The following is a 144179-nucleotide window of genomic DNA, read 5'->3' on the forward strand; positions in this document are numbered from 1 at the left end:
GTCTGCGATACCAACTTCAGGAAACCTGCCAGTCACCTACCGCTCCGGCAGACACTCTAGCCAAATCGACTACATCCTCGCCAGAAATAGGGAAAGAGGGCGGCTTATAAATGCCAAAACCTACCCTGGCGAAGAATGTACCCCACAACATAGATTAGTAGTTAGCGACTTTGGGATCAAGGCAAAATGGGTGCCCAGAATTAGACAGGCTTGGAGGAGAAGGGTGTGGAAGCTTAAAGACCCTGCAAACGGACAGAGACTTAGAGACAAGTTACTTGAAGCATTTAACGAAATAGAAGGGGATATAGCATCATACAACGTGGAAGACAATTGGAGATTTCTGCGGGACAACCTGTTGAAAGCCACCGACCAGATTTGTGGGTGGTGTAAGGTCCCCTCCCGACCCAGAGTAATGTGGTGGTGGAACAAGGAGGTAGACAGGGCTATTAGACAAAAGAAACAGGCTTGGAAGGACTGGAAGAACGGTGGTAGCAGGGAATTGTACCAATGTGCCAGAAGGGAGGCTAGGCGACAGGTTTATTTAGCCAGAGGGGAAGCAGATAAGGAAAGATTTGCCAATGTTCTGCGCCGTGAGGACCAAAGACTCGAGGTATTTCGTGTTGCAAGACAGTGTAGGAGAGAGAATAGTGATGTTGTAGGAGAGAAATGTGTTCGCATGGATGATGGTACGCTTGCATTAAATGAGGATGCAAAGAAAGAGGTCTGGAGATGCCACTACGATAGATTGCTTAATAAAGAGAATGAATGGGAGAAAGAGAGCCTGCCGTATGTCGACCCAATAGAGGGACCAGCTATCCGAGTTGATAGTACCAGGGTAGATAAAGCAATTAAGAGTATGAAGACCGGGAAAGCCCCCGGCCCATCAGGAATCACTGCAGAGATGCTCAAAATATCTGGCAGTGTTGGCTATAGCCTAGTCACCCGTATTACAAACCAGGTGATACACGAAGGAGTCATACCCAATGACTGGTGTAGCAGCATCATAGTCAACTGCTGCAAAGGTAAAGGTGACGCTTTAGATACAAATAATTACAGAGGCATCAAGCTGTTAGATCAGGTTATGAAAGTTACAGAGAGGGTCATAGCCCAACTAATTAGGGAGCGAATCAATTTAGATGAGATGCAGTTTGGGTTCATGCCAGGTAAAAGCACTACTGATGCCTTATTTCTAGTGAGACAGTTGCAGGAGAAATACCTAGCTAAGGATAAACCTCTGTACCTGGCTTTCGTTGACATGGAGAAAGCCTTTGACAGGGTCCCCCGATCCCTTATCTGGTGGTCAATGAGGAAACTTGGGATAGAAGAATGGTTAGTGAGAGCTGTGCGAGCCATGTACAGAGATGCTGCCAGTAAGGTGAGGGTTGGAAATGAGTACAGCAATGAATTCCAGGTAGAGGTAGGGGTCCACCAAGGTTCCGTCCTCAGCCCCCTCTTATTTACCATAGTCCTCCAGGCAATCACAGAGGAGTTCAAGACAGGTTGCCCCTGGGAGCTCCTCTATGCTGATGACCTTGCCCTAATTGCGGAGTCACTATCAGAACTAGAGGAGAAGTTTCAGGTGTGGAAGCAAGGTCTAGAATTGAAGGGCCTTAGAGTCAACCTAGCTAAAACCAAAATCCTAATAAGTAGGAAGGTAGATAAAACACAAACCCCTTCAGGTAGATGGCCCTGCTCAGTATGTAGAAAAGGAGTAGGTAGTAACTCTATAAGATGTACCCGGTGCAAGCTATGGACACATAAGAGGTGCAGCAACATCAAAGGCAGGTTAACTAGCAAGTTAGTTTTTGTTTGTGGCAGATGTTCAGGTGCAATAAAGACTGTAAACAAACAGGAAACAACTTCTATCTCATTCCAGGGTGAAAAACTAGAGGTAGTCGATAGCTTCCGCTATCTGGGCGACCAAGTTAGTAGTGGGGGTGGGTGCGCTGAAAGTGTAGCTGCTAGAATAAGAATAACCTGGGCAAAGTTTAGAGAGCTCTTACCCCTGCTGGCGACAAAGGGACTCTCACTCAGAGTAAAAGGCAGACTGTATGACGCATGCGTACGAACAACCATGCTACATGGCAGTGAAACATGGGCTGTAACTGCTGAGGACATACGTAAGCTCGCAAGGAATGAAGCCAGTATGCTCCGTTGGATGTGTAATGTCAATGTGAATACCCGTCAGAGTGTAAGTATCTTGAGAGAAAAGCTGAACATTAGAAGCATCAGTTGTGGCGTGCAAGAGAGACGATTGCGCTGGTATGGACATGTGGTGAGAATGGATGAGGATAGCTGCGTGAAAAAGTGCCACACCCTAACAGTTGAGGGAACCCGTGGAAGAGGTAGGCCCAGGAAGACCTGGGCTGAGGTGGTGAGGCAAGACCTTCGAACATTGGGCCTCACCGAGGCGATGACTACTGATGACCGAGACCTTTGGAAATGTGCTGTGCGTGAGAAGACCCGGCAAGCCAAGTAAGATCGTTGCCAGTGCCCCTGGACTGGTTCTTGTGCGGGTGGCACATGAGATGCACCATTTTGAGCGTGGCCGTTGCCAGTACCGCCTGACTGGCTCCCGTAGGATTTTCGAGCGAGATCGTTGCCAGTGCCCCTGGACTGGCTTGTGCGGGTGGCACATAAAAGACACCATTTCGAGCGTGGCCGTTTTCGTGCGGGTGACACGTAAAAGCACCCACTACACTCTCTGAGTGGTTGGCGTTAGGAAGGGCATCCAGCTGTAGAAACTCTGCCAAATCAGACTGGAGCCTGGTGTTGCCATCCGGTTTCACCAGTCCTCAGTCAAATCGTCCAACCCATGCTAGCATGGAAAGCGGACGTTAAACGACGATGATGATGATGATGTAGTTTAGATAAAACCTTGTAACATGCATTAAAGAGATTGTATGCCATTATTCAGGTGTCACATGTTATTCTACTGGGGTCTGCTATTAAAGCCCAATATTTCTTCATCCTCATGTTATATTATTCTTATATGTGCACATATAAGAATACTATTGGAACTTACTCACAAGATACAGGAATCTTATATGTATACCATTCTGCCTAAATAATGGAACTGCAGATACAATATCCCTGCATATCTCACGTCTATTTTCATTCCTCCACTTCACTCTCTATTTCATATCTAGAATAACTATTACTTAACTATTTTCTCACACCGTCTTCAATGAAGAGATATAAAAAATATCCTGGAAACAGCTGTAAGACCTTCTCTTTATAAATATTCTGAAATCTTTCACAGCCTTGGGTTTTGTTTTTTTTATCTCATTCTGTTAATTTTTTTATATATATGAGCACATATGTATATAAAGGCATGTGACTTAGTGGTTAGGGCATTCAGTTGGCAACCATATGGTCATGTGTTCAATTGCTGGTGGCTCAGTGTATCCTTGAGCAAGACACTTCATTTCACATTGCTCCAGTCCACTAAGCTGGTAAAAATGAGTTGTACCTGTAATTCAAAAGGGGCCAGCCTTGTCACATTGTATCACACTGAAATCTATGTTAAGGACATGCATGTCTGGAGTGCTTAGCCATTTGCCTGCTAATTTCATGAGCAGACTGTTCGGTTGATTGGATCAATCATTGAGCCAGACCATATATATGTGTGTGTGTGTGTGTGTGTTGCCATGGTCGATGCCAGTGCCACCTGACTGGCCCCAGTGCCGGTGGCATGTAAAAAGCGCTCACTACACTTTCAGAGTGGTTGGCGTTAGGAAGGGCATCCAGCTGTAGAAACCTTGCCAGATCAGATTGGAACCTGGTGAGGCCTCCAATGCATGCCAGCATGGAAAGTAGATGTTAAACGATGACGATGATGTATGTAATGATGTTGTCACGCAACTATTCTAAATTCCAACCCAAATCAAAATAAGACTGTTTGATATTCAAAGACTCTTTCATCCCACCTCACTCACATATGCTGCTATCACTCGTTTATAGAAGAACTGTTTCTTCTTCCATCAACCTCTCCAACAGTCACCATACCCACATCCACCCAGCTTAACTGACCAAGTACACGCACACACATCTTTCACCCAGGTACCACCAGACACCTCCTCCCACCTCTATCTCCTCTTCACACTTGTGTCTCAAAAAGCTCATGCACCAAACACGGTTTTCCTACCCAATCCTTCTTCCCCACTAGCTGGAATTTCCTCCCAATCCATATTTGTTTATTTCCTGCAATTATTGATCCATAGAACTTCAATCTCAATGTTGACTGCATTGATGATACCTGTAAAGGTCACAGACGTTGCGCAAACATAAAATGGATGGAACCAAATGACGAGGAGTAGCAAGAATAACTCCATGATACTCTAAGGATTGAAGCAGGAGTGGGAAGGATTACTTCTTGATCCTCTCAGGATTAACTCTTTAGCTTTTGGATTAATCTGGCAAATGTAATATACATTAGTTTATTCAATTGTTTGGAATGGTTATAGGAAATTACACCATAAACATTTTTGCCATAGGAAAATTGACTGTAAAAAAAATTGCAAAAACAAAGCAAATTAGCAGTTTTCTGAAAATAGCAAATTCATCAGCTAATAACGACTAATTAGAGATAATGTCTTTAAAATGAGTTATCTCGTTTACGGTCTGCTTGTATGCTTCCATTATGGTGAAATTTCCTACAATAAAAATGTTTCCAGAGATAGTTTGGAATTAATCATGCTTTATTATGTAGCTTCGAACTTCCACTGATGCGATTGCTTATTTTTGAGATGACATTGTAGGGTAGGTGTGAGAGGCAGGATCTGGGTGGTTTGAACATAAAACAGAATATTTAGGCCAAATAAGGTCAGTTTAAATGCTTAAGAATTACTCTGCCCTAGAAAGTAATACAAAGTAATGTAAAGAACTCAAAGCCGACTGCCAAGCTGTGGTACGAGGTCAAGCACAAAGCCATCACATTTACCGTCTGATTTTCCATGCTGGTATGGGTTGGACAGTTTGACAGGAGCTGATAAGAGAGAAGACTGCACCAAGCTCTGCTGTCTGCCTTGGCTTGACTTGGTTTCTATGGCAGGGTGCCCTTCCAAGTGCCAACCGCTTTACAGAGTGGGCTGGGTGTGTTTTTTAAGTGGTGCCAGCAGCAGTGAGGAAAAGAATCAATAACAACATTGCCTGTAGCAAGCAACTTTTGTAAACTGAAAATGTAAACACACACACACACACATTTCCGGTTCTCCACATGAAAAAATATGTCCGGGTTGTTTGTTGTTCAAATAGATAGACTGTTATTTGACACGAATAGAGAAAATTGAATATTTGAGGGCTTGGCTGATAAGGTAAATGTGAACTGTAGGCACAGGCATGGCTGTGTGGTAAGAAGCCTGCTTCCCAACCACATGGTTCCAGGTTCAGTCCCAATGCATGGCACCTTGGGCAAGTGTCTTCTACTATAGCCTCGGGCTGACCAAAGCCTTGTGAGACTGAAAGAAGCCCGTCGTATACATATGTATATATGAGTGTGTGTTTGTCCCCGTCAACATTGCTTGACAACTGATGCTGGTGTGTTTACGCCCCTATAAATTAGCTATTTGGCGAAAGACACCAATAGAATAAGTACTAGGCTTACAAAGAATAAGTCCAGGGGTCAATTTCTGCAACTAAAATGTGGTGCTCCAGTATGGACGCAGTCACATGACTGAAACAAGTAAAAGAATACAGGTCATCATCAACTTACGACTGCAACTGGTTCCGACTGACTGGCCGTAAGTCAATTTGGTCGTAAGTCGGCCTATAGGCCTACATAGCTTTGTTTTATATTTTCCCATTCTTAAGGTACATTCTCGGGTAAAAGTCACACACAGCATTCTGTATTGATACTACAACAGTGTTATTTGTTTGGAGTCTCAAGCAGTCATCTAATAAACAAATACAAGGTTGCCTCGATGTCTCTGCAACAGGATATTCATCCAACACTTGGGATAGCCATAGTGGCGACCTGATACCCAAACCTAGCTTAAGCGTTTGTTAGCTGGCGTCATCTGTAGACGGGTTAATTTCTAAGAAATTAAACCCATTACATTTCAACTGGACTATTTATTATTGCTGCCGGGAGCCAATCACATCGTAGCACTCTGTTGGTTATGACGACGAGGGTTCCTGTTGATCCAATCAATGGAACAGCTTGCACATGAAATTAGCATGCAAATGGCTGAGCACTCCACAGACATGTGTACCCTTAACGTAGTTCTCAGTGAGATTCAGCATGACACAGAGTGCCAATTGTCGGCCAATCATCGTTGTGTCCATCGGTCATAAATCGGAGAGGTCGTAAGTCTACAACGACCTGTGTATGTATATATATATATATGTGTGTGTGTGTGTGTGTGTATGCACATATAGTGGAGGCGCAATGCCCCAATGGTTAGGTCAGCAGACTTGTGGTCATAGGACCGCGGTTTCAATTCTCAGACCAGGTGTTGTGAGCATTTATTGAGCGAAAATACCTAAAGGGCCACAAGACTCCGGCAGGGGATAGTGGCGAACCCTGCTGTACTCTTTCACCACAACTTTCTCTCACTCTTACTTCCTGTTTCTGCTGTACCTGTTTTTCAAAAGGTCCAGCCTTGTCACACTCTGTGTCACGGTGAATATCCCCGAGAACTACGTTAAGGGTACACGTGTCTGTGGAGTGCTCAGCCACTTGCACGTTAATTTCACAAGCAGGCTGTTCCCTTGATTGGATCAACTGGAACCCTCGCCGTCGTAACCAACAGAGTGCCATGATGAGATATATGTGTATGTTGCCTCCATTGAAATTATTAAGTGGTATGTGTGTGTGTGTGTGTGTGTGTGTGTGTGTGTGTGTGTGTGTGTGTGTGTATATATATATAGAGACACAGTTAACTCAATAACATCAACCAGCCAGCCACACCTCTCAGTGTGACAATCTGAAGAAATCTACATGAATAAGTAATGGCATTTCTAGAAACAGTGATTGATTTAGTAGTAGTAGTAGTAGTAGTAGTAGTAGTAGTAGTAGTAGTAGTTGTTGAGCTACAAATCAATTTTAATAGAGCAGACCTATCATACAAACATACTCGCCTTGATTTGGCTGCTATTTCTACCAGTAAGTGACCACTTAGAGGCTCCCTTGGTGGTGGTGGTGGTGGTGATGGTGGTAGTAGTAGTAATAGCAGCAGCAGCTGTCGTCGCTGTTTAACCCCAGGCTGGAAAGATCTATAATACAAACATGCCAGCCATGACTTGGCTGCTATTTCCAGTCTGGTAAATGATTACTTAGAGGCTCCCTTGTTGGGTGCTGGTGGTAGTGGTGGTAGTAGTAGTAGTAGTAGTAGTAGTAGTAGTAGTAGTAGTAGTATAGCCCCAGGTCAGCCTTAACTGAGCACACCAAAGATGCAAACATACCAGCTTTACCTGGCTGGTCCTTTTGTTTCCTTTGAGGCACAATTTGAAGGAATACTGGCTGCTATTTCTAACATGACAAATGACCACTTAGAGTCTTCCTTCATGGGTAGTAGCAGTAGTAATAGCAGTAGTAGCAGCAGCAGCAACTGTGGTCATTGTTGTTTAGCCCCAGGCCAACCTTGGCTGAGCAGGCCAGCTTTAACTCAGCTGCTATTTTCAGCTTGGTAAATAACCACTTAGAGGCTCCCTTCTTGGGTGGTGATGGTGGTAGTAGTAGTAGTAGTAGTAGCAGCATCAGCAGCAGTAGTAGTAGAAGCTACTGTCGTTATTTAGCCTCAGGTCAGCCTTAACTGAGCACACCAAAGATGCAAACATACCAGCTTTACCGAGCTGGTCCTTTTGTTTCCTTTGAGGCACAATTTGAAGGAATATTGGCTGCTATTTCTAACATTACAAATAACCACTCAGAGCCTTCCTTGTTGGGTAGTAGTAGTAGCGAATGAAATTGGTATATATATATATATTTTTTCACTGTTTTGGCACTAACACTAGTTGTGATATTGTTGCTTAACCCTGGCTGAGTATACCTACGAGCAATGGTGTACAAGCCACAACCATCACATTTTGGGTTTTTTTATTCTTTCATATTATATTTGATACTGTATCATGGCTCTTTTTTTTTTCTTTTTCTAAAACATTAAGGTGTGACTCGAGAGCGATTTGGCTACCATTTCTAGCGAATCGAACAACCATGTAGAGGCTCTCTCTCTCTCTCACTGATTTGTGAAGAAAAGGAGGAGAAAGCTGACAATGGTGATAGCTACGATACTTTCGTTAACGACGCGGGTGGGGGTGGATGTTGATGTTTAATGGAAGTAGTAGTAGTAGTGGTGGTGGTGGTGGTGGTGGTGGTGGTGCTAATTGTGAAGAGAAGAGAGTTGTAAAATAAAAAGAAAAGAGAAGAGAAGAGAAGCTCTGAAAAGCCATGTGTACCGTTGTGAACAGACAGAATTGTCTAAGCAAGCTTCTTCCCCCAGTTGCTTCTTCCATGCTTCTAAGTTGTTCCCATCTTCACCTGGCTTCCCTCTCACACACTCCGTGTGTGTGTGTGTGTGTGTGTGTGTGTGTCTGTCTGTGTGTGTGTGTGCATACTTGTCCACCTACCCATGCTCTAAAGCCTATCGCTTGTTATATTTGTTAATCAAATTTGTGCATACCTATCTGTCTATTTACTTCTATATATATGATTGACCGTTGACTGAACACTATTCAATTTTTTTTCTCCGTGTTTTTCTCCTTGTCTCCGTATTCTTTCTGTTGAAGAGCGTAGCTCGAAACGTCAAAGACTTTCCGTATTCCCGAGCGTCAAACTAATACATCCTTTTGTTGTTTACACCACCTGTCCTCGTCTGTTGTTTTTTCGTACATTTTCCCATATATATATATATATATATATATATATATATATATATATACACACACACACACAAACCTTTGGATATATATATTTATCTAATATACATACATTAAAAGAAATATATGTATATTTACATATATATATATATATATATATACACACAAACGCATACATCTATATCTTCATATCGAAATATAAATACCCACACAAAAACACATACACCTTTATATCAACACGTGTGTGTGTGTGTGTGTGTGTGTGTGTGTGTGTGTGTGTGTGTGTGTGTGTGTGTGTGTACAGTCGTGTATATTTATGTTTGTGTGTGTCTTTGTAAATCCACAAGCATTCCTTTCAGTTTCTCCTACTGTCTCATGGCAGAATTAGTGGTTGTTCAACATATTTATGCATTTATGTGTGTGTATGTATATACTTATATTTATATATTTGATCCTTTATATTGAACACTCAATATTTCATCTACATTCAATACTTTCTTTCATGGTGCCATCCATTTTTATTTTATTTTATTTTATATTATATATTGTATATTATATTATATATTGTATATTCCATATTCTATACCCCACATTGGTTCTGCAGGAATATAAATAAACATAAAAAACAGACAGTGTTGGAACTCTTTTAAACAAAATTATATATATATATACACATACATACATACACCAGTTCTTAATTCACCTAGCTATACACACCCACACACATAAATATATACATACATACATACATACATACATAGACATGCATACGTAAGTACTTCAAAGACTAAACTAGAAATATTATGAACACCTACAAGTCATTCAGTCACATAAAACAAAGCAAGAGAATGTCTAGCGACATAGCAGTAACAGCCTCGAACAAGGGCAACACGACATAGCCACTTAATCTACTAGAAACAGCAGTCAAATCTCACTCAGATAACACCTTACATTTTAAAAAACAAAAACAAGGAGTCATATGATGGTGGCTTTAAATATCTGTAAAGATATGGGGTGGCCATAGTTGGAATGCATTTGATTATAGGTTTGTTCCATCAGCATGCCAAAGCCAATCCTATGTGATGGTTGTTACATTGGCTAGAAACAGCAGCTAATTTTTTATTAAATCATACCTAATGTCTTAAATGAGGAAGGACATTAGATAATGTGGTCTTAGATAGATTAACCCTCCCCCTCCCACCAAAAAAGGACTGGTTGGTCAGAGCCTTGATTAGAAGGGGTCTGTTCTATAAGGGGTTGACCCGAATCTAAGTAATGACCACCACCACTATATGGCATTGTGTGAAAATAGTTTAGTTGTAAAAATAGGTAACTTGGAGAGGAACAGTTGGAAAATCTCCTTGTATAATTGGAGGGGAGGGGAAGAATAAAATGGCTGCGTGATAAGAAGTTTGCTTCCCAACCACATGGTTCCGGGTTCAGTCCCACTGCGTGACACCTTGGGCAAGTGTCTTCTACTAGTCTCGGGCTAACTAAAGCCTTGTGAGTGGATTTGGTAGATGGAAACTGAAAGAAGCCCATCGTATATATGTGTACATATGTATAAATGTGTATTTGCGTGCATTTGTCTGTTTGACCCAACCTCCACCACCGCTTTGACAACCGGTGCCGGTGTGTTTACGTCCCCGTAACTTAGCGGTTCGACAAAACAGACCCGATAAAAATAAGTACCAGACTTAAAAAATAAAAATTATAAAAAGCAAGTACTGGAGTCGGTTCGTTCGACCAAAATTCTTCAAGGCCCCAGCATGGCCGTAGTCTAACGTCTGATACAAGTAAGAAAGAAAAAGGTAGGGGATGGCTATCGATAAATTTATTTAACTTTGAATTATTATGGGAAGATGGAAAACTGCATTGACGCACTTAACGACAATCAACAGGTGTCATAGAAATTATGACGGTGTCCACGAATGATGCAGCTGGTCGTGTCAACAGCGCTTGACTAAAAGGTCAACAATTTCTGCCGCATCATCTCTAGTGAAACTGCTCTTTCAATAATCCATCTACTCGTTAGTAGTGTTGAAGTATAGCTAACCGCTTTGTAGGAGCACTGGTCGAGTCAAGTGTCTTGTTAGCTTGTAATGCAACGTTCGTGTCTTCTTGAGGCGGCTTTGAACAGACTTAGAAGTCACACCTAGTCTGTGCTTCCTCGTTTCTTTCAATACATAATATGAAAACCCTTAGATGATGTTGCAGATGTATGTATGTATAATATATATATATATCGTTGTATTACAGCAGAGTCAGTCAGTGAGTCAGAGAAATAGACTTAACAACAAGCAGAGGAAGAAGGAAAGATAGTATAGAGAAAGAAAGAAAAAGAGAAGCAGACATGGATGGACAGATAAGCAGAGATATAAACGGGGAGAGAAAGACGAGCAGAAAGTCACAGACGGAGAGACCGTGTGTACCATTATGCAAATGAGATTGTACCGAGGCATATAAATGTTTACACTTTGAATAAGAAGCTCTATAATTGCCGGTAGTTTTGGGGAGGGAGATGTGAGGAGTGAACTGTTAAAGAATAATAAAATGTGTCCGGTTCGTTCTTCCTCCGAAATAGAAGAAAAGCCCTCCACGGTCCCAATTTCACTGCAAAAATTACATGTGGTTACAAGATTGTATATCTTATTTATCAAATATAGACAAACACAGGGGTTTGTCGATATAACGGGTGAACAGACAAACACGTCTCCATCGTCGTTATCGATTTCATTAAATATTATCAATTGATTTGAACAAGACGGATGGAGGCAGTTTTAACATAAATATACCTATTTATTTTCAAATAAAGCAAGGTAACGAAAGTGGGCTAGTGTGTTTTGATACGATCTAAACTTCGCAATTAGTTATCAAATTGTTGTAATCAATGGATTCGGACCTTTTTTTTATTATTATTATTTTATCGAGCAGGGCAAACATTTCGTCGGTGGCGTGGATCGATGTCCCCTGTCCAGTACAAATGTTGGCAATTAATTCTAAGTGGGGATGGATTACGAACAAAGTAGGTGCTGTTATTTTGTGCCCCGTCGTTGAAGATGGTCTGTGATGGATTATTTGAGATTAAATAGATTTCACTGCTGCTTAAACGCCGACAGGTTTCCGAGACATTCGGAGATTAACAGGATAATGAAATGGGCCATTTGTCGCAATCAATAAATATGCTATCTGTTCTAGTAGCAGTTGGTTTATCTCGGACTGATGGCATAAAAACAAAATTTAGATAATAAGATGGCATGATATCATGTCCTTATAAGAGCAGAGGACATTGTCGTCCTGGGATGCAACTGCGGTGGATTTTTTTCACCACTGGTCATGTCCTTAACAGCACAGTTCTTGCGGGTTCTGCTACATTATCGGCAAAACAAAAATGTTTAATCTATCTTTCAATTAATTGCATTTGAAGTAACTAATGTCGGAAAGAGGACCTTAAAAAAAATCAGTTGTCCTGATTTTAATTAGAAACTTATTAAGGCAACAAGGAAACGACGGGAAGGCACCAAACTTTGTGAAAGAACCTCATTAACCATTTATTACAACGGAACAATGATACCGAGGTCCTTCTCTCTGCTCTTAGCTATTTTTTTTCTTTCTATTTTTCTTTCGTATAAATATTTCAGAGACATTTTATGCTGAATAAAATTCAAGACAGCGTAATTTAATTGGCCATAATTAAGTCGATAAAGTACATTTAGTTAATTACTTCTCATTCACTAAACACACACACACACACACACACACACACACACACACACACACACACACAGCAAAATGTAAACGAAATAAATTTGATCATCACATGTAATTATCAAGATAAACAGAAGGGAAAGAGGGCGAGGAAAGAGTTTTGGTGAATAATATTTACAACAAACGAAGAGGAAGTGGAAGCCTCTAGACGGTCGTCACAATGGCTAGAAATAACAGTCGAATTATACCCTACTGTTTTTAAAAGGGAACACACAGAAGAATGTGAGGCATTATATACATTTACCTAACAAAATAATAATTAATTATTATTATTATTGGTTTGCTTGTCAAACTGGAGGTTAAACAGCAACAAATGATGGCAAAAATAACAACACGGTAATTAAAACAATGCAATACTAATTACAACAACTACTTCTAAACAAAAATTACAACTCCTTGACAGATTTGTGTCGATTACATCTAATGATAAAGCCTCTACGTGATCGTTCAGTCTGCTAGAAATAACAACCAAATCATACCCTAACCCTTTTGAAAAAGCAATTCCACATCGGGCGGGGTTTTCGAAAAGCTAGCCCTACCTCATCGGGAGAAAGAAAAGGGTGCAGAAATAAAAGAAGACGACAAAAATATTTTTTAAATGGACACATTTGGGGTTCAAAAATATTCTTTCGGAATCATAATTTTCCTTGTATAAAAGACAGGAATATTTTTAAATGAAGTGGTGATTTGGGGGGGGGGGGGCAAAACCCTTCAATTTCTCTATGGGTTAGTGACGACTGTTCCAAAATTCTTCCCCACACTAGTTTTCTATATATATAGAGAGAGAGAGAGAGACAAAAAAAGATGGGATAGTCATGGATAGAGCGCTCTCAATGAGACGGAATTTGGATTAAACAACAAACGATGATGTCGAGTCCGGAGTCAATGAGGTTGCTAGACTTGCTGGAAATAGCAGCCAAATCTATCTCAAAATCACGCCCTACCGTTTGATAAAAGCAATAAAAAGGGATACATTGGATAATATGGACCCCAAAAAAATGAGATAGAGACCGGATGGTCATGATCAGAAGAGGAGCCCTTTCATCATAAGTCAACCTATTCAGAGCTAACCTGGGGCTAAAAAAACAACCGCTAGCAATTTGTCTGCTCGAGTCAATGAGGTTGCTAGATATAGCAGCCAAATATCCATGGAATCACACTCTACTTATATTTTAAAATGAAAAACGTTGAATAATGTGCACCAAGGTATATTATACAGAGAGAGAGAGAAAGAGAGGCGAGATGGTAAAGGCTGGAATGGAATCCCTTTCATCATAAAAGGGATACTCAATCTGGGCCGACTTCGGGGCTAAACAAAACGAAATTGACAACGAAGATAATTGTTACAAAAGCACGGAACAAGGACGATAGCCAGTGGGTTATGACGGTGATAATTACTGGTATCACAACACCGATGAAGTTGAACTGCTTGGTGTAAACACCTCAAACAAACCTTTCTATACTCGTCGACTATTAAAAAAACTGTTTCCTTTTTCTTCAAACCTTCTCCCAATATTATAAGAGACCCCTAACGTCTGTTTATATTCTTAATAAGAATGTCACACAAAATAAGCCAAAGGACAAAGTAGTACTCGGCATCGAAACAGAGCTAACATACACACTAACCCCGCGCACCGGAGAATAAATAATACAAAACCAGCCGTGGGGAAATGTGCGGCCCGCGGGACTTACTGAATGATACACCGAAGGGAAATTTTATTTTCATTTTTATATCCATTTTGGGGGTTAGGAGTGTGGTGCGCCCGATATGAAGCCCCATGTCTTCTTAATGTGGCCCGTTTCACAAAAAAGGTGGCCCACACACAAACATACAAAAAGGCGATGCTCCAGCGCGGCCTACGCCTAAAACGGACACAGATACGTTAACAACAATGACGAAAGATAATAACAATAATAATAATGGTGGTGGTGGTGGTGGTGGTGGAGACCAGTACTTGCCTTCATATTGACGTTATACCCAGCGCAGCAGAAAAACTTCGATCTCCCATCATGGTACATGTGGAGATTAATGACAGAGAAGGTGATGAGGATGGAGGTGGGAGGGGGTTCATGACAGTAACAGTGGTGATGGCGATGGTGGGGAGGAAGTGTGATAGATAAGGAGAGAGAGAGTGAAAGGTAAAGATGGAGATGGAGAACGAGAGTGTATGTTGTGCGGAAGAGGGAGAGGAGGAGGAGAGGGAGAGGAGGAGGAGAGGAATAAAAACATAGAGAGGGAGAATGGGTTGCAGTAGAATCAAGCAGGTGGGGATGGGGAGAGTGAGAGAGTGTGCGTGAGTGAGAAAGGGAGAGAGATTGCATGCGTGCGCGCGTGGTAGAAGAGAGAGAGAGAGAAAGAGAGAGTGTGTGTATGCGTAGTGGGAAAAAGATAGACAGTGTGAGAGGGAGAGAGAGACAGAGGGAGAATGGTTTGCAATGGAATCACGGTGGTCGGCGGTGGGGTAGGAGTGGAGGAGTGAAGTGCAAGTGTAACAAAGAAGGTGAAAAGGGAGAAAGGAAAGAGAGGGAAAGGCATGGCTCGTGGCAGCATGGCGGGGGTGGAAGTAGGAGTGGGTCCACTGCGAGAGTGCCGGTGAGAGGAGTGAAAGTGTCTGTGCACGTATATGTAGAGTGTGTGTGTGTGTGTAGTGTTAGCAGTTAGATGGAGGAGGAGGAGAAGCGAGAGTGCCTGACAGCAGCCGACATATCACTGGACTACAGAGATGGCGGTGATGGTAATAAATGGTTGGGATGTGTATATATGGCCGTATGAAAGGATTAAGGACAGACAGGGAGACGGTAATACGGTGCAGGTAAGGGTGACGGGTTAATACGCGTGTCTGGGAGTATAAGCAAAAAGAGTGCGAGTCAGTCAGTTTCCTGTAAGCAACAAGTTATTAGGGCTAGAAATGTTGTAAGGGCAGCAGCCATGGGCAACTTGCGGCCCGCGAGACTTTCTGAATAAAAAAAATTACATTCATTTTTTTTTTTTTTTTCACAAGTGCGACTCGTCTCGTGATGAACCATGTTTCATGTGGCCCACTTCTTGAAAAAAGGTTACCCATTGTCTTGTTCAGGGTCTCATATATGTATTGGAAAAAAAAATTTCAGTTCACTAACATTATCTATGCAACAGATAGACAAAAACTCCCTTTGGAGGAGCCAGGAGCAAATTCTAAAAAAAAAATTTTAAAAAAACAGAACAAGCAAGGGAGACAACTTCAATAATAGCAATTGAAATTTTCAGAAAATATAGAAAATGCAGTAATGGAACAGTATTAGTTATGGTGTTTTAAAGTCAATAAACGGACACATTTCAGTCTTATGAGACCTTTTCAGCGAAAACATTTAAAATCAGTTGTCAAGAATAAGAAACCAAAAATATATGAATAAGAATAAAGGAAATGAGCAACACCAGTTATGAAAGAAAGAATCGCAAAACGGATTCTTCAAGCCAAAGTCAACCAGCAGGAGACCTAGTGAATAAACCAAGAATTAGATGGTCAGATAATATCCATTGTCTCAGTTGATTGCATCTGGGAATTTGGGAGTCCAGCCGGAAAATGTAATGATGGTTGTTTCTGGTAGAACCTTATGGAGAAGATGCCAGAGGGACACGAACCCTGTGACCCAGGAAGAACCAATGAAGATGTTTGGGTGGATAGCTGAGGAGAATAAGCTATCCTGAGGAATGGGGGGGGGGGGTCTAATAAAACCAAAAAGATGTTTAGTGCTTTTACCAATCAGCTTTTAAAGACCTGACACCCCTTCACACATAGCATTTTCTATATTTACCATTTCAATCACGAATTATCTCCTTTGTTCGTTTTGAGCTTTTTGAAGGCCAAAAAACAATGATGCCTAAACCCTTTACCATTTAAACCAGCTATACCTGGCTCAAAAATCCACCCTGTTTTATGTCCAAACTGATCGGATCAGGCCTCTCGCACTAACCCGATAATGTCATTCTAATAATAAACAATCACATCATTGAAATAACAAAGCTACAAGATAATTCAAAACAATGTAAGCATTACCTTTGATAGGCAAGCATGGCTTGTGCAACATGGACTTAGAAGGAGTGGGTCCGCTGTGAGAGTGGCGGTGAAAGGAGTGAAAGTGTCTGCGTGCGTGTATGCAGATAGTGCGTGTGTGTACATGTTTGCATTAGTGTGTATGTATGTATGTAGTGTTAGCATTGAGAAGGAGAAGAAGAGGAAGTGTCTAAGAGCAGCCAAAACGTCACTGGACTCCACAGATGCTGGTGATGATTAATTTGCATGCTAGGGGTTAAGGGATCAGCGGAGGTAAAAAAATACATACACCACCCATTTTTGGCATAACAAAAATCCTAACCCCTAACCCTAAACCCTAAACACCAGGTGTACGTATTCTTTACTTTTGCTAAGGGATCGACATATGTAGGGTGAGGAAAGGGTTGTCCAAGGGCCGCCATGTGTCTAAGGAGCTAATGCTAACCTATGTATACTGTGGTTTACGATCAATAACTAAATATTACAGACCCCCAGGGCATTACATTGCCTAGGAGCCTGTAAATAGGGTTCAAATTTTAGCACAAGGCCAGCAATTTCGGGGATGGGGCTGAGTTGATTAAATCCACTTCAGTCCTCCACTGGGACTTATTTTATCGACCCCAAAAGACAAAGCCTGTAATAGTATTAACTCGGTTAAGATGTCAAGCTGGCAGAAACCTTAGCAGCAATTCATCTGTCTTTAGGGTCTGAGTTCACATTCCACTAAGGTCGACTTTGCCTTTCATCCTTTCGGGGTCCATAAAATGAAGTACCAGTGAAACACTGGGGTCGATGTAATCGACTAGTCCCCTCCCACAAAATTTCAGGCCCTGTGAAAAAATTAAAGAAGAGGACTCATGCCCAGTTGATCAGGCACCCATGGCTTTTGTGGGGTTTTCCACAAGGACCTTAAAGCACCTGCCCTATTGGGAGTTTTATCTATTATTTATATTGTTTACATGCAGAAAACCCATTGTAGCATCCCGTTTTTGTCTTTTATGTTGTTGCATGTCCTTTAATGTTACTGTATGTGAGCCCTTGTGGCTAATAAAAGAATGAATTATTATTATTATTATTATTATTATTATTATTATTATTTTATGTTTGACTTTTGCTTTGCATTTGTACAAGTTGGATTCAAGTCTCACCCAGAGACCTCAAGAGACAACAAGTTAGAAGTTCATGTAGGTGTTATGCCTAGGGTACCATATATTTCGAGTGTTGTTCTAGAGAATGTTTAAGAAACCATAAGAAAATTATGTGTTTGTTTTAAAATTTGAGATTACATAGACAGTGTTTTACGTAGGATATGGGCAGTTTCCATGAGCACTATCTTTTGAACTTCAGCCATTTTGGGGTTTCCTGGTTTCTGAGCTATATTATTATTATCATTTTTATTAAGGTGGTAAACTGGCAGAATTATTAGCATACCGGACAAAATGCTTAGCAGTATTTTGTCTGTCTTTACGTTCTGAGTTCAAATCCCACTGAGGTCAACTTTACTTTTCATCCTTTCGGGGGGGTCGATAAAATAAGTTCCAGTTGAGCACTGGAGGTCAATGCAATAGACTTATGCCCCTCCCCTCAAATTGCTGACCTTATGCTAAAATTTGAAACCAATATTAACACAGTTCGTTCCATAGAGGGAGTTTTTGCCTAATGGTTGTTTGGATAATCTCATATAATCCAAGATTTTTAATCCACTGTATTACATGTGGGAGATTTAGCTATGTTATCTAACATGGAGAACTCTTCACTGGATCATTATCCTTTAGATGTATTGGTTGGTTTTGGGGTGACGAGTATGTGTTGGTAATAGAGCAGGGGTGGGGGGAAGAGTGTGTGCGTGTGTGTGTGCACGTTTATGCATACGGGTGTTGGAAATATAAGTGTATGTGTGTGTGCATGTGTATCTGTATGTGTGTGTGCATGTGTATCTGTGTGTGTGTGTGTGTATGCATCGTGTCTGTTATGTGTATAATTATGTGTACAAGTGTGGGGATAAAAGTGTGTGTGTGTGTCTGTCTGTCTACGTTTCTGTATCTGTCTGTCTGTCTATGTTTGTGTGTGTCAGTCTGTCTGTGTGTTGTGTATAATTATGTGTACGAGTGTGGGGAGATATAAGTGTGTGTGTGTGTGTTATGCATATAATTAAGTGTATGAGTGTGGGGAATATAAGTGTGTGTGCATATTTATGTGTATGTGTGCATCTGGCTGCGAATGTGTGTGTGTGTGTGTGTGTGTGTGTGTGTGTGTGTGTGTATGCGTGTGAGGACTAATTGTGATAGTGAAAGCATGGGATGGGTAGTGACAGGGAAACAGTGATGGTGGGGAAAAGAAGTAGAGAGAGAGAGGGGGGGGAGAGAGAGGGAGAGAGAGGGAGAGGGAGAGGGAGAGAGAGAGGGAGAGGGAGAGAGAGAGGGAGAGAGAGGGAGAGAGAGAGGGAGAGAGAGAGAGGGAGAGAGAGAGGGAGAGAGAGAGGGAGGGAGACTGTGGTAGTGGCAAGAGGAGGGGCTGAATAGAGTGGTGGTATGTGGGGGAGAGAGAAAAAGGTGGTGGTGGTGGTGGTGAGACATGAAGTGTGTGAATGGGTGCACAAAGTTAAGAGTGTGGCAGTGGGGAAGGAGAAAGGGAGAGAGAGAGAGAGAGAGAGAGAGAGAGAGAGAGATGATGTAGGAGAAAGACAGAGTGATAATGATAGACAGAGTAGTAGTAGTAGTGGTGGTGGTGGTGGTGTGAAAGAGAGACAGAGTGAGATGGGGGGGGCGATGTAGGATAAACAAGAGGGGGAAACAAAAATAGAAGGTTGAAAATAAACTGGGGACAAGTTTCTCCAATTTAGTTTAGATCAGGGTTCCCAAACTTTTTAGACCCTCATGGAATCCTTGACCCCACCCCGCCCCGACTCCCCAGGCATGTACAAGAAAATAAAATAAATAATAATAATTAAGTAGATGTGCATTATTGACCCCTTGAATAGTTCCACGGACCCCCTGCAGTTCATATCGACCACTTTGGAAACCCCTGGTTTAGATGAATGGTATCTAACCAGGGTTCATATGGCCCTTAGGGGTCCATATAAGATTTTGTTGTTAAAAATTATGAGCAACAAATTTGTTATTCTTCTGCAATACTCTTTACTCTTTTTTACTTGTTTCAGTCATTTGACTGTGGCCATGCTGGAGCACCGCCTTGAGTCGAGCAAATCAACCCCAGGACTTATTCTTTGGAAGCCTAGTACTTATTCTATCGGTCTCTTTTGCCGAACCGCTAAGTTATGGGGACGTAAACACACCACCATCGGTTGTCAAGCGATGTTGGGGGGACAAACACAGACACGCAAACATATACACACACATACATATATATACATATATACGATGGGCTTCTTTCAGTTTCCGTCTACCAAATCGATTCACAAGGCTTTGGTCGGCCCGAGGCTAAAGTAGAAGACACTTGCCCAAGGTGCCACGCAGTGGGACTGAACCCAGAACCATGTGGTTGGTAAGCAAGCTACTTACCACACAGCCACTCCTACGCCTATGTACAAAATATGAAAATTTTTTTATACACTTCCAAATAATATTTATCTACAAAAATATTACAGGAGTTTTTAAATATTGAATAGCTTTGAGCAGTACCAGATTTACTATTGTACTTGAGTGTGCTTAAATACAGGGCCCCATTAACCAGGGGAGGGACCCATCTTCCTGCCCCCAAAATTTTTATGATGAATCTCCTGAGCACGTATGCCTGACTGTTCAATTAAAGGACCTGGTAACTTAACTAACACAGGGTCTCATTTGTCCTAAATCCAGGACTGGCTATGAGGATCCACCAGAATAGAATAGGAATCAAAGGGGTCCATATGTAAAAAAAAAAATTGGTCAAGAAACACTGGTCTGGACAGCCAGTTGGCAGAAATAAATACTGAGGTTAATCTCCTCATTTAAACAAGTGGCTTTCAACCATTTCTCACCTATGGATGCTTTAATTCCTATTCTACTTTCATGGATCTTCATAGCTATTCAATGTATATAAAAAAAGATCCCGTTATATTTTTATAGGTGCAGGAATGGCTGTGCGGTAAGTAGCTTGCTTACCAACCACATGGTTCCGGGTTCAGTCCCACTGCATGGCACCTTGGGCAAGTGTCTTCTACTATAGCCTCAGGCTGAGCAAAGCATTGTGAGTGGATTTGGTAGGCAGAAACAATGACGTTGATGACGACAACGATGATAATGATGATGATGATAATGATGACGGCGATGATGATGATAACGATGACAACAATGATGACGACGATGATGATGATGATGATGATAATGATGATGATGATGATGATGATGATGATGATGACGAAGTTCGATAATGATGACGAAGTTCGATAATGATGACGAAGTTCGATAATGATGACAATGACGACTATTACAAACTGTATTAAAAGAAAATCTTTTAATTTCCTGTATTCCAAAAGTGTAAGTAATTTATTGCTTTCTTTTCCTTGCTTCAGTCATTTGACTGCGGCCATGCTGGAGCACGGCCTTGAAGGGTTTCTAATCGAACAAATCAACCCCAGGACTTGTTTTTTTTGTAAGCCTAGTACTTATTCTATTGGTCTCTTTTGCCGAACCGCTAAGTTACGGGGACATAAACATGCCAACATCAATTGTCAAGTGTTGGGGGTGTGGGAACAAACACAGGAACAAAGTTACACACACAAAGATATACATATATATATGTATATATATATATATATATATATATATATATATATATATGCATACACAATGGGCTTCTTTCAGTTTCCAACAACCAAATCCACTCAGAAGGCTATGGTTGGCCCGAGACTATCATAGAAGACACTTGCCCAAGGTGCCACACAGTGGGACTGAACCTAGAACCATGTCGTTGAGAAGCAAGCTAACAAACTCTTATACAAACCCCTAAGGGTCGTATGGGCCCCCAGGATGAGAACCCTTCAAAGCAGTGCTCCAGCATGGCAGTAACCCAATAACAAAGAAGAACAGCATTTTTTTTTAAAATAAAACAAATAAAAGTCACTACCATCTTGCAGCTTTCAGAGAACCTAGCGCTACCATTTCTCTAGAATGTGGCTACGGCTATATTCATCATTAACCTAGATAGATCTGTACAGAGGGTGGGGGGAAGTGGTGAGGGGAGAAAGCTGTTGCACCAATTGCAGAAGGAATGGTGACATTTTTTTTCTTTATTTTTAGTTTTTAATCTGCCATAATGACTTTAATTCAACATTCAAGTTTATGTAATTTCTCAAATTTCTCAGCATAATTCTGCAAATATTTTTTTGCTTTTTTTTTAATGAATAAATTAAGCAAAGAAAGACGAGGCAGCAACCATGGATGACCTTTGCAGATGTTAACAAACTGCTAAAATTGATGCGATTTGTTGTTCAACTTTTTGAAGTTTTTGCAGCATTGAGGAATAAGAGGAAAAGGCTGTGTGGTTAACAAGCTTGTTTTGCAACCATGAGGTTTCAGGTTCAATCCCACTGCACAGCACCTTGGGTGAGTGTCTTCTACTATAGCACCCAGCTGATAAATGCTTTGTGAGTCAGTGAATTTGTAGGTGGAAACTATGAGGAAGCCTGTTATGTGCATATACATTCTTTTCTTTTTTCTTTTTTTTTCAGTCAATAGATATGCTGGGGCAATGCCTTGAAGAATTATTTGCCAAATGAATCAACCCCAGTATATTTTTCTAAGCCTGGTACTTATTCTATGGGCCTTTATTGCTGAACCACTAAGTTACGGGCATGTAAACACACCAACACGGGTTGGCAAGTGGTAGTGGAAGGTAAACACAGACACAAAGACACACAGACACACATCACAAACTGTTTTCAGTTTCCATCCACCAAATCCACTCACAAGGCTTTGGTTACCCCAAGACCATAGTAAAAGACACTTGCCCAAGGTGCCATGCAGTGGGACTGAACCTGGAACCGTGTGGTTGGGAAGCAAAATTCTTACCATACAACCATGCTTGCTGTGTTCCCTTTTGTAATTAATCATTTAGATTCTTCGTTTGAAGAGGGAGCTGGTTTCTAACAAAAATACAAAACTTCATCTTTGGAATGTAGATAACAAAAGCATTATCACATTTTAAACTTGAGAAACGTCTTGCGTATCTTTACTGTTCCGCTTACTGATTGTATTTGCAATGTACAAATCAGTTGGTTTATTTCATTTTCTGAAAATCCAAGCTTATCTAGATTGTCACTTAGGCATTTAATCACAAAACCCAGTGCTCCATTTATTATTGGCATAAATGTAAATTTGTGATCATCATCATCATCATCGTTTAACGTCCGCTTTCCATGCTAGCATGGGTTGGACGATTTGACTGAGGACTGGTGAAAACATGGCTACACCAGGCTCCAATCTGATTTGGCAGAGTTTCTACAGCTGGATGCCCTTCCTAACGCCAACCACTCCGAGAGTGTAGTGGGTGCTTTTACGTGCCACCGGCACGAAAGCCAGTCAGACGGTACTGGCAACAGCCACGCTCAAGATGGTGTATTTTACGTGCCACCTGCACAGTAATCTGGATATGAAAACTAAAGGTCTCGAAGCAGTTGTTTGTTTGTTTATTTGTTTGTATGTGTGTATATATGTATGTATATGGATGTATATGTGTGTTTGTATATATGTATGTATTAAATGGTACAAGTATGTAAACTTCCATTCAGGATTGTAAATTTCTGCAATCCAATGACAGCTGCACATCATCAGCTTATGCAATGCACATCCGTGTCTTTGTGTCTGTGTTTACCACCATCACCACAGGTCAACAACCAGTGGTGGTTTGTTTATGTCCCCATGACTTAGCAGTCGGGCCATTGAAGCAAATAGAATAAATACCAAACTTTGAAAACAAAAACAAAAAAAGACATGAATACTGGTGTTGACATGTTTGACTAAAAACCCTTTAAAGCAATGCCCCAGCATGGCCGCAGTCCAATGACTGAAACAAGTAACAAGTAAAGATTAAAGAACAAATAAAAGACACTACATAATCTCGTGTGTGTGTGTGTCATAATTAATCCAAGCTAATACAAAGGAAGTATTATCAGAACGAAAGTGAAAGTAGAAATGTTTGCCTCTTCCCTCCACCACTGTCCTTCTCATTTATACAATCTTTATGTAGTCATCACTTGACAGCCTCCTACTTCAATACTGTCCCATTAATGACACAGCAAATGAACAAACACAGACTCTAATTATTCAATCTTACATGCAAATTACTGTCAGCTTAAATTTCTTTTTTTAATTTTTTTTATTATCTTCTGTTTTTTTACTTGATACAGTCATTGGGCTGCGGCCATGCTGGGACACCACCTTGAAGAGATCAGTCGAACAAAGTGATCCCCACCCCTGGAATTATTTTTATTTATAAAGTTCAGTAATTACTCTATTGGGCCCTATGTTGAACTGCTAAGTTGTCAATTGATGCAGACAGACAGACACAAACACATACACACACACATATCTTTTATTTGTTTCTCTCATTAGACTGCAGCCATGCTGGGGCACAACCTTGAAGAATTTTTAGTCAAATGAACATTCACATAGATATTATTATTATTATTATTATTATTATCAGCAGTAAATATATAAATAATTTATAATAACAATAATATCAGCAATAATGTCGTTAAATGGCTAAACAATTAAAATTTTATAATTAATTTATAATTATAACAAAGGGTACACGATGTACCAGCTTGCTAGAAATAAGAGTTAAAATCCTCAAACAAGCCACTATCTCATTGCAAAACACATCAGAAATCAGGCAAACGAGCAAAGGAATTTAATATACCAACTCAGCTGAAAGCTGTAGATTGAGGTAATAGATATTCTTTATTCTTTTACTTGTTTCAGTCATTTGACTGCGGCCATGCTGGAGCACCGCCTTTAGTCGAACAATTCGACCCCAAGACTTATTCTTTGTTATCCTATGAACCGCTAAGTTACGGGGACGTAAACACACCAGCATCAGTTGTCAAGAGATGTTGGGAGACACACACACACACACACACACACACATATACATACATATATCCGATAGGTTTCTTTCAGTTTCCGTCTACCAAATCCACTCACAAGGCTTTGGTCGGCCCGAGGCTATAGTAGAAGACATTTGCCCAAGGTGCCACGCAGTGGGACTGAACCCTGGACCATGTGGTTAGTGTACCTGTATAATGATTTCAAATTTTGGGTTATTCTTAATTCTCCTCAGCAGGTCTCTCTAAATACCTAGTGTTAAAAATCCTAGTCACCTCATTGTGTCTGTTAAGCATTGAACAGGCTTGCACCAAATTCCAAACAATTTCAGTACATGATATACATACAGTAATACCTCACCATATCACGGTTCACCAATCACACACTCAGTACATAACAGATTTTTCTGGCTAATATATGTTGATTTATATCAAGGACTCCTCAGTATATCGTGGGTTTCAGCAACCAATAGGTATTTCTATTATTTAAGATTCTAACTATTTCTGTGGGAGGTTTTGGAACATAGCACCCACGATAGCCAAGGGATTACTGTAAATGAGTAAATATTCGAATGAGTATTCATATAGATATTATTATTATTATTATTATTATTATTATTATTAAGGCGGAGTGCTAGCAGAAACGTTAGCATGTTGGGCGAAATGCGTAGCAGTATTTCATCTGTCTTTACATTCTGAGTTCAAATTCTGCCGAGGTCAACTTTGCCTTTCATCTTTTCGGGGTCGATAAATTAAGTACCAGTTGCATATTGGGGTCAATCTAATCGACTGGCCCCCTCCCTAAAAACTTCGGGCCCTGTGCCTAGAGTAGAAAAGATCATCATCATTATTATTATTATTATTATTATTATCAGCAGTAATTATATAAAAAATTAATAACAACAGTTATATATATACATCATCATCATCATCATCGTTTAATGTCCGCTTTCCATGCTGGCATGGGTTGGACGATTTGACTGAGGACTGGTGAAACCGGATGGCAACACCAGGCTCCAATCTAATTTGGCAGATACATATATATATCTATAAATATATGTTGGGCTTCTTTCAGTTTCCATCAACCAAATCCACTCACTAGTCATCAGTTGGCTCAGTGCTACAGTATAAGAAACTTGTTGAAGGTACCACACGGTGGGACTGAACCCAGATCCATGTGGTTGAGTATTTTGTTTGGTAGTTTTTGTGAACCTCTTTCCATACCAGAATGTGTTAAGAAAAAAATATAATATTGCCATACATCTGAATGCCCTTCCTGTTGCTAACCCCTGCCTGTTTTCCACACAAAGGATCTCTTGCTCCACACATCTTGGACTATGCAAAGACAGCATACAGTGCCTTGACAGAGCAAATGACAACATCACCACCATTTGTGGCTAATGGTATTCAGAGAAGTGCAAACAGAAGCTTCAGAACCACAAGGCTATGAAGCAAACTCCTTCACCAAACAGTTATTCCTTCGCTTTAATCAACAGATGCAACATTCATCTCACAAAACTGACCACACTTCATTGTTCTTACCATTATTATGTTGTGCCAATCAGGTCTGCTTTCACTGGGCTTCTGTCATGATGCCAACAGACAGAGGAATCATCATCCAATTGGTCTCCATGGTGATGTCATCCTGCCTTTGTTACACGATGACATAACCTGTTTGTCCTTCCCCGTCTGTCCTTTCCCGTCAATCCTTTCCATCTTCTGTCTCTCCTTTCCATCTGCAAGTTTTATGTCAGAGTAGCTGTCTCCTAAAAGAGCTGCCTTCCCCTACAGTCCATGTCAAAAATAACAGGAGCCTCCTTTATCATAGATGGGACCCTAATAGGTACTACCATTCCCGGTCAGGTCAAACCTGGGACTAATGATAATTAAGGAGTCACTCCATGCTCTCCACAACTCCAGGACTGGAGCCTCACCACCAGATGCAGCATACTGAGGACATGTGTGTGTGTGTGTGTGTGTGTGTGTGTGTGTGTGTGTGTGTGTGTGTGTGTGTGTGTGTGTGTGTGTGTGTGTGTGTGTGTGTCATCATCATCATCTAACATCTGTTGTGCGTGGGTTGGATGGTTTGACCAGAGCTGGCAAGCTAGAGAGCTGCACCAGACTCCACTCTGATTTGGCATGGTTTCTACTACTGGATGCCCTTCCTAACGCCAACCACTCCGAGAATGTAATGGATACTTTCATGTGCCACCAGCATAGGTGCCATTTGCGTGACACCAGTATCTGCCACAACTACAATTTCACTTCTCTTGGTGGGTTTTCTCCACAAATATGGCATATTGCTGAAGGTCTCAGTCATTTGTCATTGCCTCAGTTAGGCCCAGCACTGAATACTATGTATGAAGTAACCTAAATGGTATTGTTGAATAAAAAAATAAATTGTAATATTTATTGCCACATCAATATGGCTGTTCAAAGTTACTGTTTTAGCCCTGAGCAGATCCTCCGCCAGCTAGTTTCCAGTACAACTTGCACCCTGTAGATATTTATTTCTTTATTGCCCACAGGGACTAAACATAGAGGGGACAAATAAGGACAGAGTAAGGAATTAAGTCGATTATACAGACCCCAGTGTGTAACTGTACTTATTTAATTGACCCCGAAAAGATGAAAGGCAAAGTCAACCTCAGCGGAATTTGAACTCAGAACATAATGGCAGACGAAATACCGCTAGGCATTTCGCCTGGTGTGCTAATGACTCTGCCAGCTCGCCGCCCTGTATACATTGCAAGCAGGAGAGAACCCTTACCATCCTCTAGCAGACGACAGGATCATGAGACTGAATGGTTTCGGGTTACTTCTTCAGTCGGGTACACCCGACTGAAAATAGCAGAGATTTGCATCAGCGCACAATATATAGAAAAATAAGCGACCATCAGTAACAGATTGTGCAACAAGTAAAGTAACTAGTTAGAAAATAATGTGTTCTTCAATGGCTAAAATGCCTTTGTTCACTCACATCTGATGTTAACCCTTTCGATACCAACCCACCTGAAACCGCCTCTGGCTCTGTAGTACAAATGTCTTGTTTTCAAAAGTTCTGAATTAAAATCTTCCACCAAACCTTAGTCACAATTTATGTTCCTAACACAAGGTTAATGATAACTAAGTTATTTTACTAAATTCTTTGTTAGATTTAAAGTAATTGAAAGAAACACAGAGCATCTCAACAGAAATAGGGTAACAAAAGGGTTAAAATATATAATACAGAAACAATTCTTAACCCTTTTGATACCAACCTGGCTGAAACTACCTCTGGCTCTGTAGTACGAATGTCTTGTTTTCAAAAGTTTTGAATTAAAATCTTCCACCAAACCTTAGTCACAATTTATGTTCCTAACACTAGCTTAATGATAATGAAGTTATTTTACTAAATTCTTTGTTATATTTAAAGTAATTGAAAGAAACACAGAGCATCTCAACAGAAATATGGTAAGAAAAGGGTTAAGCACTGTTCTTGAACAAAGCAACAAAACTATAAACATTTCATAGGAATTATTAGGTCCCCTATTAAGCAATACAATAATCATATTCTTTAACACGGCGCTTCTTAAACTTTTTTCATTCATGACCCCATTTTTCATCATGAGATTTTTCACGACCCCGGGTATTAAACATGAAATAAAACATACAAATAAATACATAAATCATTTATTTTTTTTGCTGAACAACATACAAATAAAAAAAGAGTAGTTGGATTATTTGCCAAAATAAAAGTAGTTCTACAATTGGTGCATTTGTGAAAGAACATATAAACCGAAATTCAAGTCTTTGAATTTAATTTTCGCAACCCCAGCATTTCGTCTTGCGACCCATTGCTTAAAAAGCGCTGCTTTAACGAATGTTCTGAAGTACTCATATGCTGGAACTTTTTGCAATTTAATATTTTGGAAATCATTCTTCCACTTAATGGAAGATTTATATATTCACCATGTGATATCCCAATCCAATGTTAAACATGCAACTTTACAGAAGAAAATCAATATCTTCAATATTGACTTTCCCTGAAAAATTGTATGTTTATTCGCAAACAGATCCCTGCACTGTAGAGGATAATAATCTCGGATGAGAGATTTGAACTCTCATTGTCATGGTTGCAGCCTTTGGTTTATATTCTTTTCTTCTTTTACTTGTTTCAGTCATTTGACTGCAGCCATGCTGGAGCACCGCCTTTAGTCGAACAAATCGACCCCGGGACTTATTCTTTGTAAGCCTAGTACTTATTCTATCGGTCTCTTTTGCCAAACTGCTAAGTTACGGGGACATAAACACACCAACAACAGTTGTCAAGCGATGTTGGGGGGGGGGGGACAAACACAGACATCTAAACACACATACATACACATATATACACATACATGTATACACACACACACATATATACACACACATGTATGGAAAAGTGCCACACCCTAACAGTTGAGGGAACCCGTGGAAGAGGTAGGCCCAGGAAGACCTGGGCTGAGGTGGTGAGGCAAGACCTTCGTACATTGGGCCTCACCGAGGCGATGACTACTGATGACCGAGACCTTTGGAAATGTGCTGTGCGTGAGAAGACCCGGCAAGCCAAGTAAGATCGTTGCCAGTGCCCCTGGACTGGCTCTTGTGCGGGTGGCACATGAGATGCACCATTTTGAGTGTGGCCGTTGCCAGTACCGCCTGACTGGCTCCCGTAGGATTTTCAAGTGAGATCGTTGCCAGTGCCCCTGGACTGGCTTGTGTGGGTGGCACATAAAAGACACCATTTCGAGCGTGGCCGTTTTCGTGCGGGTGACACGTAAAAGTACCCACTACACTCTCTGAGTGGTTGGCGTTAGGAAGGGCATCCAGCTGTAGAAACTCTGCCAAATTAGATTGGAGCCTGGTGTTGCCATCCGGTTTCACCAGTCCTCAGTCAAATCGTCCAACCCATGCTAGCATGGAAAGCGGACGTTAAACGATGATGATAATGATAGATATATATATATATATATATATATATATATATATATATATATATATATATACGTACACACACCTATATAATATACATATATAATGTGTGTGTGTAGATAGAGAGATAGACCCAACTACTTTTACCTTGTTTCAAATGTTTCAGTCATTGGACTGTGGCCATGCTGGGGCACCACATTGAATTATTAGTTGAATGAATCGGTCCCAATATTCACATTTCTTTTAAAACCTGGTACGTATTCTATTGGTCTCTTTTGCCGAACCACTAAGTCACAGTGATGCAACAAACACACCAACACCAGTTGTCAAGCGGTGATAGGGGTAGGGAGACAAACACAGACGCACACACATCGATATATATATCATCATCATCATTTAACGTCCGCTTTCCATGCTAGCATGGGTTGGACGAACCAGATGGCTGCACCAGGCTCCAATCTGATCTGGCAGAGTTTCTACAGCTGGATGCCCTTCCTAATGCCAATCACTCCGAGAGTGTAGTGGGTGCTTTTTATATGCCACCGGCACGAGGGCCAGTCCGAAGCAACAGGATATTAAGTAATGATGCAGTACAACCGTTTCAAGTGGCTCCATCTAATTGAACAATGCAATCATTACATCAGTTTAAATGCAGTGCAATCTTCAGCTGCACAAATAAATAAATGGAGATGTAGCATTAATATAATCTATTAATATAATTTAGAATTAATATAATATTAACTAAGAGAATATATTGAATTTTTGCAATTAATAAATTATATTAATGCTATATTAATGCCACATCACCATTTTCTGGATTTTAATTTGAATGTTTATAAACCAAGATTTATACTTAAAACTATTGTTTTAGGAATATTACTATTCACCACAAAATAACAAGCAATGAACCAGTAATTAATTGGATATTTTCTAGCCCTTTACTCTTTTACTCTTTTATTTGTTTCAGTCATTTGACTGTGGCCATGCTGGAGCACCGCCCTTTAGTCGAGCAAATCGACCCCAGGACTTATTTTTTGGAAGCCTAGTACTTATTCTATCGGTTGTCAAGCGATGTTGGGGGGACAAACACAGACACACAAAAACAGACACACAAACACATACATATATATACATATACACGACGGGCTTCTTTCAGTTTCCGTCTACCAAATCCACTCACAAGGCTTTGGTCGGCCCGAGGCTATAGTAGAAGACACTTGCCCAAGGTGCCACGCAGTAGGACTGAACCCAGAACCATGTGGCTGGTTAGCAAGCTACTTACCACACAGCCACTCCTGTGCCCTTAATGAGGATATTTTAACCTTTATTCAAATATATATATATATATATATATATATACACACACACACAATATCAAACACACATACACAAGTTTGTAGGTAGGCTGTGCTTAGAGGCGTAAGGAATATATTCTCATCAATGCATCTGGTGTTAAAACACCTGGAAGACATAGACAAATGGGATAGCTCACACTAGGTCCCATTCAGGAGTGGTGAACATCAATGTTTCATCATTACTGTGACTTGTCAATACCACACATCCAAACAAGGCTTGATGCAAGCTAAATCACTGACTATATATGGAAGGTGGACGTTAAACGATGATGATCATTATCACATATATATATATATATATATATATATATATTAGTTTATGTATATATTAATATTATCTCAGTTATTAAAACCTTTGATAATGTAAATGTTAATAGTTACCAGAGGTAACAAAATTACACTAAAAAACAAGATATCACAGCCGTTTTACAGGTAGAGATACCAAGTTAAAGTGATACATTTTGAGAAGATATGGATAATAATAATAAATGGAGCAAAACGCATATAAATAAAAGTTCCTTTAATTCCTACACATGTTTCAAAATAAATGAGAGCTCTTTATATGTGTGATATATATATTTTTTCATATATATATATGTGTGTGTGTGTGTGTGTGTGTGTGTGTGTGTGTGTGATATATATATTTTTTCATATATATATATATATATATGAAAATGAAAAAATGTATGGTACATAAACAGAAGACATAACGTATACTGGATGTAAAAATGAATGAGAGACAAACAGAAGGTTCGTAGTTCTTCATCAGTTATCCACCAATTGGTAGTATTCAGTTTGTTTTGTTTTGTTTGTTCTTGTCCCTAATTTTCCGCAAGGAAAGTTTTTTTTTGAGGGGGGGGGGCACCGCCAATTGGGAAGCACTCAGTCTTATCATTAAAGGTGCAAAACTGAATATTAACAATCAGTCAATAACAGATGAAGAATTATGAACCTTCAGTATACATTATGTGTTCTGTTTATTTACCATACATTTTTTCATTTATTAAGTAATGGAATGTAACACATCGAATTTGGAGTAAAGATTGTTTGCCAACATAGCGTGGAAGTCCTGGTTTAGGACAAATGTTGCTGTAATTTAGCCCCAGGAGACATCGTCTCCAGCTGGCTATACGACATGATCTGTGTCCTTATATTTTTGAACAAGGGAATCTAGCACCCCCACTCAGCTCAAAACAATATCTGTGTATCATGATTTCTGAGTTTTGTTGTGAGATTTATAAACAGTAATTTTCTAACACCGAATTTGTATTGACAAGTAAGTTTTCTATATCAATCTATATATATATGTATGTATACAGGCCCACCTGACTGGTTCCTGTGCAGGTGGCACATAAAAAGCACCCACTACACTCTCAGAGTGGTTGGCGTTAGGAAGGGCATCCGACTGTAGAAACCTTGCCAGATCAGATTGTAGCCTGGTGCAGCCGCTCGCTCTCCAGACCTCAATCAAATGGTCCAACCCATGCCAGCATGGAAAATGGACGTTAAACAATGATAATGATGATGATGATATATATATATATATATATATCATCATCATCATCATCATCATCATCGTTTAACGTCCGCTTTCCATGCTAGCATGGGTTGGACGATTTGACTGAGGACTGGTGAAACCGGATGGCAACACCAGGCTCCAGTCTGATTTGGCAGAGTTTCTACAGCTGGATGCCCTTCCTAACGCCAACCACTCAGAGAGTGTAGTGGGTGCTTTTACGTGTCACCCGCACGAAAACGGCCACGCTCGAAATGGTGTCTTTTATGTGCCACCCGCACAAGCCAGTCCAGGGGCACTGGCAACGATCTCGCTCGAAAATCCTACAGGAGCCAGTCAGGCGGTACTGGCAACGGCCACGCTCAAAATGGTGCATCTCATGTGCCACCCGCACAAGAACCAGTCCAGGGGCACTGGCAACGATCTTACTTGGCTTGCCGGGTCTTCTCACGCACAGCCCATTTCCAAAGGTCTCGGTCCGTAGTCATCGCCTCGGTGAGGCCCAATGTACGAAGGTCTTGCCTCACCACCTCAGCCCAGGTCTTCCTGGGCCTACCTCTTCCACGGGTTCCCTCAACTGTTAGGGTGTGGCACTTTTTCACGCAGCTATCCTCCTCCATTCTCACCACATGTCCATACCAGCGCAATCGTCTCTCTTGCACGCCACAACTGATGCTTATATATATATATATATATATATATAGCTATATCTACAACGATTCCCTACATCTGACAATATGGACGTGTTTTGCACCCATTAGACTTTCAATCATGTGGAGATGAGTCAGCCTATTTTTAAATATATCATACTCCAACAAAGCAAGTGCTATTTTCTATGGTTTCTTCACCCATTTGTGAAGTGTGCCTTTATATGTGTGTGTGTGTGTGTGTGTGTGTGTGTGTGCGTGCGTGCGTGTTTACGCTTCCTCATTTCCAGCCGTCACATGATAGCTATAAACAAGTATCACCCCAGTTTCCAGTGTCCCATGGAATTTTTGTCCAGTGATGTAGAAACATATAACCTTGCTTGGAGACAAGTGGGGCTTGGTGACAGGAAGAGCACCCAGCCGTAAAAACATCTGCCTCAATGAATACCATAAGACCCAAGCAAGCATGGAAAAGTGGATGATGATGATGATGTATTGTATGATTAATAAGAGAAGGTAAGTTTCTTTCTGTTTTGTTTTGTTTTGTTGTTTTTTTTTGTTAAATTTTTAAAATTAGGTTTTAATTTTCCATGCAAAGTACATTTAACTTATGGGCGTTTGTTGGGGTCTAATGTCACTCAAATGCTCCGATACCCGCCAGAATGCAAGAGGACTAAAAGTTCAACTAATGACTGTTCTGATGATGTAAAACTTGCCACCATTAAATACTAAGAAGATGTTTTAACTATTTTTTGTTTTTTTATGTGTGCATGGTAGACTCATTTTCATAAAATGTGATCAGCAGTTCATGCTATGTAAGTGCAAATCCCAGTGCTTTAGGGGTTAACTCAACTTCTAATGCATCGTCAGAAATCAGAAAAAAAATAAATCAAATTAACTAAGAATCACTGATTGGGAATTTTTTGTCTTTTACTAGTTTCAGTTCATTTGACTGTGGCCATGCTGGGGCACTGGTTTGAAAGGATTTAGTTGAACAAATCAACCCCAGTATCTGTTTAACTTTTTTTTTTAAAGTTGGGTACTTATTTTATTGGTCTCTTTCACCGAACCACTACGTTAGAGGGACCTGAACACACTGACACTATTTGTGAAATGGAGGTTGAGGACAAACTGGCACTCTGTCGGTTACGAGAACGAGGGTTCCAGTTGATCCAATCAACAGAGCAGCCTGCTTAGGATATTAACACTCAAGTGGTTGAGCACTCCACAGACACACATGCCCTTAATGTTGTTCTCGTGACACACTGAATGTAATAAAGCAGGCCCCTTTGAATTACAGGTACAACTCATTTTTGCCAGTAGAATGGACTGGAGCAACATGAAATGGAGTATCTTGTTGAAGGACACAATATGCAGCCAAGTATCAAACTCAGGACCAACCATACGACTGGGAGCCAACAGAGACAAACAGAAATAAACACACACATACACATTGTCCATAAATTAATTTCTGTGGCGCTTCTGTTTCAGCCATCTGAAAACAGGCAGTTCCTTGCTTCCTAAACATGGATAAGTTCTGTGCTTGAATAAGAAGAAGCTGCATTGCTTAAGCGGTCAATTCCAAAGCCAAAAACAACCAAGAAAACTGACAAAGACATTTTTATGGGTCAAGGAATACTAAACAGTCACGCTCTAATGAACATGGAATTTTAACATTAACATCAGCAGGAAGTAGACATTTTCAAGCTCTCTTAAGAAGCATGTCCATGCCAAATGTCAGAAAATACAACCCTGTTGAAGTGCATGTTACCAGTAGAGTTTCTACACAAAGTTTAGTTGTTACAAATGGATATCTATTATCCAAAGATGTCAGCAATATAATGTAAAAGGCCATATTTTCCCTGGCAGCATATGAAAGGAACTTCAACATGGCTTTATAGGACACCAGCACTTAGTTCTTTGTTTGAGCCCATGTAAAATACACACACACACACAATCATCATCGTTTAACGTCCGCTTTCCATGCTAGCATGGGTTGGACGATTTGACTGAGGACTGGTGAAACCGGATGGCAACACCAGGCTCCAGTCTGATTGGGCAGAGTTTCTACAGCTGGATGCCCTTCCTAACACCAACCACTCAGAGAGTGTAGTGGGTGCTTTTACGTGTCACCCGCACGAAAACGGCCACGCTCGAAATGGTGTCTTTTATGTGCCACCCCCACAAGCCAGTCCAGGGGCACTGGCAACGATCTCGCTCGAAAATCCTACAGGAGCCAGTCAGGCGGTACTGGCAACGGCCACGCTCAAAATGGTGCATCTCATGTGCCACCCGCACAAGAACCAGTCCAGGGGCACTGGCAACGATCTTACTTGGCTTGCCGGGTCTTCTCACGCACAGCACATTTCCAAAGGTCTCGGTCCGTAGTCATCGCCTCGGTGAGGCCCAATGTACGAAGGTCTTGCCTCACCACCTCAGCCCAGGTCTTCCTGGGCCTACCTCTTCCACGGGTTCCCTCAACTGTTAGGGTGTGGCACTTTTTCACGCAGCTATCCTCCTCCATTCTCACCACATGTCCATACCAGCGCAATCGTCTCTCTTGCACGCCACAACTGATGCTTCTAATGTTCAGCTTTTCTCTCAAGATACTTACACTCTGACGGGTATTCACATTGACATTACACATCCAACGGAGCATATATATATATATATATATATATATATATATATATCAAAGTGACACTGAGGTAAAATATACAAAGCCCAGTATACCCGTCTGATTAGAGTACACCAGGCACATGCATCACAACCATATGTGTGCGATATGGTGATTTCGTATCAAGATAAACAGCGCATGACCTCGCAGGTGGGGCCCAGTTAGAATTTTTTTTCAGGTTAAGTAGCCCATCTCACTCAAAAGGTCTCTGAATAAGGTTTGTTTAAGGATGTTGGACAAAACACCCATGTTTCCAGAGGTGAATTATTCAAACCCCAAAGAATTTCTCTCAACACATGGCTATGATGCTCCCCCACTACTTCTGCTCATGATCAGAGATGCACATATCGTCAGCCACCAAGGGACATGCTCAACTGGTTAAGGTCAAACAACTGACCAGCAAATCTGTGGTATTGAGCAGAATGTTTGCTGTAGCCCATCTTTTATACCAAAACAAAACAATCTACATGATAACATTTCCAATATTTGTTATAGCTCCATCTTTTACACCAAGACAGAACAATGTACATGATAACACTTCCAATCAATTAAGATCAAAAGCCATGAGAGCCATTGCCTGGCACTGCATCAGGGGATTTATTATTATTATTATTATTATTATTATTATTAAGGTGGCGAGCTGGCAGAATCGTTAGCACGCCGGGTAAAATGCTTCTTGGTATTTTGTCTGTTTTTACGTTCTGAGTTCAAAATCCACCAAGGTTGACTTTGCCTTTCATAATTTTGGGGTCGATAAATTAAGTACCAGTTACACACTGGGGTAGATGTAATCAACTTAATTACTTCCTCCAAATTTGAGGCCTTGTGCTTCCAGTAGAAAAGATTATTATTATTATTATTGTTATTGTTGTTGTTGTTATTATTATTTATTATTATTATTAAGGCAGTGTGCTGACAGAACCATTCACACATCGGAGAAAAGGCTTTTTGACAGCTCTTTACATTCTGAGTTGAAATTCTGCCCAGGTGAACTTTGCCTTTCATCCTTTTGGGGGGGGGGGTCAATAAAATAAGTACCAGTTGCATACTGGGGTCAATGTAATCGACTAACACCTCCATTTAAATTGCTGACCTCATTGCCAAAGTTTGAAACAACTATTCCCATCATAGTTCTAATTAAGAGAGCAAACAAGCAGAATCATTAAGATATCAGATGAAATGCTAAACGACATTCCTTCCAGCTCTGTTACATTGAGTTGAAATACCACCGAGGTCAACTCTGCTTTTCATCACTTCAGGGTTCGTGAAATAAGAACCAGTTAAATACTGAGGTCAATGCAGTTGACTTGCCCCTCCCCTCAAAACTGCTAACCTCCTGCCGAAATTGGAAACAATTATTATTATTATTATTATTATTATTAATTAGAAGAAGTTACAAAGTAACTCAAAGACAGATTTTTCATGCATAGTACAGGTGCAAGTGTGGTTGTGTGTTATGAAGCTTGCTTCCCAACCACATGGTCCTGGGTTCAGTTCCACTGCGTGGCACCTTGGGCACGTGTCTTCTTTTTTCACCTCCGACTGACCAATGCCTTGTCAGTGGATTTGGTAGACGGAAACTGAAAGAAGCCCATCATATACACATATATATGCACGCGATTGTATGTGTGTGTGTGTGTGTCATTGTGTTTTCGTTTATCCACCACCATCGCTTGACAACCGGTGTTGGTGAGTTTATTTACCCGTAACTTAGCAGTTCGGCAAAAGAGACCGACAAAATAAGTACCGGGCTTAAAAGAAGACAACAAAATGTCCTGGGGTCGATTCAGTCGACTAAAAATTCTTCAAGGCGGTGCCCCAGCATGGCCGCAGTCTAATGACCGAAACAAGTAAAATGATGAAAAAATAGATAGTACGGAGTAATTCTTGTTTATCCAGTCTGTTCTACTATACATATATATATATATATATATATATATATATATAGACGTATACACATATGGTATGTTAAAAATAATCTCGGTTATTTTTGTCTTCCACGATATTAAAGCAGGCTAGAGAGAGACAGAGAGAGACAGAGAGAGAGCTGACAGGTGAAATAGTATGAAGACCTAAGAAAAGATTTTCTCACATCACTGCTCGTTGAAATACATGGACAACAGTGCTGTTTTGAAACTTGTTTTGTATAATTAAAAGAAAAATACATAAGAATAGTAACGTCGTATGAGAATAAAAAAAAAAAGAAAATAATAAACTGTGAACCGTCGACGGTGTAGAAGTCAAGGCGTGTATCAGAGTACGAAATTATGTGAACTGTAAATCTGTGCAGATCAAAGAGACACGGTATTTTGTTGAAAACCCCATGTTAACTGTGAGCGAGTGAAATATCTTACGACGAAAGGCATTCAGCAAGTCTATTTCTGTCATGGTATTTCTAGAACTACATTATTTCGTGTGCCTTTCCCACCACCACTACACACACATACTATTTTTTTTAAAGGTTAACCCTTCGGTATTAGTACACATCATTCACCTACACAAGCTTCCGATACAGATCAAGGGGCTAAGCTGGAAAAAAACGGTAAATGAAGACCAATATCGGATCGCTCTTATTAGCAGAATCAAATAGCCACGCAGTCCGGTAGTTGACTGGTCAAAGCCTAAAATGTCTCGGGTGCACACATGCACATTATATATATATAATTGGATTAAGTTTTGGGGTTTTGGTGACAAATAAACTAGGTTTAAGGTTACATTTTTTTCTTTTAACAGATAAAAGGAATGTAAAAGATAGAGTAAATGGAGGCCCCTTTTATCTTTATTTCGCGTTCGACGCACCTGGCCAACATTCAGTTTAAGAAAGTGTTTTCGTCAACAACTTTGACGATGGCCATACAACTTAGACACAACACTGTAACCATTCTAGGGTGAGATATGATCGCCACAATTTCACAAGAGATCCACGCCCCTTCAAGAAAAATCTGAGCCGACGCGCCCAGGTGAGAAGTCATTTGTAGCCGTGCGGGTGTGTGTGTGTGCGTGTCTCTGTATATGTGTATGTGTGTGTACACTTTGATCTTAGCCAAAAGACAAGGTGCGCGTATTAATTCAAATGCATTTATATTTTCATAAAACATTATTTTAAATTTATTGGTGCATCAAAGTTCGTTTATAATCACATTATCACATTCAAGGTATTGTCACATCTTATAAACCATAATGCGTGTGTGCGCGTACGCACATTATATATATATATATATATATATATATATATATATATATACACATACACACACGTGCGTGTGTTTGTCTGTACATGCCCATGTATGTTTAGTAGTCATCCTCGTACATATACACACACGCATACACAAGATTATACATATATATATATATATATATATATATATATATATATATATATATATATATATATATATATTATATATATAATATAAACGAAGAGAGAGAGAAATCATAGCAGACTATATAAACAGATATATATATATATATATATATATATACTCACACACAGGGACGCATAGAGAAAAAGAGTCGTAAAATAATTACTCACCTGTAATTTAGCCCAAGAAGCCAATTAAAAGGTAAATGATAGCCGTAGTAACAATGTTTGGTAATATAGTAATATGAATCCGTTCGATTTCGCCAGGTAAAAGATATTTCCTCCTAACGTAATTGTTTGACGTCGGAGGGCAATAACTATATTAGCCGTTATATGCGTTTAAGTAACTTCTTGGCTACTAAATATTACTAAATTACCGACATAAAGAAGACAGCTTTGTATTCTCACACTAGACCGGCCGCCATGTTTGTTGACGGAAACCGCTGAGAGCTACGGAGGCCTTTAAGGGTAGTAATGTGAAACTGACTAATACGGCTGGTTTCTTATTCTCGTATATATGCGGATGTGTGTGTGTATATGTGTGTGCGCGCGGGCGCGTACATATGCAGATGTATATATGTGTGTGTGTGTATGCATGTATTCGAAGATAGATTTATGTTTATAAAAAAAAAACAAATATATAATAACAGACAATAATTTTATTTTTCAAAAGATGCTATGAGGATGAAAATAAACCTTCTTTTCTATAATGTTATTCAATAAAGCCACCTTCAGCTTCAACAACTGCTTCTATATGAGGTCTAAACCATCTACATACTTGAATCAAGTGGTCCTAGTTCATTTTGGATATTACTCTGACTATGGCAGCTTTCAAAGATTCTTTGGCGCTATGGACATGTGCATTGACCTCTCTCTAAATAACGCTCCACATGTATTAATCCAATGGAAAGAGATCTGGGGAATTAGGAGGCCAAATGTTAGGGGTTATGTGATCATGGGAATTTTCAGCCATCCATTCCTGTGTTACTAGAACCATGTGTAATAGTGCAGAGTCTTACCGAAACACATATGGCTTTCCATTGCATACACAGTCTATTCAGGGCTTAACAAATGTTTCCAGGACCTCATTGTAGGCGGCGAGTTAACTCTAAGGCCTTGCGGAAAGAAGTGAGGAGGCATTACATGTCCTTCATTGCTGGCAACCCCTAAAACCATGACAGTTGCAGGAAATTTTGCATGCATAACACTTGGAGCTTCAGGAGGATCTGCACATAACCATCTGTCATTTCTTCTGTTAACTTTTTGATTTTGGTCAAAGTTTTTCTCGTTTGAGAAAAACCAAATTAAATCTTCTGCTGGATTTTCAGTTTGTTTAAGAGCCTTTTAGATCTGATGTAGTGATTTTCTTTTGCTTTTTCTGACAAATTGACCTTTCCTCATCATACAAGGCTTATATCTGATGTCTTCGTGGACAACATTTCTGACTGTGCCTTCTGACACATAGAGATCTTTTGCAATTGACCTCATGGACTTTCTGGGATTGTAATCAATGGTCTGTTGAACTGGATAAATTCAGGTGTTCTGATGATTTCAGAGCATTTACAATGCTTTTTATGCTTTGATACTGGTGATACGTTTCCATCTTCAGTCTCTAGCTCCTTAGAAACCTTGTAGACGAAAAATCTGGCAACTTTTAAAAATCGAGATATTTCTAAATCGCTATCCTCAGCCTTTATAACCAAAATAACAGCATGTCTCTTCATTTCTTGATTAAGCTGAGGGTCTGCCATTATTATTTTCTGAAACAAAGATTGTACAGAGTTAGCAAAAAATGCAGCAATGACCGAAAAAGGTATGTCCTCAATTGTTTTACGCACCCTGTATATATATGTATATGTGTGTATATATAGATGTGTATATATAAATACACATATGTGCATACATAAGTGCATGTATAAACATATATATATATATATATACAGTTGAAAAAGTATGGAGAAGGGGTGGGGAGGGGGAGGGGGAAGATAATGCGGGAGTGCTATGATAGTCGTAGGATGTTAAATGGTCAAGTGCCCTGAAAGTGACTTGTTGTGGATGGTAGTAGGGATTGAATTCTTGAAACATCTCTTTTGAATGTATTGTTTATAATATTTGCGGAAGTGTTATTCTAAACAACAATAGTAGTAAAGTAAGGAAGGAGATGGCGGAGAGGAAGAAGATGAAGAAGGAGAAAGAGAAGAGAGAATAATAAGGGAATGTGGGTGGTATGATAGTAGTAGGATGTTAAATGGTCAAGTGACCTAAAAGTGGCTCGTTGTGGATCATAGCAGTGATTGGGACTGTTTTTTAACGAATTCTTGGGTATTTCTTGAATGTATTATTTTTAATATTTGCTTGTGGGTTTGTGTTATTCTAAGGCCATGGTGGATATGTCATGCGTTCAAATGGCTACAGGTTGTATCATCCCTGAATTGGTAGAGGGGGAAAATTCTGAAGCTTGGATTTTTATTATTGGCGCAAATGTTGATGTGTTGGCTGAATGCTATTTTTCAATTTTGGGGAATTTTGACCTGGGATCTGTGCAGAGCCATCCTTTGACGTAGACTTTTTTGTTTGGCCTATGTATTGCTCTTGACACCCAGAGCAGGTTAATGCATATATCAGGTTCTCCGAAGCACATGTGAAGCTGCTTTCCACTGTGAAACGTTGTCCCTGTTTGAAGGAGAATTCTGATCCCTCAATTAAATTGACGCATATCCCACAGTTGCATTTTCCGCATTTTTTTACTGGCAGCTTCAGTGTTGTTGTTGAGCGTATTCAGGCTTGCATTAGGAGACTTTTCATAGATTTGGGCTGTCTCTTGCTTTTTATGATGGTGTGTGTTTGGAGGATTAAGTTCATTCTGTGGTCCTTTTTTAGCAGGGGAATGTTTTGAAGGATGGTGTTGAAGGCTTCATTGTTAAGAGGGTTGTGTGTGGAGATGTATGGTAGGGCTTTTGGTTGTAAATCCTTTTATTTGAGTTCGTGGATGTTGAATTGTTGGGCACGTCGAAAGCATATGTCAATTAGTGAAGGGGGGTAGTTCCTGGTGATGATTGTATCCTTTAGTTCATGTAGTCATGTGTCTGGTCTTTGCATTAGAAACTATAGTACATATCCTTTTTGCTAGGTTGAAGGAGATATTCATTCTGGTGTATCTGGGGTGGCATGAGTTGAACGGTAGATATTGCTTGGAGTTCGTGGGCTTATAGTATATATCTGTTTCTATTACGTTGTTAGATTTCTTAATGAGAATGTTGAGGAAGGGAAGTTGTTGATGGCTATATTCCATCTTGAATTGAATGTTTACGTCAAGTCCATTTATAAGTGTTTGGAATTCTTTAACTCTCTCTATACTTTCATGCCAAAGAATGAAACAGTCATCCAGGTATCTCTCCCAGTTATTTTCTATGTAGAGGGAGAACGGACTGCTGTACTTTTCTAGAACCTTACAATGAAGATTAATTTTTAGATATCTCATGACTAAGGTTAGCAATGGAGGGGGCCATTCTCGTACACATTGCAGTCCCCAATTTTTGTCAATAGAAGTTGTCTTTGAAGATGAAGTAGTTATTCTCCAGGATGAATTTTAGCCTTTCTATCCCGAATTCTTTTTTGATGTGATGTGGGAGTTTGTTGGCATAATTCTCTAGCCAGAATTGAATGCCTCTATTCCAAGGTTGTGAGGGATATTGGAACAGAGGTTGACTACAGAGAAGGATACTAGTAGGGTGTTTTTGTTTATTGTTTTAGGGAGGTGATTGAGCATATCCAGGTTGTCCCTTATGTAGCTTTTGACATGCATGAGGAATGGTTTTAAGAGGGTGTCTAAAAAGTTACTGAGGCCGTGGGTTTCGCATGCGGGACCTGCTATTATGGGTCTCAATTTGAGGTCATTAGGAGTGGGGACTTTGATTATTATGTCTGTGGCTATCCTGCATGCGTTACTTATTTTCTCACTTTTGTGTATCTTAGGAATACCATAGAACTGACAGTTGTTACTTTTGAAATTGGTCACATAGCCATATTCTTTGTCAGTGAGCCCTTCTCTGTACAGGTCTAACATGGATTTTAGGCCTCGCATTATTTTCTGCTGACTGTAGTGTTGGGCCTTTTCATAATATGTTGTGTCTTCCAATATGGATAGTACTAGAGTTATATAGTATACCGTGTCCTTTAAGACAACTGCACTCCCTTTATCAGCCTCTTTGATCGTTATTGTTTCATCATCTTTTAATTTATTCAGCTCAGCCCATTCTCTTTCGCTGAAGTTTGGTTTGTGTTTTTATTTGCGCATATGTTGATATGGGTAATTCAAGATGTGTTCACAGAAATGATCAAGAGTTCTGTTCTTACCTTTTGAGGGGGTGTAGTTACTTTTATTTCGGACTAACGATTTCTCTTCGTTGTATTTGTTGTATAGCTCCTCATTAAGTCATAATTTTCTATAGAATTCCGCAATGTCTTCTTTCATTTCATTGGAGTTGTGGGGTGTGTGTAAACTTGAGCTCTTTGGAGAGTATGTTGATTTGGTTTGCTGTTAGTTCTTTGTGAGTTATATATATATATATATATATATATATATATAAATATATGTGTGTGTGTGTGTGTGTATATATATATATATATATATATATATATATATACATACATGCATACACATATATATATATATACATACAAACATAAATACATATATAAATATATATATATATATATATATATATATATATATACCAGAGTAAGCACATGAAATGTGCAACAAGGTGGAAAAAAGAGTACTCAAATACCAGAGGTAGAGTAATATGCTTTATTTAAAAGCAGCAGAAATATAACAAAAAAACCGTTACTCTGAGTTTCACGTTCCCTGTCCGATGAACGGGAACGTGAAACTCAGATTAACGGTTTTTTTGTTATATTTCTGCTGCTTTTAAATAAAGTATATATATATATATATATACACACATACATTCATACCTATATATATATATTCTTTTATTTCTTTCACTCATTTGATTGCAGCCATGCTGGAGCACCGCCTTTAGTGGAACAAATTGACCCCAGAACTTATTCTTTGTAAGCCTAGTACTTATTCTATCGGTCTCTTTTGCCAAACTGCTAAGTTACGGGGGATGTAAACACACCAGCATCAGTTGTCAAGTGACGGTGGGGACAAACACAGACACACAAACATATACATATATATATAGCCTGAACAGGATAAGCTACCCCTATTTTGCAGAAAAAAGTGTTGGCCGCCAACACTTTTTTCTGCAAAATAGGGGTAGTTTATCCTGTTCAGGCTATATTATTAGCATTATCCTGCGTTTGAGAATTTAAAAATCACTTCTTTAACTTTCTAAGACATCTCAACAGTTCTAAAAGCAAACTTTGTTTGTTTGTTTAGGTTTATCGTAATTTGAATTTAACATATATATATATGTATGTATGACAAGCTTCTTTCAGTTTCCGTCTACCAAATCCACTCATAAGGCTTTGGTTGGCCCTGAGGCTATAGTAGAAGACAATTGCTCAAGGTGCCATGCAGTGGGACTGAATCGAGAACCATGTGGTTGGGAAGCAAGCTTCTTACCACACAGCCATGCCTGCGCCTATATATATATGTACATGCCTATATACACATATAAATGATGATGACCCATACAAAAATATAACCGTTTATCTTTTGTATCAGTCATTGCACTGTGGCCATGCTGGAGCACCACCCTGAAGAATTCTTAGTCAAACGAATCCACCTCATTACTCATTTTCCTAAGTTTAGTACTTTTTCTATTGATCGTTATATGCCGAACTACTAAGTTACAAGGACGCAAACAAACCAACACTGGCTGTCAGGCAGTGGTGGACAAACACACACACATACTTAGGAAGAGATATAGTTAATTAACCCTTTAGATGATGATAAATGCTGTGTATTTCAACAGAACACAGAAATATGGGAGCTAAACGGGTTAAGGGGATTTAGATCAAGACCTTCCTTCCAAATTTCAAGTAAATTTATGTTCTAAACATCATCATCACCGTCATCATTTAATGTCTGCTTTCCATGCTGGCATGGGTTGGATGGTTTGACTGAGGACTGGCAAGCCAGGTGGTCGCACCAGGCTCCAATCTGATCTGGCAAGGTTTCTACAGCTGGATGCCCTTCCTAACGCCAACCACTCTGAAAGTGTAGTGGGTGCTTTTTATGAGCCACTGACACAAGAGCCAGTCAGGTGGCACTGGCATCAGCCACAACTACAATTTCCATTTGATTGTGATTTGATTCTTGATTTTGACAATCCTTTCTGCTACAGGCACAAGGCCTGCAATTTCAGGGGAGAGTGTTAGTCAATTACGTTGACCCCAATATTCAACTGGTACCTATTTTATTGACCCCTGGAAGGATGACAGGCAAAGTTGATCTCGGCAGCATTTGAACTCAGAACATAAAAATGGATGAAATTCTGGTCAGCGTTTTGTCCAGCAAGCAAACAGTTCCATTAGCTTGTCACCTTTAACACCAGCTTAATAATGTCAAAGTTATTTTACTAAATTCGTTATTTTCCGAATTAATTAAAACAAAAGCAGTGTATTTCAACAGAAATATGGTAACACAAGGGTTAAAGTGATCTAAATTAAAACCTGCCAGCAAAATTTCATCTTAAATTCTCTTCATAATACTCTTTACTCTTTACTCTTTTACTTGTTTCAGTCATTTTACTGCGGCCATGCTGGAGCACTGCCTAAGCGATGGTGGGGGGACAAACACAGACACACAAACACACACGCACACACACACACACATATATATATGACGGGCTTCTTTCAGTTTCTGTCTACCAAATCCACTCACAAGGCTTTGGTCAGCCTGAGGCTATAGTAGAAGACACTTGCCCAAGATGCCACGCAGTGGGACTGAACCCGGAACCATGTGGTTGGTAAGCAAGCTACTTACCACACAACCACTCCTGCGCCTATGGCAAAGTTATTTTACTAAATTCATTATTTTTAGAATTTACCCCTTAACATATCTCGTATATTTCTATTCAGAGATGTCTAGTAAATAATATATTTGAACGAATCTGAGATATCTGTCCCTTATTTCTCACCCGAAATGTTTCGTTCATGATGTTATTCCCGTTTTCTCTCATTAACAATCATTTCTATCAGTAACTTCAAAAAATTCATAATTGATCCAAAATAATTTGTGTACTTATTCTTCCTTTCTCTTTTACCTCTTTTACTTGTTTCAGTCATTTGACTGCGGCCATGCTGGAGCAACGCCTTTTAGGCGAGCAAATCGACCCCAGGACTTATTCTATCGGTCTCTTTTGCCGAACTGGTAAGTTACTGGGATGTAAACACACCAGCATCAGTTGTCAAGCGATGTTGGGGGGACAAACACAGACACACAAATATATACATATACATATATACGACGAGCTTCTTTCAGTTTCCTTTTACCAAATCCACTCACAAGGCTTTGGTTGGCCTGAGGCTAGAGTAGAAGACACTTGCCCAAGGTGCCACACAGTGGGACTGAACCCGGAACCATGTGGTTGGTAAGCAAATAATTAAAAAAATATATTCTTTGTATGGAAATTGAAAAAAAATGTTTATGTTAAGAGGTTATGTTAAAAGCAGCGCATTTTAACAGAAATATGGGAACAAAAGGATTAAAATGATCTAAATTAAAATTTGCCATCAAAATTTCATCTTAATTTTTCTTCAAAATACCAACTTAATAACAACAAAGGTATTTTAACTATATTCATTTTTTCCAAATTAATTAAAACAAAGTCATGTACTTCAACAGAAATATCAAAATGACAGGGCAGAAATTAAAACACTTCAGAAATCTGTTGAAAGAAGTAATTCTACAAATCTCAAAAATTTCAACACCACCAGGAATATCAATAAAATGACTGACATAATAATTCTTCAAGATTTTACTCCAATTCTACTTTCTTCAGAATTGGCACATCAAATCAATTTTAGTTTGATATTTATCCAACTTATTGATCTGCTTTGAGCTCATTCCAATCTCTTTATAATTTTAATCAATTTACTGATAATTCCAACCTATTAATTCTCCGCTTCCTCTGTTTCATTACAATTTATTAGCTTTTTGTTTTCCTTTCTTTCCGTTCTTCTTTTCTCTTTCTTTATTTTCTTCATTCTTTCCTTTCTTCTTTTTGCTTTCCTTATATTTGTGTTTGATAGAGTGATTGATTACTTATTGATCTATCAGATTAACTGACTAATAACTTTATTATTGCAATACTGTTTCTTACCTTCTTTTTCTTTCTCCACATCTACCTGCCTCTCTTTCTTTCTCACTTCATTCTTTCTTTCTTTTGTATATTTGATTATTCACTTGTTCACTATTTACCTATCACCATCATCATCAATTTCATCATCACCATTATCAATGCCACTTTTCCCTGCTTCCATGCGAGAAAGTGTTAGATGGAATATGTTGAGACAGATTTTCTGTGGCTGGATGCCTTTCCTGTCACCAACCCTCATCTGTTTGCATCTAAGGTAAAATTTACCCAAGACCAGACCTGCTTTTCATGGAAGATTGCAAAAGACACTGCTTCTGACAAGCATTTACAACATTCGCATGTCAAGATGACACAACCACAAACACATGCATGCGCGTGCACACACATACACAACCACAGACACATGCAAGCACATACATGCACACACACATACACACATGCGCACACACACACACACATGGTCACGCACACACACGGTCTTCTTTTAGTTTCTGTCTTCCAAATTTACTCACAAGGGTTTTCTAATCAACCTGGGACCCCTGTCCAGAGTGCCATGCTGTGTTGATTGACCCCAAAACCACAGTGAGGTCACTGAATATTCTCAAGATAAGACCCCTGCCCTCAACTGAGTGGGGTATAGTAAAGAAGGAGGTGAAAATATGACAGAGGGACAGGAACAGAGATCTTGCTAAAGAAGACAATACTATCATCATCATCATCATCATGATAAAGGGATTCCAGGATAAAGGAAGACCCATCCTTAGGTGTAGGGATAAGTTGAAGCAGTCCCTAAAGTCTCTAGTCATTGCCTAGATCGATCTGCAAAGTGTCAGATGTGTTATGGTGCATCCAAACAGTTTTATTTGAAGAAACAGACCAATAAAAGAATTATGTCCTTGCAAATCAACAGACACATTTCTCAGATTCCAGGCAAAATCAAAAGCACCGTTGTCCCCTTTGTGACTTCTTAGCAAAATCCATTCCTGGATTCAAATTATATTCATGGACCCATCACAAATAGATGCAGCTTCTTTTATTTTTAATCCTCTTTTTTATTAAACACTTTCCTTCAAACACTTATATATCACAGCTGATGAGAGTGACCATCACAACTACTACTACTACTACTGCTGCTGCTACTACCACTATTACTACTTAGTCTAACAACTTGGTAAAGTTAGTGCCTAGATCGATCTGAGTGGTATAATGATGCATCAAAACAATCTGAGTTGAAGAATCAGACCAATGAAAGAATTATGTCCTTGCAATCAACAGACACATTTCTCAAATTCCAGGCAAAACCAAAAGCACCGTTGTCCCCTTTGTGACTTCTTAGCAAAATCCATTCCTGGATTCAAATTACATTCGTGGACCCATCACAAATAGATACAACTCCTTTTTTTTACTTCTTTTTTTATTTATCCTTTTCTTCAAACACTCATACATTGAAATTACTGGACATGACCATCCAGGCTGGCAGAATCTTTAGCACGCTGGACAACATGCTTAGCGATAGCTCGTCCGTAGTTATGTTCTGTGTTCAAATTCCACTGAGGTCAACTTTGCCTAAATTAAGTACCAGATGTGTACTGGGTCGGTCTTATCAACCAAATTTCAGGTCTATACTAGAAAGGATTATTATCATTATTATTATTCAAATTATGATAAACGTAAACAAACAAACGAAGTTTGCTTTAGAAGCGTTGAGATGTCTTAGAAAGTTAAAGAAGTGATTTTTAAATTCTCAATCGCAGGATAATGCTAATAATATAGCCTGAACAGGATAAACTACCCCTATTTTGCAGAAAAAAGTGTAGGTGGTTAGCTGTGGACTCAAACTCACATCTCCGTGATTACGCGTCACGATGCTCTGACCGATTGAGCTAAACTCCCCCACTACAGTTTCCTCTGCAAATTTAAGATGTATAGAAATCTCGCTTTATGAGACGCTATCATATGTTAAATTCAAATTACGACAAACGTAAACAAACAAATGAAGTTTGCTTTTAGAACCGTTGAGATGTCTTAGAAAGTTAAAGAAGTGATTTTTAAATTCTCAATCGCAAGATAATGCTAATAATATAGCCTGAACAGGATAAACTACCCCTTATTATTATTATTAAAGACACCGTATCGTATACAATATCATGAGGTTGTTGATTGAAGATATGGTGTCTACCAGGGGGTCAGTACTGTTTGTCAAGTCACAAGGACCTCAGACTGACAGTACTTTACGGAATATGCGTGCAATTCCAAGTAATGCTGACATTTGCAACACACCTAGATTGTAGGGTTTTTCTAAGGTTTTCAGATTGGGTGGTATTGAACCCAATGCTCTGATGACAATAGGGATAACCTTTATGTTTGACTCTCATAGCTGCCACATCTTAGCAATCTCAATTCTCAGGTCTCCATATTTATCAACCTTTTCTCTTTCATTATTATTATTATTATTATTGTGGAAAGTGGCGAGTTGGCAGAATCGTTAGCATGCTGGGCAAAATGCTTAGCATCATTTCGTCCATCCTTATGTTTTGAGTTCAATTCTGCTGAGGTCAACTTTGCCTTTCATCCTTTTGGGGTCAATAGATTAAGTACCAGTGAAACACTGGGGTCAATGTAATCAACTAGTACCTGCCCCCACTACAAATTTCAGGCCTTGTACTAGTAAAACACTGAGGTTGATGTAATCGACTTATCTCCTCCCACTAACTTGCTGGCCTTGTGCTAAAATTTGGAACCATCATTATTATTATTATTATTATTATTATCATCATCTTATAATAATTTTGCTTGTCACTGCATTACTTAGCCTATCAGTAACTTTCACAACGATTAGAGAAAAAGAAAGAAGAAAGGGAGAGAGAAAAAGACAAAAAGAGTGGGAGAGAGACGCGTCCATGACATAAGGCAGAGGGAATGTAATTGAAATGCTTTCAAGTGATTAGTTGAAGGGAAAGAGAGGAGAAAGAAAGAGGAAAGGAGAAAAGAGGATAAGGTACCTTATCCTCTCTCTCTTTCTTTTTATGTCTCCCCCTTTTCTTCTCTAATCCCATGAAAGCGTTACTGATGGGCTGAGTAATGCAGCGACAACCAGAATTATATTAAGATTATTATGGTGGGGAGCTAGCAGAATCGTGAGCACCCTGGGTGAAATGCTTGGTGGTATTTCATCCATCTTCACATTCTGAGATCAAATTCCATCAAGGTTGACTTTACCTTTCATCTTTTGTGGGGTCAATAAAACAGGTAGCAGCTGAGTACAGGGGGTCAATGCAATCGACTATCCCCTGTTCCCCCCACAAGCTTCAGGACTTGTGCCTATAGTAGAAAGGATTATTATTATTATTATTAGTAGTAGTAGTATAGGCACAGGAGTGGCTGAGTGGTAAGTAGCTTGCTTACCAACCACATGGTTCCGGGTTCATTCCCACTGAGCGGCACTTTGGGCAAGTGTCTTATACTATAGCCTCGGGCCGACCAAAGCCTTACGAATGGATTTGGTAGACGGAAAGTGAAAGAAGCCCGTCATATATGTATATGTTTGTATGTCTGTGTTTGTCCCCCCAACATCGTTTGACAACTGATGGTGTGTTTACGTCTCCTTAACTTAGCGGTTCGGCAAAAGACACCGATAGAACAAGTACTAGGCTTCCAAAGAATAAGTCCTGGGGTCGATTTGCTCGACTAAAGGCGGTGCTCCAGCATGGCCGCAGTCAAATGACTGAAACAAGTAAAAGAGTTAAAAGAGTAGTAGTAGTAGTAATAGTAGTAGCAGTGCCATTCTGTGAGTAAACATCTTCAAAGAAGTTCCATCAAAGAATACCTTTGAATCGTCAGGTGACGCGCCGTGCTTGAGGAGACCTATTGAGTCAAGTAAAAGTAAAATCAAAATTCAAAAATCAAATACTTGACTGGCTTTCTGTGCCGGTGGCACGTAAAAAGTACCATCCGAATGTGGTCAATGCCAGTGCATCGACCACATTTTTTGGTTTCATTATGCTTTGGAACATTTTAGTGTCCACATCTAATTTACTGCCCTGTACTAATTTCTCCTCATCATCACCGTTTAATGTATGTTCTCTCTGCTGGCATGGGTCGGGTGGTTTGAGAGGATCTGCACCAAATGCTGCAGTCTGTTTTGGCATGGTCTCTATGGCTGGATGCCAACCACTTTACAGAGTGTATTGAGGGTATTTTATGTAGCACCAACATTAGTAAGGTCCCAAGCACTCACAAGATAAGGCCTGGAAGCTGAGATGGGGTGCGGTAGTATGTATTGCTTAATCTCTTGCTTGTTTCAGTCACAGGAATTTTCAAAGAAGTTTCTAGAAAACTAGTTTTTAAACATTGAATGGCTATGGGGGTCTACCAGAATAAAGTCGTAATCAAAGGGGTCCATAGATAAAAAAAATGGCTGAGAATACATCTTACATAGTTCAGCCCACACAAATTAATGTGAGAAACAAAACAGGAATTTTCAAAGAAGTTTCTAGAAAACTAGTTTTTAAACATCGAATGGTTTTGTGGGGGTCAACCAGAACAAAATAATAATCAAAGAAGTCCATAGATAATAAATGGTTGAGAAACCCCGATCTAGGCAATAAACGTTTCATACTCTTGTGTAAGCCTTTTGCTAACTGGAGGTAATTCTGGACAACTGGTATGCTGATGATAGCAATTGAGGCAAAAACAGTTGTCCATAACTGTCCTCTTGTCCTCAGACAATAATCCTATCCTTTTCCTCAAATGACAACTTTTGAAGAATTCTTGAACCTTGTAATTATCTCCCCTTCTCAAGTGGAACTGGTCTTAATTGCCATTTAGTGATTACGATATACCCTCTAGAGCAGCGGTTCTCAAACTGTGGCTCCCAGGGCTGCATGTGTCCCTCGACAATCTTCTGTCTATAAAAATAATGGATTTTTCTTTGATTTGGGTTTTCCTTTTTTTGCTGCTCCTCCCCCTAAAAACTCCAGGTTTTGGGATCTGGTCTGGATATTAAAAAGGTTAGGAACCACTGCTCCACAGATGGAGATAATTTTAATAAATCAACAATTTATGTTGTACGGCATTTGCTATACCTGTGTGTGTAAGAAGCTTGCTTTCCAACCACATGGTTCCAGGTTCAGCCCCATTGTGTGGCACCTTGGACAAGTGTCTTCTACTATAGCCTCGAGCTAACCAAAGCCTTGTGAGTGGATTTGGTAAATGGAAACAAAGAAGCCCGTCATGTATGTATGTATATATATGTGTGTGTGTGTGTGTGTGTGTGTGTGTGTGTGTGTGTGTGTGTGTAGATATGTATGAATTTATTTCCGTCTGTGTTTGTCTCCCCACCATTGCTTGACAACTACCGTCGGTGTGTTTTTATCCCCGTAACTTAGTGGTTCAGCAAAAGAGGCCGATAGGATAAGTACTAGGCTTACAAAGAATAAGTCCTGGGTCGATTCATTCGACCAAAGGCAGTACTCCAGCATGGCCACAGTCAAATGGCTGAAACAAGAATAAAATAATATGTATATATATATATACACACACACACATCATTTAAACAAAAGTGAGGTAAGGGACATAACTCAGAACAGGTAGTAGTGTCAATTTGAACATCAGTAAAGGATAAGAATATACTAAATACCATACAACATAAATTCTTGAATTATCAAAATTGTCTTTGCTTCCAGTAAGGGTAAAAATAATGCCTGGGCAGCAAATAGAACCAACTCCAATTGAAAAGGGGAGATAATCTGAAGAGCCAAGAACTCTTTGAAATTGACATACCACATAGCATAAAGGAAAAGATAGGGGGAGAGGTATTTCTGCCTCAATAGACATCATCAGCAAAGCAGTTGTTGTTCCTTGGATTCAGCAGAAAGTGGGACACAGACATTTATGAAAATGGGTTGAACATGTTTATGGCTTAGATGGCTTTTACTTGTTTCGGTCATTAGACTGTGGCCATGCTGGGGCACTGCCTTGAAGAATTTTGAGTTGAATGAATAGAACCTTATACTTATTGTATCGATATCTTTTGCTGAATTGCTTAGTTACAAAGACATAAACAGAGACACTAAATGCCAAGCAGTGGCAAGGGACATAACATAGACATGACATATACACAAACATCATGTTGAACCGTTAATCCCTACATTCATTTTTTATTCTCTCTCCATTCTTTTATCTCTGAACTCTTTCTGTTGAAGAACATAGGCTCGAAATGTCAAAGACTTTTCCATTCTTCCAGAGCATCAAACTAACACACCTGCTTCTTGTTCCCTCATCTGTGTTTGTGTTTTGTTTTCTGTAAATTTGAACAATATATATATAAAATTTAGATTCAAGGTGAAAACGGTACTTAAGTTTAGGCACCAGAATCAAGTATGGTATTATCCAAACAACTCCAAAGTAAGGTGATTAAAACCAAAATAAGCAACAAGGAAATCCAAAGTTAATGCAGTACGATCGTTTCATGCGACTCCATTTAATTAAGCAATGTGAACATTACATCAAATGTAAAATGCAGAGCAATCCTCAGCTGCACAAAGATATAGAAATTTAATGTAATTACATTTCAACAGAAGGACATATTTTTATATTTTATAACTACATTTAAACTCTCCAAGTAGAAAAGAAGAATACAAAAAACCATTTGGACTTAGCCAGACGATACAGGCTAGTATGGTCTGGCTAAGTCAAAATGGCTTTTTGTATTCTTCCTTTCTACTTGGAGAGTTTAAATGTAGTTATAAAAATATGTCCTGTTGAAATGTAATTTCAATAAATCTCTATATCTTTGTGCAGCTGAGGATTGCTCTGCATTTTACATTTGATGTAATGTTCACATTGCTTAATTAAATGGAGTTGCATAGCCAGTATGCTCCGTTGGATGTGTAATGTCAATGTGAATACCCGTCAGAGTGTAAGTATCTTGAGAGAAAAGCTGAACATTAGAAGCATCAGTTGTGGCGTGCAAGAGAGACGATTGCGCTGGTATGGACATGTGGTGAGAATGGAGGAGGATAGCTGCGTGAAAAAGTGCCACACCCTAACAGTTGAGGGAACCCGTGGAAGAGGTAGGCCCAGGAAGACCTGGGCTGAGGTGGTGAGGCAAGACCTTCGTACATTGGGCCTCACCGAGGCGATGACTACTGACCGAGACCTTTGGAAATGTGCTGTGCGTGAGAAGACCCGGCAAGCCAAGTAAGATCGTTGCCAGTGCCCCTGGACTGGTTCTTGTGCGGGTGGCACATGAGATGCACCATTTTGAGCGTAGCCGTTGCCAGTACCGCCTGACTGGCTCCCGTAGGATTTTCGAGCGAGATCGTTGCCAGCGCCCCTGGACTGGCTTGTGCGGGTGGCACATAAAAGACACCATTTCGAGCGTGGCCGTTTTCGTGCGGGTGACACGTAAAAGCACCCACTACACTCTCTGAGTGGTTGGCGTTAGGAAGGGCATCCAGCTGTAGAAACTCTGCCAAATCAGACTGGAGCCTGGTGTTGCCATCCGGTTTCACCAGTCCTCAGTCAAATCGTCCAACCCATGCTAGCATGGAAAGCGGACGTTAAACGATGATGATGATGATGCCAGTGCCAACTGACTAGCCCCCCCCCCCGTGCCAGTGGCATGTAAAAAAGGCACCCACTACACTCTCAATGTGGTTAGCATTAGGGAAGGCATCCAGCTATAAAAAAAAACCATGCCAGCACAGAAAGCAGACGTATGAGGATGATGATGATGATATTATAAATATATATATATATGTACATACTCCACTTGGGTGAGTAACCATTACACACAACCATTGAAGTTTAAACATGGAAAAGCAATACCTTAGCATATCTCTAAAGCACACACAGAGACACATGTGTGTGTGTGTGTGTGTGTGTGTGTGTGTGCCTCTTTAAACTGATACCACATGATAGTTGTAAGCAGGTGTCACCATCATACAAGCAATGTCATTCATTTCCAGTCTGCATTGAAAACATGTCTGGTCAATGAGAAACATTACCTTATTTGGAAACTGGTGAGGGTTGATGAAAAGAAGGGCACCAGGCTGCCAAAAATTTCTCTCAATGAATTCCATCTGACTCATACAAGTATAGAAAATCGGATATTTAAAATGATGATGATGATGATGATGACTCATGAATTTGTTGGGCTGGAGTTATTTTTTTTACACATTTCTGTGAAGACAATCATTCATTTTGTTTAATCATTAAATGCAAACGAACACATGCATTCTTTCTGACAAAAAAATACAACTCACACAAATACTACCTGACAGGTTCCTCTGTTGCGCACACGTGCATGTGTGTGCGCAAACACACGGGCTCTTGACTCCAGATGGAGTGATGAGGGCGCCATAAATTTAGCAGAACTCATCCCTCTCCAAGTTTAAATGTAGCCAATTTCTTTCAGAGAGAGAGACAGACAGACAGACAGAGAAGAGAAAAGAAAGGAAAAGAATCTGCTCCAGTCCAGGGGTGGTACTTTATTTATCAAACCCCAAATGGATGAAAGGAGGATTTGAACTCAGAATGCAGACAGAACCAATCTTGCAAGACATTTTATCCAGTGTTTTAACAACTCTGCCATTGCACCATTCTTTTTTTTTTTTGTTGGCACTCCGTCGCTTACGACGTCGAGGGTTCCAGTTGATCCAATCAACGGAACAGCCTGCTCGTGAAATTAACGTGCAAGTGGCTGAGCACTCCACAGACACGTGTACCCTTAACGTAGTTCTCGGGGATATTCAGCGTGACAAGACTGGCCCTTTTGAATTATAGGCACAACAGAAACAGGAAGTAAGAGTGAGAGAAAGTTGTGGTGAAAGAGTACAGCAGGGTTCACCACCCAACCCCTGCCGGAGCCTCGTGGAGCTTTTAGGTGCTTTCGCTCAATAAACACTCACAGCGTCCGGTCTGGGAATCGAAACCGCGATCCTATGACCGCGAGTCCGCTACCCTAACCACTGGGCCATTGCGCCTCCACCGCACCATTCTTACACACAAGCTAACAGTCTCTTGCAGTTCCTCTCTCACTCTCTACTTCAGTAAAGACATCCCTCCCTCTCTCTCTAGTAAATCACATCTGTCATCTCTCTCTCTCTCTCTCTCTCTCTCTCTTTACCAAACCCTCACTGAGCTCTTTCTTTGGTTCCCTCTCTCTAACACACACACACACACACACACACACACACGCTATTGAAGCGTCTCTCCATCAAGGATTTGAACTCTGAAAACAAAGGAACATGATTAGATACTGCAAGGCACACTGGTTGTTGCTCTACTGATTTTACCAACAAAATACATAATTAAAAAAAAAAAATCAAAAAAAAAAGAGAGAGAGAGAGAAAAAAACACAAAAAAATACGAAAACTATCAGAATCAAAATAGAATTTTATGGAAAGAGTAGAGTTAAATGACTTGTTCAAGTATGCATTACTGAGTTGCATTGAGATACCTGTAATTAGCGTGGGGCAAATAATCTAACAATTCTTTTCTTTTTTTCTTTTTTAGCCAACTGTTGTCACCCCACTTGTGGAAACGGTAACTCAAAGACAATCATTGTTACAGGCCTGTGTTGTTGTTGTTGTTGCTGTTACTTCATTCTTATTTCTGAAGCAATCTCTCAGCCTCTTCGTGAGTGAGATGACAAGTGTCCATGTAGATCTTGGTTATCATTTCGGCCAGCAGCACTTTCGACACGTAATCAGCATACTTCATGTGTCGTTTACAGAACATTTTGAACAAACCTTCCATGATACTGTCCAACTGGCTGCTTGACAGACAGCCCCAAAAACATAAATAATTTAGTTGTAGACGGTCAGTTCCACCGTTTTTGTACATTTTATGTCGCCAACTTATTCCTTTCCCTTGGAAGATATTACGTAAATACTGTTTACTGTCTTTTACTAACAATAGAATCTGGTTTGGAGTTAAGTTCAACACATTGATATTTACCGAATCTGTGTCAGAATTTTCTTCAGAACATAAAACAGATTTCAAAGAATATGAGTCTTTAAGTCCTTGAAGTTTCATTTTCTCACAATTTTCTTTAGTCTTCGTTTCGTTCTTATTCATGTCCGATTGGTTCAGAGTGGTATCAGTAGAGGCACTGATATTACCAATGCTGCTTAATTTCGAAGGACTCTTCACTGGCGAACCACCGTATGAGGATTCGAAATCCAAGTCTTGCTCAAAGGAACTGGAGATATAAAGGTCTTCGGAATTACTGGATTTTGAGAAACCATAATACGGTAAGTTCTCACACGACGACGTGCTACCATCACTGTCTAATTCTTTGATGCAGTTACGTTTATTTATAATTTTTTTGTTGACCAAATCATCATTCGAGCTCTTTTCACTTACCAATTTGGCATTTTTACAGGATTTGGGGCTTCTCCATGACTTTGAATTTTCATCTGTATTCGAAACTTTGTTCTTATTTTCACCCGATTTTTTGGGCGATTTTAAAGAATCTTGGTCTTCAGGAACTTCGGGCACTTTACTTTTAGCAACTAAATCTTGAGTGTTTCTCTTCCGACTACGCAACCGTTTCTCTCGACTCACTATATTCTTCAGTTTTTCTCTTTTGGTTACCTTATCATCACCCGACTGAGTAGAAACGGACCCCGATTGTTCCTCACTATTGTCACAGCTGCTGAAATAGTCACTAATTGTTAACGTTTGGGAAGTTTCTGAAGTCTTATTGGCAGAGTTGGACACAGCTGTCAGCAAAGGTGAAAAACCTTTTTCTTTACGACAGACAAAGACAACAATTTTTTCACTTTTTAAACAAAGATTTTGGAAACGGTTATTAATGTGGCTTTTAGCACCAGAGTCTAAGTTCATTATTAGAAAATACTGTCTTGTAGGGTTTTTCTTAAACGTATAAACCAGTCTTATTGTATTACCAGTTAAGATTTTGGGTTCATGGTTTTTCTTCTGTTTTTCATCTTCCCTGCTTCCTTGCATCCAGTCAAAGAGAGGCTTTTTAATTAATTGTAGAACTTCCTGAAGATGGCGATCAGAGAACCAATACTCTGGTAGACCAGGCTCTTTCGATGCAGGGGCAGTGATAGGATGGACCTGAAGCTGGACAGCTAAGTTGTCCCCAACTTGCAGGTATTCTGTGATGCATTGTGGTCTTAAGTTACTCAGATTCATGGCTCCAAAGAATTCCTGGAAGTAAAATGGGAAAAAGAGAAAAAAGAAACAAAAGAGAAGTTATCAGTATGCAGACAATGCAGGAAGTACACACACACACACACATATATATATATATACACACACACATATATACATGCATACACATATGTATAAATATATATATACACACACATACACATATATATATACATGCATAGACATGTATAAATATACATGCACACATATGTATAAATATATATACACACACACACATGTATAAATACACACACACACACATACAAACATACACATATATATATATACACACACACATATATACATGCATACACATATGTATAGATATATATATACACACACATACACATATATATATACATGCATAGACATGTATAAATATACATGCACACATATGTATAAATATATATACACACACACATACACACATATGTATAAATACACACACACACATACAAACATACACATATATATATATACACACACACATATATATATATATATTAGTGAATAGGATGAATGTCAAATATTGTAAGAATCCTTCAAAAGGTGATACAAATACGCAGTCTAGCAGACCTATAGTTTAAAACATGTTCTTGAAGATAGACATGATTGCCAATGTGAAAATCGAAAATGGTAGCCAAAGTCCAAGATGGCGTCCACATTAAGAACTAATAATTATGATGAACAGCAAATAAGTTTTATTATAATAAATGCTATTTATTATATGAAAGGCGGCGAGCTAGCAGAAACGTTAGTGAACCGGGCGAAATGCTTAGCGATATTTTGTCTGCTGTTACGTTCTGAGTTCAAATTCCACCGAGGTCGACTTTGCCTTTCATCCTTTCGGGGTCGATAAATAAAGTACCAGTTACACACTGGGGTTGATGTAATCGACTTAATCCCTTTCTTTGTCTGTCCTTGTTTGGCCCCTCTATGTTTAGCCCCTTGTGGGCAATAAAGAAATATATGATAAATGCTATTTATTATGCAATCTTTTATGCAAATACCCTTATATTTACCTTTTGAAGGATTTTTCAATTATCTTCTTTACTTAGTCCTTGTAACTTAGCAGTTCGGCAAAAGAGACTGGCAGAATAAGTACTAGGCTTACAAAGAATAAACTGTCGGGTTCATTTGTTTGACTAAAGGCGGTGCTCCAGCATGGCCGTAATCTTATGACTAACAAATAAAAGAATATACAAAGTGAGTTTTCCTGCGGCAAAAACGTTTGTGGCAAATGTCGCTAGAACCCGCAAGAGTTTTGTGTGTTGGCACTTTGCATGGAACTCTCAGACCTTGAGTCACTTTGGTGCTTCCACTAAATATTAATAAACACCATCATCATTTAACAGTCACAGAAGTTTGGTGCCGGCTTGTGCCTGACCAGCTCTTGTGGTACCATCCCACCCATGCCAGCATGGAACATGGACATTAAATGATGATGATGATGATATATACATATTCTTTAATTTTTTACTTGTTTCAGCTGACTGTGGCCATGCTGGAGCACCATCTTTAGTCAAACATATCAGCCCAGGACTTATTCTTTGTAAGCCTAGTACTTATTCTATTGGTCTCTTTTGCTGAACTGCTAAGTTACAGGGACGTAAACACACCAACATCGGTTGCCAAGCGATGGTAGGGGAGAAACACACACACACATATATATATATATATATATATATATATATATATATACGACGGGCTTCTTTCAGTTTCTGTCAACCAAATCCACTCACAAGTCTTTGGTTAGTTCGAGGCTATAGTAGAAGACACTCGCCTAAGGTTCCATGCAGTGGGACTGAACCCAGAACCACGCAGTTGGGAAGCTTGGTCCAGTCATAAGACCAAAAATTTTGAAGGAAGTGGATTAGTGAATACAATTGACCCCTGGTACTTTATTTTATCAAACCCATGAATGCATGAACGGCAAAGTTAACCTCAGCAGGGTTTGAACTCAGAATGTAAAGAGCTGGAACAAATGTCACGAGAGACATTTTTCTCTGATGCTCTCACAATCCTGTCTTACACCTTGTTATTAAAATAAATATTTGCAGACATACATCAAACATGAACCAAGTTGTTTGACACCTGAGCCAATATATTTTATACCTGTGCTGTATTTAGTATTGGATTAATTTAGTTTATGGCTGAGGTCACCTGAACTTAGATTTCTTTTTTTGTAGTAAAAGATGTTCGTATCTTTGAACTTCTAACTGGTTTCAGTCATTGGACTGTGGCCATACTGGGGCATCACCCTGAAAGGTTTTAGTTGAACAGGTCAATCCCAGGAAATTCTTAAAATCTGGCACCTATTCTATAGGTTTCCTGACCCAACGTGCTAAGTTACAGGATGTAAACAAACCAACGTTGGCTGTCGATACATACATGTATTATTTAAATTCTCTGTCTGAAGAATAACTAATAGGAGATATTTTACTACATGTATTCCTTTGTAACTCCAGTTAGGTAATGAAACATCTGTAATGGGGATTAGAAATAATAGCAAATTTTTCCAGTCTTCTGCTTTGATATACGCACATAGGCTTCCACACAGTTTCCGTTTACCAAATTCACTCACACAGCATTGGCTGTAGAAGATGCTTGCCCAAGGTGCTATGCACAAACTCTGCATCTTCATTTAAGTACTCTTTGACAAAAGAATCATCCTTGTCATTCACAAGAACATGGCCAACCAGCAAAATCATAGGACTTCTTTAACCAAGTAAGAGGATGTTACATTAGGTGATGACTAAATACACACTTAGCTGTCCACTACTATTACTACTACTACTGCTACTGGTCCAACAGTGGTGGTCTGGAATCTTTTATAATCTGCATTAATTTACAAGCAGGAACTTCAAATTCCTGTGGCCACCAAATTAGTCTACTGATAAATTGCACAGTCCAGTATTAATATACTGGTATCATCATCATTACTTAATGCCTATTTTCCATGCTGGTATGGGTTGGACAGTGTAACAAGAGCTGGCAAGGCTGGGAGCTGCACCAGGTTCCAGTGTCTACTTGGTATGGTTTTTACAGCTGGATGCCCTTCCTAACACCAACCACTTTACAGCATGTACTCAGTGCTTTTTACAGGATGCCAGCACCAGTGGGTTTTACGTGGCACCAACACCACTGCTTTTTAGATGGCACCAGCGTCAGTGTTTTTTTACGTGGCACCATAAGCTGTGTTTTTTTATGTGGCACCAGCACATTTTATGTGGCCGCAGTACTTCTTACGTGGCACCAGCACTTTTTTACATGGTCCCAGCACCTTTTATGCGACACCAGCACTTTTTACATGGCACCAGCACTTTTTACGTGGCAGCAGCAATTTCTACGCAGCACCAGCACATTTTATGTGGCAGCAGCATCAGTGCTCTTTACAAGGCACCAGCATCTGTGCTCTTTACGTGGCACCAGCAGGTATTCCTATTTCATTTAGTTATTGCAGGAACATTTAATTAAATTTGATTAATTTAAAATGCAAGTAATCTGGAAAGGGTTGGAATCAAATATTCTAGAAAATCATTGTTGTAACCTGATTCATTGGTAGTTAATTCCAACAGAGCAGATCTATAATTAAAGGTGCTCTCACCATTTTTTCAGAAAGGGTATCTTAAACCAGTTTAATCCATTGTCTTCGTCTTTTTTTTTTTTTTAATCCAGGAAGATTTTGGCTGCTTTTTCTTACAGGTTGATAAACAAAGTGTTGTCTTATTGTCGGTTACTAATGATTAAAGGAGGTGGTGGTGATGGAGATATTTTGTAATTGCCTTAAGAAGTTGTTAGATCCTAATTATTATGCACCCTTTTAAAGCCTAGCCAGTGTCATGGGTCCAGTTTCTCGGTTTCTATGGCGTAGGTATTCCTACCAGCTGGACGGGATGCCAGTCCATCGCAGCGTTACTCAAGAAACAGGAAGAAAGAGTGAGAGAAAGTTAGGGTGAAAGAATACAACAGGGGTCACCATCACCCCCTGCCGGAGCCTCGTGAAGTTTTTAGGTGTTTTCACTCAATCAACACACACAACGCCCGGTCTGGGAATCAAAACCGCGATCTTCCGACCACGAGTCCGCTGCCCTAACCACTGGACCATTGCACTTCCACGTTAGATCCTAATGGATAAACAAATAAACTTTGCTTGTGAAGACCTGTTGAGGCAAGTGAAATCAAAATCACTGACATGGCTGATGACAGTACCGCCTGACTGGCACTTGTGCCAGTGGAACGTTAAAATCACCATCCGAGTGTCATTGTTGCCAGGGCTGCTGATTGGCTTCTGTGCCGGTGGCATGTAAAAAGCACCATTCAAGCGTGATCGTTGCCAGCGTCACCTTACTGGCACATGTGCCAGTGGCATGAGAAAAACAACATTCAAACATGGTCATTGCCAGTGCCGCTGGACTGGCTCCCAAATAGGTGGCACATAAAAAACACCTTTTGAGTGTGGTCGTTGCTGGAACCACCTGACTGGCCCTCGTGCCGGTGGCACGTAAAAGCACCTACTACACTCTCCGAGTGGTTGGCGCTAGGAAGGGCATCCAGCTGTAGAAACTCTGTCAGGTCAGATTGGAGCCTGATGCAGCCTTCTGGCTCGCCACTCCTCAGTCAAACAGTCCAACCCATGCCAGCATGGAAAGCAGACGTTAAATGACGACGACGATGATGATGGCTACAACAATGTAATCGAAACAAATGGCAGTAACCACATGCAATGTAACAACAATCTTAAGAACCAACAATCCAACACGCTAACTGAAACTCTGAACTTTGAACTATCAATACACGAACTGTGGAGCTAGCACGAACTACTTGCTTACACTGCTATTGTTTACTTGTAGTGGTCTAGACTATTCTCACCAGGGGGCGTTGTACCCTCAAACAACAAAAGTGCAAAAGAAAAAGAAACTAGTTTAGAAAACATGAACAGATTATTGGGAAACACATGAATAAATTAATACATTAATGTATGAATAAATTAATAAATTAATACATCAATGTATGAATAAATGAATAAATAATTAACAAGAGAGAAGACAGGGTAGGGGGGAAACATCTTATAATACAACAGAGTGGATCTTTTCTTTTGGTTCTTTTTTAGATATTTTCACAAGGAATGTGATGTAGAGCAAAAGTCAACTAGATTCTTTCATTCTTTTATTCCTTTACTTGTTTCGGCAATTTGACTGCAGCCATGCTGGAGCACCACCTTTAGTTGAACAAGTCGGCCCCAGGACTTATTCTTTGTAAGTCTAGTACTTATTCTATTGGTCTCTTTTGCTAAACCGTTAAGTTACAGGGATGTAAACACACAAACATCGGTTGTCATCAATGGTGGTGGGGACAAACACAGACACACAAATACATACATACATACACACACATATATATATATATATATATCAAAAGGATGTGTTATGATACTATTCCATAGCCATACCAACAATCCAACATAATTCCATCATCAGCTGCCCCACAGATATCATTATGGTTTCGACACATGTATTTATGTATACGTGTATATATATATATATATATATATATATATATATATATATATATTGAAGCCAGTATGCTCCGTTGGATGTGTAATGTCAATGTGAATACCCGTCAGAGTGTAAGTATCTTGAGAGAAAAGCTGAACATTAGAAGCATCAGTTGTGGCGTGCAAGAGAGACGATTGCGCTGGTATGGACATGTGGTGAGAATGGAGGAGGATAGCTGCGTGAAAAAGTGCCACACCCTAACAGTTGAGGGAACCCGTGGAAGAGGTAGGCCCAGGAAGACCTGGGCTGAGGTGGTGAGGCAAGACCTTCGTACATTGGGCCTCACCGAGGCGATGACTACTGACCGAGACCTTTGGAAATGTGCTGTGCGTGAGAAGACCCGGCAAGCCAAGTAAGATCGTTGCCAGTGCCCCTGGAATGGTTCTTGTGCAGGTGGCACATGAGATGCACCATTTTGAGCGTGGCCGTTGCCAGTACCGCCTGACTGGCTCCTGTAGGATTTTCGAGCGAGATCGTTGCCAGCGCCCCTGGACTGGCTTGTGCGGGTGGCACATAAAAGACACCATTTCGAGCGTGGCCGTTTTCGTGCGGGTGACACGTAAAAGCACCCACTACACTCTCTGAGTGGTTGGCGTTAGGAAGGGCATCCAGCTGTAGAAACTCTGCCAAATCAGACTGGAGCCTGGTGTTGCCATCCGGTTTCACCAGTCCTCAGTCAAATCGTCCAACCCATGCTAGCATGGAAAGCGGACGTTAAACGATGATGATGATGATGATATATATCATGATCATCATCATTTAACGTCCGCTTTCCATGCTAGCATGGGTTGAACGATTTGACTGGGGACTAGCAAACCAGATGGTTACACCAGACTCCAATCTGATCTGGATGCCCTTCCTTACGCCAACCACTCCGAGAGTGTAGTGGGTGCTTTTTACGTGCCACTGGCATGAGGGCCAGTCCACCGATACTGGCAACAGCCACGCTCAATAGGGTTATTTGTTTTTTATGTGCCACCTGCACACGATTCTGTCCAATGTTTTGTTCACATGCCACCGGTACAAGTGCCAGTATGGCGAAGCTGGAAACTATTGCGCTCAAATGGTGCTTTTTAGGTGCCACCAGCACAGAAACGAGATTGCTGCTCTGGCAGTGATCCCGCTCGGATGGTGCTGTTAGCGCTCCGCTGGCACGGGTGCCAGCCATCGAATTTGGTTCAGTTTCGATCTCTCTTGCCCCAACAGGTCTTTGCAAGCTGAGTTTAGTGTCCAATTAAGGAAGGTTGGCATGGGTGCCAGTCAACGAATTTGTTTCAATTTTCGATTTCGATTTCACTCGCCTCAACAGGTCTTCGCAAGCAAGGTTTTGTGTCCAAAGGAAGGGTACACATAAGTGGGCTGACCACACCCCTGGTAAAGGCCATGGATTATGGTCTCACTTGGCTTGCCGGGTTTTCTCATGCACAGCATATTTCCAAAGGTCTCAGTCACAAGTCATTGCCGCGGTGAGGCCTTGCTTCACCACCTCATCCCATGTCTTTCTGAGCCTACCTCTTCCACAGGTATCCTCAACCGCAAGGCTGTGGCACTTTTTCACACAGCTATACTCATGCATTCTTGCCAAATGACCATACCAGCGCAATCGTCTCTCTTGCACACCACAACTGATGCTTCTTAGGTCCAACTTTTCTCTCAAGGTACTTACACTCTGTCGAGTATGCACAGACATTACACACACACATATATATATATTTGTGCATATATATGTGTATGTGTATTGTATATATATATATATCATCGTTTAACGTCCGCTTTCCATGCTAGCATGGGTTGGACGATTTGACTGAGGACTGGTGAAACCGGATGGCAACACCAGGCTCCAGTCTGATTTGGCAGAGTTTCTACAGCTGGATGCCCTTCCTAACGCCAACCACTCAGAGAGTGTAGTGGGTGCTTTTACGTGTCACCCGCACGAAAACGGCCACGCTCGAAATGGTGTCTTTTATGTGCCACCCGCACAAGCCAGTCCAGGGGCACTGGCAACGATCTCGCTCGAAAATCCTACAGGAGCCAGTCAGGCGGTACTGGCAACGGCCACGCTCAAAATGGTGCATCTCATGTGCCACCCGCACAAGAACCAGTCCAGGGGCACTGGCAACGATCTTACTTGGCTTGCCGGGTCTTCTCACGCACAGCCCATTTCCAAAGGTCTCGGTCCGTCCAATAAAGGTGAGAATGTGTGTCTGTGAGTCTGTGAATCCCTAAAACTTCAGAACTACACAACCAATTTCATTCAAATTTTACACATGCTTTACTTACGGTCCAGGTAGTGTTTTAGCCCAGTGCAATATCACATCTCTTCCACTATTGCAGTATTACAGTTGTCGTTCCTCCCACCATAGCTTGACAACCAATGGTGTGTTTATGTCCCTGTAACTTAGCAGTTTGGCAAAAGAGACCAATAGAATAAGTGCTAGGCTTACAAAGAATAAGTCCTGGGGTCGATTTGTTCGACTAAAGGCGGTGCTCCTGCATGGCCACAGTCATATAATGGAAACCAATAAAAGAGTAAAACATTAAGCAAGCTTTTTCAAGTCTCCTATCTCAATCAGAACAATTAGGATTGATAAAAAAAACAAAACAAAACAACTTTTAATAAAGGAAAACAACTACATTACAGAGATTGCGAAAAATAAGTGTTTACAGGGAGTGGGGGATATCATGTGAATACATTTTCTTTGGTGACATTTCAGGGAGAAATCTCACCCCAATAAAAATAGTCAAGCCAACACAGTAAGGTCTTGCTAATGAAATTTTCTGCAAATACGTTTCAGATGGTGAAGATTCTCCAATTATATAAGAAATTGTGTTCAACAAGGTTGGGGTGAGGAGTTTCAGAAAATTCACGAGTCAGCTTTGTTTTCTCATAACTTTTGGGAAAACGTGTATTTTTAAATGAAACTTGCTACAAATACTTTTCAGAGTATTTAAATTACGATTATAGCGGAATTTAATATGAAAACGACAAATGGTGAACAAACGAAATTTCGAATTTCATTTTGTAAATATGTGTGCGTGTGTACCAATTTTGTTTTCCATATTAAATTCCAATATAATTGTAATCTACACACTCTGAAAGGTATTTGTAGAAAGTGTCATTTAAAAAAATACCTATTTTTCTGAGGTTATGAGGAAACAAAGCCGACACAGCGAATTTTTCAAAATTCCCCCCCCCCCAAAAAATTTCATTTCAAATTTCGATATAATCCGAATCTAAACCATCTGAAATGTATTTGTAAAGAACATCATTTGAAAATATCGATTTCTGGATGGGGGGGCTTATGCGGAAACAAAGCCATCAGGGCACACTTGTATACCTTGTATGCCACTAACGATAGGGGGCACTATACAGTGATCCCAATGCATCTACGTAGCAATGTAGGGGGTTAGGTTTGGGATTAGTTTTAGGGTTAGTGGTTAGGGTTACGTAGATGCGTCGGGACCTCTGTATTTAAGAAGTTCCCGGAAGGGACCACAAAGAAATAACCAGGGCCGGGGCGTCATGTGCTAGGGGGTGCCTAAGACACGGAAATTTCCACAACCGTCAGCTTGTACATGCAGTAGTTCAGCTTACCCAGGTCGCCAGCAACCCTGGGGCCGGCCCTGGAAATTACAACTGGAATCCCGGAATCTTTTTTTTTATTAAATCTAAAGTATGCTATTTTATTGTTTATAAACTGTCGTATAAAATGGTAATTAAGTCATTTTAATTAGTCATCGAAATTATACGCTCCCTTGTTTGCTAATAAAGTATCATTTGCTCTACATATGTATGATATTCAAATGTCTACAAAAAAATTCTACGGTGTGTTACTTTCATGTTTATAAAATATCTAAGAAAACGATAATTAACTTGGTTTAATTAATATTAGTAAATCAGTCACATAAAATGGGTATTTATTTGTAAAATGTATGAAATGTAGTATGTTGTTTCTTAAGTGGTCCTTTCCGTTCTGTAATCGAGAGGATATTGTTTATATAGACATTTTAATAACCCTGCCTTTCTATCAAAATCAGATTTTCGGAAATGTTAAATTAAATGAATCAATAGGATATTAACCCTTCAAGGTTTCGTTACAAAATTTAAAGCCGGTCAAATCGCGATTAATATACAAGTTCTTAAATAGGAAATTCCAATGTCTGTCTATATATATATTTATTTATAGACTGGTCTACATAAGTATGTCCCTGCGAATTTGCTTCCTCATAACGTTCAGAAAAACGGTAACTTTTACTGAATTTGTCAACAAATATCTTTCGGACTGTGTAAATTACGATTATTTTAGAATTTAATAACAAAAGAAAGTAAAAATCCACGCATGCATATTGGCACACATCGCAATTTTCACTGAATAAAATATGTCAGTGTAGGTATGTGCGAACCCGCCAATTATTTTCCCACATAAAATTCCAATATAATCAGAATATATACCAATGTCGAATATATTTGTAATATTTCATTGAAAACTTATCCATTTTTCTGAAAGTTATGAGGAAACAAAGTCGTGAGCACATTTGTAGGTACGCGCATATATATATATATATATATATATATATATATATATATATACACACACACACACACATACGTGCATGCATACATATGTATATGTGTGTGTATGCACATACATACATATGTGTGTGTGTATGCACAAACATACATACATATATATATGTGCATGCACATACATACATTTTTATGTATGTTTTGCAAACATTACAAATTTAGTTTCGGGAACAATCGAGTCCTTTTATCTTGCTCAATATTACATAAAACTTGCTATGTACAACGAAATAAGTTCAAGTAAACAGATTAAAATATTAAATAGCAGACAATTTTCATACGTGGTTATGGTATACGCGTACGATTTCATTGTACCTTAAGGAAGTTTTTCTTTCCCCCAACGTCTGGTTAAGGCGCAAGACGAATCTAATCCAAGAAATGTTATCTGACACAAAGAAACGTGTCATTAGACAGAATGGAGAGAAGAGAGAGAGAGAAGGCGTAGGTCTTGTAATGTAGAAGAATATAATTGATTTCTTTGCACAGGAAATTATGAATTTATATGAAGAGAGAATGAGCAATGGGAAATTCATACTTCTGTAGTTTTGTAGGCGTGAACCGAAATAATCACAAAGCTAAGTATATTACATAGACATACAGGTGGAATTCTGGTTCAAGCATCCCATAGAATTCCTTCATAACATTCTTCTTGGAAAAATTCTCAGAAAATTTTTGCGAGTTTCATACAATCATGCAAAACATATACACACACAAATTTTGGAACCCTCCAAATTAAAGGATCAAATATAATTCAGCCTTTTCACATTATATATATATATATATATATATATATATATATATATATCCTCGAGCAGTATATTCTTGGTTAAGTCATATACCGGGTTAGAATGTTACCGATAGTTCCGCGCCAACTATTGCACTTGGCAACAGCGACGATTCCTCGGAAGCTCTTTTTTTTTTCTGACTCATGGACAACTAATCCATTCACAACACACACGCACAATTATAGCGTGGAAGACACAGATTTGATATTTAAAAACCACACTCCAAGACTGTTAACTTCACTTAATAATAAACGTTTAAATGAAGTTCCTTTTTAGCACGATGCTTTTTAAATATCTTACGTGTCTTCCGCGCTGTAATTGCTTGACTTTCAACACAGTCTCATATCAAATCAATATATATATATATATATATATATATATATATACACACATATGTGCGCGATGTCTACACGATACAGTAAATATTTGGAAAAGAAAAACAATAACAAATTCATTTGTATTTTATAAACATCTTCGAAAACAAACCTTATTCCGCTGTGTGGGAAAATAAGAAACATCACAAATAATTCCTAAAGTTTCTATCTCTTCCTTCGTTGCTGGTCATCTCTCTTCCTCTCTCCCTTCTCTGCCCCTCTGGCCAGAGTTAAGGGACTGACGGTGGAGGCCAGAGACAATCGATGGTGGTGGCGGGGGTCAGTTTTGTGAAAGAGGGTTCTTTTGTTTTTTTCTTTGGCTCAGTTCATGTGTTTAGCCTGGCTTTGTTAAAACTATCTTACAAGCATATATAATAATTAAAAAAGTTCCGACACTATACATATATATATATACTTATATATATAAGTATATATATATGTGTGTGTATATGATGTAGGCTTAGCTCTTAGAATTAAATTAGTTTATTTAAATATAATACAAAGTTAATTCATAAAGAAAAGCGGTGTCAGAGAGAAGGAGGAGGTGAAGAAACAGAGAGAGTGGGAGTAGAACCAGCGCGTTAGAGTGATCTCCCTTGGAACTTTTATGGCCCTTATGGAACTCTCCTGTGCAACGAAGGCGTGTTAAGTTTGTAATGTTGTGGTTCTTGTGATTGTTATTGTTGTTGTAGCATGTGGAGGAGAAAATATGGAGGTGGATGAGGAAAGACAACGTATGGAAGACTTTGTACGCGATTTATTCTCCAAAACCAAAGATTTCAAGTAAGATTTAAGATATATATAAATACACATATGTGTGTAGATTCGGAACATATAATATGTATATATTACCTGTATATATATATATATACACACACACACGTGTGTGTATATATGTATATACATACATATATATATATATATACACACTCGTGTGTGTATCTATATAATGTGTGGGTTGAGTGTTAAACCGTACTTATATGTGAATTTGCTTGTCTTCTATATATATATATATATATATATGTGTGTGTGTGTGTGTATATATATGTATATATGTGTGTGTATATATATATATATATATATACACACATACGCCATATCAGTATATATACTCAACAATATATATATGTGTGTGTGTGTTTTACGTGTATTAGCCTATAGGTTGTGGCCATGCTTGGGCACATACACCGCTTATATCTTTCTCCACCACCTGTCATTTAGGAGTCTCGGCAAATCGTGATTTTCTGGACAATGGCGTTTAGGGACCAACGCAAATCTCCATCGGAAGAAATGGAGTGAGTCGGCATCTCCCATTTGGTGGGGACAGAGATGACCTCGAATTAGGATTTGGAGAGCTATGCCCGAGTGACGCGGCCGTACGATGTTTTCCAACTTATTGATGGCCGAAAAGTCAAATAAGTGCCAATGTGTATTTCATATATATATATATATATATATATATATATATATATATATATATATATATATATATGTATGTATGTATGTATGTGTGTGTCTAAATGGTGGTGGGGGTATATAACTGTTTTCACTCTTCTAGTATATTTTATTGTTTTCGTTGAATAAAGGATGTATATGTATGGAAATGCTAACATGACGTACCTTAGGCATAGCTTATATATTCACACTCGCTGACATCTACTTTTTAATAGTTCATACGAACCGACGAGTGTGTATGTATTTGTTATTTTTATGGATTGTAGGGCTTACCACAACTTTGTGGCGGGAGTTTTGGAATGGGGATAACAATGTCCCTCTTTTTTTTCTTCTCCCCTCTCCTCTATGAAAAAAAAAAAAAAAATAGGCAACTAATTCTATTCGAGTTCCGGTGACATATCTGTAACCATTTTTTATTTTGTTGTTTGGAAACAACAAATAATTAGAAAACTAAACAGAACAAAAACACTTTGCCTTACAGCACATACCACACTAAACACTATTAAAAAAAGTTTCTTTTAACAATGTTATTATTATTATTGAAATCATTATCATTATTACTACTGGAACGTTGGAGGCTATGGTTGGTTAAGTGAAAATCAAATAGTGACAAATCTTTATTTAAAACTAGCAAGTCAAGTCTTTATCGTTTTCATAACATCGTCCTTTTCCTTTGATGGATTTGTGTTTCTAGGGTGAAGTGTTTTTAAATTTACTTCCTTTCCGAGAACAGCTTTTATTTTTAAACCTGTATTGAAAAACGCGACTCTATTCTATCTGATTCTGTATGTTTCGGTTTATTTATCTATTTATATTTCCTTTTATGATGAGTTCAAAAACAGGACAAAAGCGTTTGGAATACGCGTTTGGATTCTCAATAATTTACATTATCATAATCCCTTTATTTATTTATTTATTCGCAGCTGGAACTTTTATCGACGCTCGACAGACTTGTCTGGTCCACTCTTAAACTTCTAAACTTCTTCACGTTACACTAAAATATGTTCATACATAATAGGTGTGACTCGGTGACTGACAGTTTCGGCATTGAGAGTTTTAGTGGTCTTTTTATTGCGGTAATTACTGGCGATGAAAAAAATATGGTTTAATCAAATTTAACTGAATATTCCACAATACAGTTTACCATCCTGTTCCCCCCTCTCTCTCTCTCTCTATATATATATATATGATTGTGCTTTACAGCAACGAAACGAAACAATTAATGATCGATTTCGCTGTCACGAAAATGTTACATATGAACATTTAGGGATCCTGTTTCTTTGTAGGTTTATAAGCATTGTGTTTCTGGATAGTTAAAGATAGTACACAGCTGCTGACGAAGACTCCAGAACAAGTCGAAAAATGGATACAGCTGTTTCCCATGTTAATGCCCACGCATCTTGTATTAAGTTGTTCATACAATACTGTTGATTAATAAATCTATAGATATGTTCTATAGTACACTGTTAACTCATCAGGAATTTAATGTGTGTTGTGTTCGTGCCACGTAGAAACCACTCGGCCCACTCCGTAAGGTGGTTAGTGTTTGGAGAGGCATCCAGCTGTAAAAAACCCTGCCAAAACAGACGGTGAAGCCTGGTGCAGTCTTCTGCCTCGTGAGCTGTTAAACCCTCCAAACCCATGCCAGCGTGGAATACGGACGTTACATGATAATGATGATGATCAATATATATGCACATATGTGGCTGTGCTGTAAGAAGTTAGCTTGTGAGTGGATCTGGTAACAGGAAACTAAAAAGAAGCCTGTCATGTATATTTATGTGTGTGTATCTGTCTATCTATATATATCAGGAGCTATAAACACTGTAAATGTGCAGAAAACAACTTCTGCCACATTCCAGGGAGAAAAACTAGACATAGTTGATAGCTTCCGATATCTAGGTGACCAAGTTAGTAGTGGGGGAGGGTGCGCTGAAAGTGTAGCTGCAAGAATAAGAATAGCCAGGGCAAAGTTCAGAGAGCTCCTACCTCTGCTGGTGACAAAGGGTCTCTCAGAGTAAAAAGCAGACTGTATGACGCATGTGTACGAACAGCCATGCTACATGGCAGTGAAACATGGGCTGTGACTGCTGAGGACATGCGTAGGCTCGCAAGGAATGAAGCCAGTATGCTCCAATGGATGTGTAATGTCAGTGTGCATACTAGACAGAGTATTAGTACCTTGAGAGAAAAGTTGAACTTACGAAGCATCAGTTGTGGTGTGCAAGAGAGACGATTGCGCTGGTATGGTCATGTAGTGAGAATGGATAGGATAGCTGTGTGAAAACGTGCCATGCCTTAGCAGTTGAGGGAACCTGCGGAAGAGGTAGGCCCAGGAAGACCTGGGATGAGGTGATGAGGCAAGACCTTCGAACATTGGGCCTCACCGAAGCGATGACTTCTGACCGAGACCTTTGGAAATATGCTGTGCATGAGAAGACCCGGCAAGGCAAGTGAGACCTAAATGCAAGGCCTCTGCCAGGGGTGTAGCCAGCCCACTTATGTGTACCTTTCCTTCATTGGACACTAAACTCCACTTGCGAAGACCTGTTGAGGCAAGTGAAATCGAAATCGAACTAAATGGACACAAAACTCGGCTTGCGAAGACCTGTTGGGGCAAGTGAAAGCGAAATCGTGATGGCACCTGTGCCCAGCGTCACCTTTCTGGCACTTGTGCCCATGGCACGTGTAAAGACTTTCGAGTGAGATCGTTGCCAGTGCCCCTGGACTGGCTCTTGTGCAGGTGGCACGTAAAATACACCATTTTGAGCGTGGCCGTTGCCAGTACCACCTGACTGGCCTTCGTGCCGGTGGCATGTAAAAGCACCCACTACACTCTCGGAGTGGTTGGCATTAGGAAGGGCATCCAGCTGTAGAAACTCTACCAAATCAGATTGGAGCCTGGTGTAGCCATCTGGTTCACCAGTCCTCAGTCAAATCGTCCAACCCATGCTAGCATGGAAAGCGGACGTTAAACGATGATGATGAATGTCAAGACTCCGTGTAGGAGTGTTTGTACTTGATATTTCTGCCATGTGTGCAGACAACACAACCCAGCCAAGTGAAGATATCCACACTTGGTAATTCAGACATGTACCTTTTGTAATGGTACCTTCTATAGTATTTATGAAGTGCAGATTCCAAGTTGGGTGAATAGAATATGAATGAGTAACAAAGATGTACAGGTGTCAATTCATTTCGGCCGTTTCAATCAACTCCTTTAATTGATTAATGAAAACAATAAATCACTTGAAAGAAACCGTTCTCGTCGGATGACCGCATAGACTTCAGACATAAAGGACAGCCATTTCCTTAACTTATTCACATTAATAATGGAACTCATAATATGTACATTGTTTCTTATGATATATCTGTGGCAGAATGGATTCACATTGATAATGGAACTCATGATATTTTCATTATTGATGTGAATATGTTAAGGAAATGACTGTATCCTTTATGTTTGAAGTCTCTGACGAGAACGGTTTCTTTAAATTGATGTAAGGTTTTCATCAATCAATTAAAGGAGTCTCTTGAAACGGCCGTAATGAATTGACACCTACACATCTTTGTTACTCATATATATATGTATATGTATACAGAGGTGTAGGAGTGGCTGTGTGGTAAGTAGCTTGTTTACCAACCACATGGTTCCGGGTTCAGTCCCACTGCATGGCACCTTGGGCAAGTGTCTTCTACTATAGCTTCGGGCCAACCAAAGCCTTGTGAATGGATTTGGTAGACGGAAACTGAAAGAAGCCTGTCATATATGTATGTATGTGTGTGTGTGTATATATATGTATGTGTCTGTGTTTGTCTCCCCAACATCGCTTGACAACTGATGCTGGTGTGTTTACGTCCCATAACTTAATGGTTCGGCAAGAGAGACTGATGGAATAAGTACTAGGCTTACAAAGAATAAGTCCTGGGGTTGATTTGCTCGACTAAAGGTGGTGCTCCAGCATGACCACAGTCAAATGACTGAAACAAGTAAAAGAGTAAAAAAAGGGGTCCCAAAAGAACATATGCACTTCAACATCTGAGAACTCAATTTTCATTTTTTTTTTCTTCTTCTTTAGATTTAACTCGTTAAAAATAATGAAGGGAGCCAGACTAAGTCTTGTGCAAGAGAAATGTGTCCTAAAGTGCTACTGGAAGTTTAAAAATGCAAAGAAGAGGGTTTAGGAGGGAGTTTTAAACAGATCCACCTACATGACTCAGTATCATCCAAATTAGAGATGAGTTTAAAGCAGGACTGTGGAGTCAAAACAAAAAGCATCGACTCTGACTCCTATACTATTGGCACCTCTGACTCCGACTATGACTCCTCTTTATGTAATTAAGTGATTGTGGTCTACATATCTCATATAGCATATGCTTGTACTTTGAGTCGGCCTATATGTTATAACTGGATTCTATTAAAGAATAAAGACATTGTGAGTCAGAGTCAAGAGTCGGTATAGTTTTACTGACTCCAACTCCACTGGTTTGAAGAAGATAGAACTGTTTAGGATGTCTACAAGAAATATTCTGTAAGACCATGGATATGGAAGAGCCCCACAAAGCAAAAAAAGGGCACTAGAAGCATACTGCCAGAGTTTAAGAAAATCTGTATTCTTCAAGAATGCCACGAGATAGGAATTTCAAAGGCGTGCATCAGTTTGCATTTTGAAGTTCTGTCATTGGAAAAGTCGTATTCCAAGAATAATCCAACCTCTTAAAGAAGATAATCCAGATCAAAGAGTGGAGTTTGGCAAGATGTTCAGAAAATGCACACTTTCTGACAAAGATTATTTGAGGTGATGACGTTACAGTTTAATCAAATGGTTCAACCACCCCAATGGGGACCTAAGGGTATGCATATTATGGAGGAACATCATGTTAATTTACCAAGAATTACAGTATGGTGTGGATTATCATCAAAAGGATTTAATTGGACCATTCGTCTCTTGATGACCTTGTGAATGATCGCATTTACGAAGCTTTGTGAGAGGATTTTGTAGGTGGAAACTGAAAGAAGCCCATCTTGGCTATGTATGCATATACATATACATGCATATAAACTGTTGGATACGACAGTGAGAGCTCCAGTTGATGTGATCAACAGAACAGCCTGCTCGTGAGATTAACATGCAAGTGGCTGAGCGCTCCACAGATACATGTATACCCTTAATGTAGTTCTCAAGGAGATTCAGTGTGACTGGCACTCCTTCGGTAATGACAATGAGGTTCTAGTTGATCCGATCAACAAAACAGCTTGTTTGTGAAAATAACACACAAGTGGCTGAGCACTCCACAGACACACGTGCCCTTAACATAGTCCTCGGGGAGATTCGGTGTGACAAGGCTGGCCCCTTTGAATTACTGGTACTACTTATTTTTGCTCACTGAGTGGACTAGAGCAACATGAAATAAAGTGTCTTGACCAAGGACACAACACCCTGCTGGGAATTGAACTTACAGACTTACATTTGTGAGCCAAGCCTTCTAACCACTAAACCACATGCCTTCAATAGACTGGCACTTCATCGGTTACAACGACAAGTATATTCCAGTTGAATTTGTTCAACAGAACAGCCAGCTTATTAACATACAAGTGGCTGAGTACTCCACAGATATGCATACCTTTAATGTAGTTCTCAGGGAGATTCTGCATGATACAGAATGTGATGTGGCTGGCCCTTCTGAATTACAGGTACACCTCATTTTTGGCAGCTGAGTGGACTGGAGCAGCATGAAACAAAGCCCCTTCAATGACTATTATTATTTATGTCTTTATTGCCCACAGGGGGCTAAATATGGAGGGGACAAACAAGGACAGACAAAGGGATTAAGTCGATTACATCGACCCCAGTGCATAACTGGTACTTATTTAGTCGACCTCGGTGGAATTTGAACTCAGAACATAACAACAGACGAAATGCTGCTAAGCACTTCGCCCGGAGTGCTAAGGTTTCTGCCAGCTCGCTACCTTAAAGAATTATTATTATTATTATTATTATTATTTGTGTGGTAAGTAGGCACAGGAGTGGCTGTGTAGTAAGTAGCTTGCTTACAAACCACATGGCACCTTGGGTAAGTGTCTTCTACTATAGCCTCGGGCCGACCAAAGCCTTGTGAGTGGATTTGGTAGACGGAAACTGAAAGAAGCCTGTCGTATATATTTATATATATATGTATATGTTTGTGTGTCTGTGTTTGTCCCCCCAACATCGCTTGAGAACCGATGCTGGTGTGTTTACCTCCCCGTCACTTAGCAGTTTGGCAATAGAGACCGATAGAATAAGTACTAGGCTTACAAAGAATAAATCCTGGGGTTGATTTGCTTGACTAAAGGCGGTGCTCCAGCATGGCCGCAGTCAAATGACTGAAACAAGTAAAAGAATAATTATTATTATTATTATTATTATTATTATTATTATTATTATTGTTGTTATTAGTAGTAGTAGTAGGGTGGTGAGCTGGCAAAATTGTTAGCACAGTGGGGAAAATGCTTAGCAACATTTTGTCTCTCTTTGTTCTGAGTTCAAATTCTGACAGGGTTGATTTTTGTCTTTCATCCTTTTGGGGTCGATAAATTAAATACCAGTTGAGTACTGGGGTCGATGTAATCCCCCGAAATTTCGGGCCTTGTACCTATAGTAGAAAGGATTATTATTTAGTAGTAGTAGTAGTAGTAAGGCAGCAAGCTGGCAGAATCATTAGCACACTGGGCAAAATGCTTAGTGGTATTTTGTCTGCCGCTACATTCTGAGTTCAAATTCCACCAAGGTCGACTTTGCCTTTCATCCTTTCAGGGTCGATTAAATAAGTACCAGTCACGCACTGGGGTCAATGTAACTTCCTCCCCTTAGGCTGCCTAATGGCAAAAATTTGAAATCACCATTATTATTATTATTAGTAGTAGCAGTAGTATGGTGGTGAGCTGGCAGAATCGTTAGCATGCCGGGCAAAATGCTGCTGAGCATTTTGCCCATCTTTGTTCTGAGTTCAAAATCCACTGTGGTTGACTTTGCCTTTTATCCTTCTGGGGTCGATAAAACAAGTACCAGTTACACACTGAGGTTGATGTAATTGACTCACTCACTGCCCCAAACTTGCTGGCCTTGTGCCAAAAGTTGAATCATTATTATTGATATTATTATTATTATTAAGGTGACGAGCTGGCAGAACTGTTAGCATGCCAGGCGAAATGCTTAGCGGTATTTTGTCTGTAAAAACATTCTGAGTTCAAATTCCATTAAAGTCATCTTTCACTTTTCATCCTTTCGGGGTTGAACCAGCAACGGTGACTTTTACATTATGCCAGCAACAGTGTTTTTACGTGACACCAACACTGACAGTCACCAAGTAAATTGCAGGACAAAAACCCCTCTTTCAGCAGGGGGGAGGAGGAGTAGTGGTAGTAGTGAGGGTGGTGATGACTGTGCTAATTGACAAGAGATTAGAGGTGTAGAGGGACAAGTTCAGGGGGTGGGGTATACAGCTGTCATGTCTCAATCATAATGTTTAATATATGTCAGTATATTTTTGTAGCAAATCATTTATGTTTATAAATCAATCAGACAGGAGTTTGTTGCTTTGCTTGCTAAGCATCAAGATTTCTTTACTTAGGAAAATTTCCAATTATTTTGGAATTTGAGGTCATTTCTTTTGGGTCTTAAACCCCAAAAGTCAGTTATTAGAACTAATCAGACCTCGCTGGTGCCGAGTACCAGGTAAAAAGCACCCAGTCCACTTCATAAAGTGGTTGACATTAGGAAGGGAATCATGCCATAAAAACCTTGCTGAAGGAGACAGTGAAGTTTGGTGCAGGCTGTTAGAATCATTAACATCATCACCATCATCATTGTTTAACGTCTGCTTTCTATGCTATCATGGGTTGGACGATTTGACTGAGGACTGGCGAACCAGATGGCTACACCAGGCTCCAGTCTGATCTGGCAATGTTCCTACAGCTGGATGCCCTTCCTAATGCCAACCACTCCGAGAGTGTAGTGGGTGCTTTTACATGCTACCGGCATGAGGGCCAGTTAGGCGGTACTGGCAACGGCCACACTCATGTGGTGTTTTTTACATGCCACCTGCACAGGAGCCAGTCCAGTGGCAGTGGCAATGACCTCACTCGAATGTTTTTTCACATGCCAGACGGGACAAAATGCAACATTTCTTCCAACTTAAATGTTCTGGGTTCAAATCTCACCAGGGCTGAATTTGCCTTTCATCCTTTTGTGGGGTGGGGGTCAATAAAATAAATACCAATCAAATACTGGAGTTGAAATAATTGACAAACTCCCTTCCCCTAAAATTTCAGGCCTTGTGCCTATAATAGAAAGGATTATTATTATTACTCAAATCACAATCAAATGGAAATTGTAGTTGTGGCTGACTGACTGACTGACTCCCATGCTGGTGGCATGCAATAAGCAGCATTCATGTGTGGGTCGTTGCCAGTGCCACCTGACTGGCTTCCCATACCAGCCCAATCCCCCGCCCTGACTGGCTCCCATGCCAATGGCACCTAAAAAACACCATCCAAACATGGCTGACGCCAGTACTGCCTGGCTGGCTCCCGTGCCAGTGGCACTTAAAAAGCACCCCCTACACTCTCGGAGTGGTTGGCATTAGGAAGGGCATCCAGTCGTAGAAACATTGCCAGATCAGATTGGAGCCTGGTGCAGCCTCCTGGCTTGCCAATTTCCAGTCATGCCATCCAACCCATGCCAACATGGAAAACAGACATTAAATGATTATTATTATTATTATTACTATAGACATCTCACAGTATATAATAGCGTAAGGTTGTTGATTGAAGATATTGTGTCTACCAGGGGTTTGTACTGTTTGTCAAGTCACAACAAGGCCCTCAGACACAGTACTTTATGCAATATTGGTGCAGTTCCAAGTAATGCCAACTTTTGCAATACATCTAGATTGTAGGGTATTTCTAAGGTTTCCAGATGTTTTTTCAGATTGATGCTCTGATGACAATAGGGATAACCTTTATGCTCAACTCTTGTAGCTGCCACATCTTAGCAATCTCAATTATCATCATCATCATCATCATTAAGGTGGTGAGCTAGCAGAATTATTAGCACACCAGACAAAATGCTTAGCGACATTTCGTTCTGAGTTCAAATTCCACCAAGGTCAACTTTGCCTTTTGGCCAGCCTGAGGCTATAGTAGAATACACTTGTCCAAAGTGCCACGCACTGGGACTGAACCGAGAACCATTTGTTTGGGAAGCAAGCTACTTACCACACAGCCACGCCTAGCAGCATTTCTTTCAATCTTACGTTTTGAATTCAAATGCCACCGGGTTCAGCTTTGCCTTTTATTCCTTCGGGGTCGATACAATAAGCACCAGCTGTGCACTGGGTGGGGTGTGTGTGTGGTGAGGGTCAGTGTAATTCATTTACCCACTGCCTCAAAATTGCTGGCCTTGTGCCAAAACTTGGAAACTATTTAAAACAGCTTAATCAGTGATTTTTTTTTTTTTTTTTTTTTTTTAGATTGTAAACCCTAATATTATCTCAGTGTTTCTTAGGGATAGTATATACTGTTAAGATGTTGCTTAGGAGAGAAGTCCTTAAAAACATCGAAACGTATCTTGAATTCTCTCACCTCCATGTTTTATCGTCTAACTCCAGATTGTTAATTAGTTTCAGAGTTGTCTCCCTTGGCATGGATTGACACGCTAATGACATTTTTTCTTCAGTATGAATGGAATTTTAATTGTTTTAACTAATCAAAAATGTGAGTGCCCAGTTAACTGCTTTGGGTGACTACTTATATGTTTACCATCAGCTGTGTGAATTTCTCTCTCTTCCCCCACTCTCTCTCTCTCTCTCTCTCTGATCCACTCACAAAGCTTAGGTGGGCCTGGGGCTTTAGTAGAAGACATGTGCACAAGGAGCCACACTGAAGGAGACAGTAACTAACCACACCATGTATACATACATGCATACATACACACGAGGGGGTGTTGAAAAGTTCCTGGCTTTGGGTGAAAGAAAATATAGGCGGATCATTTAATTATGATTTTATTCAACACATTCCCCTCTCAGATTCACACACTTGTCGCAGCGGTCCTTCAGTTTTCTAAGCCCTGTAAAAGTCCTCCAACAAGGCCTTTTGCGATACCCTTGAAGCCAGGAACTTTTCAGCACCCCCTCGTCAGGTCGTAAATTTTAAACCCCATTTGTGTCATTTTTTTATACCTATACTGCACCTAGAACCAGTCCTGAGTCGGCTCTAATGTTTATATTGAATTTGGTACTTATACACTACAGTATTCAACTACCACTTGATGTTTCCATGGTTGTTTTACTTCAACGTGAACCCTGTGTTATTGTTACCTAAACAGCTCTGGCATGACTGTGGTAAGAAGCTTGCTTCCCAACCACATGGTTCTCGGCTCAGTCCCACTGCGTGACACCTTGGGCAAGTGTCTTCTACTATAGCCTCGGGCCAACCAAAACCTTGTGAGTGGATTTGGTAGACAAAAACTGAAAGAAGTCCGTTGTGTATATACATATATGTATGTATGCGTGTGTCTGTGTTTGTCCCTCCTCCCATCGCTTGACAACCAATGTCGGTGTGTTTACGTTCCCGTAACCTAGCGGTTCGGCAAAAGAGAACCCATAGAATATTTAGTAGGCTTACGAAGAATAAGTCCTGGGGTCGATTTGTTCGACAAAAAGTGATGCTCCAGCATGACCGCAGACAAATGACAAGTAAATAAAAGAAAAGAAGGGAAGCAACTCTTTAGTATTGAACATTCTCCCCCATTGCTGCCTGTCTGCAATTTTTCGATGTTTTTTTTTCCTTCCTTTCTTTCAGCCATTTGGTTATCAATAGCCACAAAATAAAATTTTTTTAATATATGTAAAATAATATTATTAAAGAATAATGTTAATTAAAGGATTTTAAAAAATATGTGAATAGAAGAAATTACGTTTTCCATTTAGTCTCGTTGTTTGTTTTCAGTTATTTCCCCTGAATTGCCGAAGTGTATTCTATCGCTAATGTTATACCTTTCTCTAAATAGGTAACGTGGCGCCATGGATTGAGTTCTAAATGCAATTTTGGAATATTTTATTCATTTATTCGTATAGGCTCCGGCGTAGCTGTGTGGTAAGAAGCCTGCTTCCGAATCACATGGCGCCAGGTTCAGTCCCACCGCGTGGCACCTTGGGCGAGTGTCTTCTATTGCAGCCTTCGGCTGACCAAAAGCCTTGTGAGTGGATTTGGTAGATGGAAACTGAACGAAGCCCATCGTGTGTGTGTTTATGTTCCTGTGACTTAGCGGTTGGGTGGAAGTGACAGATAGAATAAGTACTGTGGTCCATTCGTTTGACTAACATTTTTCAAGGTGGTGCCCCAGTATGACCACAGTCTCTTGACTGAAACAAAGAAAAAAGTGTGTGTGGTTGTGTCTGTGTTTGTCTCCTACCACCGCTTGACAAGCAGTGTTGGTGTGTTTATGTGCCTGCAACTTAGCAGATCGGCAAAAGAAACCAATGGAATAAATAAGTACCAGGCGTTTTTCTTTCCTTTTTTAAAAAAAAAAACTCCTGGGGTCGATATGTTCTACAAAAAAATCCTTCGTGGCAGTGCCCCAGCATGGTCACAGTCAAATTCCTGAAACAAGTTGAAGACAAAGGATACTACATTGCATATTTGATTTGCAGCAGCCCATCCCATCCCTCCGTTCATGTGATGTTGGTGCGGATGCTGAGGGACTGTGTGTGTGGAACAAATGCGACGGAACATATTTCTTTGAAAGCAAAACTCTCGGCTTCCTCACCAAAACCTGCAGCTTTCCATGCAAGACACAGGCACACATGCCTCGTATCTTTTACTGGTTTCAGTCATTGAACTGCTGTGGCCATGCTGGGGCACAGCCTTGAATGGTATTAATTGAACAACTTGACCCAGTACTTACTTTTTTTATTGGTTATTTTTATCAGACTGCTAAGTTAACGGGGCATAAACAAATCAACAAACATATGGAGCAAGTTTGGGAGACCAAATGTTCCAACTAGGCTTATTTCATGTGTTTTTCACACAGTTTGCATTAAGTCGACCCTGACTGAGCAAGTCTATGATGGAAGACATTCCTGACATGCCTATCCCGTCTTTTAATCTTTTTTTTTGTTTTCTTTGTGTATCTACAACTTCATTACCCACTGTGTCCTCTCTTTAGGATTATAGGTTATCATTTAAGGGAGATTTAGATGCTGTTTATAACCATTCAAACGACTATGGGCTCTCTCTCCTTCCCTCTCTCTTTCATTAGCTCAAATAATTAATCGTTGATAATGATGAGTGATGCTGGAGAGTGGTGGAAGTGCTGCAGTCACAGATTAAAGTAGTGAAAGAAAAATGTTACAAATATGATCTGAGAATGTGTAGCAGGTGTTGTTTAGCCCCAGGTCATCCCTGTTTACTCTTTGATCATAGACATTCCAGAAAGGCCCATCTTGTCATAGAGTATCCAAGACTGCTTTATCCAATGTGTCCTCTAAGACTTAATGTTGGTGGTGATGATAATGGTGATTTAACCGTTTAGCATTTTATCCAGCCATATCTGGCCCAAATATTTTGCCTGTTTGTTTTATGTTAAAACTGACCACATCCACACTCTCACACCTACCCTACAATGTCATTCTAAAAATAAACAATCCCAACATCGTAATCTCAAAGCTGTGAGATAATGCCTTATTAATTCAAAACAATGTGAATAAATAAGCTTTACATTTGACCGTAATCTGAATGTCAAAGGGTTAAGTTAGAGATGAAAATGATGCAACAATGTCACACGCATTCCTCTGTGGGGAAGGATTTGTTTCTCAACCTCGTGGTTCCAGGTTCAGTCCCATTCCACAGTGGTCTTCTTCTGTAGCCTCCAGCTGACCAAAGCCTTGTGAATGGACTCAGTAGACAGAAACTGATAGAAGCCTGCCCATATATATACATATATGTTGATGTGTGTGTGTGTATGTATCGTAAAGTGGGTTCCTCCCACTGGTGTGATGTGTGACTACTGTTGTACTGTAGTTGCTGTTGTATATTAGTAGCCACAATAGTTACTAGTCATCGGATACCGTTGTATCTCTTCGTACCGGAATAGTAATACACTAACTTCTGTCTTTCTATTGCTGATAGCTCCACAAGACACTGACTAGAACTGTTGACTCTCAGCTCTTCGACTCTCGACCCTCTCTTGACGACCACCTACTGGTCTATTTGTAATGGCCCACTCCTACCACTTTTTACTGGGAAGGATATACAGTTTCACTATACAACAGTATGTTTGTGCTTTTTGCCTTGATTTCCTGTGATGGTTGTAAACAAGCACCAGCTTTATAAAAGCAGTGTTGTTCATTTCCAATCTTCTGTGAAAACATGTCCAGCCAGCTTCAAAACAGGCAAGGATTGGCAGAGCATGGGCTTCCTGGCGAAGAAAACTCTGCCTCAACAAATTCCATCTGACCAATGCAAGAATGGGAAAGAGCGTATAAAAATGATGATGGTAGTGGTGGTGTACATCAACGTCATCATCATTTAACGTCCACTTTCTATGATGGCATGGGTTTGGACAGTTTGATATGGAGCTGGCTGGCAGGGAGCTGTCCAGACTTCAGTTGTCTGTTGTGGCATGGTTTCTATGGCTGGATGCCCTTCCTAATGCCAACCACTTAACAGAATGTGCCGGGTGCTCTTTATATGCCATCAGCATGGGTGTTTTTACATGGCACCGGCACAGGTCAGAACTGGTACAAGTGTGTCAATGCAACACTGGCACAGTTTTGCTAATGCAGCACTGGCACGAGTGTTTTAACACAGACTGGCACAGGTGTGTAAACACAGCACTGGTACAGGTGTGTTAACGTGGCACTGGCACAGGTGTGTTAGCATGGCACTGACACAGGTGTGTTAGCGTGGCACTGGTACTGGTGTGTTAATGCAGAACTGGCACAGGTGTGTTAACGCGGCACTGGCACAGGTGTTTAAATGCGGCACTGGCACCAGTGTTTAAATGTGGTACTGGCACAAGTGTGTTAACGCGGTGCTGGCACGGGTGCTTTATAAGTGGCACTCTGACATAGAAGCCCTCTGTGTTTGTCACAAGCTACAAGCAGTTTCTCCTGTTAACAAATCTCTTTTGTGCCTTCAGAGATATGTAAAATAACCCCCACTCAGAAAAGAAATAAAGGTTAGCGCCAGGAAGGGAATCAGGCTGTAAAACAAGTCCCTAAAATACATTCATCTAACAGTGGCTCACAACGGTTTTTTTTTATCTAGACCCCTTTGATTACTATTTTATTCTGGTGGACCCCCATAGCCATTTTGTATTTAAAAGATAGTTTTATAGAAACTTCTTTCAAAATTCCTATTTTGCTTTTCCACTCATTAACTTTTGTAGATTGAAATATGTAAAATGTCAGAGAAAGAAACCCAGCTGTTTTTTGCATAAAGTCCATCTAAAGTAAAATTTTTGCATATACCCTAAAAAATAATACTGTGGACCCAATTCACTAATTTTCTTGCATGGCCCTAACTTACTACTTTGTTTGCATGGTCCCCCACAAAAACCTTACGTGGACCCCAGTGGAGAATTACTGATCTAACCCATGCTAGCACGGACAAAATGGCTGTAAATACAAATGTTGTTTGTCAATGACTTTTAAAGTGACTTATGATTCATTGCCCAAGGTAAACTTAGCCTGAAACAGTTTTCCTTTTGTCACATGACCTCAGATGTGGCCTGATAACATTCTTTTCTTTCCTTACCAACAACAATGACGACAGTTACTTTGGAATGGCAGATGTCACTACAACGATAACGGGTAGGGGTTAGGGTTGAGCTTCTTCCTGTCGTGTCTTTGTTGTCTTGTCATGGCTGCATATGTCCACCCAACACTATACTCTCTACTCTTTTACCTGTTTCAGTCATTTGACTGTGGCCATGCTGGAGCACCGCCTTTTAGTCGAGCAAATCGACCCCAGGACTTATTCTTTGGAAGCCTAGTACTTATTCTATCGGCCTCTCTTGCCGAACCACTAAGTTACAGGGATGTAAACACACCAGCATCGGTTGTATGTAATGGTGGGGGGAACAAACACAGACACACAAACATATACACACACATACATACATGTATATATACACACACACACACACACATATATACGACGGGCTTCTTTCAGTTTCCGTCTACCAAATCCACTCACAAGGATTTGGTCAGCCCGGGGCTGTAGTAGAAGACACTTGCCCAAGGTGCCACGCAGTGGGACTGAACCCAGAACTATGTGGTCGGTAAGTAAGCTACTTACCACACAGCCACTCCTGCACCTTGGTAATTTTTTAAATAAAACACTCTACATCTGGAAAAGTTTAGTTAATTAGCGTATGTGTTATACACATTTCAAACACATTTAAATCTTTCTGTGATTTTGTAGTCTCTGATGTTGGGTGGGGTAGGCGTAGCTGTATGGTAAGAATTTTGCTTCCCAACCACATGGTTCCAGGTTCAGTCCCACTGCATGACACATTGGTCAAGTGTCTCCTATAGCTCCAGACCAACCAAAAGCCTTGTGAGTGGATTTGGTAGATGAATAACTGTAAGAAGCCTGCTGTGTGTGTATGTATATATATATATGTGTGTGTGTGTGTGCGCGCTCTTTGAAGACCTCCACTTCTATGTCTCATAAATCTCTGAGGTTGTTTGGCAGAATATTGGACAGTCATAGACCCTTAAAACCCAAACTGTTAACAATACTGGATCCTTATTCAAAGTGGAGAAGACAGGAGCTTCGATACTATGTAGCACCGTCCAGTTCAATGGTTGGTATAGCTTTCAATTTCAAGGTCGGGAGCCAAATCTTCCAGATTCTTCCATCGTGGAATGTGTTATAAAGTAGGATAGTGTGAATATAACAATTAGTGGACATAATTAATTGTATAAGCTGACACAGTGGAAAAACTAATTATCATACTTACTCTAGTGCAATGCAATCTTGAATATAAATGTAACCCAGTATGGCTGCTGTCCAATGATTGAAACAAGTAAAAGGGTAGGCAACGCCATATGGTAAGCTTGCTTCACAACCATGTGGTCCCAGGTTCAGTCCCACTGTGTGACAGCCTTGGGCCAACCAAAGCCTTGTGAATGGATTCAGTAAATGGAAACTGGAAGAAGCCTGTTATATATATGTGTATGTGTTTTTATGCCTGTTTGTCCTACCACCACTTCACAACCAGTGTTGGTGTGTTTACATCCCTTAAATTTAGTGGTTTGGCAAAAGCGACCTGTAGAAAAAGTACCAGGCTTTAAGAAAAAGATGAGTACCAGAGTGATTCATTTGACTAGAAATTCTTCAGGGTGGTACCCTAGCATGGCTGCAGTCGAATGACTGAAACAAGTAAAAGACAAAAAAAGTATCATTTGAAGGAGCTTCAACAAGGTTGTTCAACCTGCTAGAAATAGAAACCAGGTCGCTCTCCGATCACACCTTATTCATATCCTATTATCTAGAAGAAACACATTGGTGATTGTTATTCCAACAAAAGGTTGACCGAAATGTATCTGGAATGGCTTTTCATCGCACATCCGCTTGATTGGAGCTGACTTGGTGCTAAACAATGGCAATATAGTTTATGCAATGTGTCCTACTTGTATCCTGCTCCACTGGAAACCTGTAACTAACTAGCATTGAAACTACTGTTCAATAAAAATTGACACTTTGTGTAGAGAGAAGCTATATAAAAATAGATGTATTGTGTGAATAGATGCAGGTGACTAACACCACCAGCTGTCTGTATTTTACTGCAAATAATAATAATAATAATAATAATAATAATAATAATCCTTTCTACTATAGGCCTGAAATTTGAGAGGATGGGGTTAATTGATTACATCGACCCAGTGTTTCACTGGTACTTAATTTATTGACCCTGAAAGGATGAAAGGCAAAGTCAACCTCGGCGGAATTTGAACTCAGAACGCGGGGACAGTCGGAATGCTGCTAACAATTATGTCAGCTTTCTGCCTTAATAATATTTGCTACTATAGGTACAAGGCCTGAAGGTTTTAGACAAGGGGACTGGTTGATTACATCGATCCCCAGTGCGTAACTGGTACTTATTTCATTGACATCGAAAGGATCAAAGGCAAAGTTGAATTTGGACGAAATGCCTCTAAGCATACTAACAATCTCTCCTCATACATTCTGAGAAGTGAAAGTGGGTCTTCCATGCTAGAATGGGTCGGAAGGGTTTCAGTCCATCTGGTATAAACGACAGCAATAGTGAAACTGGGTGATGTATGTTGTGTGGCTTCGGCTGTGAAAGAGAGGGCGATAAGTGCACACACACAAAACACAGACACACACACACACACCTGTCTAAATGTCTGTAGGGGCTCCAGTCAACAGGTGCAATTTCTTTGATATTGATAAAAAGCTGCTGGACTGGTTGACATAAGAGAAGCACATTGTCTTTATCTAGTATTTGTGTGTGTGTCTGAATTGGTACAAGGCCACAAATCTTTGTCTGAGTTGATGGGGGAGATGGTGAAGTTCGTCAATTTAATTAGCTCCCCCTCCCCACTTCCTCACTGCTAGTCTGTTACCATACAATTAGTTTTCAACTAGCAATAACCATGCCTTGGATTTATCTCATTGTCCTTGGGACCACCTCTGCACATACAATTAAACACTGTGGAGAGGTTGCAGGATACCTTTCCAAAAAATCCATTTTTACTTCCAGCATTCTTCAGACCGCATCTTCAGTCTGAGAATCACTTTTCGTGAATTATCCTTCCTTTCAAAAGTCTTGACGGCCCTGTTGAAGAATGTGTGTGCTGTGCTTCCACCAAAGTTTTAAAGAAAAATCTAGCTCCACAGGCTCTTGGGATTTCTTCATAAATCTAAAAGACATGACCTGCAAGAAAGAAAAATGGTTCCAACTAAATTGCTTTAACCATTTAACATTTAAACTGGCCATATCCAGCCCAAATATTCTCCATTTTATATTCAAGCCAACCATATCCAGCCTCTCACACCTACCCTACAATGTCACTCTAAAAATAAACACTCACATCAGTGAAATCTTGAAGCTGCAAGATAATGCATGATGAATTTCTGTTCATAAAACGATTGCACCAGCCTACTGTTGCTTTAAAATCTTTACTTTTTTCTTTATATAATTTATCCCATTTTAGGGCATAAGATCTCGTTTTATTTCATGTTACAATGTAGCCATGCTGTCTCTGCTGGACCATTCTGCTACATTTTCCAGCTTCGGCCAACGATTGGCTCCTCTTCTCATTACACATTTTTGTTTGGGCATTTCTCTTAATTTTTCCTCATTCTTTCTCCACCCTTGTACCATCTCAGTAACATCGAATGTCCTAGCAGCAGCACAATTGTTTAAACTCTTGGCTACTTCTATAACTTTCAATTTGAAACTAGCCTCATATTTTCTTCTTTTTGCTGATGGTTGCATATTGGTGTGGGTATAAAATAATTATAAATTTCACTTGACTTGACAGTTTGTGATTTTATACGAAGTATAGGTAAATGGTTATTAATACTCCAGGCTGACTGTAACTGTTTAGGGCATTTCAGTCATATGAACCACCATTATTGTATTGTTGTTAGCAGTTGTTATGATAGCGATAAAGTTTTGATAAAGAAGAATCAGGTTCCCTTTTAGGTGACGTGTGTATGAAAAAATCATGATATAGAAATGGATCTGTTATTTCGTTTATTTTAATTTCTAAGGATACAGTAAGTAAAAAACATTTGTAATAACATCATCTTCACATGACCAATATTTATAAATATACTTGTTGCTAAAGCTAACCTGTACACAGATTGTTTTGTAATTTAGCAGTTGTCTTATACTAAAGATATAAAATGAATTCATGAAATTCTCTACAAATTTTGACCTCATCTTATCTAAAGGTCGTCTTACACACGGAAATATATGGTGTATATACCCACACGGTATACACAGTATATATGCACACACACACACGAGGGGTGCTGAAAAGTTCCTGGCTTTAAGGGTGTCACAACAAAAGGACTAGTTGGAGGCCCAACCGTCTGAGTTCTTTCATAAGGCTTAGAAAAACTGAAAGACCACTGCAATAAGTGTGTGAATATGAGAGGGGAATATGTTGAGTAAAATCATAAATCATTTTGTATTTTCTTTTACCCAAACAAAGCCAGCACCCCACCCACCCATCTTGTATTATATAATATAATGTAATCTAATGTAATATAAAAGAGGCCATATTGTATTTAGCGCCTGGGAAACGTGGGTTGCTGAACAACACAAGAAGTCATTGTAAGCCAGATTAACTAAAATGACATTTACTACATCGTAATGGGTGGATTGTCGCTGTTTGATAATATTTGCTTTGTGTGCAGGCATGAAACTCTGTGATTAGAAGGTATATTTCGTAGTGCGTAGCCCTCTGGTAAAAGGGTTCAGTCCTAGTTTGTAACACGTCACATGGACAAATGGCTTCTGTCATCATCACAGTTGGTTCTTTGATGGTGTGTGAGTGGAATTTTTATAGTCAGATACCACAGATATGTGTGACATATAAGTATGTAATTGTATGTGTATATAAAATGTGTGTGTGTGTATGTGTAATAAAAATGGAATAAAAATAATGGCTTGAAGTTTTGGTACAAAGCCATTGGTTTGTGGGAGGGGTTATTGTTGATTATATCAACCCCAGTACTCAACTGGTACTTATTTTATTCCCCCCCCCCCCCCCCCCCCAGGATGAGAGGCAAAGTTAACCTCAGTGAGATTTGAACTCAGAATGTAGAGATAAATAAAATGCTGCTAAGCATTTTGCCTGGTAATTTTTAATAATAATAATAATAATGGTTTCAAATTTTGCCACAAGGGCAGCTATTTTGGGGGGAGGGGAGTGGATAAGCTGATTACATTGACCCCAGTGTTTTACTGGTACTTATTTTATCAACCCCGAAAGGATGAAAGGCAAAGTTGACCTCAGCAGAATTTGAACTCGGAACGTAGCCATGGGCGAAATACTGCTAAGCATTTCCTCCAGCATGCAAATGATTCTGCCAGCTCGATGCCTTGATAATAATAACAATAATAATAATAATAACAAGAGCTCCCAGAGAGCGCAAACTTCCACCAATGCAACACCAACGTCCTCTCAATGATTAACCAAAGATGATTTTTAAAATAAGAAAATCTGAAATAAACTCAATGGCTCTCACAAATGCGAATACTAAAAATGAACCTGATTGCTCTCAAAAATTAAGTAAAAAAACAGGAAAAATAATCCAAAACCCTTGTCCTGTACCGGATTGATCCCAAAATCTAATCAGTCTGTGCTAGTCATGAGGCCAAACATTCCTGAAAGTTTCATCTGAATTCATCCAGCGGTTCTTGAGATATCTTGTCCACGGACAAACAAACAAACACGATTGAAAACAATACCTCCACCTTCGCTAAGGCAGAGGTAACAATAATAATAATAATAATAATCTTTTCTACTAAAGGCACAAGGCCTGGAGTTTCGGGGGAGAGGACTTGTCAATTACATGAACCCCAGTGTCCAACTGGTACTTTATTTTATCAACTTCCAAATGATGAAAGGCAAAGTCAATCTTGGCGGAACTCCTAAGTACAGACGGACGAAATGCCACTCAGCATTTTGCCTGGCATGCTGACAAGGTCTGAAATTTGGGTTGGGGAGGAGACAGGTCGATTACATTTACCCCTCCCTCCCCCCAGTGTACAGCTGGTACTTTATTTTATTGACCTCAAGAGGATGAAAGACGAAGTCAACCACAGCTTAATTTGAACTCAGAACGTCAAGACAGATGGAGTGCCTCTGAGCATTTTGTCCGGCATGCTAACCATTCTGCCAGCTCGCAGTAAGAAACTTGCTTCCCGACCACATGGTTCTGGGTTCAGTCCCCACTGCATGGCACCTTGGAAAAGTGTCTTCTGCTATACCCTCAGAACGACCAAAGCCTTGTGAGTGGATTTTGTAGAGGGAAACTGAAAGAAGCCCATCATATATATGTGTGTGTGTGTATGTATGTATATATATATGTATATATGTTTTGTGTGTCTGTATTTGTCCCCTCCACCATCACTTGACAACTGGTGTTGGTGTATTTACTTCCTCATAACTTAGCAGTTTGACCAAAAGAGACCAATAAAATAATTACTAGGCTTAAGAAATAAGTTTTAGGGCCAGTTCATTCAACTAAAACCCTTCAAGGCAGTAGTACTCCAGCATGGCCACATTCAAATGACTGGAACAATAAAAAGAATACATATATATACATATATAGACACACACACATATATGAGGACAGCTGTGTGAAGAAATGTCACACCCTAACTGTGGAGGAAACCTGTGGAAGTGGTAGACCCAGGAAGACCTGGGATTAGGTGGTAAAGCATGACCTTCAAACATTGGGCATCACAGAAGCAATGACTAGTGAGCGAGACCTTTGGAGATATACCATGCTTGAGGAGATCCGGCGAGCAAAGTGAGATTGTAGTCATGGCCGATGCCAGTGTCACACAACTTGCCCGTTTAAAAAAAAGCACCCTTCAATCGTTGGGCAATGTGCTGTGCTTGTGAAGACCTGTTGAACCAAGTGAAATCATAGTCGTGGCTGACGACAGTGCTGCCTTACTGGCACGTAAAAAACACCATTTGAGCATGGTCGATGCCAGTCCTGCTTGACTGGCTCCCGTATCAGTGGCACGTAAAAAGCACCCACTACTCTCTCTGAGTGGTTGGCGTTAAGAAGGGCATCCAGCTGTAGAAACCTTGCCAGATCAGATTGGTAAAATCGAAATCAAATTCGATGACAGCACTGCATAACTGGCATCCGTGCTAGTGGAGCGCTAAGAGCACCATCCGAACGTGATCGTTGCCGGGGTCACTGACTGGCCCCCGTGCCGGTGGCACGTAAAAAGCACCATTCGAGTGTGATCATTACCAGCATCGCCTTACTGGCACTTGTGCCGGTGGTACGTGAAAAATAGCATTCGAGCGAGGGCGTTGCCAGTGCCGCTGGACTGGCTCCTGTGCAGGTGACACGTAAAAACACCATTTGAGCGTTGCCATTGCCAGTACTGCCTGACTAGCTCTCATGTCGGTGGCACGTGAAAGCACCCACCACACTCTCAGAGTGGTTGGCGTTAGGAAGGGCACCCAGCTGTAGAAACCTTGCCAGATCAGATTGTAGTCTGGTGCAGCCTCCCGACTTGCCAGTCCTCAGTCTAACCATCCAACCCATGCCAGCATGGAAAGCAGACGTTAAACAACGATGATAATGATACATATGTATACACACACACGCAGACATATGTCTGCTTATGTAAAATTTGTCTGCCTATCTGTTTACTTATGTCTGTCTTACTGAGGCATCTCCTCCATAAATATCGACCACCATCACCATGACAATCAGGCTGTATTGTCTCACATTTACGCAACACTTTGCCCAAATACCTTTCGACTCCCACCCCACCTCACCCCATCCACCCTTCTTAGATTACAGTTTTTCAGTCCTGACTTTCTTATTTTACCAGCTGTTCTGGATTTTGTCATTAAACACACATGCATGCACATGAAATCACACGCACACATTAATACATATATGTATACATACATATATATATATATACATATATATATATATATATATATATATATATATATATATATATATATATATATATATATATATATATATAGAGAGAGAGAGAGAGAGAGAGAGAGAGAGAGAGAGAGATACATAATACATACACACACACACACATATACACATACATTCACACGTATGGATACATACATATATATATATAGAAAGAGATACGTAATGCATACACAATACATGCATACACATATACATACATATATATGAGAGAGAGAGAGAGAGGTGGAGTAGATAGATAAATAGATATAAGCGTACCTTAATAATGCATTCACACACACACACACTCACTCAATATTTTATTGCTGTCATGTTATCAAAGTTAGTTTCAGTAATCCTGGGATTAGCAGAACCCTCTTTGGTGGAATTCAGGACACAGCATGTTTTACTTATTTCTATAATATTGATGATGATGATAATAATAGTAATAATAATAATGATAATAATAATGTTGTACATTGGTCCAAAGACCCAGCTATTTCTGAGGACAGGGGTTAGTGTTAATTCCTTGGATTAGCCTTTGTATATAAACTATTGTTGCCCATTTCGTTGTGGTGGTTTAACTCCACATGTGCCTTTTCCCACAAACCTATGAGCAAAAGTGTTCCAGGTATACTCATGCAACTCCTGGTGGGTTTTTTTTTTTAATTTAATTTTTTTTTTCTTTGTGTATATGTGTATATCTCTAACTTTGTTGTCTGATGCGTTTGTCCATCTTGGTCTGGTGTGATTTAGAGGAATTTGGTTCATATTTCTAGCAGAAATAGGATTTGTCCCCTCCCTTCAAAAGTTGCTAACCTGTTGGCATCCTGTTTGAGGGTATTGTTTTTATGGCATCCTGTTTGAGGGTATTGTTTTTATGAAGCCATGGGCCTTCAAAGATATTGAAGGCCCATGGCTAAGTGGTTGAGGTATTCGCCTCACAGTTGTAAAGTCGTGAGTTCAATACCCAACAGGGCATTGTATCCTTATTCAAGACACTTTATTCTGCATTGTTCCAGTTCACTCAACAGGCAAAAATTAATAGTATCTGTAGTTCAAAGGGCCAGCCTTGTCACACTCTGTGTCACACTGAATCTCCCTGAGAACTACGTTAAGGGTATGCATGTCTGTGGAGTACTCAGCCACTTGCATGTTAATTTCATGAGCAGGCAGTTTCGTTGACCAGATCAACTGGAACCCTCACTGTTGTAACCAGTGCATTATCTCGGTCACTTAAGCTCCATGGAAACTGAGCAATCAGCCTTATAAGTTGTAAGGCTCAAGAAAAAACAAGTTTTGAGTTCAAATACTTTGAAAACTGACTTTGCCATTCATTGTTCTGAGATTCATAAAATGGCTACCAAATTAATGCTTGAATCATTATCAAAGCCAGCTTATCTTAAAACTGAAAGCATAATGTTGGTAAAGAAATAAAATATGTTGTAGTTGATATTTTGACCACAAAGTGCCCTAATCGTATGGAAAGAGGTAAAGAGATAAGAATAAACAACATTTAAAAAGCAAACTTATACGTCGCACAAAGTTTAAATTATCTGAAGAGACACATCTCACTGTAGATGCTAAATTTTAATTTAACCCTGTGTGTAAAGAAGTGCAGATCTCTGTGGAGGGAACCTGCAGTAGAGGTAGACCCAGGAAGACATAGGTCGAGGTGGTGAAGCATGATCTTCGAACTTTGAGCCTCACTGAGGCAATGACTGGTGACCGAGACCTTTAGCGATGTGCTGTGCTTGAGAGGACTCATCAAGCTAAGTACACCCGTACTGGTGGCATGTAAAAAACACCTTTCAAGCATTGGGCCTCACAGAGGCAAAGTGGCTGAGTTCCTTTTGACTGTTGGGCCTCATGGAGGCAATGACCAAGACCATTGGCATTATGTCATGCTTGAGAAGAAAACCCATCAAGCCAAACAAAATCACAGTTGTGGCAGATAACAATGTCACGCAAATTGGCACCTGTGCAGGTGACATGTAAATGCACCCCGGTGTCACACAAAAATGACACCCATGCCATTGGCACGTAAAAACACCCATTACATTCTCGGAGTGGTTGGCATTAGGACGGGCATCCAGTGTACCAGCCCAGTCAAACCGTCCAACCCATGCCAGCATGGACAACAGACGTTAAAGGATGATGATGAATACTAACGGAGCCAAGCTCACCTAACCAGTTTGAACATAAAACAATTAGAATATTTGGACCCAGGATATGACTGGTATGAATTTTAAATATAACAAAGAATTTAGTAAAACAACTTAGTTATCATTCAGCTAGTGTTAGGAACATGAATTGTGACTAAGGTTTGGTGGAAGATTTTAATTCAAAACTTATGAAAACAAGACATTTGTACTACAGGGCCAGAGGCAGTTTCAGGTGGGTTGTTAATGAAAGGGTTAAGGATTGTTTCTCTACTATATATTTTAACCTTTTTGTTACAAATTCTCTTGAGATGCTCTATGTTTCTTTCAATTAATTTTAAATATAACAAAGAATTTAGTAAAATAACTTAGTTATCATTAAGCTAGTGTTAGGAACATAAATTGTGACTAAGGTTTGGTGGAAGAGTTTAATTCAAAACTTTAGAAAACGAGACATTTGTACTACAGAGCCAGAAGCGGTTTCAGCCAGGCTGGTAACGAAAGGGTTAAAAGCTAATGGGTTAAACAACAAGATGATGATGAGAATGATGATGATGGTAGTAGTGGTGGTGGTACTTATTTAAATATTTGATTGTAGTTCGTTTATTTCAAGCAGTTTATTATATTTATGTTTGTTGTTGTTGTTGTTGTAGCTTGCTGACCAAGAAGATTGTGCGGAAGCAATACTTACAGCACTCAAACAGAACCAGTTTGAATTCCGAGCAAAAGACTCTCCTTACCGACGTTATCATCAAGTTGTTGTTTGAATTCAATGTAGGAAAAGATGTAAGTTGGGGGTTTCATTGCTTTAGAGAAAGGGGGCAGGTTGTTGTTTGTCTTTGTTTTGTTTTTTTCTCTTCTTTTTGATACCATCCCATCTGTGACCACAGAATTTTAACGGAAAGTTTAAGTTTTAGATCAGACAGGAAGTGTGTACCATAAAACCTTGGTCTTATGGTACACACTTCCTGTCTGATATAAAACTTAAAACTTTCTGTAAACATTCCATGCTAATTTACGTTTGAAACACCCAGCTTTTCACTAAATTCTTTGTTGTTTTCAAACTAAACTGAAGCAATTTAGTGTATTTCAACAAAAATATGGTAAAAAAGGGTTAACCCCTTGCAGACAGGAAGTGGTGCTGACCACATTGAAACTCTGTGTGTGTGTGTGAGCAGTGCAATGTCTCGCTCTGTGTGGCATCATGTTCTCAAATCTGCTACACTAAGAAGAGTCTGTAAACACACTGTCAAATTCCTTGCATGTAAATTATGTAGTTACTGAACGGCCTAATACCAGGTACACAGCACAGACTGTCAGTACCAAATCTGTCTGCAAGGGGTTAAGGAGTCGGTTCTAGGTAAATTCCTCCACTGTATATTCCACCATGGTAAATTCCGCCTGCTAATAATCACTGTGGTCAGTTTCTCTAGACCATGGGTCAATACCTATGTTATTTAATCTGTCTATCTCTCAGATCTTAAGAAGAGAGAGAGTCTGAAGGTGAGATAGAAAATAATCTTTATAATCTACTTCAATTGAGATGGGATCACTTTAATGTCCTCCCATCGAGCAAGAATCTATGAAAAAGACTCCTCGCAAAATTTCAAAAATAATATAATTTGGGATAAAGAAAGAAAAGATTAAATTTCTGCACACATTTTATTATAACAATTGGATAAAAAATAATAGTGAGTATATTGTGAAACAGATTTAGGATAAAAAAAAAAGTTTAATTTATTTAAAAATAAAATTTTTTTAAGACAAATTGTGTGCAATACTTCTTAAAAATTGCAGAGGGTTTTCATTTTGATATCCCTGAAGTAGCTTCTTCAGTCGTGCATCAATTATTTGATGGTTTTTTTGTAGTTGAGTCTTCAGGTTGAACCTGTGCAACTTTTGTCTCGCTTAATCCTCCCTCAGATTTAAGGGCGGTGCATAGTTGCCACAAATTTGGATGTGTGAATGTTAGTGATGAGCGCTAACCATCGTGGAACCCTTCTAAATAATGATGATGATAAAAATTATGATAATGATAATGATAATTTCATCTATGGTGGAATTTTCCGTGGTGGAATTATTTACCACAGTGGAATTTACCAGTCAACCAAGGAGTCTAACTTAAAAACCTTTCATCAAAATTTCAATGTTCCAAATACCAATGACAAATATTTTTTACCAAATTCTTCATTATTTTCTTAATTAGTTGGAACCAAAGCTATGTATTTCAACAAAAATATGGTAACAAAAGGGTTAAAGTGATCTAAATTAGAACCTGCCATCAAAATTATGTTTATTTATGTTCCAAACACCAGCTAATAAGGACAAAATTATTTTACTGAATTGACACAGACGTGGCTGTGTGGTTAAGAAGCTTGCTTCCCAACCATGTGGCCTTGGGTTCAGTCTGACTCTACAGCACATTGGGCATGTGTTTTATAGTGCAGGTTTGGGCCCATCAAGGCATGTGAATGGATCTGGTAGACAGAAACCATATATATGTGTGTGTGTGTGTGTATATGTATGTATGTGTATGTATATATGTATGTATGCATGTGTGTGTGTATATGTATGTATGTGTATATATGTATGTGTGTATATATATATATGTATGTATGTGTGTGTATATATATGTGTATGTGTGTGTATATATATATGTGTGTGTGTGTATATATATATATATATATATATATGTGTATGTGTGTATATATATATATGTGTGTGTGTATATATATATGTGTATGTGTGTATATATATATATGTGTGTATGCATGTATATGTGTGTGGTATATATGTGTATATATATATATACATATATATATATATATATATATGTCTGTTATATGTATATATACATATCTATATACACACCCACATGATTGGGGTATATATATAGCTTGTGTGTGGCTGTATGCAATCATGTTTGTCTTAAAGACAAAAAATGTAATAAATGAAAATAAATTTATTTAATTAAAGCAATATGTTGATTTCTTTTTCTTTTATTTTTTTTCCTTTACTCTCTCCCCTTGCAGAAATCTGCAGATGAAGATGACAGAAACACTGAGATGAAAGACACAACATCATCAAAAGCATCAGAAACGACAGTCTTACCAGAGAACAAGAGCACGATGGAGATATCAGATAGCGCCAGAGAAAAATCAGGCAGTGGTGCCCAAAATGGAAGTGAGTTGCCAAAAGAAGCAGGGTCTGTTGATGATGATGATGATGATGATGATGATGATGATTGTGATGGTGATGGTAGTTGTGAGATTAATGGTGATGCTGCTAATTGTAAGGCTGGTGCCAAGGATGATCAAAATATTGGAACTGACCGAAAAAATGATGTCAGTTTGGAGAGTGATGCCAAAAGTGTTGATAATGTCAAAAGCAGTGAAGATAACTATGGTGATGTAAAAGATGAGGTAGATCTGGAGACTGATGCAGTCAAAGAAGATGAAAATGATGTTAGTGGTGGTGGGAGTGATGGGAATTTGCAGGATGCTGTGCATGGAAGTTCAAAAATGATGAGTAAGACAATTGGCATGAGTCATTCTCGAAGAAACATTCGAGTCATTGCCAAACCAACTCAGAAAGAATTGACATCTGTACAACAAAGTGGTAAGAAAAAATCATCTCTCATTGTTGCAGAAACCAGCATAGTTCTCCCAGATGCTGATGCTGACGTGTCTTGTAACGATGACAGAAATGATTTAAAGGTCTCTGAGGAAAAAGAATGCCAAATCTCATCGTCTCTGAAACCTTGTACAGAAGATAAATCAGGAAAATTGGTGATGGTTCCAAATTCAAAGAGATTGTCAGCATTTGAGGTTCTTCAGTCTGTTTTTGAAGACAGCAGTGATGCTGTCACCAGTTTGCACAGTGATGAGGATGTAGAACAAGAGACGGATGAGTCAGTTGTGAAAAATGTTTCACGTATCAGGAACACACCGTTCTCATTACTTTCCAGCGATAGCCAGGAAGTGACTGCGGAGAAGAATAATGTTATGAAGGAGATGGGCACACCAGTTCGTAGCCGCCCTTACAAAGCATCCCTTGAGTCAGGTAATGTTAGTTCCGATAGTGCTTTCACACCGCCAGCCAAGCTGAAGAAGCTAATACAGGTAAGTGATTCATCTGAGTCAAATAACAGTCCAATTAGAATTCGTCTGTTTCGGAACCGTATCATAAACAGTACCCTGGGAAATGTGAAGTCAAAGAAAGCCAAGAAAATCATCACCAGTGATTCCGATAGCAAAAGTCCATTCAAAGTGGAGAACATAGAGGAAAGTGATCCCGAAAGTCCAGTGTTGAATACTTCACGAATGAAATGGTCTTCCGGTCAAGCATTGAAAAGTGGACAGTCCAAGAATCAAGCAACAGCATGTGATAATAACAGAACACAGAAAACGGTGAAGCCATTCAAAATTTCTTTGTCTAAAAAGGAAATACTTAAAGACTCAGACTCTGATTCTGATTCCAGTTCTGATCTTAATAGAAAAACGATCAGAAGAAAAAGAAGAAAATTGTCCGATTCTCAAGATGAACAGCCACAACAATTAGTTTCTTCAGCATCATCGTCACATTCAGAATTCGAATCTGATGACCTGAAACTTTCGCAAATCAAACTGTTATATTCTCAGAATCAAAAACGGTCGAGCAGTTCAGACAGTGATGAGGATCTACTAATTAATTACGCAGCTGGTGGTGCCAAGCACCATCTTGCTTCCAAAGAATCAAGCAATAAATCTTGTGGTAAAAGTGGGCAAGGTGGTTGTGCCTTCACGTCCAAAGTAAAGATTATTCGTGAGAAAGGACTATACAGCTCTGACAGTGAAAACCCAGCATCCAGATCCTTGAATGCTGGAAAAGAAGGTGCTGATAATTCCATTTACACTATGCGCATTATTCGAGAGAATGTGCCTGTCAATTCTGAAAGTGATAACGCATTGCAAAATGATTTGCCTACTTGTGATACAGCAGCAACAACGATGACGACAAAAGGTGATGATAGGATGGATGATGACAAGCTTTCTCCAAAGGTGAGAAAACCTTTTGTTACCCCACTAACACACCCTTTTTTAACCCAATACAATGACAGCAAAGACAGCTTTTCCTTTGACTATGACAGCATATTGTTTGACTTCCATAAGGAGTTAGCAGAGTTACAGACCACAGAACAAAAGAAGAGTTATAAGACTCTTTACCGGAGTCAGCATTGTTATTTACAGGACTTTATGCCAGAAATGACATGTCTAACACCTAGTTCGATCCATGACGCACAGCTGCCGAAAAATTTTAAACCCTGGGATTGTCGAGTATTGAAGAGTCATTTAAGCAGAGACTCACTGTTTGAGACAAGTGACAGGGACGACTCTGACATGACGGTTCTGCCTCCTGTTGAGACCATACCTGCTCCTAGAATTGAAGATCGTAGTGTTTTGGCCCTTAGTGAGTTTCATGGCACTGGCTCTCGAGCTTTCCCTACTTACAACTCTGAGCTCTCTTCGGTATCACAAGGTACCGAGCAGTGGAGGCGATTTAATTGCAAAACCGACTCATTGGTTAAATATCTAGGGGTGAGGCAGCCAATCGTGAAATTAGTCCGTATACCATACTCTTCACTGGTTGTGTTAGTTTCGGAAAATTCCTCCCACTCAGGCCATTCAGTCGAGGCGCCATGTCACAGTGGATTGGTGAGTCTTATTATTCAGGCATGTTTCTGTGTTTATTTTGTTTTGTGGGTTTGTTTGCTTTTTTTTTTTTTTTAGTTTCAACCATTCCACCCCCACCCCCCCATTTTCGTTTACACAAAAAAAAGAAACCTTACCAAAAATTGTTGGGCAAAAGGAAAGCACAGAAATGGAATATTAAAATCAGGAGCAAGTTATATCTGAGAGATAATATCCAACCGTGCCGTTCTTTATTGTGCAGAAGTTAATTTGGCCCTGAATGCTTGACCATTTCAGGATGTTTTTTTATTTTCTTTAGTTCTTTCAACTAAAAGATTCCTAGACTGTAATTAACAATAAGCACAAAATTTATTATTTCTGGCTTATATGTGTGTGTGTTTTATCCCATATTTCATTTCAAGAATATTAAATGAATTTGTGTATATAATATATACATGTGTATACATTTGTGCAGTGTGTGTGTATATGTACATATATGTATATACCTATATATATGTACATACATATATATATATATATATATATATATATACACACACACACACACAGGTGTATATAGTTTATAGATCCAATATAGGTAGAATCAATAACAAAAGTACTCCTGCCAAATTAAAGTATCATAAAAGCATGAAACCATCAGTAGCCCTTTTGTAATTGTGTATTAAATTGATATATATATATATATATTAAAAGCACCCACTACACTCTTGGAGTGGTTGGCGTTAGGAAGAGCATCCAGCTGTAGAAACTTTGCCAGACCAGATTGAGCCTGGTGCAGCCTCTGGCTCACCAGTCTTCAGTCAAACCGTCCAACCCATGTCAGCATGGAAATGGATGTTAAACGATGATATATATATATATATATATATATATATATATATATCACATGTGTTCCTACATGTGTGTATTCAAGTGAGTGGACAAATCAGAGTGGCACTCAACACATTTGGTAGGAATGACTTGTATATTTAAATAACAGTTTGACTCAGCTTCACATGACATAAAGTTTCCTGGGTGTGTAGGACGAACCCATCTCATCAGGCATTTAGAGAAGAGTAACAGGATTTGAGACAAATTCAAGATAGCTTCTCAATGTTAGTCCTTGATGGTCAGCTCATGTCCATATAGTGTTAATGCTGTAGAAGCAACATAAGCTGTTTACCATATTCTTCAGCCCACATGCTCAGATAGGATGTTGGCAAGGGGCTGGCATTGCTATGGCAACGTGCTGTATCAACCGTATGAGCTCATTGCATTTGAGATCCCATCTGATAGTGCGGAGTGTTATTGTGATTTAATAGGGGAGATAGGATAAAGGATAAAGGTCCTTCCTGAGTCATATGAAAGGATTATAGGGTTGGTTTTCAGGTTTCTCTGGTGCATATATTCCCTTCTGAATGGGATGCTGGTCTGTCGCAACCTTGTTTTTGCCAGCTGAGTGGACTGGAGTAACGTGAAATAAAGTGTCTTGCTCAAAGTCATAACTCATCACCCAGACCAGAAATTGAAACCACGATCTTACGATCATGAATCCAACACCCTAACCACTAAGCCATCCACCAGTCTATTTCTGTATGGTGAATCCACATTAATCTCTAAGGTATATACGGCCAGTTTCTCTGCTGTGTATATTTCCCTCCTGGACAGGACTCCAGTCCCTCGCAGGATTACTCACTATTGCCAGCTGAGTGGACTGGAGCAACGTGAAATGAAGTGTCTTGCTCAAGAACACAATGCGTTGCTCAGTCCAGGAATTGAAACCACAATCTTAGAATCATTAGTCCAACAGCCTAACCACTAAGCTATGCATCTCCCCCAGCCTCTTTCTGTATGGTCAGTCCTCATTACTCTTGTAAGGAACATAGAGTTGGTTTCCTAGTTTCTCTGGAGGGGATGCCACTTCGGGACAGGATTAATCATGTTGACAAGCTGAGTGCACTGGAACAACATGAAATGAAGTGTCTTGCTCAAGAACACAATGCATCACTCAGTCCAGGAATTGAAACCGCAATCTTACAATCATATCTCCGACACCCCTAACCATTAAACCATCCGCCTCCACCAATCTATTTCTGTATGGTGAAGCCATAAGGAGCGTACGGTCAGTTTCTCTGGGGTATATATTCCTCCCTAGACAGGACACCAGTCTGTTGTAAAGTTACTCGTTTTTGCCATCCAAGTGGACTGGGGCAGTGTGAAATGAAGTGTCTTGCTCAAGGACAGTGTGCACAGCCATAAAAGTCAAAACTGCTTCTGCTTGTCTCTTTTTCTTTTGTGTTTTCTTTCTTTTGCTTTCCAACTGAACTCAATTTTGATGTCAGCTTTCATTGTTGCTGTTGCTGTTGTACTGTTTATTATAATAATAATAATAATAATAATAATATTGATAATAATAATAATATTGATAATACTGGTTTCCAATTTGGACTCAAGGCCAGCAATTTTGGGTGAGGAGGTAAGTTGATCACATTGACCCAGTACTCCACTGGTACTTATTTTATTGCCCCCATCCCTCCCAAAGGATGAAAGGCAAAGTCGACCCTGGTGGAATTAGAACTCAGAACATTAAAGACAGATGAAATACCACTAAGCATAATAATAATAATAATAATAATAATAAAGGTTTGAAATTTTGGCATGAGGCCTGCAATTTATTAGGTAAGGTGAGCTACTAGTCAATGACATTGACCCCTGTCGTTAATTGGTACTTTATTTTATCGCCCCCCCCCCCCCCCCCCCCCCAAAAAAAGGACGACTGGCAAAGTCAACCTCGCCCGGATTTAATGTCAGAATGTAAAGAACGGTAATAAATAGTGCGGAGCATTTTTCTTCCAATGCCCTACCAACTCTGCTACCCCTTCATAGGTACAAGGCCAGCAGATTTGAGGGGAGGGGGAGGGGAGGGGATGGTCAACTACATCGACCCCAGTACTTGACCTGTACTTTATTTTATTTTATCAACTCTGAAAGGACGAAAAGCAAAGTTAGCCTGAGCAGGATTTGAACTCTTAACGTAAAGATCTTGAACAGCATAAAGCATTTTTTCTGGCACTCTAACGATTCTGCCAGCTTGGGGAAAGTTGATTCCATTGACTCCCCAGTACTTGGTTGGTGCTGGCACAGGTGCCACAACGAAAGCACTGGCACTAGTGCCACATAAGCACTGGTGATGGTGCCACATAAGAAGCACTGGTGAGGGTGCCACATAAGAAGCACTGGTGTTTATGCCATGTAAAAAGTGCCCAGTCCATTCTGTAAAGTGGTTGATGTTAGGAAGGGCATCCAGCTGTAGAGACCATGCCAAAACGGACGACTTGAGCCTGGTGCAGCTCTCCAGTCTTGCCAGTCCTCAGTCAAACCATCCAACCCATACCAGCAAGGTAAAACTAACATTAAATGATAATGATGAAGATGAAAGGAATACTGGTACTTTATTTGTGTCTTCTACTGTAGCCTTGGACTGACCAAAGCCTTGTGAGTGGATTTGGTAGATAGAAACTGAAAGACGCCTGTCATATATATATATATATATATATATATATATATATATATATATATATATAATTATATATATATATATATAATTATGTGTGTGTGTGTTTATCCCCCACCACTACTTGACAGCTGGTATTGGTGTGTTTACATCCCTGTAACTTAGGGGTTCGGCAAAAGTGACTGATAGAATAAGTACTAGGCCTAAAAAAAATTTGTTTATTAAGTTCTGGGGTCGATTTGTTCAACTAAAACCCTTGAAAGCGGTGCCCCAGCATGGCCACAGTCAAATGACTGAAACAAACAAAAGATAGAATATATATACATGCATATATATATGTGTGTGTGTGTGTGTGTGTGTATATGTATGTATGTATATATACTTGGAAATAGATGCATGGCGTTGAATTAAATAATAAATAATATATAGTATATCTATATTAACATCTATATATGGGTACAGGACATCACTAACGGTTCAAACAACATGAAATACGTAAACAAACAAGTTCATTATGTAAACGAGAAAAAAAATGGGGAACAGGACAAGTAAACACAGAGGAAGGACCCTTCATCAGTTGTCGGCTGTCTATCTACTCCTCATTTTGGGAGCCAACAACTGAAGAAGGGTCCTTTCTCTGTGTTTACCTATTTAACTTGTTTGTTTACATATTTCATAAAGTGATAGTATGTTGTCAACTTAATGTGACAGTCCCTTGAAAGGGAAGAATGCTACTGTTATTTAGCTCTTGGAAAAGCCATTTCCTGTTGGACTTGACAGATTTTCTGTGTCCTTATGTTTTCAAGTTGACATAGTAAATGTGTAAAGTCCAACAGGAAACAGCATTTCCTAGGGCTAAATAACAGTAGCATTCTTCCCTTTCATGGGACTGTCACATTAAGTTGACAACATACTATCACTTTATCGGGCTGCTACTGCATAAATCTCTCTGAGAGATTTAGATATGTATTAGTTCTGTTTACATATTTCATGTTGTTTGAACCATTGGTGACGTCCTGTACCCATATATGCATGTACATATATATACACACACACACACACATACATATATATACAAACATATATACACACACACACACACACACACACAAATATATATATATATATATATATATATATATATATATATATGTATATGTAAATAGACATCCTTTTAAAATTTATTTAGATCTGAAATGATACGTTCAAATTATTTATTAATTGTTATAATGTGAATATTTAATATTTAGTAGACATTCCCTTTGCATTTTTCAATGCAAGGACCCTATTAGGCATGTTAATGATCAGATGATGAATATTCCCTTGAGGAATTTCTTGCCAAGTTTCATGCAGTAATCTCAAAGATCTGGCTTTGAAGATGCTTTCTTGTTCTTTTTATGAAGTGTCCTGTCCATTATGTCCCAGAGGTGTTCAATAAGGTTCATATCTGGTGACTGGCTAGGCCATGGAAGTTTTTTAATGCCATTCTTTTCCAACCAATCTTGGGTAATTTTAGCCATGTGGCAAGGAGCCCCATCTTCCATAAATAAAGAGTTTTCTTTAATCATTTCACCACTGGCGAAGATTGGAGGGAGTCCTTTCTGCAATATGGACATATATTTATCTGAGTTTATGTTTCCCTCACACTCCACTAGCTCTGATTGAGCATTGCTCCAAATTGCTCCCCAGAGCATCACAGAATAGCTGCCATGTTGCATTGTTGGCTGCAGTCTTTACAGATCAAATTCTTGATCACAGAGTCTCCAGACCCACACTCAGCAACTGTCAGAAAATACGGCAAATCTGGACTCATCAGAGAATATCACAGTATCCCAAAATGCTAGTGGCCTCTCCACCATCTGACTGACCCAATCTTTTCTCTGCTCGATATAGGCTGGTCAAAGAAGTGGCTTCCTTCTTGCTTCTCCGCCATGGTAACCAAGTTTGTGGAGATACCTGACAGCTGTTCTGCTGTCAGAGGCCCTGCAAGGAGGATTATCCTCCACACTTCTCTTAACAAAGGGTCCTGTCAGAGGCCCTGCAACGAGGATTATCCTCCACACTTCTCTTAACAAAGGGTCCTGTCAGAGGCCCTGCAACGAGGATTATCCTCCACACTTCTCTTAACAAAGGGTCCTGTCAGAGGCCCTGCAACGAGGATTATCCTCCACACTTCTCTTAACAAAGGGTCCTGTCAGAGGCCCTGCAACGAGGATTATCCTCCACACTTCTCTTAACAAAGGGTCCTGTCAGAGGCCCTGCAACGAGGATTATCCTCCACACTTCTCTTAACAAAGGGTCCTGTCAGAGGCCCTGCAACGAGGATTATCCTCCACACTTCTCTTAACAAAGGGTCCTGTCAGAGGCCCTGCAACGAGGATTATCCTCCACACTTCTCTTAACAAAGGGTCCTGTCAGAGGCCCTGCAACGAGGATTATCCTCCACACTTCTCTTAACAAAGGGTCCTGTCAGAGGCCCTGCAACGAGGATTATCCTCCACACTTCTCTTAACAAAGGGTCCTGTCAGAGGCCCTGCAACGAGGATTATCCTCCACACTTCTCTTAACAAAGGGTCCTGTCAGAGGCCCTGCAACGAGGATTATCCTCAACACTTCTCTTAACAAAGGGTCCTGTCAGAGGGCCCTGGTTGAGGTGATGTGGACTCCTTCTCCTCTTTGGTGAATTGCACAATCACTCTATTAACTGTGGAAAGCGGGATCCCAAGGTTTTCTGCGATTTTACGCTAAGTCCACTGTCAGGTTGACCCACAATACGGCCTCTTTGAAATTCAGACAGTTCCAAGGATTCTTTTGTATGTGGCATGATTAAACAGTCACGTATAGAAAATGTCAATTAATAAAAAAAATAATAAAAAACCATTACAAGTTAGAATAAACACAAAACAATGTTTTATAAGGTATGCGTGTGTATATATGTATCTGTGTATATATGCGTTTGGTGTGTAAACATGCTGTCAAGTTTGTTTTGCATTGAAAACTCAAGTGGATGAGATCATGCAGAACCAACCAAGAAATTAAAATTTCCATATATATATATATATATATTTTGTTAGTGTTTGTGGGTGTGTTTCTTGGAATAAAAACAAGTGAAAATGTGACTATTTCTGTTAGTTCCACCTCTCCTTGTTTATTGTCACATTCCATAGTCCTAGAGAGAGAGAGAGACACTTGTAATAAACTGCCATTCTAGACCGCACCTTTCGCAGTAGGAGGTCTGGTGACACACATTTAGCTAACGTGGGTGTGGACATGTCTGTGTGGTAAGAAGTTTGCTTCTGAACCACATGGTTTCGGGTTCAGTCTCACTGCATGGCACCGCAAGCAAGTGACTTTCTACCATAGCCCTAGCCTGTTCAAACCCTTGTGGGTGGATTTGGTAGATAGAAACTTAAAGAAGCCCATTGTGTATGTGTATATATATATGTGTGTGTGTGTGTGTGTATATATATATATATATATATATATCATAAATATAAGGGATTAGCAATTGAGTTGCTTCTCCAACATACTGAAAATTTAGAAATAGCAGTCAAAGAACTACTGATTCCAAACTACAAATTTTTCTCTAAAACGGATGGCGATATTTATGGCACACATAGAACAAAAAACCGGAGGGAAAAGCACAAACAAAACAAGCCTTTAGTTAATTGGGTACGAATCGTTTCATGGTTAAGTGAATGAAAATTTCACTATTCCAATCTTCAGCCCAAATATTCTGATAAATTTGAAAGTGTCTCTAAAAAAATTCACGGTAATCCTCGGCCACGCGACACCAAAAATCAACGATAAGAAAGGCACTTACGAATTCATCGGCTAGCGAGTTCAGGCACCCCACCCCAAAGAAATCCATTCCATGTGCGCCACAAATAGTCCCGTATGAAAATAAGTCCCGTGTGGAGGGATTACGGTTTAACCATCTAACTTAGAGATATCAAATGTGTGCCATAAATATCGCCATCCGTTTTAGAGAAAAATTTGTAGTTTGGAATCAGTAGTTCTTTGACTGCTATTTCTAAATTTTCAGTATGTTGGAGAAGCAACTCAATTGCTAATCCCTTATATTTATGATGATAAATGGTCTTACCGATAAAGGTTTTTTCATACTGAACTACTTGGCAAAATTGTTAATTATTAATTCTATTATTAATTGACGATTCCCTGCCCTCATTTCTTGTATGTATATATATATACATACATCAACATCAAAATCATTCTAATTTCATTTAATGCAATCTTTTGTGTCATTCGCATCCCTTCTACAAGACAGGGTGGGGGATGATCCAAAAGTTCCTGATTTGGGGTAAAGGAAAACACAGGAGGGTTAGTTAATTATGATTTTATTTTCAACATATTCCCCTCTCAGATTCACACACCCTATTGTAGCAGTCCTTCAGTTTTTCTAAGCCCTGTAAAAGAACCCGGATGGTTGGGCCACCACCCAGGCCTTTTATGATACCCTTAAAGCCAAGAACTTTCCAGTGCCCCCTTGTGTACACATATATATATATATATATATATATATATATATATATATATTACACATATATACACACACACACGAGGGGGTGCTGAAAAGTTCCTGGCTTTGGGTAAAAGAAAATACAGGAGAATCGGTTAATTATGATTTTATTCAACATGTTCCTCTTCCAGATTCACGCAGTTACTGCAGTGGTCCTTCAGTTTTTCTAAGCCCTGTAAAAGAACCCGGAAGGTTGGGCCACCAACCAGGCCTTTTATTATACCCTTAAAGCCAGGAACTTTTCAGCATCCCCTCGTACAGGATTATTAATCTTATTGTGATTTATTTCTCTCAAAACAGTTACTTATTCTTTTTTAGAGCTTTAACTGTTTAATCTTTTAATTCTTTGATGTATTTTAAATTTTTGAAATGGTAGACAATGGTGTTTCTTATTTTCTTTTATGATATTTTTATAGTCTATTTCTTTTCTATCTTTTTGATTAAAACGGTCACTTTTTTTTTGTAAAAAGAATTTTTTTTTCCAAGCATTGTGTTGTGCATAATTATTTGTAACTTCTCTAATAATTGATATCAAAAAGGCCTCAACAGCCTAGCTGGAGCATTTAATCCTTTCAATATCAACCTACCTGACACTGACCCTGGTTCTGTGATACAAATTCCTGGTTTTAAAGCGTTCTAAATTTAAACTTTCCTTAAAAAAAAAAAAAGTTTAGAAAGGTATAACAATGCACTATAGAACAAAAAATGGACTATATACCTGTTGTAACTTGGTAAACTGTAGTCCGATGATATTTCGGAATTAGAATTCCTTCTCCAGATCTTATTTGCTGGAGTCTCTGCTATAGTTTACCAAGTTACAACTGGTATATAGTGCATTGTTATACCTTCCTAAACTTTTTATTCTTTACAAACAATACACAATGCTTCAAGCAAACTACAATACTCTCCTATTTCCTTAAAAACTTCATCTTGTGTTCCAAACACCAGATTAATGATAACAAAAAATAATTTTACTAAATTCTTTCTTGTTTTCATAATTAATTTAAACAAAGTGTATTTCAACAGAAATATGGTAACAAAAGGGTTAAAGTGATCTAAATTAAAACCTTCCATCAAAATTTCATGTTTATTTATGTCCCAAACACCCAGATTAATAATGACAAAGTTATTTTGACTGAATTTTTCACTATTTTCAAAATTAAGGGTTTAAGTGATCCAAATTTAAGCCTGACACCAAAATTCCATTTTAATTTATATCAAATACTAGCTTAATAATCATCATCATTTAATATCCACTTTCCATGCTGGCATAGGTTGGACGGTTTGACTGAGGACTGGCAAGCCAGGAGGCTGCACCAGGCTCCAATCTGATCTGGTAAGGTTTCTACAGCTGGATGCCCTTCCTAACATCAACCACTCTGAGAGTGTAGTGGGTGCTTTTTACATGCTACAGGCATAGGAACCAATCAGGTGGCACTGGCATTGGCCACAATTTCGTTTGACTCAACAAAGTTACTTTATTAAATTCTTTATTATTATAAAAATTAAATGAAACAAAACTGTGTTTTCCAACTGAAATATGGTGCCAAAAGGGTTAAACCCAAATTTTAATTTAAGATGCTAAAGTGTAGCCTGATGATGATTCCAGTTTGGCTGTTTATGGTTCTATACTTTTGATCAATGAAAGAGATTTGTGATTAGTCTAATTACAGACATAAGAGTCAGGGTTACTTGTAGCATAAACCAATGAACCAGAGTCATAGTTAGAATCATAGATATTGTGTGTTGACTCCATTGCTCTGCTTAAATTTAGAGTCAAAGGTATCATGTACAGACTCCACAGCTCTGCTCAGACATGGCCTTCAATAGTTTGAGGCCTGAATGTTACCCTGTGAATACCAAAATCTTCCTGAAACCAGTGAGAGATCTTCCATAGTAGAGGTTCTCGATCAGGGCCCATATAAGATTTTGTTGTTAAAAATTGTGTGCAGTAAAATTTTTTTTATACAATCTTTAATAAATAATTATAAAATAAGCACCATTCAAGGATGGCTGATGTCAGTGCTGGTGGCATGTGAAAAGCACCATTTAAGCGTGGTTGATGCCAGTGCCACCTGGCTGGCCCCCATGCCGGTGGCGCATATAAAGCATCCACTACACTCTCGGAATTGTTGGCGTTAGGAAAGGCATCCAGCTGTAGAAACCTTACCAGATCAGATTGGAGCCTGGTGCAAACTCCCGGCTTGCCAGTCCTCAGTCAAACCATCCAACCCATGCCAGCATGGAAAGCGGACATCAAACAATGACAATAATGATAATATTTAATTATAAAAATAAAATAGGATTTTTCAAACATTGAATGGCGATGAGGGTCCATTGGCATAAAATAGACATCAAAGGGTTCCCTAGGTCAAAAATGGTTGGAAACCATTGCTCTGTAGGGATCACTGAAGCTGCTTCAAAGAGAAGCCAGATCGCCGTTGACGCTTTAGCATTCACCTCACATCATTTAAAATTAATTCTGGATTATCTCATAGCTTTGAAATTTCAATGATGTGATTGTTTATTTATTAGAAACGACATTGTAGGATAGGTGTGAAAGGCCAGATCTGACCAGTTTGAATATAAGACAAGCAGAATATTTGCACCCTGGATACAACTAGTTTAAATGCTAAACTGTTAAACCATATCTTACCATCTTAAAGAACGCCACATAACACACTGTAGTTTTAGTTGCATTGCCTGTAGAACATAAAGAGGGGATAGCCATGGTTGGGATGCCTTTTGATATTCATTTCACAAGCATTTTCTTTTATTATTGTTTATGTAATATTTTTTGTCTGCCATTTTGGTGGAGAAGTTAACGTATTTCAATCCATTTTTCTGTGAGGAAGTCTGCAGGTTTTTTTTTTTTTTTTTGCCTTTATCATGAAACTGGAGTAATTCCTCTGTTTTGCAAACCGTTTTCTTTTGTGGAGAATAACTACAAATGTATTTTGCTGTCTTTTAATCCTCTCCATCTCATGACCACCATCGATAACAAAAAAAAAATCAAAAAACACGAAACTAAAACAAACTCACCTGGTATGTGTATGTATATATATGTGTGTATATATATATATATATATATACAAAAGGCATCAGCTGAAGTAAAGGACAGTGACGAAGGTGATTCCAAGAATGGATGTAATGGGCAAGAGGAAGAGGACACAGACTCGGACACTTCATCGTTGTCGTCATCACTGTCATCATCATCAAATATGTCATGCACCAAGAAAAACACCAGTACAAAGGTGAGTGTCAGGTTTATTCAGCCACCATCTACCCTTCCCCCACACAAAACATACACAAACATATTACACACACACAAGTATATTATACACCCCACACACACTCTTCTGGAAGCTGAAGCTTCACAAATTCTTAGTGCAAGTTTTTTTGTTGCCAATCTTGAGATGTTTCACAATATCACTAACTCAAAGCTCAGAGGAACAGTTTTAAAACCTAAAGCTTCTACTAAATATACCATATCTACAATGTATTAGTTTGTTTCAAATCTTGTTTTTAATATGTGCACAATTGTGTATGTGTCTATATGTCTCTATGTATGTATCTATCTATCTACCTGTCTGTCTGTCTGTCTATCTATCTACATGTCTCTCTCTCTATATATATATCTACCTATTTGTCTGTCCACCTATCTGTCTATCTATCTACGTACCTGTCTATCCATTTATCTGTCTATCTATCTATCTCTGTCTATCTACCTGTCTGTCTGTCTATCTATCTCTACCTATCTGTCTGTCTATCTATCTATCTCTGTCTATCCATTTATCTGTCTATCTATCTACCCATCTGTCTATCTGTCTGTCTATATATTTGTCTGTCTATATATTTGTCTGTCTATATATGTCTGTCTAACTACCTATTTATCTATGTACTGACCTCCCTATCTGTCTGTCCGTTCATCCAGCTCATCAGTGTTTCAACGTCCCCCCCTTTTCCCCCAGTTTTCCTTGGATCAGCCAGAATTCATTGAAGCAGATTTTTTATGAATGTATTATTCTTCCATGTGTGGATGACAAGACAGACTGAGAAGTTGTAAAGTTTACTTTTTAATATTAATTTCTTTGTTTTATTTCTTCTTTCTTTGTTGTGTTTCCGCCATTGGACTGTGGCCATGCCGGGGCACCACCTTTCCTTGTTTCATTCATTTACTTTCGCTTTTTCCGAAACAGAAGGTCAGTGCTAAAGTGACGACCGATTCTGTTGAAGAAAGCTCTCAGGTGAAACTGTTTCGAAGAATCTGCCGAGCTGCAGAACTCTTTGTCAATTATAAGAAAGAATTCCAAGATTTGAAGACAAACAAACAGAAATGTAAACGCTTGAGAGAAATATTAAGAGATGCTGGTATGACAGGTAAGTTGGTTCCAAGTGGATGATGCACCATTTTCTTTCCTTATCTTTCTTCTTTCTCTCCCTCCCTCTCTCTCTCCTTACAATTCTTTTTACTTGCCTTTTTTCTTTTACTTGTTTCGATCATTTGACTGTGGCCATGCTGGGGCACTGCCCTGAAGGGTTTTAATCAGGACTTATTTTCTTAAAAGACACCCAGGGCTTATTTTTTGAAAGGACTTTTTTAAAGCTTGGAACTTATTCTATCGGTACTTAGAAATATTGTAACGAAAGGGTTAATAATAATAATAATAATCCTTTCTGTTGTAGGCAGAAGGTTTTAAATTTTGTGGGAGAGGACTAGTTGCTTACTTCAATCCCAGTACTTCATCCACCCTGAAAGGATGAAAGGTAAAGTCCACTTTGGTGGCTTTTGGATTCAGAACATAAACACAAACAAAATACTGCCAAGCAATTTTTCCCCCAGCATGCTGACTGTTCTTCCAGTTGCCCACCTGTCTGTTAATAACGGTTTCATGTTTTGGCACCACAAGGCCAACAATTTCGGGGCAATGGGGGATAAGTTCATTGAATCAATTCTAGTACTCAATCTATTGACCCTGAAAGGATGAAAGGCAGAGTCGAACTCAGAACGTAAAGATGGACAAAATGTTGCTGAATACCTATTAATAATAATAATAATAATAAATTCTTTTATTGGCCACAAGGGCTAATATAAACCAACATAAAGGCACATGCGACAACATAGTACGATACAATGGGTTTTCCTCATGTAAACAATAGAAATTAAACAATGTAAAATCCCAGTAGGGGAAGCCCTTTAAAGGTCCTCGTGGAAAAACCCACAAAAGCCATGGGTGCTTGATCAGCAGGGCAAGAGCCCTTCTTTTATCTTTCACAAGTGTATGCTCAGAATTGGTCCTTTTACACTGGCCACTCTTCCAACATTCGCCCACCTTTCAACAAACTTGCTACAAGGCAACACTTGCCTTTCCACCCTCAACTTCCTTTTCAAGTAGAACTTGAAAAAGTTGATTAGGGTTTAGCCAAAGAAGGAAAGTGTCTGACTTTAGCCCTTTCAAACGAGTCCACCATACTGTCTCTTTCGCTACAGCCACCAGACAAATAAAAATTGCCTGCTATATAATAATATTTAATTTCTACTAAAGGCACAAGGCCTGAAATTTAGGGGAGGGAATAGTCGATTGCATCGACCCCAGTGTTTCACTGGTGCTTAATTTATCGACCCTGAAAGGATGAAGGGCAAAGTTGGCCTTGGTGGAATTTGAACTCAGAATATAAGGATGGATGAGATACTGTTAAGCATTTTGCCCAGCATGTTAACGATTCTGCCAGCTCACCACCTTATTAATAATAACAATAATAATTTCTTGGCCTGCACAAGATTGTACATTTTTAATGAGGATTCTTAAGTTGATTAAATAAAGCGCTGTAATTATCAGATGAATTAATTAGTTGATTTATTGTGTTTCAGGCCGTCCAACATTGAAGGCTGCGGAAAGAATACGTTTGTTGCGTGAAGCTAAACAGCTAAACAAGGACAATATTATATCTTGTGATTCAGGTAAGTCCTGGCAACAACTGCTTTAGAATCATTTTACATCAGGAACAGAGCAAACGATGTTGGGCTGCTAAGCTACAGCCCACTGCCACACGTTATGGGGCTACTGACTAGGTCCTCATCACAAACTGTCCTTTATCAGAAACTGTTGAACTACTAAGCTGCTCTTCATCAATGAATAGATGTGATCCCCCTCTCTCAGAAAAAAAAAAAAAACAAAAAAAAACGAGGGGATTATTCATCTTCTCCCTCCTCTGTTCAAGGGCTAACCTTCAATTACCTGTATATATGTGTTTGTTTGTATGTGTATGTATATATGTGTGTGTAAGTGTATGTATATATATATATATGTATATTTGTTTGTGCGAAGGCACATGGCTCAGTGGTTAGTGTGTTGGGCTCACAAACATGAGGTAGGGAGTTCAATCCCCAGACCAGGCTGCGTGTTGTGTTCTTGAGCAAGACACTATTTCACGTTACTCCAGTCCATTCAGCTGTAGAAATGAGCTGCGACATTACTGGTGCCAAGCTGTATTGGCCCCTTTTCCATTCCCTTGGATAACATCAATGGCGCGGAGAGGGGAGGCTGGCATGGAGATGGGCAACTGCTGGTCTTCCATAAACAGCCTTGCCCAGACTTGTGCCTTGGAAGGTAACTTTCTAGGTGCAATCCCATGGTCATTCATGACCGAAGGGTCTCTTTACCCTTCACCCTTTTTATATGTATGTTTAACCTTGCATTATTGCTTTTGTTGATGTTGCAGGTCGATCCCGTCGGAAACGAAAAGGGTTTTTCTCTGTGGAAAATTCTCCTGCTAAAATAGTAAAATCTAAGCCCGAAAGCTTCCATAACCTGAAAGGAATTGTGGACAGTGAAGGGTCTGGAAGCGATACGGAAACATAGACCAAACAAAACTAAATAAAAGGAGCCAAAGGTAACTATACATATTGCACGTGTGTGTGTGTGTGTGGGGGGGGGTGATGGAGCTGACTTGTGATCAAGGTGGTTCCAGCCGTGACCATCACCTCTTATTTTCATGCATCATGCGTTTCTCCGATTACTATGATATCCAGTGGGTCCTTCGAGAATGACCTGGGTCCATTTTCTGCTGCCTTTTTTTTTTCTTGTTTAAGTTAACCATTTAGTCAAAGAGAGAAAGAGGAGCGCGGGCCATATGGGCCCTTATTTCTTTTGGGCCTTTTTTTGAGGTTGATGAGAGGTCGAGGCCTGACTCAAAGGGTCTCACAATAGTAAACTCTGCTAAAGCCAACCACTGACCAACTGGTTGCCTTAAACCAGAAACCATTATTATTATTATTATTATTATTATTATAGACATCGCACAGTATACAATATCGTGAGGTTGTTGATTAAAGATAGGTCTACTGGGGGTTTACACTGTTTGTCAAGTCCCAATAAGGGACTTCAGACTGACAGTACTTTATGCATGCAGTTCTATTAAGGTGATAAGTTGGCAGAATCGTTAGCACACTGGGCGAAATGCTTAGCGGTATTTCGCTCATCACTACGTTCTGAGTTCAAATTCCACCAGGGTCGACTTTGCCTTTCATCCTTTTGGGGGTCGATAAATTAAGTACCAGTGAAACACTGGGGTTGATGTAATCGACTCATTCTCTCCCCCAAAATGATGCCCTTGTGGCAAAATTTGAAACCATTATTATTATTACTACTACTACTACTACTATTCAGTGAAAGATGGTAAGCTGGCACGATCGTTAGCACACCGGGTGAAATACTTAGCGGTATTTCGCCCGTCGCTACGTTCTGAGGTCAAATTACACCGACGTCAACTTTGGTTTTCACCCTTTCAGGGTCAATAAAATAAGTACCAGTGTAACATTGGGGGTTAATATAATCGACTTGTCCCCTCTCTCAATATTTCAGACCTTGTGTCTATGGTAGAATGGATTTGTGTGGTAAGTAGCTTGCTTACCAACTACATGGTTCCGGGTTCAGTCCCACTGTGTGGCATCTTGGGCAAGTGTCTTCTACTATAGCCTCGGGCTGACCAAAGCCTTGTGAGTGGATTTGGTAGACGGAAACTGAAAGAAGCCCATTGTATGTATGTATATATACATGTGTGTGTATGTTTGTGTGTCTGTGTTTGTTCCCCACAACATTGCTTGACAACCGATGCTGGTGTGTTTACGTCCCCGTAACTTAGCGGTTCGGCAAAAAGAAACCGATAGAATAAGTACTAGGCTTACAAAGAATAAGTCCTGGGGTTGATTTGCTCAATTAAAGGCAGTGCTCCAGCATGGCCACAGTCAAATGACTGAAACACTTTAAAGAGTATAACAATAACAATAATAATACTCTCACATAGTTCTTAATTACTGGTATTCTTTACTTGAAAGCAGACAACAACAAATCACCAAAGGTTTCAAGTAATGCCTTCTTCTGTGACTCAAAGAGGCAATACTCTCCTTAGAATGCGAGCTGTAGCCAACAGTGCTGTCTTCTGGATCACTTCGAGCCTGACAGCAGCTCCAATATTTTTAATATGTTGTTCAAAGCTCTTGGAAACTGCTCCCAATGTCCCAATTACCACTGGTATCACCATTACTTTCCTCATGCCCTATAACTTTCCTATCTCGTCCCGCAGTGGCTGGTATTTCTCATTCTTTTCGGTTTCCTTACATTTCACCCTCGAATCGCCTGGTATTGCAAACAGCTGTTATCTTTGCTTCTTTTTCATCTTTGTGGATGATCACGATATCTGGCCATCTAGCAGTATTTCTTTTCTTTATTATTATTATTTGTTATTATTTATTACTATTATCATTTATTAATATTTGATATTAATTATTATTTAATATTTGCTATTATTTATTTATTAATATTTGTTATTATTTATTATTATTATTATTATTGATTGTGGTATTTTTAAAAATAATTTTCCTTTTTTCAAGTCTGTGACCTGAGTTTCGTTTGTCTTTTTCAGATGCCATAAACAATCCCTGTGATATTGTAGGAAAAGATTCTACTTGACTCTTGAAATGACTCTCTCTCTCTCTCTTTCTTCATTTGAGTTCTTCCTGCCCCCCATGGACGTCTTCTTATTCTTCCTGCACCCACCCCCACTTTCCAACAAACACCCATTGCATATTTGCACACCACACACACACACACACACACAATGTTTAAGATTCAAGTACACACACACACACATACATGACAGATTATTTACACACATAATTTCATTCTCTCTCAATCACACTTACACACGTCCAACCCACATTTATTCATTCACGCACACACACACACACTTTGTAGTCCCATCTTCCCACACTTACATATTCCACACACACATACACATTCTTTCTCACCCAGATATATCGTCAACTAAAAGCATTGTCTCACAATTTTATTGATATCTCTTTGTTCTTCGCTCTGTCTCTCTCTCTCTCTCTCCACTTCCCTCTTTCTGTCTGTTTTTCTCTCTCTCTCTTTGTTTGTTTTTCACCTCCATTCTTCCTTGCTCTTTCTTTCTTTCCCTCTCTCTCACCTTCCATTACTCTCTTTCTTTGTCTCTCCATCTCTCTCTCACACATACACATTCTTTTTTGTTGTTTTACTATTAAGCTTCATGCCAGTATCCTTTTTTTTTTATTTGTTACATCTAAACCAAGATAGGTGATTCAATAAAAGTGTAAAATCAGTAAAAAAAAATTTTAATAAACCAAATCAAGGAAGGCCAGTTGTTAAATGGGACCCCAGTATATTACTGGGTGCCTATTGTCTCAATGCTATTGATTGATGGCAACAAAACTTCTCTTAAATTGTGTGAGACATTTTAATACTGCATGGCACTTTAGGGAAGCATCTACTTCTGTGGCCCTGGCCTGACCAGTGCCTTATTTAATACTGGAGACAGAAGCTGTAGGAGGCCCAGTGGAGACAGACTGCTGTAAGGGGTGGTGTTAGTGCTGCATTTAGACTGACCATAGATGAGGCAAAGGGAATTGCACAAATAAGGAGAGCTTGGCTTGCTGTCGTCCACTTTTCCATGCTTTTGTGGACCGGACAGAATTTTTGTCGAGGCTGTTTTTACCCTTTTTGTGGTCAGATGCTCTTCGAGTTGTCAGCCCTCGCCTTTTTCCAAGCAAGGTGATATTTACCCACTGCGCCTCTCAACACAAACATTACAATTTACAGATATATATATATATATATCTGTAAATAATATGTGACAAATATTCGGTAGCCATGATAAAACTACCGAATTATTGTCAAATATTATTTACAGATAAATTCCTCTATTTACATAATATCGAGGTCTCTTTCTTTTGTTGTCTTACCTTTTCTATCTATCTATATATATATATATAAAAGAGGATCAAAGAGCCTTCCCTAGCCATAAGCTCTTAAGGCCATTTTCCCAGATTCTTTGGTGTATATATTTCCTCACTCCCTGGATGAGATGCCAGTCTATTGCAGGGTAACTCTCACTTTTGACAGTTAAGTGGACTGGAGCCATGTGAAATAAAGTGTCTTGCTCAAGAACACAGCATTGACCAATTGAAATCACATAATCAGTCTGTCTTGCAATGAGATTTTAATTTAGATATGAGCTAAATCCTTTTAAAAGTGAGCCCTAATGTGGAAACAGGTCTAATTAATAGCCTGTAATATATCCCTTGGACAGGAAAAAAAAAAGGGGCCATGGTTGCTTGAGAGTATATGGCATGCTGTTATTTATAACTATCTTTCAGACCTGACCTCAATATATTTTACATCTTCTCACAGATTCTATATTTTCATGATGAAATGTGGATACTTCAGGTGGGTTGGTGCTAAAATGCATTATTAATTTATAGCCACCCCACAATGGTTACAAAGAGAGCAAAAGTCGAAATATCTCAGTTTCTCACACACCTTTTAATAGTTGTGTTCTCAAGATGGTGACACTATTACATATGACAATTAAAGTTAAATGTCTCTCACATGCCATTCATCAATGACACAAACAGAAGTATATTTAAAGGCTATATATATATATATATATATATATTTTAGGGATCAGCAAAATATTTGTTTCACCATATACCAAAGTTCAGAAAATAGTAGCCAAAAAAGCTGAGAATCTCACAGATAGCATCACTTGTAACTCACAAAAGTAAAAACAAGAAGAAAAAACAATGAAAAACTAACCAATTCAGATGATTAACAGCGTTGAAATAAACATCAAAGATGCTTTGCCCCTCGCCCCCCGCCCCTACTCTAATGCAGGAACTACTCAGAGGTTTTGCAAACTCTTCTAAATCCATTGCAATATTGAAAACCATTCCGTATCATCAGCAGGTATCTCAGGGTCACAAGGGTCTTGCTCCTTAGCTTGTGTACCTTACCTGAGTGAGGCAGCAAGGACCGAGCCAGTCTTTGCCCACAGAAAGGTTCCACTTGCTGTCTCAAGGGCTAGTTTCAGCTGCCATGCCTATTTCTTTATATATATATATATATTTAAAATACAGAGATGCCTATAATAGGACATCTAACCCGCCAGAAAGAGCAGCCAAAAACTCTATACCACAATTAGGGATAGTTTCGAAAGGGATTAAAAAATAAAAACATTTACCAATCTTATTTTTTATTTTTCATTCCCTTTCGAAAATTATCCGTAATTGTGGTATAGAGTTTTTGGCTGCTCTCTCTGGCGGGTTAGATGTCCTATTATAGGCATCTCTGTATTTTAAATGAATAATATATAGTCTGTTGACTAATTTTTTCTTCTCGCTAGACTACTGGTAGTAAATAAAATTTCAAAAATTTTTTTTGCTACCCTGTGATTTATTAATAATGATATATATATATATATATAAAGTAAAGAGAAAATGGAAAAATATTGATCAACAACAATTCACTTATATCAATTATTATTTTTTAATTCAATACAAATAGACGGCATCCCATCTAACAGTATTGAATTAAAAAATAATAATTGATGTAGGTCAATATTGATCAATATTTCTCCATTTTCTGTTTACGTTAAATTTGATTCCTGATAAACTCATGTTTATCTTTGTCATTACTTGTAATTTATGAGCATAATATGCTTGTATATGTATGTCCAGGGTTAACATAGATAATTATACTGGTAGTATAATGGATACTTTTTATCCCTTAGATGGTTTATTCCAACCTCTAACTCTACTCAACCTTATATATATATATATATATATATATATATATATTGTCATATTTGGGGATGGTCTTCTTTTTGGCCAATTTTTCGTCTAAAAAAATGGCCGTCCCAAAATATAACAATATCTCTTCCAACACACACTTCCACATCAAGAATCTTACAAAACAAATGCATAAACATTGTGTGTGTATGTAAGTGTACATATATATATGTGTGTGTGTGTGTGTGTGTGTATATATATATGTGTGTGTGTGTGTGTATATGTATATATATATATATATATATTTGAAGGTTTGGAGGTGATGTACAGAAATTATATAGAAAAAAATTAAGGTACTCAGAAACCTGGATGTTTGTACATTTACAGATTTTTATTAATGTCACATATTAAATGAAGCGCTTTTCACCTAGTCGTGTAGGTTTTTCAAAACAATTTGAAAAACCTACACGACTAGGTGAAAAGTGCTTCATTTAATATGTGACATTAATAAAAATCTGTAAATGTACAAACATCCAGGTTTCTGAGTACCTTAATTTTTCTCTCTCTCTCTATATATATATATATATATATATATATATATATATATATATATATATATATATATATATATATATATATATATATATATATATATATATATATATATATATATATATATATATATATATATAAAGGGCATTAACTGTGCATCGATGCCTCACGCTATCGAGGGACTAAATAAGTCAAAGAACTACTAAAAATAAGTAACATATTTACCGAAAGCGAGGGAATGCAGCTTTTCAAAATTTAACTGTTTAAATGTTTTTAAGAGATAAATTTTGAAAAGCTGCATTCCCTCGCTTTCGGTAAACATGTTACTTATTTTTAGTAGTTCTTTGACTTATTTAGTCCCTCGATAGCGTGAGGCATCGATGCACAGTTAATGCCCTTTATATATTATTAAATATATCCATGAAGAAAGGATGAATTTTTTCATTACGAAATTTTTCGTTATTTTTTCATTATGAGGTTTTTTCACGCTGACTACTTGATAAATTCTTATAAAGAATTTATCCTATATTATATTATTTATATTTATATATATTTATATATATATATATATATATATATATATATAAATATATATATAAAAGAGAAATGAGGATAAAACAAGTTTTATGTTTAAGTTCCTATGGTTGTTTGGGGCTGAGCGTTTGGTCTTCCAACTGCATTTAGGTGCTCAGCCACAACAGATTGTCAAGGGAACACTTTATTGCTTTAATTTACTGAGAACAAATGTGTTTTTATGTGTATAGTCTAACCACACACAAACCCTCTCTCTCTCTCTCTCTCTCTCCCTTCTCATCCTTTGTATTGTGACCCGGCAGAAAGCACAGCAATATATCTCAGTAACTAGGATAGAGAGCAAGTCATATACAATACCTCACTATTGGACATGCTCTTTTATCTCTTCCTTTCTATCTCTCTCTCTTTGTTCCCTTCTCTCTTTCACCTCTCCTCTTTATGATGTAATCTGACATGAAATAGAAATGCCTCACTAAAAAAAAAAAAATGACATGCCTTACCCATTCTCTCTCTCTCTCTCTCTCACATACACACACACACACACACACACACACACACTGTCTCTCTTCTGCTCTTATTCTGTCTAATCATTGTTGTCCAGTGAAAGCCCCAGCTACAGCAGTTGAAATCAGAATGTTGACTAAGCCAAGAAAATAACACAAAGTTAAACTGTGATTCAAAAAGTCCATGTTTTGTTGTTAAAAGAAGGAAATAATAATAATAATAAACTATCCAACTAAAATTATATATTTCTGCAATGTAAAAATAAAAAGAATTAAAAAAAAAAAACATTTTTGTTTTAATGTGTGTGTGTGTGCGTAAAGGTACGTACATTTATATTTTACCTGTTGGAAAATCTTCACCGTGGTAACTCTTCGAAGAACACAGAGCTGGGCTGTGAATGATGTCATCAGACCATAGGACATGTGTTTCTGCATTGTACACTTTGTCAGTTACAGACTCTGAATCTACAATTCAGGTCAATAAGATAAGTACCGTTTAAACATCGGGTAATCGACTTCCGCCTTCCTTCAAAATTCTTGCCCTGTGCCAAAATTTGAGAGAATTCTTATGTAATGAGCAAAAAATACATCTACTCATGTGTGAAAAGCTTTGTCAAGCAACAGAACTGAATTTTGGGCACAGTGAGTAGCAATGGTTTCAATATAAGTTGATTGGGGGAGGGGGTAGACTATTCTGGGGAATCGTGACTTATAATCAAGGTTATACTTTTTTACAAATGCATTGGATTACCATTTCCAAAATCCAGAAAACCACCAAATCCCAAGGGCATCAGATAAGGGATTGTATACACACATAAGTCAAGTACCAGGGTTGATGTAATCGACAAAGCCTCCTCCCCCTCAAAACTGCTGGCTTTGTGCGTAAATTTCTTTTGATTTTTGGCACAAGGACAGCAAATTTTGATGGGAGAAGTTAATACCATTGACACCAATATTTGGCTGGTACTTTGTTCTATCTTGCTTCAGCCTTTAGACTGGCCATGCTGGGGCACCACCTTGAAGAATTTTACTCAAATGAATAAATCGCAATATTTTTAAAGTCTTATTCTTGTCCTATTGGTCTCCTTTGCTGAACTGCTAAGTTACAGGGACATAAACACACTAACACTGGTTGTCAAGCAGTGGTTGGGGACAAACACACACACATATATATTTACAATGGGCTTCTTTCAGTTTCCATCTACCAAATCCACTGACAAGGCTTGAGTCGGGCCGAGTAGAAGACTCCCAAGTTGCCACGCAGTGGGACTGAACCCGAAACCATGTGGTTGGAAAGGAAGCCACACACATACATCTATATATGCCAGGTTTCTCTCAGTTTCCGTCTGCCAAATCCACCCACAAAGCTTTGATCGACCTGCGGCTATAGTAGAAGACACTTGCCCAAGGTGCCACACAGTGGGAATGAACCTGGAACCATATGGTTGGGAAGCAAGCTTCTTAACACACAGCCATGCTATTGACCCCCTGAGGGTTGTGGTGGTGGTGAGGCATGTGAAGAAAGAAAAGATGAAACCGAAAGGAAATCTTAACAAACCTGATATTACAGTCACATATCAAACATGACTGTCTGTGAAATGGTATGTTTGGTGTGTATATTGATATATATAGGGCAGCCCAAAAGTAGGTTTATGGTTATTCAACCATCTCTTTCACATTCATACATTAACAGTTTAGATCTGAATAATAAAAAGATATAAAACCATTATTTAGCAAGATGGAGCCAGGCGAAATGCTTAGCAGTATTTCGTTTGCTGTTACGTTCTGAGTTCAAATTCCGCCAAGGTCGACTTTGCCTTTCATCCTTTCTGGGTCGATAAATTAAGTACCAGTTACGCACTGGGGTTGATGTAATCGACTTAATCCATTTGTCTGTCCTTGTTTGTCCCCTCTATGTTTAGCTCCTTGTGGGCAATAAAGAAATAAGATGGAGCCACCTCCACATTATGCGTTGACAGTAAGAAACTACCCTAACCAAGCCTTTCCATAGTGTTGGTTTGGAAGACAGGGCAGCATTGAAGGGCCACCATGTTCACCTCACCTGACACCAATGGATTTCTTTTTTTGGGGGTATTGTAAAGAACGGGGTTTATCAGAAGAATCCCAAAACAGTAAATGAATTAAAAGGTTACATTTCTGACGCATTCACTGAAATTGATGGAGATCGGAATTTGTGCTGCACCGTGTGTGTCAGAGTGTTCTGAAGAGGTTTGAAGAATGTTGCAATGCTGAAGGAGGACATTTTGAACATCTGAGAGATTAAACATTATTTAAGATGTGCATAAACAATATGATTGTAAGATAGAAATTTAGACGTAATAAAATGTTTTCAAAGAAATTTTTGAAGTGCATACGTGACAACTGCAAACCTACTTTTGGGTCACCCAGTTCATATGTGTGTATGTGTATATATATATATATATATATATGTATGTATGTATGTGTATATGTATGTATATATGTATGTATGTGTATGTATACATATGTGTGTATCTATGTATCTCTATTTGTATATGTATGTATATATATATATATATATGTATGTATATGTCCATGTATATATGTGCGTATGTATCTGTATGTATATATTTATATGTATGTATATGCGTATATGTCCATGTATATATGTGCATATGTATCTGTATATGTGTAGATATATATGTGTGTATGTGTATCTTTGTATGTGTCTATATGTGTATGTATACATATATATCTGTGACTCTGTGTGTGTGTGTGTGTACCTGTATATGTATAGATAAATATATCTATATGTGTATGTGTGTACATGTATATAAATGTGTGTGTGTGTGTTTGTTCTAGTTTCATGTTGCCTTTGTTTTTCATTTCTGCTATTTCTCGCATCAATGAACAAGGACATTCCAGGTGAAGTAACTTAAAACCCACATGGGCCTCCACCTAGATTAACAAATTCTTTTCCTTCCTCAGCACCCCACCCAACTAACCTTCATTGTCCCTATTCACAATTATTCCCTACCCTTAATTAAGTGAAAATACCTAAGTAGACATTTAGTTAATTAAATGAATGTTAAATCGTTTTAGAGGAGTTTATTTTCCATATTTATCTGCCTGGCAGCCATGGTTGCTGTTTGGTTTTGCCATCATGTGGTTCTTGACTTAATTCTGTTTTGTGGCACCTTGGGCAAGTGTCTCTACTGCTACTATTACTACTACTGCTGCTGTTGCTGCTACTACTACTACTACAAGATGAAGAATAAAGATCCTTTCTGACCGGGTTGGTTTCCATGGTGCATATATTCCCTCTGTTGGTCTGTTGCACGATTACTCATTTTCGCCAGCCAAGTGGATTCGAACAATGTGAAATGAAGGGTTTTGCTCAAGAGCACAATCTTACGATAATGAGTCCAACACCCTAACTGCTAAACCATGTGTCTATTACTACTACTACTACTTATAGGGGCCTAGGTTAACCAATGCCTTGCGAGTGGAATTCGGTTGAAGGAGACTGCATGAAAACCTCTTGTGCACATATGTGCATGCGCGCATGTGTGTTTTCCTCGTTTTATATATTTGAATTTTTCACAAATGAAGGGAGAGCTGGTTTCTTAGCTGGTAAAATAAATTGGTAATCATATTTCTATGGACACGAACGTGTCTCTTGAGGTCTGCTGGTGCTTTGCAAACCTTTGGCAAATGGAACAAGTTGAGGACTCAGTCTTTGACCAGGAACAAGTGACAGAGTGCATTGTGAAGAATCCGGTTCTTTGTGCTCCACAAACCTGATTGCTTTCATTGAATGTCCTCCTGCAAACACTTCAAGACGTCACAGTAGAACTCTCGATTGATGGCCTGGCCCCGGGGCACAAATTCTTGATGCACAATACGATGACCATGCTCTTGATTGAGCTGCGGTTTTGTCATGCTTTCTTCAGTCATGAAGATGAAGGCCTCTTCCATTGTGACGACTGCTGCTCCGTCTCAGGGTCGTACCCATAGACCCAACTCTTGTCACCAATGATGATCCTCAACACAAAGAATGGATCAGCAGCAGCACGCTGACGGAGATCTTGACAGACTTCAATGTGATGTTCTTTCTGCTCAGGGCTCAGCAGGCGGGGCATAAACTTGGCAGAGACATGCTGCATGTTCGAGTCACACGCTAGCATTGCCTGGACACACCCATACGACAGAGCAGCAACATCAACAATGTCGTTGACTCTTCTCCGACGACCCTCATGCACAAACTATTGAATTTTCTCCACATTTCCGGGGGTAACGCTCGTGTCAGGTCTTCCAGATTGCTCATTGTCTTCCAAGGAGGTTCTTCCACTTTTGAAGCATCCACGGTACTCAAAACGTTGCATATGACGCATTGCATCATTGCCTCATCACCATAAGCTTACTTATTTCTTTATTGTCCACAAGGGGTTAAACATAGAAGGGACAAACAAAAAGGGATTAAGTCGATTACATCAACCCCAGTGCGTAACTGGTACTTAATTTATTGACCCCGAATGGATAAAAGGTAAAGTCGACCTCAGCGGAATTTGAACTCAGATCATAAAGACAGACGAAATACTGCTAAGCATTTCGCCCGGCGTGCTAACGTTTCTGCCAGCTCGCCGCCTCATCACCATAAGCTTACTGAAGCATTCTCGATGTTCCTGTGGCAGACTTCCTGAGTTTACCACAAAATCTATGTTGTTCGTTGTTCCAACTTCCTGTCCATTACAAAATCACAGACTACAGCAGACACATGGTCATAAAAACACAAATTTCACAACTTGCAAAGTAAACACAGTGATGTCATTTGGCACACTGCCTCATGAGAGTCACTGCTAGCTCTCACTGTGCACACAACCATGTGCTGCCATCTGTTGGCTCGTTACAGCACTAGTCTGGGAATTTTTTCATACCACCCCGAACAAAAAAAAATAAACAAATGAGTCCTAGGGTCAATTTGTTCGGTTAAGCCCTTCCAGAGGGTGCTCCAACATGGGCACTGTCCAATGACTGAAACAAGATAGAAGATAAATCTATACCTTTGACCTAATGAAAATAAATCTATATCCTTTAGGGTTTATAATGCTGTGTAGGGGCCAACATATCAAAAGAATGGACCCAATGTTTGCTCTGTGTCATAATAATAATTTATTTCTTTATTGCCCACAGGGGCTAAATGCAGGAGGGACAAACAAGGACAGACAAAGGGATAAGTCAATTACATCAACCCCAGTGCATAACTGGTACTTATTTAATCAACGGCGAAAGGATGAAAGGCAAAGTCAAAATAATAATAAAAGCAGCTAAAATTTTGTGAATTCCCTCATGTGAAGGTGCATGGTGTAGTGGATAGGGTTTTGTACTCACAATCATCAGATCATGGGTTCGATTCCTGGACTAGACAGCATGTTCTGTTCTTGAGCAAGACACTTCATTTCATGTTGTGTGGGGACCAGTGTGTCAAAGAATGGACCCAATGGTTTCCTCTGTGTGTTCGGCAAAAGAGACCGATAGAATAAGTACTAGGCTTGCAAAGAATAAGTCCTGGGGTTGGTCTGTTTGACGAAAGGCGGTGCTCCAGTGTGGCCATGCTCAAAGACTGAAACAAGTAAAAGAATAAAAGAATATAATATTAAGTTTGAAAACGGAGAGATCCAATGTATACAAATTAATTTACTAATTAATTAACATCTTCACCTACAATTGTTTCATTTCTCATCCAATTTAAACTACAAAACATATATTAAGATATAAGTTTGCATTTCAAAATAACCCTGGGTGAAAAATGGTCTGGGCACGAAAAAGGGCAATACAAGGATTACATTATGATCTATTGACAAAAAAGAGTTGTACCTGTAATTAAAAGGGGGCCTTGTCACATTCTGCATCACACTGAATCTCCCTGAGAACTACATTAAGGTTACACATGTCTGTGGAGTGCTCAGCCGCTTGCATGTTAATTTCACAAACAGGCTGTTCCGTCGATTGGACCAGGGGTTTTCATACTGTGGTCCGCGGACCACAGGGGGTCCATGGACAGCAAATACTTTTTATGGGTGATTTGATTTAATATATGTTTTTTAATCGAAATCTTTTAATTGACAATAAACCTATTTGTTAAATACTGTTAAATAAATAAATGTAAAAATATATGTTATTTTAAGCAAATATTTATGTATAAATTTCACAAGCGTTTATAAGGGGGTCCCTAAGGTAAAGCCTGAAATATAAAGGGGTCCGCAAGTCAAAAAGTTTGAAAACCCCTGGATTGGACCAACGTCATAACCGACGGAGAATCAGCTTCATTTTTTTTTTTTCATCATCGTAGTCGTTAACAGTACAATACCAAACTTAGGTGGACGATGTTGTTACTGTTATTATTGTTCATGATGTTGCTGCTGTTGTTTACTGCACAAAAGCAAACTTTACGGGCATTTCAAGCAGTGAAAAGACAACAATAAAAAAAACTTCAACACCAACACCACCACTACCACCACCATCATCACAACCACCAACAGCAGCAACATCACCTCTGCCCACCACCTATCTAGATCATTCCATTTCCTGTTATTCTGCCCTTATCAATAATTAAAACACTTTGTCCAAATTCTTTGTCCAAACAAATCACAACAGAAGATGCAACTATTTTTATCTTGCAATCTTGGGGTTAGTGGCCCGCGCTCTTAACCACTGTGCCATATGCCCGTGGGCATATTTTTATCTTATTTCCAAGTTTTCTTATTTAAATATTTTATATTATATTTAAATATAAAAATAGTTTTCTTTTCATTTTGTTGTGGTTTTCTTTATATTTGTATATATTTTTTGATATTTTGAAATTTTATTTTTGTTTTATTTTAGTTTATTATTATTGTTGTTATTATTATTATTTATGGTTTCTTTTCATCATAACTTTATTTCAGCTGCCTTAGTGCTGGGCATCCTCTGGAGGCCAAGAGTCGCAAGGGTACTTTTGTTTTGCTATGCATGCTAAAATTTATCACCACATTTATTCCATTTTCGATGGAGAGTGCTTTCTGTAGTATATGGGCTACACCCATCAAGGTTATCTTTTGTAGTTCACGGAGACTGGAGTTGCCAGGGAGTGAGTGCTCAATATACTTCTCAGCTCCCTTCTTTATCATTCCCAACCCACCAATCATTACTGGTATCATTGTAGTACTAAGCTTCCACATTTTTGTGATTTCAATTTGCAGATCTTTATAGTGAGAAAGCTTTTCGTATTCCTTTCTTGAGACATTTTGATCTTGTGGGACAGACATACCTATTAACAGACAAGTTCCACTGTTGTAGTCCTTCATCACAATGCCTGGTCGATTTCTCTGTCTGTTTGTATTGGGAAGTTCCAAAAGATCATGATGCCCTCGCTATTTACTGCATCCTCTTATTATTATTATTATTATTATTATTATTACAATTATTGGGTGAGAGAGTAGTGCATGCTATCAAAGTGACACTGGGGTACAAATATATGAAGTCCAATATAAATATCATGACCGATATGGGTACACAAAGTACATGCATCACAACCATATGTGCGTGACATGGTGATCTTATATCAAGATAAACAGTGCATGACCTTGCAGGTGAGGCCCAGTTAAAATTTTCTTCAGGTTGAGTGGTGGCCCATCCCACTCAAAATGTCCTTGAATAAGGTTTGTTTACGGATGTTGAATGAAACACCCATGTTTCCAGAGGTGGATTATTGAAACCAATATTGACTACCAATTGACTGGCAGGTCATGGTCATTCATATGTACAATCTGTATTAACATACATAGTGTGTATATTTTATCATCATCATCATTTAACGTCCATTGTCCATGTGGGCATCAGTTGGATGGTTTGACCAGAGTTGGTAAGCTGGAAGGCTGCACCAGGCTCCATTCTGATTTGGCATGGTTTTCTATGACTGGATGTCCTTCCTAATGCCAACCACTTTGTGTGTGTGTACATGTGTGTGTATATATATATATATATAACAATAATATTAGGGATAAAAATCCAAATTTACAGGTAAAAACTCAATTAAATTCAATTTATTAAAAATTAAAATTAAATTAAGTTTCACAGTATAAAATATAAATATATAGTTTTAGAGAAAAGAACCAAAGTTCATGAACTCATCAATGAAAATCTACTGCCACATATAGAGAAATTAATAAGTAAAAGCACAATAAATAAATATAATATAATACAAAGTAAATATCATAAGATAATAATAAAACGACTACACGTGTTTCATAACCAAATTTTCAATTGTTAAGAAGTTTCTCTATAACTATATATATATATATATATATATATATACACACACACATCCATACGTACATACACACACACATATATTTATATATGTATGTATATATATATATATGTGTGTGTATATACATACATACATATATATATATAAATATATATATGCGTGTGTGTGTGTATGTGTACGTATATATAATATACATCATCATCATCATCATCGTTTAACGTCCGCTTTCCATGCTAGCATGGGTTGGACGATTTGACTGAGGACTGGTGAAACCGGATGGCAACACCAGGCTCCAGTCTGATTTGGCAGAGTTTCTACAGCTGGATGCCCTTCCTAACGCCAACCACTCAGAGAGTGTAGTGGGTGCTTTTACGTGTCACCCGCACGAAAACGGCCACGCTCGAAATGGTGTCTTTTATGTGCCACCCGCACAAGCCAGTCCAGGGGCACTGGCAACGATCTCGCTCGAAAATCCTACAGGAGCCAGTCAGGCGGTACTGGCAACGGCCACGCTCAAAATGGTCCATCTCATGTGCCACCCGCACAAGAACCAGTCCAGGGGCACTGGCAACGATCTTACTTGGCTTGCCGGGTCTTCTCACGCACAGCCCATTTCCAAAGGTCTCGGTCCGTAGTCATCGCCTCGGTGAGGCCCAATGTACGAAGGTCTTGCCTCACCACCTCAGCCCAGGTCTTCCTGGGCCTACCTCTTCCACGGGTTCCCTCAACTGTTAGGGTGTGGCACTTTTTCACGCAGCTATCCTCCTCCATTCTCACCACATGTCCATACCAGCGCAATCGTCTCTCTTGCACGCCACAACTGATGCTTCTAATGTTCAGCTTTTCTCTCAAGATACTTACACTCTGACGGGTATTCACATTGACATTACACATCCAACGGAGCATACTGGCTTCATTCCTTGCGAGCTTACGTATGTCCTCAGCAGTTACAGCCCATGTTTCACTGCCATGTAGCATGGTTGTTCGTACGCATGCGTCATACAGTCTGCCTTTTACTCTGAGTGAGAGTCCCTTTGTCGCCAGCAGGGGTAAGAGCTCTCTAAACTTTGCCCAGGCTATTCTTATTCTAGCAGCTACACTTTCAGCGCACCCACCCCCACTACTAACTTGGTCGCCCAGATAGCGGAAGCTATCGACTACCTCTAGTTTTTCACCCTGGAATGAGATAGAAGTTGTTTCCTGTTTGTTTGCAGTCTTTGTTGCACCTGAACATCTGCCACAAACAAAAACTAACTTGCTAGTTAACCTGCCTTTGATGTTGCTGCACCTCTTATGTGTCCATAGCTTGCACCGGGTACATCTTATAGAGTTACTACCTACTCCTTTTCTACATACTGAGCAGGGCCATCTACCTGAAGGGGTTTGTGTTTTATCTACCTTCCTACTTATTAGGATTTTGGTTTTAGCTAGGTTGACTCTAAGGCCCTTCAATTCTAGACCTTGCTTCCACACCTGAAACTTCTCCTCTAGTTCTGATAGTGACTCCGCAATTAGGGCAAGGTCATCAGCATAGAGGAGCTCCCAGGGGCAACCTGTCTTGAACTCCTCTGTGATTGCCTGGAGGACTATGGTAAATAATAGGGGGCTGAGGACGGAACCTTGGTGGACCCCTACCTCTACCCGGAATTCATTGCTGTACTCATTTCCAACCCTCACCTTACTGGCCGCATCTCTGTACATGGCTCATATATATATATATATATATATATATATATATATGTTGTTGTTTGTTTCTTCTCAAGCTATGCCTGGCTCATAAGGGCCAGTTTCCCGGTTTCATTAGCATATAGGTATGGTGACAACAACGATGATGATGATTTATTTTATTTGAAACCCGACTGATAAAGACAAATGCTAATGCATGAAACTGCTGGCTTTTGAGTCACTTTGTAACTTCTGCTGATTCAAGAAATTTTAAAAAAATTACTTTACAATGCACAAAAAATATAAAAATCTATAAATATATGAATGATTTTTGCGTCTCTATTTACAAATTTATTTTTGTTTTATTTCTTTTTTTTTATATAACTTAGTCATATAATTTTATGATCGTTTAAATAAAAACTCCATAAAATCCTAATTAACACAGTAATAACGAGCTATTATTTATGACTTCTCACTTCAGTAGCTCAAGGTTACGAATTTAGGGGAAGAGGAGAAGGAATAGGAGGAAGGAGAGGAGGAGGAAGAGGAGGAGGAAGAGGAGGAGGAAGAAGAGGAAGAGGAGGAAAATGACTTGAATCAACTCCAGATCATGTTCAGTAGGCATGGCTGCATTGGTAAGAAGTTTGCTTCCCAACAACATGGTCTCAGGTTCAGCCCCACTCTGTGACACATTGGGCAAGTGTCTTTTACAGGGATGACCAAAGCATTGCGGGTGGATTTGGCTAAGGGAAACTGAAAGAAGCACCAAGACATTTGTCATTATGTCGTGCTTGAGGAGAAGAGCCATGAAGCTGAGTAAAATCACAGTCGTGGCAGATACTGGTGTCACACTAATGGCACCCGTGCCAATGGCACGTAAAAGCACATATTACACACTTGGAGTGGTTGCCATTAGGAAGGGCATCCAGCCATAGAAAACCACGCCAAATCAGACTGGAGTCTGGTGCAGTCTTCCAGCTTACCAGCTTTGGTCAAACAGTCCAACCCATGCCAGCTTGGACAATGGATGTTAAATGATAATGATGATGATGATGATGGTAGAGTCCATGGATAAGATCCAGAGATTCTCAGAATAGAAGACCCTTGGTAGTGCTGAAAAGATTCGCTCTTAGATCCCGATGTCTTTACAGGGCATTAATTCCATGGGGTAAAGGATGGCTGTAAGGGGGATTGAGTCGAGCAGATATGGAGGCAATTATGAAGATAAACAGATTAGATATATTAAATATAACAGTTTGGGTATGAAATACAAAATATGTACATATATGTATATATGAATGGTGGCATGTAATAAACACCATCCAAGTATGGGTTGATGTCAGTGCCCCCTGACTGGCTCCTGTGAAGGTGGCACATAAAAAGCACCCACTACACTCTCGGAGTGGTTGGCGTTAGGAAGGGCATCCAACTGTAGAAACCTTGACAGATCAGATGGAGCTTGGTGCAGCTTCCCGGTTTGCCAGTCCTCAGTCAAGCTGTCCAACCCATGCCAGCATTGAAAGCAGACATTAAATTATGACAATGATGATGATGATGATGTGAAATGAAAGAAAGCAAAAAGTGGAAACTTTCAGACAACGAGTATTTAAGTATAAATATAGAGAGATTTATATTAATAAATTCAACTTATATAGAGTACAAACAGTAGAGAAAATTAATGGGGTGGAAGAGTGGTGTTATAAGTCCAACAGCTGTTTCTGGGGGATCGGACATCCATCATAATGCTGGTAGATGTAGTTCATCACACTATTCAGGCCATAATGGAAGCAATCAACCTTGGATAAATTGAGCCTCCATCATCAGGGTAAAGAGCTTACATTCCAGATCATAATGCAGAAGCATTCAAAGGTGGAATGATTAAATGTTAAGAAGTATTAGAGGGGATGGGGTAGAAGTAGGAGGTTTGGTGGGGTTATAGAAAGTGTTAAAACAGGGTAAGGTGAGAAGATGACTCCCAGAACCATCACAGCTGCTGGGAACAGATGCCTGTTGGAACCTCATTTGGACCTCTGCATAACCATCTGTCATTCGTTAGGTTTACCTTTGGGTCCTGATTGAAGTCTTTCTCATTGGAAGAAAACCCAAGAATTCCAGCCACTTGGTGTTTTAAATTGTTTAGAAAGTGCTTTGCATGGATCAAACGATTTTCTCTTGTCACATCCAATATAAGCTAACCCCTCCACATTACATACAACTTGTACCAGATGTCTTCATACACAACCCTTCATAAGGATGCGTTCTGAAACCTTACTCTTTTACTTCTTTCAGTCATTTGACTGTGGCCATGCTGGAGCACCGCCTTTAGTCAAGCAAATCGACCGCAGGACTTATTCTTTGTAAGCCTAGTACTTATTCTATCGGTCTCTTTTTCCGAACTGCTAAGTTACAGGGACATAAATGCACCAACATCGGTTGTCAAGTGATGTAGGGGGACAAACACAGACACACAAACATATACACACACATACATATATATATATACATATATACGACGGGCTTCTTTCAGTTTCCTTCTACCAAATCCACTCACAAGGCTTTGGTCGGCCCAAGGCTATAGTAGAAGACAATTGCCCAAGGTGCCACGCAGTGGGACTGAACCCGGAACCATGTGGTTGGTAAGCAAGCTACTTACCACGCAGCCACTCCCATGCCTTCAGGTCCTTCACAATGGCTCTGATTGATTCCCCAAGGATTTTGGACAAAGTTATATGTTCTGATGGTATTAGTACCCTGTGCATGAGTTTTGCATTTCGCTGCTGTTGCTAGATCCCTATCAGCAGCTTTTGGCTCCTTTCAAGAAAGGATCAAGCAACTCTCAGGAAGCGAGCTATCTCCGTATCACTATGCTGTGCTTTTCAGGGCAATGAATATAGCGTGCCTTTTGATTTGTTGAACGAACCTGATGTCTGACATTATTTATCTGAGAAGTAAAGTAGCAAGAAAAAAAGCATGGCTGTGTGGGAAGAAGCTTGATTCCCAAGGCAAGTATCTTCTACTATGGTCTTAGGCCAAACAAAGCCTTGAGTGGATCTGGTAGACAGAAACTGAAAGAAGCCCATCGTGTGTGTGTTTTTGGCCCCCACTCGCTTGACAACCGATGCTTGTGTGTTTACGTCTCCGTAACTTAGTGGTTTGGCAAAGGAGTCTGACAGAATAAGTACTAGGCTTACAAAGAATAAGTCCCGGGGAAGCTTTGTTTGACTAAAGGTGGTGCTCCAGCATGGCCGTAGTCAAATGACATAAACAAATAAAAGAAGAAATTTAGGGCTCCCGAAGGCAGTGTCCTTGAAAGAGTGATTCACCCAGCTTGAGTACGTATTTATATGTGCATGTGTGAGTTTGTGTGTGTGTGTATATATATATATATATATATATATATATATATATATATATATATGCATATATACATACATATATGACAATGTCTATATGGTGAACGTCCTCCCTCTCTCTTTCTCTCTTTATTCATATATGTATCACCTGCTGCGTAATTTAGTTATTTGATATGTCTCTTTGTAAAAGCTGAAGTCATTTGGAACCCAATATGTTGAGAACAATGAATAAACACCACTAGGTGTGTCTCGGACTTATATAACAGATACATGTTTGTACGTGTGTGTTTGTTTGTTTGCTTGTTTGTCTTCCAGTTACCACATGACAGTTGGGGGTTGGTTTGTTTACATTGTTGTGGCAAACAAAAGATTGATGGGATGAGTACTAGGCCTAAAAATAAAGTCTAAGTCATGGGATCAATTTGCCCCAGCATGGCCACAGGCCAATGACTGGAAGAAGTAAAAGATAAAATATGACATATATATATATATATATATATATATATAATTAATTATATATAAAGGGCATTAACTGTGTATTAATGCCACACGCTTCGAGGGACTAAATAAGTAAAAAAACTACCAAAAACAAGCAACATATTTACCGAAAGTGAGGGAATGCAGCTTTCAAAATTTATCTCTTAAAAACATTTAACTCAACGGTAGACCACTGGTTTCTCAATCAAATACAGAAAAAACTGAAGTAACCTGTATTCTTTTGTTCATCAGTACACGTATGGTCAAGATATATAAAAATAAACAAGAATCAACCTACTACGATGTAGCCATCACAGCAACGATGACCTTTGTTCACAATTATATATCCCTGAAAGAGATTTGAATTTATCCGGTTGCATCTCGGTAACATGTGCTTATACAGAATAATATTCAGCACTGAATATATTCTAATTATTTATAATATAATATAGGATAAATTCTTTATAAGAATTTATCAAGTAGTCAGCGTGAAAAAAACCTCATAATGAAAAAATAACGAAAAATTTTGTAATGAAAAAATTCATCGTTTCTTCATGAATATGATTAATTATATATAAAGGGCATTAACTGTGTATTAATGCCACACGTTTCGAGGGACTAAATAAGTAAAAAAAACTACCAAAAATTATTCTGTATAAGCACATGTTACCGAGATGCAACCGGATAAATTCAAATCTCTTTCAGGGATATATAATTGTGAACAAAGGTCATCGTTGCTGTGATGGCTACATCGTAGTAGGTTGATTCTTGTTTATTTTTATATATGTTGACCATACGTGTACTGATGAACAAAAGAATACAGGTTACTTCACAGTTTTTTCTGTATTTGATTGAGAAACCAGTGGTCTACCGTTGAGTTAAATGTTTTTAAGAGATAAATTTTGAAAGCTGCATTCCCTCGCTTTCGGTAAATATGTTGCTTATTTTTGGTAGTTTTTTTTTACTTATTTAGTCCCTCAAAGCGTGTGGCATTAATACACAGTTAATGCCCTTTATATATAATTAATTATATTCAGGAAGAAACGATGAATTTTTTCATTACGAAATTTTTCGTTATTTTTTCATTATGAGGTTTTTTTCACGCTTATAAAGAATTTATCCTATATTATATTATATATATATATATATATATATATATATATATATATATATATATATCAAAAAATGTGTGATCATACTATTCCATATATACAAAAACAGGCATACCAACAATCCAACATACCTCTATCATCAGCTGCCCCTCGGATATCATTATGGTTTTGACATCTGGGATTGACACCATTCAATCCGGCAGTGTCAACAGCACTAAAATAAGTGTTGTTTGAGAACAAACATACCAAAGAAACCGCAACACATTTACCCAATGCACAACCATATCAGTAAATAAATTCAATAAGTAAATTTATAACCAACTCTTAAATATGTAACTAAACAGCAACCAAACCTTTAAGTCAGACATTTTATTCCTTACAGTCTTTCATAGTATAATATAAAAGTGAAAGCTTAATAACACATTCATTCAATCTAAATATAGGCAGGATTAAACACTAACTTTAAAATTAAACTACATGAAACACATAAATCTTTATACATCTGTATCGGTATTACTAGTAAAGCTACAATAACTAAATTATATACTAAATAGTGATCAATCTTTAAGTCCATACAAATAATGATCCCACCATTCTTCCATAGTTATTAATATAATAACAGAAAGTGAAAGCTTTATATTCAATTCTCTCCAAAACAAAACACAATTGAATTTAATGAATAATATAATAATTATGAGTGAAATACATTATTTCATAATTCAAAAGTTATCAACTATGTATGCATGTATGTACTCTTATGTGTATGTGTGTGTGTATAGGGTTGGCCAAAAGTCGCCTGACAGTAAATCAAAACCATTTAATTCCAAGATTTATTTATGCTTAACGACTGAATGAATTTAATAAAAGCATCTAAATATGAAACATCATAAAAATTGTTCAAACTGACCTCCTTCTTGAGCGACACATTTTTGCCATTTGAGTCAATACAGAATTAACAGAGAGTATTTAAGTATTTATGTAATTTTGATTTACTGTTGGGTGACTTTTGGCCAACCCTGTATATATCTATATATATATGGGAGGCTATAGTAAATGACACTTACCCAAGGTTCCACGTGGCACCTTGGGTAAGTGTCATCTGCTATAGCCTCAGACCAACCAAAGCCATGTTTGGCTGGTGTTTTTTACATGCTTTATATATATATATATATATAAACAATATATGAGTATATGCATGTATATGTACATGTATGTATATACATTCATCCACATGTACATATAGATACATAACTGGGTACATGACGTGGCAAAAGAACAAGGACAAAAATGGTAAACAAGGTGCAACAAACAAGCAGGCCACATAGAAACATCCCCTTCATCAGCTGCCACCATTAAAACTCCGGCGTTTCGAAGAATTAAGGCAGTACGCTTCGGTAAAATGGTTCTTCCCACGAACACAAATTAAATTGTTTTCGTGGAGGGTAGTGGCGGACGGAAAACAAGACAGGAAAACGAAACGGTGAAATAAACAAACAAAAAGGCTGTACAGCCAGACGTGAAGTGTGTATGTCTTGAACGCTGTGAAGCACGTACAGGAGGGGCAAAGAAGTACGTGCGAGCTTGGTGATTCCAAGAACGAAAAGAAATAGCAGCCGCACACACGTGACCAAGGCTGTGTGAAGAGAAAGAGTAGCAGAGGGAAAAGGAGGGGAGGAAGTAGAATAAAAGTGAGCAACGAGAGGTAGAGAGAGAGAGAGCGAGAGATAGTAGTAGTAACGGTGAGAGGCGAAGGACGAGTAACAAGAGATAGAGAGAGAGAGAGAGAGAGTAGTAGTAACGGTGAGAGGCAAAAGATGAGTAACAAGAGATAGAGAGAGAGAGAGAGAGAAGTAGTGACAGGTAGAGGCGAAGAACAGTAGAGGGAAGAATGAGAAGGGGAGATAGAAATAGAGAGTCGCGTTAGAAAAATAGTTAAAACTTACTGTATAAAGGTAACGCGTGCGTTCTGTCGTCATACAAACAATATATGAGAATATGCATGTATATATATATATATATATATATATATATATATATATATATATATGGTATTTTTATATAAGCTTAAGGCTTATGGCAATCACTGTGCAATGACTATGGAAAATAGTCTAATAAAGAGGCATATAAGCCCTCAACAGAAAAAGAAGGCATTCTTATCTGCATAGGATAGGAAAGCCTTCCTTTTTCTGTTGAGGGCTTACAGGCCCCTTTATTAAATTGTTTTCCTTAGTCATTGCACGGTGATCGCCATAAACTTTAAGCTTATGTAAAAGACCATTATTATTATTTAAAGGATTCTAAAGTAGGCACCATTTAAAAAGACCATTCACACTTAACCACCTACACTTTTTTCTGCAAAATAGGGGTAGTTTATCCTGTTCAGGCTATATTATTAGCATTATCCTGTGATTGAGAATTTAAAATCACTTCTTCAACCTTCTAAGACATCTCAACGCTTCTAAAAGCAAACTTCGTTTGTTTGTTTACGTTTGTCGTAATTTGAATTTAATATATATAAATATATATACAGGAAACCTGCCAGTCACCTAGTCACCTACCGCTCCGGCAGACACTCTAGCCAAATCGACTACATCCTCGCCAGAAATAGGGAAAGAGGGCGGCTTATAAATGCCAAAACCTACCCTGGCGAAGAATGTACCCCACAACATAGATTAGTAGTTAGCGACTTTGGGATTAAGGCAAAATGGGTGCCCAGAATTAGACAGGCTTGGAGAAGAAGGGTGTGGAAGCTTAAAGACCCTGCAAACGGACAGAGACTTAGAGACAAGTTACTTGAAGCATTTAACGAAATAGAAGGGGATATAGCATCATACAACGTGGAAGACAATTGGAGATTTCTGCGGGACAACCTGTTGAAAGCCACCGACCAGATTTGTGGGTGGTGTAAGGTCCCCTCCCAACCCAGAGTAACGTGGTGGTGGAACAAGGAGGTAGACAGGGCTATTAGACAAAAGAAACAAGCTTGGAAGGACTGGAAGAACGGTGGTAGCAGGGAATTGTACCAATGTGCCAGAAGGGAGGCTAGGCAACAGGTTTATTTAGCCAGAGGGGAAGCAGATAAGGAAAGATTTGCCAATGTTCTGCGCCGTGAGGACCAAAGACTCGAGGTATTTCGTGTTGCAAGACAGTGTAGGAGAGAGAATAGTGATGTTGTAGGAGAGAAATGTGTTCGCATGGATGATGGTACGCTTGCATTAAATGAGGATGCAAAGAAAGAGGTCTGGAGATGCCACTACGATAGATTGCTTAATAAAGAGAATGAATGGGAGAAAGAGAGCCTGCCTTATGTCGACCCAATAGAGGGACCAGCTATCCGAGTTGATAGTACCAGGGTAGATAAAGCAATTAAGAGTATGAAGACCGGGAAAGCCCCCGGCCCATCAGGAATCACTGCAGAGATGCTCAAAATATCTGGCAGTGTTGGCTATAGCCTAGTCACCCGTATTACGAACCAGGTGATACACGAAGGAGTCATACCCTATGACTGGTGTAGCAGCATCATAGTCAACTGCTACAAAGGTAAAGGGGACGCTTTAGATACAAATAATTACAGAGGCATCAAGCTGTTAGATCAGGTTATGAAAGTTACAGAGAGGGTCATAGCCCAACTAATTAGGGAGCGAATCAATTTAGATGAGATGCAGTTTGGGTTCGTGCCAGGTAAAAGCACTACTGATGCCTTATTTCTAGTGAGACAGTTGCAAGAGAAATACCTAGCTAAGGATAAACCTCTGTACCTGGCTTTCGTTGACATGGAGAAAGCCTTTGACAGGGTCCCCCGATCCCTTATCTGGTGGTCAATGAGGAAACTTGGGATAGAAGAATGGTTAGTGAGAGCTGTGCGAGCCATGTACAGAGATGCTGCCAGTAAGGTGAGGGTTGGAAATGAGTACAGCAATGAATTCCGGGTAGAGGTAGGGGTCCACCAAGGTTCCGTCCTCAGCCCCCTATTATTTACCATAGTCCTCCAGGCAATCACAGAGGAGTTCAAGACAGGTTGCCCCTGGGAGCTCCTCTATGCTGATGACCTTGCCCTAATTGCGGAGTCACTATCAGAACTAGAGGAGAAGTTTCAGGTGTGGAAGCAAGGTCTAGAATTGAAGGGCCTTAGAGTCAACCTAGCTAAAACCAAAATCCTAATAAGTAGGAAGGTAGATAAAACACAAACCCCTTCAGGTAGATGGCCCTGCTCAGTTTGTAGAAAAGGAGTAGGTAGTAACTCTATAAGATGTACCCGGTGCAAGCTATGGACACATAAGAGGTGCAGCAACATCAAAGGCAGGTTAACTAGCAAGTTAGTTTTTGTTTGTGGCAGATGTTCAGGTGCAATAAAGACTGCAAACAAACAGGAAACAACTTCTATCTCATTCCAGGGTGAAAAACTAGAGGTAGTCGATAGCTTCCGCTATCTGGGCGACCAAGTTAGTAGTGGGGGTGGGTGCGCTGAAAGTGTAGCTGCTAGAATAAGAATAGCCTGGGCAAAGTTTAGAGAGCTCTTACCCCTGCTGGCGACAAAGGGACTCTCACTCAGAGTAAAAGGCAGACTGTATGACGCATGCGTACGAACAACCATGCTACATGGCAGTGAAACATGGGCTGTAACTGCTGAGGACATACGTAAGCTCACAAGGAATGAAGCCAGTATGCTCCGTTGGATGTGTAATGTCAATGTGAATACCCGTCAGAGTGTAAGTATCTCGAGAGAAAAGCTGAACATTAGAAGCATCAGTTGTGGCGTGCAAGAGAGACGATTGCGCTGGTATGGACATGTGGTGAGAATGGAGGAGGATAGCTGCGTGAAAAAGTGCCACACCCTAACAGTTGAGGGAACCCGTGGAAGAGGTAGGCCCAGGAAGACCTGGGCTGAGGTGGTGAGGCAAGACCTTCGTACATTGGGCCTCACCGAGGCGATGACTACGGACCGAGACCTTTGGAAATGGGCTGTGCGTGAGAAGACCCGGCAAGCCAAGTAAGATCGTTGCCAGTGCCCCTGGACTGGTTCTTGTGCGGGTGGCACATGAGATGCACCATTTTGAGCGTGGCCGTTGCCAGTACCGCCTGACTGGCTCCTGTAGGATTTTCGAGCGAGATCGTTGCCAGTGCCCCTGGACTGGCTTGTGCGGGTGGCACATAAAAGACACCATTTCGAGCGTGGCCGTTTTCATGCGGGTGACACGTAAAAGCACCCACTACACTCTCTGAGTGGTTGGCGTTAGGAAGGGCATCCAGCTGTAGAAACTCTGCCAAATCAGACTGGAGCCTGGTGTTGCCATCCGGTTTCACCAGTCCTCAGTCAAATCGTCCAACCCATGCTAGCATGGAAAGCGGACGTTAAACGATGATGATGATGATGATGATATATATGTAGGAGTGGCTGTGTGGTAAGTAGCTTGCTTACCAACCACATGGTTCCGGGTTCAGTCCCACTGCGTGGCACCTTGGGCAAGTGTCTTCTACTATAGCCTCGGGCCGACCAAAGCCTTGTGAGTGGATTTGGTAGACGGAAACTGAAAGAAGCCTGTCGTATAGATGTATATATATGTATGCGTGT

The 144179-nt window shown here is 39.4% G+C and overlaps 3 protein-coding genes across 18 annotated transcripts in view; 1 reads left to right on the forward strand and 2 right to left on the reverse strand.

The window, feature by feature from the left end:
* LOC106871364 (protein kinase C iota type) overlaps nt 1-39635 on the reverse strand; it is a 234465-nt gene extending 194830 nt beyond the window's left edge. For 2 of the 12 annotated variants that reach the window (XM_089342950.1, XM_089342949.1), the window contains exon 1: nt 39344-39634. Coding sequence is in view for 7 of the 12 variants with exons in the window: in XM_089342954.1 (XP_089199080.1) it covers nt 14545-14907 (363 nt within the window). In the remaining 5 variants the exon portion in view is untranslated. Of the gene's footprint in view, nt 1-14544; nt 15164-39343 lie in introns of those variants that run through there. The other 10 variants (XM_089342953.1, XM_089342952.1, XM_089342946.1 and 7 more) reach the window with 7 other exon arrangements.
* Nucleotides 39636-56842: 17207 nt separating this feature from the next.
* On the reverse strand, nt 56843-70561 carry LOC106871366 (uncharacterized). Of its 2 annotated transcripts, none has more exons than XM_014917775.3 (2): nt 70065-70561; nt 56843-58647 (listed from the first exon to the last, which is right to left on the reverse strand). In XM_014917775.3, the coding sequence occupies exon 2, from the start codon at nt 58630-58632 to the stop codon at nt 57076-57078; it is 1557 nt and encodes a 518-aa protein (XP_014773261.1). In that variant the 5' UTR covers nt 58633-58647; nt 70065-70561; the 3' UTR covers nt 56843-57075. The 2 variants fall into 2 exon arrangements, with proteins under 2 accessions (XP_014773261.1, XP_014773262.1); XM_014917776.3 differs by lacking the exon at nt 70065-70561 and adding an exon at nt 69109-69245.
* LOC106871365 (uncharacterized) lies at nt 70535-121219 on the forward strand. Of its 4 annotated transcripts, none has more exons than XM_089342902.1 (8): nt 70535-70735; nt 96946-97078; nt 99325-101985; nt 113114-113269; nt 114215-114395; nt 115888-115977; nt 116739-116909; nt 118941-121219. In XM_089342902.1, the coding sequence occupies exons 1-7, from the start codon at nt 70662-70664 to the stop codon at nt 116876-116878; spliced, it is 3435 nt and encodes a 1144-aa protein (XP_089199028.1). In that variant the 5' UTR covers nt 70535-70661; the 3' UTR covers nt 116879-116909; nt 118941-121219. The 4 variants fall into 4 exon arrangements, with proteins under 4 accessions (XP_089199028.1, XP_014773260.2, XP_089199029.1 ...); XM_014917774.3 differs by having other exon boundaries at nt 70540-70735; nt 99325-101331; XM_089342903.1 differs by lacking the exon at nt 96946-97078 and having other exon boundaries at nt 70604-70735.
* The last annotated feature ends 22960 nt before the right edge of the window (nt 121220-144179 follow it).

Source organism: Octopus bimaculoides, chromosome 26 (genome assembly GCF_046866305.1).
Source record: "Octopus bimaculoides isolate indiv1 chromosome 26, ASM4686630v1, whole genome shotgun sequence".
In the NCBI taxonomy this organism is placed as follows: Eukaryota; Metazoa; Mollusca; class Cephalopoda; order Octopoda; family Octopodidae; genus Octopus; species Octopus bimaculoides.

Bases quoted from the DNA above. Each gene is read 5' to 3' on its own strand.
- LOC106871366 (XM_014917775.3), bottom strand. From the start codon at position 58,632: ATGAATCTGAGTAACTTAAGACCACAATGCATCACAGAATACCTGCAA.
- LOC106871365 (XM_089342902.1), top strand. From the start codon at position 70,662: ATGGAGGTGGATGAGGAAAGACAACGTATGGAAGACTTTGTACGCGAT. The intron at 70,736-96,945 runs GTAAGATTTAAG...TTGTTGTTGTAG, and splicing joins TCCAAAACCAAAGATTTCAA to CTTGCTGACCAAGAAGATTG. The intron at 115,978-116,738 runs GTAAGTCCTGGC...TTGATGTTGCAG, and splicing joins TATTATATCTTGTGATTCAG to GTCGATCCCGTCGGAAACGA.